The sequence below is a fragment of the Aedes aegypti genome, chromosome 3 (genome assembly GCF_002204515.2).
Source record: "Aedes aegypti strain LVP_AGWG chromosome 3, AaegL5.0 Primary Assembly, whole genome shotgun sequence".
In the NCBI taxonomy this organism is placed as follows: Eukaryota; Metazoa; Arthropoda; class Insecta; order Diptera; family Culicidae; genus Aedes; species Aedes aegypti.
In genome coordinates this window covers 185,917,709-186,034,031 of record NC_035109.1, presented here as the reverse complement: position 1 = coordinate 186,034,031, position 116,323 = coordinate 185,917,709, and the positions used below count along the sequence as shown (strand labels likewise).

General features: G+C 38.1%; 3 protein-coding genes and 2 long non-coding RNA genes across 5 annotated transcripts; 2 read left to right on the top strand and 3 right to left on the bottom strand.

The window, feature by feature from the left end:
* Positions 1–8,952: 8,952 nt before the first annotated feature.
* LOC5577367 (protein prenyltransferase alpha subunit repeat-containing protein 1-B) lies at positions 8,953–40,537 on the bottom strand. The gene is made up of 3 exons (XM_001656397.2): positions 40,227–40,537; positions 21,181–21,617; positions 8,953–10,022 (listed from the first exon to the last, which is right to left on the bottom strand). Exons 1-3 carry the CDS (start codon positions 40,325–40,327, stop codon positions 9,313–9,315), a joined length of 1,248 nt encoding a protein of 415 aa, XP_001656447.1. The 5' UTR covers positions 40,328–40,537; the 3' UTR covers positions 8,953–9,312.
* Positions 40,538–42,331: 1,794 nt separating this feature from the next.
* LOC5577366 (iron-sulfur cluster assembly 1 homolog, mitochondrial) lies at positions 42,332–64,023 on the top strand. The gene is made up of 5 exons (XM_001656396.2): positions 42,332–42,572; positions 42,647–42,700; positions 42,770–42,845; positions 63,495–63,569; positions 63,631–64,023. Exons 1-5 carry the CDS (start codon positions 42,492–42,494, stop codon positions 63,732–63,734), a joined length of 390 nt encoding a protein of 129 aa, XP_001656446.1. The 5' UTR covers positions 42,332–42,491; the 3' UTR covers positions 63,735–64,023.
* On the bottom strand, positions 44,630–45,323 carry LOC110678489. The gene is made up of 2 exons (XR_002501657.1): positions 45,134–45,323; positions 44,630–45,057 (listed from the first exon to the last, which is right to left on the bottom strand). It is a non-coding gene; the product is annotated as an uncharacterized LOC110678489 (long non-coding RNA).
* On the bottom strand, positions 47,520–50,655 carry LOC110678488. The gene is made up of 2 exons (XR_002501656.1): positions 50,137–50,655; positions 47,520–49,317 (listed from the first exon to the last, which is right to left on the bottom strand). It is a non-coding gene; the product is annotated as an uncharacterized LOC110678488 (long non-coding RNA).
* A 3,863-nt stretch (positions 64,024–67,886) lies between the features above and the next one.
* On the top strand, positions 67,887–113,035 carry LOC5577365 (ras GTPase-activating protein 1). Its single transcript, XM_001656395.2, has 8 exons — positions 67,887–68,048; positions 68,250–68,550; positions 68,622–68,735; positions 88,802–89,787; positions 94,863–95,209; positions 95,276–96,188; positions 96,253–96,409; positions 110,623–113,035. The coding sequence occupies exons 2-8, from the start codon at positions 68,385–68,387 to the stop codon at positions 110,772–110,774; spliced, it is 2,835 nt and encodes a 944-aa protein (XP_001656445.1). The 5' UTR covers positions 67,887–68,048; positions 68,250–68,384; the 3' UTR covers positions 110,775–113,035.
* The last annotated feature ends 3,288 nt before the right edge of the window (positions 113,036–116,323 follow it).

Genomic DNA, 116,323 nt, shown 5'->3' with positions numbered 1-116,323 from the left:
AAAACACGTAGAGCTATCAGGGTGTTGAATTCAGAAATAGCTTGAAGAGCACTCATCAAATAAAATTCTGCCGTTGGAATTACTTTGAGAATTATTCCATGACCGATGTTTGGCATTAAAGTCACCAATGACAAAAAATTTGACTTATTGCGAGTCAATTTTCGCAAGTCAGTTTGGAGCAAATTAACTTGCTGTCCAGATAATTGAAAAGGCAAATAGGCAGATATGAAAGTATATTTACCAAGCTGTGTTTCAACAGAAACACCTACAGTTTCAAAAATTTTAGTTTCAAATGACGAAAACAGTTGATGTTTTATACGCCTATGAATGATGATTGCAACTCCCCCACATGCCCCAACAAGTCGATCATCACGATAAACAAAAAAGTTAGGATCTCTTTTGAGTTTAGATCCAGCTTTCAAACAGGTTTCAGTAATAAATGCTATATGCACGTTATTAGCTGTTAGAAAATTAAACAGCTCGTCCTCTTTACCATTCGAAGAACGAGCATTTCAATTTAAAATATTTAAATTATTATTTGGATCCATTAGAAAAACGTAATCCATTAACAATTTTAATAGTAAATTTTACACCAACTTGGACTGCTTCAGTCATAGTGGTGGCTTTGAACATTTCATCAATCATTAGATTCAATTGTTCAGTTAGAAAATTAAAATCAGAGGCAGACATATCACTTGAAGTGGGTACATTTGATGATTTTCCGTTAGAATTTTCAGTAGACGAAGAGGCGTAAATGTTACCTGTGGCGGCAGGGTTTTTTTTTTCATTTGATTTGAAACAAGTAGAATGGGTACAAAGGGGGAGGAGTTCAAATTACCTGCTACGATATCGGCAAAGGATTTCCCTTGGGTAGATACACTCGAAATTAAGACCCAAGTAAAAATGGTGCAAAAGTCAAAAATGAAAAAGCAGTTTTTTTTTTAAATAGACAAACCGAAGAAAATAATAGCACACAGCTCTTTTATTTGCCAAATAAAAAGGCTGTGTGTTTTTATTTTCACCAATTTGTTGTTTTAAGAGGAGAAAACTGCTTTTTTGCTATTCCGTTGCTTATTAGCCTACTTTTCATCAATTAATTGAGCAACATAATGGCCTACTTTTCCTAACAAAAGAAACAGAACTGAAAAGTGCTACTTTTCAGTACTGTTTTGGGTGCTGAAAAGTAACACTTTTCAGCACTCTTTTGAGAATCGCCAACTAAATATCTGAATGGCTTTTACAGCCATCCTTCGAATGGTTTTGTATTTACCAATGACAAGCAACTTGCCCTACATCCATTGGACGATCCGAATCCCACTCGTGTGGCGATTCTGTTTCGGAATCGGGTCGTCTAGCAAGACGAAGATGAGGTAGTAGAGTTAACTAGTTCATAGCTTCCCAAACTTGAATTTCGCGACCCCTTACCGTCTCACCAGTTATAATTGATAAAACGAGCGAGGTGACGAGAGGTCGGGGGGTCACGAAAGCCAAGTTTGAGAAATGATGATCTAGTTAATTCCAAAAAAATCCGATGCGTTCAGACAACTTAGCACATGAATAGTGAGTGTACAATTCGGTATAAAATTGCAGTCAGCATCTTACCTGGGTTGTCCTCGAATATCCTGACCACCTCCACGCTTCTATCTATAAAGCGTGAAAATGTGTGACAGTCATGTAGTACGTATATGTATCACAGCCTACCTGATTGAAAAATATTGAGCCTGTACGACGCATGGATGGCCACGTGGGTTATTCTGAAATATGATTGTGATCCTAGATACAGCTCGATTAAACGGTTTTTTCGTAATAGCAAAAAATGTTGTATGCAACTCGTTGCAAAACTCAATTTTTTCAGCACTCGTCGTATTTATCCAACTCGGCGAGAGCCTCGTAAATGTACGACTCGTGCTGAAAAAATCATCATTTTGCAACTTGTTGCATAAATAACTATTTCAGTTCTGATTTTTATGCCATTTTTTCTTGCGCCTTAAAAGATTCTAACGGCCAACCGACGGATTAAAATTAGTTTGTGAATGAGCATGATTATGATCTTCCTGCAAGGTATGATTCATAATCAAGCGATCATTAACTGAAAAACGAGTATTGTTCGATACTCTACCAGGCAAATTCCGGAAACGACCGTTACCGACGACTCTCCTCCGCGAAGGGCAACCTAAAAATTGTAAAAATTGATTGCCCCCGTAATTCCAGCATATAAACTTGGTGGTATCTTCCTTCACTGGACAGACGTCCTTAGCGTGAGAAGAACCTCCGCAAATCATGCATTTAGCATCCATGCGACAATTTTTTGTACCATGACCCCACTTTTGGCACCGACGGCACTGAGTGGGGTTCTGGTAATTTCCTCCAGGTTTCTGGAAATGTTTCCATGTCACGCGGACATCGAACAAAAGTTTTGCTTTTTCTAAAGCTTTAATATTATTTAGTTCTTTTTTTTTTTTTTTTTAAGGCACTCTGTGCTCGTGGCCACTACTGTGCCGGAATCAGTTGATCTGTAGCTTCTTCTTTACCGATACAGATCTATTTTCAACTTATCTATATTTACATCTTATTTTCACTCTCTCACTCTTTTACTCTCACACTGAGCAGGTAGGAGAGAGCTCTGTTGTTTGTGAGGCTAGCTGCCTGCGAAGAGGGTCAGTTTGTCTCAGTCACCATCTGATACTGACGGAGGATGGATGTGCTCCCCAAAGCACGGTCCTCCGTGAGGCGTCTTCTAATGGCTGGACGGTTTTTTTTGTGGAGGGGCTGGGAATCGAACCCATGAAGTTCTTTTTTGTTAAAGTGAACTAAATAATATTCTTGAGAAAGCCCTGATTGGGTTCTCTTTTTCATAATGATTATTTGGACTGGGGAAAATCCAAGTAAATCATTTATTCCATTTTTGATCTCTTTAGGTGATTTATAGTCACTTGAGAGACCTTTCAAGACAAGTTTGAACAAACGTTCAGTTTTGTCGTCATAAGTAAAAAATTGTGCTTCTTCTTTTCAAGATGTTTGAGAAGTTCGCGATCTTTAAGAGTTTCCGGCAAAACGCGACAGTCGCCTTTCTTTGCTATTTGGAAGGAAACCTTGATTCCCCTAATGGAGTTCAAGATCTCCTGCCTAAATCCCCCAAATTCGGAACAACTGACCACGATAGGCGGCACTCTTTGCTTCCTCACTTGAATCAAAGAGCCTGGGCTAGAGGCTGCTTCGATTTGGTGTTCGGAAGATTTGTCTAGAGCATCGAACTGATTGCTCATTTAGATGAAATTATCAACATTATTCATTTCACCCTTGGTAAAAAGTTCGTATTCCTTTTGTTTGTAGTTGTAACCATGTTTAGTGAATAAACGAAAGAAGACGTGACCTTCGAGAGGCTTTTTTTCCCAAGACGGTGTCCAAGAAGGATTACCACCGCTAGCTTTCGCCAACGGGTCCAACGAAAAATCGAAGGCACGGGTCCAAACAAGGATCGTAAAGGGATCAATAGTAGAAAAAATAGTACTGAAAAGTACTGTTTTAGTAGCACTGAAAAGTTCCGTTTTGAATTTTAGCACTGAAAAGTACTGTTTTTGTAGCACTGAAAACTACTGTTTTATTACTTTAGGTAGTTTAGGGTCCCAGATAGCCGTAGCGGTAAACGCACAGCTATTCAGCAAGACCAAGCTGAGGGTCGTGGGTCCGAATCCCACCGGTCGAGGATCTCATCGGGTTGGAAATTTTCTCGACTTCCCATGGCATAGAGTATCTTCGTACCTGCCACACGATATACACATGCAAAAATGGTCATTGGCATAGTAATTTCTCAGTTAATAACTGTGGAAGTGCTCATAAGAACACTAAGCTCAGAGGCAGGCTCTGTCCCACTGGGGACGTAACGCCAGAAAGAAGAAGTTTTTAAAATACTTCCAAGAGCAGAGAGAATTCGTGTACGCACAGCATGAAGGTACGATGCGCACCGTAGCGTCCGGAATAAAAATCATGAAAAGTCCATACATTTCTATTTATTTAAAATAATTCATGTTGCGGAATAAAAAATTTCACCCACTATTCAAAAGTTGATTGTTTTTCAGACTCAACGACGCAGAGGAATCATGTAGAAGCAGAATGATTTATTCTATATGCTTTCTGATGAGTATGTCCGTAATATGAAACAAAACGGTAAAAATACAAATGAGAACAAATTTTAGTTTATTATATATTCCAACTTAAATTGAAACTCTTATAAGCGGTTTCTTCACCACCGCTTAGGCCTTAAACCTGGTTTAATCGTATGGGTAAACGTGGTTTACGGCTTAAGCGAAGGTGAAGAAATCGGCCCTTAGATATTGAAAAAAGCATGTTTCAAGCGAACAAAGTTGCAACACTTACTTCAAAAGATTATTTTGTGCCGTTAATGCGATTTTCGGAACTTTGTTATTTTGAAACTTTATTTCCAGTATTTTACAGAAAATCTCATACTTAGTATTCTACATGAAAGTAGGCCGCCATCACTACATATCTTTAATTTGTTTACCGGCATATCGGTCTATTTTGCTCGAAGTATGAGGGAGCATGGAGAAGAAAGCAATGAATACTAGATGGATAGGAACCGTAATGGAACGGCGAGAGAAATTGGATTATATGTTGAAGAGGGCATACCATATAAAACAGTTTTACTTGAATCGTCCTTCCTTGTGGCTAACGAGCCCCTATAAGAACGGCTTGGCGTGTTATTCGAACAACAAATTCAGCAACTAAAAAAACTAGGTTAGCAATGGTATTTATCCTATGAAATGAACGATTTTTTAAGACATGTGCACTCGATGCAAAAAATACTTTTTGACCAAGAAGTGATAACTTTTTAACAAGTTTTCAATCGCTTGTTCTTCCTATCTAAAAAAACATTACGGCCAAAAATAAGGGTGTCCATCTTGCTCTATATAGCCATATTTCTTAAAATATTATTAGGAACAAAGCTAATTAAAATTTATGATTCAATGAATCCATTATTAAATCCATCGAGTTCGTATTACAGTTTAGAAAACAAAACACTTGAAATTTATAGTAAAAATCGAGAAGAAAATATTTAAAATAATTTTCACTCATTTTTGTTTCAGTCTTGTTTCACTATCTATTTTGACATTCCTCAAACTCAATCCGGCCCTGAGTGAATCGAAGAGAGAAAATCTGCCAAAAATACAACGATTACAATTCTTACTAAATATGTTTGAATTTCAGGTTTACCACAGAATACTATTTTATTGAAAATAAAATGTATGTTCTGCAACAATCGTTATAATAATTTCAGATTAACTGCTGAAGTATATATAACGCCCGCTGTTACATTTTCCGAGGGCGAGGCTGTTGTAATAATCGATCATTTGTCAAATCTGATAATGTCTGTTTTCACAGTTGATTAAGGTGACACACCTCGGAATCCAAACATGGCAGACACAATGACCGGCTTTTGCCCCTACTCACGATTTCAAAGGCACTAATCTGCTGAAATATAAACGTTCAAAGTCAATCTTCTTATTTTAAGTTTTCTGCTAGTGCACAAAGGTTCTTTCACGAGATTTGTGCCTTCAAAGTTTTGGTACATTATTGAAATTTGATTCCAAGCTGTTTCACCTTAAATGAAGATACGAACTTTCTTATTCTACTGGATTCGATGTCCGTTAGGAGAAAACTGTTTATTTTTAATGGGAGGTATGCACTTCAACAGAAAAGTAATCGCCCATCTCGATGCGTAGGAAATTTCTTGCAAGAAATGCTCAAGGAAACCATTTTTCTTTGATCGCAGTACGCAGTTGAAAAGAAATGTCAATTCAAATGGGGCTCACTGTAGAAAATTTCTTGACCATTTCTTTCCACAGAAGTTTTTACTTTTCTTGAGTTGAACAGCATATTTAGCTTAATATAGGAAAATTTCTTATTCTAAATTGAACCGCTTCAAACTACCTAACATGAACCTTCTTTGTGCAAACTAGTGTAAACCCAAGCTCGTATCACCGACTTTTTCTTACAAATTCGTTTTCTTCCCAGATCCGGTTAATCTGCCGAGCGCCAGTAAAATCTGAGACATATTCTGACAACGAGCTTCATAACAACAAAACGGTCATATCATTCTGGTTTTTATCTAGGTTATTAGGTCAGAACAAACATGCATTAGCAAACTGTTGATCAAACGCATACATTATATTTTAACAGTTTATGCATTTTGAAAATGCCAAAGATCATGACCAAGATCTGAAAGACTTCTTGTCTTTCAAGCACAAGTCCACGTTAAAAAATGCATTGCTAGGGAAACGTTCGAAAATACTCATAAAATTTCGAAGGGTTTGAAGAAGATAGATTCCAATTCTGATCAATTTTGCTTATTTCTTTTTATTAAATTTGCCCATTTCATTACTGGAATTTTGACCAGCTCTAAGGCAATGAGTGAGAAAAAGGTAGAAACGATAATGGTATTAGCCTAATGCATCAAAGACCTTTTTGCCTCAAGTTGAATATTGTGGCATGTTGTCCAATGCCACATTATTTACAGGTAGGAACCAAATTTCCCTGCATGCACTCTCTCGACTAACTGGGGACCCAATTTCAATTTTGTACCGCTCTAATCACACAAGTTCAAATTTGCTCGACTGATTTTATGTGTGGTCCAACTTGCATGCAATTCTGCATAAATGTAGGGAATTAAAAACCATAAATGCATGGCACAAGATTTCAAATTAATCAGAAATCTATAAATGATGTTCTTCTACTCGTTTTGTCTTCTAAATATTACAACTCGTTACTCGTAACGAATAACAAACTGTCTCATTTACAGTTAACTCTCCCTTACTCGATATTCCGTATCTCGATATCGAGTTAGAGAACCATAGTAAAAGTTGGTTTTCATGGCTAACTCGATGGTCCCTTGGATCGCAGTTGCATTGGTTTTGTGTTCTGTAACTCGATGGTCCCTTCAATATCGAGTAAGGGAGAGACGACTGTATAACTTAAAGCATGTAAAAAAACTAAAATACTTGTCTGTAAATCCTACTAAGACTGTGAGTGATAATCTTTTACCGTGTACAATAATGCAAATGACAAGTTTATTAGACTGGCTCCGAAAAGTTAGACAAAGAAAATATTAATTAAAATCATTAGCGTTGTCGGCATTGATCCCACAAAAAATGTTTCTATGGGATTGTTACGCGGAGCGACTGAATAATTAAGATGCGATGATACCTGTGTTTTCCTTATTATTAGAGCTGAGTATAGTAATGATGTTCACAATGCAGTAGCAAAGCAAGCCAGTGAAATTACCACTAGTAGCGCTGCTGCGTTCGAAAAACTCCAAGAACTTGCAGGTCCTCCTCGAGCATAGTCCACGTTTCATGCCCGTAGAGGACTACGGGTCTTATAAGCGTTTTGTACATGGTAAATGCATTTGTACATGCGGGTAGAATCTTTTTTTTACCATAGTTTACTCTGGAGGCTCGTCATTCGTTGCTCTTATTAGTCTTCCTGGCAAAGCTGTTCTCGTCCATGATTCTCCATAGCTCTACGCGGTCGATTTCGTATGCCACCTTGAAATCGATGAAAAGGTGATGCGTTGGGAACTGATATTCACGATATTTTTGAAGGAATTGTCGTACAGTAAATAATGATTCGTTGTCGATCGGCCGTCAACAAAGCCGGCCTGATAACGTCCCACTAACTTGTTAGTACAGGTGATAGATGACGGAAGATGTCTTGGGATAACACTTTGTTGGCCGCATTCAGGATGATGATCGCTCGGAAGTTCTCACAATTTAACTTGTCGCCTTTGTTGTAGATGGGGCACCTATGCCTTCCACTTCTCCGGTAGCTGTTTTGTTTCTCAGATTGTGCTAACAGCCGATGCAGACAAATGGCCAGCCTCTCCGTGTATATCTTCATGAGTTCATCTCCAATACCATTCTTACCAACAACTTTATTGTTCTTAAGCTGGTGAATTGCATTCTTAATCTCCCTCAAAGATGGGGCTGGTTGGTTTCCATCGTCCGCAGTACTGAAAAATACATTTTCTTCGTTGTCTTGACCCTCATTACCTGCGCTCTCTGCGTCATTCAGGTGTTTGTCGAAGTGTTGCTTCCATCTTTCGATCACCTCACGTTTTTCCGTCAAGATGCTCCTATTCTTATCCCTGCACACTTCGGCTCGCGGCACGAAGCCGTTGCTTGCGGAACTGACGCGTTTCTTGAGGCCAGAACAGCTATTCCATCTCTTCCCACTCCGTTTGCTCCAAGCGGCGTTTTTCTCACGAGAAAAGTGAGTCTACTGTTGCCGTTTCCGCCTATAACGTTCCACGTTCTGCCAGGTCCCTTGCTGCAGCATGATCGTCCGCGCTGTATTCTTCTCGTACAGAATCTGCCTACATTCCTCGTCGAACCAATAGTTCCGTCGACTCCGTTCCATGTACCCGACCTTGCTCTCAGCTGCATTGTTGATGGCGCGACTAATAAAATTGTTTTTTTATCCATACGAGTCTAAGAGTGTTTCTATTCAGCCCCAGGTAGTTTAGGAACTATGTCATCAAGTGGGGCTAGTATCCATCTCATTTTTGTAACGCAGATAGCCCATTATCCTGATTGCTTAAAAATATAGCGACTTCATCAATTTAGTGAGGGGCAGCTAGTTTCTCCTACCAAGATTCAGATTTCTTGGCAAGGTAATTTTTTCGACGAAGTAATTCATTACATCAAAAGCCGACAGTCGATTGGCTCTAGATTTAGAATTCTGCAACCTAGAAGAGCTGCTAGGTTGCAGAATTCTAAATTGTAAAAATTGTATAAATTTGTAGCAAAGCTACAACAAAAATATCGACTGAGGAAATCGGGTCTGTTACAATTATAGGCCATTTCTTTCTTGACTGAAATGCACTACTACAATATTTAAAAAACAGTTAATATGAAATTTATTGCTTTCAGCGATGTCTTTCAAAATAATCAAACTTTTAGCAAAAACTAACTATCATTAATATAATGACTGTTCCAGAGGATCCATACTGAACTGGTCACATTTCAGGCTATTTTTTTATCTTGTTCACTACATTTTTCGAGACTGTCTTATCACTTCTATCCTAGTACAGTTAATAGAACATAAATAAAATATTAAAAACAAACATTCGGGCTCGACAGTGCTATGTGAAGTACGAAAGAAGCTTTCTGGAGTAGAAAAGTGAGAAGAATTTGTTCATTGGAGCGCTACTTAAAGAATTAGGAACTTTACTAAAAACATGTGCTACGGTCTGTGTGTGTTACCTATAACAGAACAAATGATCTACTAGAGCATTTCTTATTCAAAATCAAATCCTAAGAACAGTTTGCACCATACTTTATGTTGATGCGTGGATCTCGTCTTTTCTTTACTTGCAATCGCTCGAATGAAAGCACTGTCTTGTTCGTCTAGTTTTGTGATTTTCGTCATTGGTTGATTGCACGTGGCGGAAAATTGTCCGTTAGTGTCGTGTTTTAGGATGTTGGCTGCGCTTCGACAACGGTCAATGATGAACTTTATCATAAATCGACGATGATTTTCAAATGCTAGTGATTCGCCGTAGGTTGATTTTAGCTCGTCACAAAATCGCAAATCGTACGCCGCTAAGTTAAGGCAAAGTAAGAACGATCGAATCTTTAATTCGTTTAAGTTATCTCTATCGACAGTTGGGACAAGCCAACGCAGCAGATCATCCACTGTTTTAACAGGTGAGTCAACCAAAGAACTGGTATACCCCATAAGCTCAACAAAGTCATTTCCGTCATGCTCATCGAAAAACGACGTTTCGGACATTTTCGCTAGAACAAACTGTCGATGGTTGTAGCAACTGTAGTCGTGGATGTGCTTACGGATGAACTTTTCCGTTTTGTAGATCTCAAATTTCAGCAACTGAGGAGCCTTCATGATGACCCACTGTCGATGGCACCAGGCGTGATAGTTGGTTGTGCTCTTGTCGGCACACTTCTCACACAATCCAATTTCGAAAGCCCAGTCGATGGCATCGTAACCTAAAAAAACAGTATTGTTCATTAAAAGCGACCTTGAATTCATATGGGTTACTCTGGGGATTACTGTAGCTTAATGTATTGAATGGAATAACAAATGGAACGGAACTTGTCATCAGCGATCAGATCTGATCTACGAAAACTTCCGTAAAACTACAGAATTTAAGATTTTCGGAAATGATAAATAAAATCTAGATAAAGTCCGTAGATAAATAAAATCTAAAGTGGCGCAGGAAGCGGGTTGGACAGGTGGGACATGTCAAACACTAAAAATGCTTACAGAATTGTTAAACAAATTCCAGCGAAATACTTGAAGGAGCTTCTTTTCTGCACGTTGAATCATTTTAATTAACTTTAGCTTTACAATTAGTTTTACAATAAGCCTGGAAGTATTTAGATTAGGTGATATTCAATTTACAACATTGCTATGAATCGCAATACAAACTGATTAGATATCAGTTTACAACATATCTTCCAACGACCTTTCAGTTGCACTATACTGCACGACTTTTCTGTTAAATTAGGCAAAAACGCGCAAAAACTTCTCAGTACATTTTCTCAATGCCTTTTTCTCACATATGGGAAAAAACATAATCCTTGAGCGTCGAAGAGTTCACGGATTTCCTGTAGCAAATTCTGAAGAAATGTCTTTAAGTATTCCGCTGGAAGATTTCCTGGGAGAATTAGTGAAGACATCTGAAGAGGAATTTCTGGAAGGGTCTCGGAAGTATGCAGGAAAAAATCTCTAAAGAAAACACTAGAAGAAGAAATTTCTGATGAACCTGGGAAACAGACACGTAATAGTCTTTGAAGTTTTCTCTAGAACCTTTTAAATTTGGAAGCAACATTCACTGCAACTTTCACTGACTTTAGAGACTTTAGTTAAAATAGAGACTTTAGACTCTTTCAAAAATTAAGATTTTTTTAGGGACTTGTATTATAAAAGAAACCAAGTTCCCAAGAAGCTGCTACCAGCCCCACTGTAAGCTCTGTTGAGATACCTTGGGAATTTTCAATTCAAAATTGTGCGAAGAATCCACAGAAAAAGAAATAGATTCACAGCATTTTGATGTTTGAATAAGGAAATTATAGAACAACGTCACTGGTTGAGTTTCGCAGTCTGTTCTAGTTTTTGTTAAATCTGTATTAGGGCCGTTTTCTTTACCTTCGCTTAGCCATAAACCAGGTTCATCCATATGGTTAAACTTGGTTTAAGACCTAAGCGGTGGTAAAGAGACCACTTATTAGTGAACCAATCCGAATAATATATATTTGGATTAAATTATAAATCGCTATTGAAGTTGATCTAACCAATGATCTTGGAGCTTTTCCTAGTCTTGTGTTAATGACCGACATGAAAACAGTCACTTTCATTTTGTTGTCAATGTAAAGATTTTGCCATTATTTCTCCTACCCTTGGTTTTGAGTGTGTACACGCATCTGATTCTTACTATGAAGATCAACAGATTTTCTTTTCAGCATAAGGTAAACCAGGGCAAGTTGAAACGGCTGAGGTAAGATGAAATAGCTAAGGGAGCATATTGAAATTTAAAATGATGAAACATTTAGTTTCGACAGAATTTTAGCCTACAATAAAGTGATTAAGATAGAAAGGGAAAATCATGCTCCTATGCTGAACAGTGTATTAAAATTTCAACAAAGAAAAAAACAGTGGCAAAAATGGAAGGAAGTACGTTTCTCCGGAATGCGCGTTTTCATCCACGGGTGAAATGGATAATGTTTAAAATTGCATCAAAATGAGCAATCAGTTCGATGCTCTTGAAAAATTTTCCGAACACCAAATCGAAGCAGTCTCTAGCTCAGGCTGATTCAAGTGAGGATGCAAAGAGTGCCGCCTATCGTGGGCAGTTGTTCCGAATTTGAGGGATTTAGGCAGGTGATTTTGAACTCCATTAGGGGAATCAAGGTTTCCTTCCAAATCGCAAAGAAAGGAGACTGTCGCGTAGAGATGGGCAAAACAGTTCTTTTCAATGAACAGTTCGCGTTCGTTCTGTTCTCGAAAGTGAACTAGTTCTTTTGAACCGTTCTTTCGTTCTTATTTTTTTTTTATTTTCGCCTTTAAAATAATCTATTTATGACTCATGAAAGATTTTTGAGTCAACGCTGGAATTTTCTGCTAAATTATGATTCTATTATCAATTAGAAAATTTTGACTATAGAAAATTCAACAGAATGCATTTATTTTGAAGTATACAAAAGATTTATTGTAAAATAAATTATAAAATGAAAATGAAAAGCTCATTAGTTGCGCCAAGCCTTGTCCGTCCGCGTATTTAGCGTTATACAGCTAATCCAAACAAAAATATTGAATGAATGAAATTGTTAAAGCGAAGCGTCAACGAATCATTATTCATACAAACACATTTTCATTCGTTGCTCATTCGTCGCACCGAGTCATAACCAGCATCTTGTAGACTTAGGAAGGGCAGGGAATGCCAAGAGCGGAGCGTAGCGTTCTTCATTCGCTTCGTATTTTCTATGCCGTTTGTTCGGCGAGAACGACGGTTTTCTTCTCCACGTTCGTTGCGTTCGTTCATTCGCAGTTCGCGTTCAGTAAACCGTTCTTGCTGAACTACCGTTCTCAAAAAAAGAATTATGACTCATTCGTTCACCACAAAGAACTAGTTCTTTTGAACCGTTCGCAAACGGTTCGCCCATCTCTACTGTCGCGTATTGCCGTAAACTCTTAAAGATCGCGAACTTCTTCTCAAACATCTTGAAGAGAAGAAGCACATTGTTTTACATATGACGACAAATTTGAACGTTTGTTCAAATTCGTCTTGAAAAGTCTCTCAAGTGACTATAAGTCACACGAAGAGATCAAAAATAGAATAAATGATTTACTTGGATTTTCCCCAGTCGAAGTAATCATTATGAAAAAAAGAACCCAATCTGGCATTCTTCGTAAAAAGGCTTTCTCAAGAATATTATTTACTTAGTTCACTGTAATAAAAGTGATATAAATATTAAAGCTTTAGAAAAAGCAAGACTTATGTTCGCTGAGCGTGTGACATCGGAACATTTCCAAAAACCTGGAGGTGCCACAAGTGGGGTCACGGAACAAAAAATTGCCGCATAGATGCAAAATGCATGATTTGCAGAGGTTCTTCTCTCGCTAAGTCTGTCCTGTGAAGGAAGAAACCGATATATTCATATGCCCAAATTGCGGGGGCAATCATAAGTCAAACTTTTGGGCTTGCCCTTCGCGTAGGCGAGTCGTCGAGGCTCGTGCCAAGCAGAAGAATAGTAATGTCCGTTACGATAACGGTCGTTTCCGGAATTCCCCAGGTAGAATATCGAATAATGCTCATTTTTCAGTTAACGATCGCTTGATTACGAATCATACCCATCAGTAAGATCACAATCATGCTCATTCACAAACTAAATTTAGTCCGCCGTTCGAATCTTTCAATTTCGAATGTATCTACCCACGGAAAATCCTTTGCCGATATCGCACCAGGTAATTTGAACTCCTCCTCTATTCTTACTATGAGTACCCATTCTACTTGTTTCAAATCAAATGAAAAAAAAACCCTGCCGCCTCTTCGTCTATTGAAAATTCTAACGGAAAATCATCGAGTGATATGTCAGCCTCTGATTTTAATTTTCTAACTGAACAATTGAATCTAATGATTGATGCAATGTTCAAAGTCACTACTATGACTGAATCAGTCCGTTTTTCTAATGGATCCAAATAATAATTTAAATATTTTAAATTGGAATGCTCGTTCTTTGAATGGTAAAGAGGACGAGCTGTTTAATTTTCTTAGAGCTAATAACGTGCATATAGCATTTATTACTGAAACGTATTTGAAACCTGGATCTAAACTCAAAAGAGATCCTAACTTTTTTGTTTATAGTAATGATCGACTGATGGGGCTTGTGGGGGAGTTGCAATCATCATTCATAGGCGTACTGTTTTCATCATTCATAGGCGTAACTGTTTTCGTCATTTGAAACTAAAGTTTTTGAAACTTTAGGTGTTTCTGCTCAAACACAGCTTGGTAAATATACTTTCATAGCTGCCTATTTGCCTTTTCGATGCTCTGGAAGATAAGTTAATTTGCTCCAAACTGACTTGTGAAAATAGCCTCGCAATAAGTCAATTGTTTTGTCATTGGTGACTTTAATGCCAAACATTGGTCACGGAATAATTCACAAAGTAATTCCAACGGCAGAATTTTATTTGATAAGTGCTCTTCAGGATATTTCTCAATTCAATACCCTGATAGCCCTACATGTTTTTCCTCTTCTATAAACTTTTCTACGATTGATTTGGTTTTAACCGACTCTAGCCCCCAGTGTTTGGATTTTGATCAGAATAAGTCGATCGAACCATATTCGGAAAGTGTTACAGTTCGCGAACCATAACAGTTCGTGGCACATCGCATTCGGAGAGCCCTATGAATGCAAACATTCTCTCTCTCGTTTGGTACGTGGCACGAGAGCGTTCACGAGCAGCAACTCTCACAGACTGCAACAGTATCCAGTCGTTCGGGTGATTTCTGTTTTGCATAAAATTGGTACTAACTTTCATATTTACTGATCATGCAGCCTTTAACAACCTAATTATAATCTAATGGACCATTGAACCCCTTTGGTTGCAAACATACCACAGAAAATAAAAAAATATTCGCCTCTGTTTCTTGATCAGAATGATTGTGGGTCAGCGAATGTTACAAGTGTTGTCACACAGTGATCGGCGCCAAACAGTGGGTGGTTTCTGAGAGAGACTCGCGAAGAGGAAAAATATCAACGTCATATGCAGCCCAGATTCCCCTCTCACGAAACGTCAAATGCAGCCCACCGTTTTTATAGCTGAAAAAGTGAAAAGTATTGTGTTCAAAGTCAACTGTTATTAAAAACCTCATTCGGCGGAGCAGTTTTTTCCAAAGTTGCAGATAAATCTAAGCAGAAGATTAATTATTTATAATATCTGCTACGTTTACTGGCATGAAATTTCACTCAAACGGCTATTTATGATTCGATGTGATGCAAACTCAATCATTTTTTGCTGAGAGATTCATGTGAGGATTTGAACAGCATGCGCATAATTGGTATAAACACAAAGTGGAATAAGAAAAAAAAACTCACAGAAAATCACAAAAAAGAAGACCGTCTTCGCGAGTCTCGTCTCAGGGTGGTTTGTGTCTGTTTTGTTTTCATTCATGGTTCGCAATCTTCAACGAACGTTAAATGTCATGCATGTTGTATGAATGCAGGCGGATAAATGAACTGAAATAATGGCTCGTATGTCAATGATCGTTAAATTATCCAAAGCCTGCTAGCTACCTTTGTAGCCAACTGGTTATTCATGCTGATTTTTTTCTGATCATGTCCCTGTTACATTTCAAATATCCCATGAAGCGATATATATATATATATATATATATATATATATATATATATATATATATATATATATATATATATATATATATATATATATATATATATATATATATATATATATATATATATATATATATATATATATATATATATATATATATATATATATATATATATATATATATATATATATATATATATATATATATATATATATATATATATATATATATATATATATATATATATATATATATATATATATATATATATATATATATATATATATATATATATATATATATATATATATATATATATATATATATATATATATATATATATATGAAACATATATCGATAGTAATCTTGATGTTAACATTTCTCTACAAACAAAACTTGATATTGACAATGTTCCGTATCGCATCCGTATCGATGATCTTAAACACATGATCCGTCTATAAAAACGCGAGGAGAAAGAAATTTCAACGCACTTTCGATCCTGCTTTGAAAGTTACATGGCAGGATCTGCAGAAAGAAATTTAAAAACGATTTCCATAATAATGACATACACATTTTGAAAATAAAATTTCTCAATTCGACCCTGGCTCTAAGCCCTTTTGGAAATTATCTATAGATATAATATTATAATATTTTGAAAAAAAAAAACTTCAGGAGCCAATACCGGCATTGATAGGGGAAAACAAATTATTACTAATTGCGGAAAAGCTCAAAAACTTGCTATGCAGTTTGAAAGCGCAAACAATTTTAGTCTAGGACTTACCAGTTCAATAGAAAGTCGAGTAATTCAGGACTTCGAAAATATTCCCAATCAAGAGAACGTATTCGAAAATTGCTGGGAGAATGATTTGGAAGAAGTGGGAACTATTATTAAAAAAAAATAATAAAAAATACGAATGCCCCTGGCGATGATGAAATTTTCTACATCCTAATCAAGAAACTTCCAGAAAGTAGCTTATTATTCGTAGTTGATATATTTAAAAAATGTTTTCAGTTGGCATATTTTCCTGACAAATTGAAAAATGCCAAAATTATACCGATTTTGAAACCAGACAAAAATCTTGCAGAAGCTTCTAGCTATCGTCCAATCAGTTTGCTTTACTCAATCAGTAAACTTTTTTGAAAAGGTCATTTTGAACAGAATGATGGTCCACATCAACGAAAATTCATTTTTTGCCAATGAACAGTTCGGATTCCGCCATGGACCTTCGACCACTCAACTTTTAAGTGTAACAAATTTGATCCGTTCCAACAAATCTGAAGGCTATTCTACTGGGCTTGCTCTTCTAGACATAGAAAAAACATTCGACAGTGTTTGGCATGAAGGCTTGATTGTAAAATTAAAAAAAAAAACTTTAATTTTCCAACATACATTATTAGAATAATTCAAAGTTATCTATCAAATCGTACACTTCAGGATTTTGGGGACGGGCCTGGTGTAGTGGTTATAACACACGCCTCTCACGCCGAGGACCTGGGAATGAATCCCATCCCCGAGATAGTCACTTATAATGTAAAAAAGTTATAGTGACGACTTCCTCCGGAAGGGAAGTAAAGCCGTTGGCCCCGAGATGAACTAGCCCATGGATAAAAACCTTGTTAATAAAGATAGAAAAAAAACACTTTAGGTTAGCTATCAGAACTCCAGGTCTGAAAGACTTCCTGTAAGAGCTGGTGTTCCTCAATGCAGCATTTTGGGACCAATTTTATACAATATTTTCACATCTCACTTACCTGAGTTACCTCAGGGATGTCAAAAATCCTTGTTTGCGGGTGACACAGGCCTCTCTGCCAAAGGACGAAGCCTGCGTGTCATCTGTAGTAGACTGCAAAAAAGTTTGGATATTTTTTCTTCATACTTGCAAAAATGGATGATTTCTCTTAATGCTTCCAAAACTCAACTAATAATATTCCCACATAAACCAAAAGCTCTTTATTTGAAACCTTCAAGTAGACATGTTGTCACGATGAGAAGGGGTTCAATAAATTGGTCAGATGAAGTTAGGTATCTAGGGCTCATGCTAGATAAGAATTGAACTTTCAAAAATCACATTGAGGACATTCAAGCCAAATGTAACAAATATGTAAAATGTCTTTATCCTCCTAGAAAATCGAGACATTGTCTTAAGAACAAGCTTTTGATATTCAAACAAATTTTCAGATCAGCCATGTTGTTTGCTGTACCAATATGGACTAGCTGTTGTAGTAGGGGTACCGGGGGCAGTATAAACACCCGGAACAGAATGGACACCCCCTGTATCTTTGCATAAGGTACCGTGGGGCAAGTGGATAATGGAATTCGCAAAGTTGAGATTCTTCAAATTCTAGAGACTTTAAATTGAAACAAATTAGGTCGTGTATATTTTTTAGCTTGACTCCCACCAAATATAAGCAGCATGCTGAAATTGATTTTTATGAAAAATTTAAAAAAAAATACAGAAAAAGTGTTTGAAAAATGTCTCCTTACTTTTCACTTGCCCCAAAAGTGGGGCAAGTGAAAAGTTTACCGTTTTGAACAATAAATTCAAAAACAAACAGTTATATCCACGATTTATATAAGCTTTAACATATGTTAAGGCTTCCCAATGAACAATAACATAAGTAGTATGTAAACAAAGAAAATGTTATTCTTTTCATTTGAATTTTCTTCTGTTCAGTTATGTTAGTTGAAATGATTCGACAACATTATAACTGCAACATTTTCAATGTTAGTTCTTACATTATAGGACAGCAATTGCATTTCTGCTCTGTATAATTCCCACCGCTCGTTATTTGTTTTTGAGAAAGTCGGATATGACGTCGGATAACTCTTCGGGAGAAATCAAACGGAATCCTTCAATAACGTATTTAGAATCTTTTTTATGTGGATAGACCTATATCCCATTTTTATGTTTGGAACTAGCTTTCCATAAACATTCCACAAGATTTCCGTGTGTTCTCTAATATTGCAACTTTTCAGTCAATGTCTTCCTTTTAATTGGCTGCCCGAAGTAGACATATTAATATTGTAATGTTTGGCAACATCTTTTAGAGAAGTTCCACGATTTCTAATAGCTTTTAACGCTTGAGTATAGTGTTTCTTACGTTCGTTTCGTACGTTATGTTTTTCTATGATAATTGCGAACCATGTTTACTTATGGCTTCTTAAAGAGAAAACACAAATTCAATCTCTAATGATAAACTTTTCACTTGCCCCACCTGATAAGAAAATTGACGGCGTATAAATTTAGCTATTTTAGGTCAACGTCGAATTAATTCTAAAACTTTTTTATTTCAGTTTGAAACTGTCACAGAGGACAACTAAGAAGTGGTACAGGAAATTATTTTCCGCAACTTTTTTCCACTGAAAATATTAAAATAAGATTGTACGCCGCCAACTTGTTACGGAGTAACAGTTGACAGGTTAACAATTTTTCGCTCTATTATGCAATAATGGTTGAAAAATCTCAGAAATATCTTACCTATCGTAATGTTTTCAATGGCCTCAAAGGTTTACGTATGAGTTCAAAACGTTATTTCACATATTCAGTGAAATATATCAATTGTTTTCACTTACCCCATTTACCCACTTGTCCCGCGGTACCTTATGCGAATAATTTAATGCTTTAGATACAAACAATATTTCAATTACCAGTCGAAAGAGTAAGTTGTCCACTAAAATTTCAGAAAAATTGTTTTAAACATTGATTTTATAGCAATAAATTGAGCATGATTTTATTGGGTTCGAAAATCATAACATTCACACCTCACCAAATAAGATTTCAGAGGCAAATTACTTCAAGTTGACCGAAAATGCAGCTCTTGACTGAATCTTCAATTATTTATGCTCGATTCAAAAATATAGTAGATTTTTTTCTGCTAATTTAACACATTGAAAAACTTATGTGAAAATGTCTTATAGTGTTGGGGCAATATGGACACCGGGTGACAAAGTAAAGCTGACACTATAAAAAAAAAGAAATGTAACTTCATACACAAAACTATTTAGCGTTTAATGCAATGATTACGATGCGGAACCATAAATCGGTTGAAAATAGTCAATTCTGTATCAAAACTAATCTGGAGGCAATATTGAAAGCATCTCCATGAAAAATATCGTAAATTAATTATAATCATGTTTCCAGTGGCACAGTGAACTATCACTATAATTTCTTGAATGTGTACTTCATTTTCTGAGGTTCTGGGAATGATCGCGGGACAATTTTCCTATAAACGTTAAGGTGTCCATACTGCCCCATAGGGGTGTCCACTTTGTCCCGCTAGCTTGATGATGACTACCAAATATAAGCTTTTTGTAAACCTTTTTTTGGAAATGAAAATTTTTTTTCAAAATTTTGCAACAATGTTTAACAAATGCTTAAGAACTCTAAAAAGCATACTGCACATGAAAAACAGTATAATATTCATGTATTTACATTCAAAATAGGAAAATTCTTTAGGGTGTCCATTAGAGTGATGCAAATTTTGAAATTTTTGCTCCCCTATGATTAAACGATTTTAATTATGGTAAATAGCATCCTCCCAAAGTTTGAAGTGATTCGGAAGAAATTTGCCTGTGCACACGCCATTTGAAGTTTATATGTAGATTACTATGGAAAACGCCAATCTTTTGTGTTCAGCACTCTATATCTTCGTCATAATATTTTATGGAAAAGTGAACAAATTCTTCTAATGTGAAATCCTCCCAGCTACAACTTTGCCGAAGACCACTTCTTGATTGGACGTCAGGATAAATTGTTATTCATCATCATAAAGTTGGTTTGCATTTTGCATGCTTCACCAACTGTTCGTGGTGCTCCTGGCGGGAAGAATAGATCAAAGTAATCCAGGCTACTATGTTCTACAGCAAAAAAGCAGTGTTGCTTTGAATGTAATTGAATGATCCTCTCAGCATGATTTTGACTTTGTTATCGATAATAACAAATTATCCTTACGTCCCATCGAAATGTGGTCTTGGGCAAAGCTGTAGCTGGGAAGTTTTCATATGAGATGAGTGTGTTCACTTTTCCATAGATTATTATGACGAGCAGTTAGAGGACTGAACACGAATAGTTTGCCTTTCCCATAGTAATTTCCATATAAACTTCAAATAGCGTGTGCACAACCAAATTTCTTCCGAATCGCTTCAAATTTTGGGAGAATGATTTTCATCATATTTGACATCGTTTAAGCTTAGGGGAGCAAAAACTTCAAAATTTGCATCAGTCTAGTGTCTATACTGCCCGGTGTCCCCCTACCAGGAAGAAAGCTCTGCAGAGAATTCAAAATAAAATTTTGAAAATGATTCTGAAGCTTCCTTCCTGGTATAGTACCATCGAGTTACATAGAATATCCAATCCAATGTTGCAACATTGGAACAAATGTCAAATAAAATAATTAATAATTTCAGGCAAAAATCGGTACAATCCTCTATTGCCACGATTAATGCTTTATATATTTAAGTTAAGTGAATTGAAAACGTGTTTTTTCGCTTATAATCAGGTGAAATCAACTCACCTGTAAAAAATCTGAACTGCTACGGCAAATGAAATGTAATGTAATAGGCTTTGCGTCATTCTTTCTTACTATCCCGTAGACTACACTATACGTATAGAATGTGTAACATTACAGGTAAAAATATGATAATTAGCGGAACACCATAGAAAGAAGAATGTTCTGATCTATTGAACTAGCCGGCATCAAAGAGCAAACTCCGTCTTGCAAATTACACTGTTGGCACCAATGTGACACAATTGCCACAGGCTTATGATAATTGATATATACTTACTTTGAAACAAATACAACCACCGCCGATAAGCGAACGCTTCATTTGATTTGGACTTTTTACTAAGCACCAGCGCAGAAAATTGGAATTCCTTTGTGATGTCTAGCCGATTTTTAGCGAAAAGTTGCCTCCGTACGTTCCAGAATGTCGCCACATCCGGATTGATCAAGATGGCACAGTTCAGGTACTTGATGATTGCATTGTTTCCGGTGGTGCTGCTGGACATCAGCATTGTCCCGGAACTGCTGCCGACGAGATTGGTCGAACTCGAACCTCCTCCGGAAAGCTTGAGGCATTCGGCTTTGTGTCGGAGCAGCAGACGATGAGCGTACACGTAGATATACTGGACGCACCATGACTCCAACCCAAGGTTGTGCTCGATGTGGATGACGGGCGATTTGTTCGTGTTGGATGGCATAGGTATTATTTCAAATCCAGTTCTGGAAAGTAAGAAAAAATAGGTCAAATTTCAAACAGAAGTATGTAAAATAAGCTTTTCGTCTGTTAAGGCGGTTTTTCAAATATCACTTATTGGTTCATTTTAGAATTTAACAAAATTTTGCATATAAAGGTGAAAGAAGTACTACAATGAACACCTGAATGATGTAAATGCGGAATCTCAAGATAGCAAGGGCTACATCGGTACGGCATAAAAATAATCACTAAATTTAGGGACGATACAGCATACAACATGGCTGGCCTGAGAATTTGTTTGAAGATCAAAAGCTTGTTCTTTAGACAAAGTTTTGGTTTTCTATAAAGTGGATACATACATTTTTTATATTTGTTAAATTTGGCCTCAATGTGATTTTTGAAAGTAAATTTTGTATCTAGCATGAGCACTGGATACTTAGCTTCATCTGACCAATTTATTGGAACCCCTCTTATCGTGACAAAATGTCTACTTGAAGGTTTCAAATAAGGAGCTTTTGGTTTATGTGACAATATTTATATGTTGAATTTTGGAAGCATTAGGAGAAATCTTCAATTTTTGCAAGTAGGAAGAAAATTATCCATTTTTTTTTGCTATCTACTACAGATGACACGCAGGCTTCGTGGATTACCGGGGTGGCCAGTGTCATCCGCAAACAAGGATTTTCAACATCCCTGAGGTAACTCAGGTAAGTCAGATGCGAAAATATTGTATACAATTGGACCCAAAATGCTGCCTTGAGGAACACCAGCTCTTACAGGAAGTCTTTCAGACTTGGAGTTCTGATAATTAACCTGAATTGTACGATTTGACAGATAACTTTAGATTATTCTAACAATGTATGTTGGAAAATTAAAGTTTTTTAATTTTACAATCAAGCCTTCATGCCAAACACTGTTGAATGCTTTTTCTATATCTAGAAGAGCAATAAAATAGTCTTTAAATTTGTTGGAACGAATCAAATGTGTTACACGAAAAAGTTTGTGAGTGGTCGAATGCCCATGTCGGAGTCCGACTGTTCAACATTGGCAAAAATTGAATTCTGTTCAAGATGACCTTTTCAAAAAGTTTACTTATGGAGGAAAGCAAGTGGATTGGACGATAGCTGGAAGCATGTGTGGGATTTTTGTCCAGTACAACCTTGGCTTTTTCCATTTGTCAGGAAAATATGCCAACTGAATGAATGGTAAGCTACTATCTGAAAGTTTCTTTGAGGATGTAGAAAATTCCATCAGCGTCAGGGGATTTCATATTTTTTGATTATTTTTTAATAATAGTTCTCACTTTTTCCAAATTTCAAAAAACGCTCTCTTGGTTGAGAATGTTTTCGAAGTAATGATTCTCAAGCATGAGAACGTTTTTAAAAATTCCTGAAAAATTACATTAATATTGCTTCTTTAACTGATAGCTTTGATCAAATGCTTGATATGCCTCCGCCTTCCCCTAATCCGAAAGTATTTCTCTAAAGTTGATTATCTCCCTACATTTTTTTGTAAAATGGTTTCAAATTTGCATCTCGATACTTATTACCTTTATCTACAGGGGATAGGCAAAATGATTGAGATAGGCAAAATTTTGCCCAAATTCAAATGCTTATAACTTTTTGAAAAATGAATGAAATTGGATGCATCTGGAAGCAACCGACGGCAAATTTGGTCCAGTTTTAGGAACTTCCTTGGCCATGCATATTGGCCACTGGACACCGGAGATGTTCCGGATTTTCTGAGGTCATGTCCAAATGTCATTTTTTCTGTCGCTTGTATTTTTGTGCGGTGTAAAGTTAGATAGATGTTTGCAATTTTCCTTGAAACTAGAACTAATAGGAAGTTCAATGCCACTGGACGCATTAAGATTGGTTGGAAATCTTCAGAAATATGACCATTTCCGTAAAACTGGTTCCGGAAAGCATGGTCAGTCATGTTTGTATTTCCAATCATGTAAATATTATCCGGAGCTATATCCAAGTGGACATCAACCTTAAAAATGATGTTTCCTGCAGCGTATTCAGAACCATTAGATGCACATACCACTCTATAGAAGGTTCCAGGTGCCCTGGGGGAAGTGGTCAATTAGGAACATATCTGGAACCATATCAATATGGGCATCAAACTTCATGATTTTCAAAGGTTATGCTTTCCGAAGCATTTCCAGCACCACCGGCTGCCATGACCACTTTATAGTAGATTCCAGGTGCCCCGGGGATGTGGCCAATTCAAAACATGCCCGAAAACACATCAATATGGGTGAAAACATCAAGATTTTTGAAGGTGATGCTAATAGAAGTATTTACAGCGCAACTTATTTATATGACCACTGTATAGTAGGTTCCATGGGCCCTGGGGAATGAGGTCATGTTTCGAGTTGGCCACATCTCTAGGAGCCCCTGGAATATACTATAGAGTGATTATTATATCTTGTGGTTCTGAAAATGCTCGCCATTTTCCAAGTCACATGGATCTTACTGTTTATGGTAGAATGTGATTCTAAACAGATGAACGGACATGTTCCGAATTGGCCACATCCCCCGGGGCACCTGGAACCTACTATAAAGTGGTTATGGCAGCCGGTGATGCTGGAAATGCTTCGGAAAGCATAACCTTTAAAAATAATGAAGTGTAATGCCCATATTGATATGGTTCCGGATATGTTCCTAATTGACCACTTCCCCCAGGGCACCTGGAACGTTCTATAGAGTGGTCTGTGCATCTAATTATTATTATTAATATTTATTTAGGACACTTTACCATACGTGTGGCATTCGTGTCGAAATAGTCGTATGTGCATCTAATGGTTCTGAATACGCTGCAGGAAACATCATTTTTAAGGTTGGTGTCCGCTTGGATATAGCTCCGGATAATATTTACATGATTTACATGACAGTTTTACGGAAATGATCATATTTCTGAAGATTTCCAACCAATCTTAATGCGTCCGGTGGCATTCAACTTCCTATTAGTTCTAGTTTCTAGGAAAATTGCAAACATCTATCTAACTTTACACCACACAAAAATACAAGCGACAGAAAAAATGACATTTGGACATGACCTCATAAAATCCGGAACATCTCCGGTGTCCAGTGGCCAAAATGCATGGCCAAGGAAGTTCCTAAAACTGGACCAAATTTGCCGTCGACTGCTTCCAGATGCATCCAATTTCATCGATTTTTCATAAAGTTATAAGCATTTGAATTTGGGCAAAATTTTGCCTATCTCAATCATTTTGCCTATCCCCTGTATAATAGAGACAATCGATGGAGAAAACAAATCAATTCTGTCACTTAAGCTTCAGTACACGCTCTGTAAAATGTGCAAATATTTGGCTAATCATAAATCGACCGACAAAGATGGATTTCAACTTTATCATTGCAATACAAAAAAATTGTTCTGCTCTGTATCAATCCAAGCTAAATATTTACCATACTTGGGAGCCGCATCCTATCATTGGCACTTTTGATTCTCTTCGGCAGTGGTTTTATTTAAAGCTACTTAGCTCATATTCGGCCACAAAGTGAAGTGCCATGCCAACGTGAATCATGGAAGTGCCCAAGTAGCTCTGTACCCTATACTAATAGATTTACACTTTTAAAAATGCGGTCATGATGTATGAAAGATTTACCCAGCGATTTGCAACTATCCCGCATAGATACACCCCCCAACAAAGTTACCGGTCAAACTGGAATCAGAATCAAAAAGAAACGACGTGACGTGCAGCAGCATATTTTAACGAGCTGAATTGTATCATCCAATTATTATAAATTAATGCCAATTTACAAAAACGACGCAGCACGACGCAGCAAATTTGGCAAACCATTTCGAGACACATCACAATATTCTTTCTGTGCATAGTTATAGACTTGGTGGAAAAGACAGCGTAGACTAGACGCAAGGAATTGTCTTGACGAATGCGATGAAATGTTCAACTGACAGAATGCTTTTTTCGTGCAAGAATGTATTAAGACACATTTTAATGGTTTTTTTTTTAACTCTAATTAGGGAAAAGATCGGCTGTCGCGGATCGCATGCGCCGATCATTATTTGCTTATTTGGCTTTATTAAAGAATAACAATTTTCATAATATTATTACAATTTTATTTGTAATAAAAAAAGATAAACAATCAACAATTTCAAAATTTAGTTAGGTATGATTTTGTAACTCAACTCAATAATTTCCAAATATTCAATAAATCATTATTGTTGTAAATTTTGCAATTTCTCATCGTAATAGGCTGTTTTTCCTCACGCCAATCTGTCATGAAACGGCCTACTTTCCTGCACTGAAGTATGCAGTGCGGGATTAATCATTACGCAACTGAAATCAGTGCTGTAATGATTCATTACGCAACGCTTTCTCATTACGTAGCTCGTTTCAGTTGCGTAATGAATCATTACACAACAATTTTCCAGAAATTGTAGAATGATGATGAATGCATTCCGATATAATTTCTGAAACCCTCAAGTATTCTACGAAATTGCAAAACATGTTGTACGTAACTCGTTGCAGAACTCGATTTTTACAGCACTCGTCGTAATTATCTTACTCGGCAAGCCTCGTAGGATAAATTTACTGTTTGCTTTATAATCTAATTCTGCCGAATTAACCATTTTTAGATTCGTAGAACAGGTAAAAAGTAAAGTAAAAGGTTACGAGTCGCCTCTGATGTAAACCTATAATCTTAACCACAATAATGATGGTCAGGGTAGGATCCAAACATTTCATCTTGTTCATGATGGATTTTTGAAATACCATTGGAAGTCCATGAGCAGTATCTTTGCATCTTGCGATTGAAAGCCCGCATCCCCGGGTACAAAAAAATGACAACAAATGACAAGTTTTTTATTTAAATAAAATAACAGGGAAAATTTTGAATGCCATAAAACAAAAATAACTAACAGGAAGAAATAACTAACTAGAAGATGAAATGTTTCTTCCGCAGTGAATCACACAGACATTTCTCTAAGAATATATTTAAATTATTTTTTGGGAACTCCTCGTGGCATTGAGGCAATCATTACTGCTCGTATGTCTTAATGTTTTTTTTTTAATTATTATCTTCGGGAATCGATCCAGGTATTTGCTCGAAGTTTCTTTTGGTTACTCCAAAGATATCTTCAGGAGTTTATCTAGTGATTTTTACGGACTTCCAAAAGAACCTCTCCATGAGTTTTCTGATGCCTACAGGCATTTTTTTAAGGGTAACCACTAAAGTCACATCACAGATTCCAGCAGGAAATACTTTGAAGATTCTTCCAGATTGTTTCAAGAGAATCTTAATTCATCAGAACTTTATCAAATAATTCTTTTTTTTTCGCTTAAAATATCTTCTTGAAAAACTAACAATAGTTATATTCTATAGTAAGGGACCATCCATAAATTAACTCATTACACATGGTAAAGATGTCCAAATAATGAGTGAATTATGAAAAAACAGCGTTCCTACAATACTGTCGTTCAGGATTTCTGAACGACGTTTAGAGGATGCTCCGATGAGATTTATTAAAAAGCCCTATTTTCATGAGTAATATCAATAAAATATTTTTAGTTCAGCAAAGTTTCGTAAAACCCATTTTTATTATTGTACTAGTGGTTCCGACAAACTTCGTCTTGCCATCAAGTAGGCTGTTGAAAACCGCTATGAATCGTCCCATACAAAATGACAGTTCCGTTCACTCTCGTTTTTCCGACTTTCCCGGTGAATATCCTGGAACTTTTATACACACAAACACGTCGGAACTCTAGACGAACAAAACGAAGAAAGAATCATTCAAATCTGTTGACCCATTTGTAAGCCATTTCGTGACATACAGACACCATTCCATTTTTATTTATATAGATAGAAGATAGATAGATTTTTGCAGATCTCTGGAGTCCAAACTATCTGAGAAAATCATTCAATATTTGTTTTGCACGATTTTTTTTGCGCAGATTTTTTTAATACTTGAAAACTATGCTTTTTTTAGAACAATTTGGTATTATATCATTAAAAGTGGATATCAAAATCAACGCTAGTACAATTTTAAACCTTTGAAATAGGAAGTTTACAAGAATTCAAGAACTCTGAAATTAAAATGAAATCGGAATTTTCCTGGAACAATTCCTGTAGGAATCTTTGGAAGATCTCCTATAATAACAACTGGGGAAATCGTTGAAAAAAATTTCGGAGGCAGTCTCGGACAAATTACTGAAGGTGAAAGCGTTGGAATGATTTCATGGAGCACATTCTGAAGAAATTCCTCTAAGTACCCCTTGGAACATCGCTGGAAGAATTTGTGAGAATTGTTGGAGGAATTACTTGAGGATTTTTTTGTAAACAACTTTGAAGGAGTGCCAAAAGTGAGACCATTTTAGTTAAAATAGAGACTTTAGAAACCTTCCGTAGCCTTTTTAGAGATTTACATTAAAATATATTCCAGACCTCTTAAAAGTGATTTTCTGTTAGCACTGAAAAGGGCAAACATATCAACTGAAATTGTTTAACAAAAGAACAAAATAATAGCTAAATTTCACATTATAAGAGCAAACTAATGACAAAAGATCAATTCAATAAAAATACAAAATAAGTCATTATTGAGTTATTGAGAATAGAAAATAATAAAATCATTTCTCGCGTTCAGTACCATAAGGGCGTAGCTGCAGAAATCGATTTCTCTTCGTCGATTTTCTCTTTTGCAAATTACTTGGTCGGGCGACTGTTTTTGACTGCTATTTTTATTTTAATAGAATGCAAGTAATGCAAGAATATTTTAATGCAAGTCTTTATTTTTGTTAAACGTCTCTAATGTATCTATTTAAATAGAATATATATATATATTTTTTTTTTATTTGCTTGCAGTGAATCCTGGTGCTCAAAAAACCCACAGGAACTATTATATTTTAGTCCAAAAAATCCTACAGCACTCCAACGCTTCCACAAAAGTTTATCCCAGAGTTTTTAGAAAAAATCGTTTCGTCATTTTCCCACGAAACCCTACAATCATTCCTAAGCCGATTCTTTCATTTGTTCCGGGCATTTTTTCTACGATTTTTTTTTAATATTCATCCTTTCAGGAATTGCTCCAAACATCCTTCAGGCATCACTCAATGATATCTGTTGTCAACTTTTCTAAGAATTCCTCGATAAATTTGACCTAGGATTCCTCATTAAGTTCCTTTAGAAATTTATCTTGGAATTTTTTCAGCATTCCATCAACATATTGTTGTTACGGTTCGAACATTTCTCTAACAAATTTGCAAATACAACTGCCAGATCTCCACGGATTCTTCAAATCTTTATTAAAAATTCAAAGTTTCGGTTCGAATTTCAAGTAATTTCTTCAAAACGTCTTGTACGACTTTATTCAGAGATTCTAATGTTTTTTTTTTCAGTTCTTCTTCTTTTCTGGCGTTACGCCCCCACTGGGACAGAGCCTGCTTCTCAGCTTAGTGTTCTTATGAGCACTTCCACAGTTATTAACTGAGAGCTTATTTGCATGCGTATATCGTGTGGCAGGTACGAAGATACTCTATGCCCTGGGAAGTCGAGAAAATTTCCAACCCGAAAAGATCCTCGACCGGTGGGATTCGAACCCACGACCCTTAGCTTGGTCTTGCTGAATAGCTGCGCGTTTACCGCTACGGCTATTTGGGCCCCTTTTTTCAGTTATCTTAGCAATTTATCAAGAATATTATAGGAAATCTAATAAAAAATTAAGAAGATCTTTCAGAGATCCTCGTCAGAATTCATCAATGCGTACTTAAAACTAACACAAGTTTCGTTTGATGTTACTCTAGGGTTTTATTTCCAAATTCCAGATTTAAATAAAAAATCTTCGAAACAATTTAAAAGATTTCCTTGAAATTTCCTTAAATGGATGCAAAAAATATTGGCAGACTCCATTGAGAAATTTAGCAAAAAAAATTGAGGGATTCCTGAAGGAATTTCGAATTCTTGAAGATGCTGTAGGGAGGAAAGCTGTAGGAAGTCCTGGGAAATCCATGAAATAATATTTGGATAGATGATTCCTGATGTGATTATCCATAGAAATTGCTATTTTCCCCTTAAGATCGAATAGATTATTTTTTCATATCTGACTTTGATGATTGGAGGCGCTTTCAGATCATTGAATCAAATCATATTTTGAATGTTGATTTTTGATAAACATTCTTGATTTTCGTGGCAATTAAATATAAATCACCAATTTCTTTTTATATTTTTCCTATTTATACACGTTAAGAACAAAACAGATAATTGTTTTTAATTGAAGTAAAAAACACTTTGAAATTTATTGTAAGATACATTTATTTTCAAGGATACCTATCATTAAAAAAAGTGTTTGGTGTTCTAAAATTAACCATTCGTATATTTTGAGATTTTTTATCATGGTCATTCTGGAATTATTTGTTAAAACCTGGAAAACCTGGAAATATCAGGGAATTTTATTTCTGTAAATGAGTAGACACCCTGTTTATGTCAAATGACGTTACGTCAAATGATCTTATGCCAAATGACTCAGTCCCAACAAAGTCTAAGAGAGCAAGGAGGGGATTAACTGTTATTTCGTTGATTATAAACATTCCAAATATAACAAAATTTGACATTCAGTTGTTATACTAAGAGTTTTGAGTGCATTCAAAACAACACATTTTGATATTGTATTGATATTGTCTGTTTCATTCACAACAAAACGCGCCGCCTACTTTCGTGGGCTTCGTGGCCGTGCGGTTAGTGTTACCAAGCATTTAGCCGCATCGAGTCAAGGGGTGTGGGTTCGATTCCCGCTTCAGTCCGGAAAACTTTTCGTCAGGAAGTCTGGTCGTTGCATGCTAGTCCGTTGTCTAGTGTAGTGCTTCCTTCAAAGGGCAAATCGTCCACCGGAAGCATCAACGTGTCGGTGTCTTTTTAAGACTGAAAAAATCGTCGTCAGCAAACCAATCAAAGGAGGTGAGTTGCCTCTATGTTGGTAAGACTGGTGAAACGTCAAATTCACAGCAGTTGCTTGGCTGGCGTCGATTTTGGCGACAATTTCACTGACGACGATAACAAATCGTCGCGATCGATAGGGTGCCAAATTTACAATGTGTTCAGCTTTTCGTGAAAGTCGTAACAATATCTACATTTTTTGTGAATGTTTTTATTTAGTTGTTGATTTGCCATTCACCTCTACCCTGGTAATCAATTAGGTTAATGACCACTGAATAAAATGTATCATGCAGGGACAGAACCTATAGGTATTGTATACAAAACTCTATTTCACTTGGTGTTAGGTTTGGGATCTTAGGGACCGTCCATAAATGACATAGCATTTTAAAGGGGAGGAGGGGGTTTTGTGACAAACCATGTATTAGGTATGAGAATTTAGTTATGTCTCACAAAGATAAGTTGAGACATTATAAGGATTTCATTTCATTTCATTTTCATTTTGCAGCGTTTGGTGGGGCAATGAGAGCGCAAGTCAGTCCAAAGCCGGGGGCAGGGATTGGTAATGGCCGTAATAGTCTATGCGGACCACTTGAACACCATCGGAAATGATAGGAAGGGTTGGGGTAGGGTATAGGAAATTGGAGAAGACTTGACACAGTAATGCGATTAATGCTGCAAAATGTAAATGTGCTGAGAGCAATTTAATTTGAGTTTTGAAGCTTGGTTTGATTTATTAAAATTTCAAACAATTGTACAAGTAAGAAAGAATGAGCTGATCGCTTTATAGAAATTTAATAAACAACAAAGTAATAACAATATGAGAGTGATGCTAAGAACTGCTGATGGCCCGATGCGACGCTTTAGGAGCTTTTGATAATGATTGAACATTACTATAAAGAACGAAATTCAATCGATGGTGACAACTTTACAAACTTTATCTGTTTTTATTATGTACAGATATAAAATTATAATTCAGTTCACTGATTGGCGGTGCTGATTTATATAAAAAAAAATTGATATTATTAAAATGAAATGTGTTACTTACTCATGTGGTTCATACTTCCCTGACCAGAATTATTCTGTTTTGAGCATCTTTTTCGAAGCTATTCTATCCAGTTATCCATTGACTGCTTACAATTCTGAAATTATTCTTATTGTGCATGCTCATGCATTATATTAGTAATGATCATAATCATGCAACAGATAAGAAGGTGAGAAAGAGAGAATTAGGAACAGTGATTAGTAATGAATAATTATGTAGTTTTGTTAGAATAATAAACAATTAAACAGCACTAATGAATAGCTTAAAAAATGACATTACAGCATAGCTGAGCCTTTCGGATCATAAGACCGATGTATAGAAATAATTTGTTTCGAAATTGTCCGCGTGGTCTTCTAGTGCCCCTATTAGATCAGAATCAGTCATAGACATACATACCGAATGCTCGCCATGACCCTATGACCAACATTTGTATATGTATAGCCTTAGCTGATGTGGCTTTTCTAATAGGTAGTTCTTTCACTCATTGATTGTCTTCAAAACCTTGTCAAGTATAGAAAATTGATTTTATTTCATTTATGACTACATTGAAGCTACATTTTACTTATCGAGTATTAGGTATTATTTTATGTTTTTATCCCTATTGATATTATCAAGGCCAGAATTCCCAGTGAGTGAAGAATTTTATAGTACTAGAACACCATAGAAGATCGCTAAACATTACCTAATCATGGAACGGCTTTTTGCTCTATTATTTTAAGTAGATGCTATTGATCTCCCTTTGCTCCTATCCGCAACCCGGTGCACGCGCCCTGTTGGTTTTCGAAAACCTCGTAGAAGATTACAAACCGTCAATGGCATTCCCAATTACTACCCCACATTGCACATTCAAGGGTCTGACTGTGCTCCTAACCCACCCTCAGTTTGTAATCTTCTCGCCAGTTTGAAATTATATTTTCCCGAAGTGAAAGTAATTTTGATGAGTGATAGCCGTACTATGCAGTAGTTTAACCAGAATCTTTAGGTCAGAAGACAAAATCTAAATTTTGTAATAAAAAGGTTGCCATTGTTTTGAAATTCACCCAATATCTAATCAAAGCTACTAACAACAGCGATCAATCATCAAAACTCATCGCTCCCTGGAAAATATAATCCCAAGCCCAGGGTGTTGAGACATTATAAGGATTTGAATATAAATCAAGTAAGTTGTAAAGGCTTGAATTATGAATTTGCCTCCGACCAGTAATTACTTTTAAATTGATCAAGGCCGCCGGATGCTTTGAGAACCGCTGCACTAAGGCTATCTTTTTCGCGCGCACAAGTAAGACTTATAGACCAAACGCGCGATCGACAAAACGGTGGTGCCTTAATTTGTGTTCTCCTTTTGCTCAATCAGCTCCTCAATTGACCTCCGGACCGGATCAATGACACCCTTCTCTTGTCGCTATACTCTACATTGAAGACGACGGGAAGATACTCTCGTCTCTGCAGGGCTGGTAACGAATAAAGGTACTGAAAATAGTGACTTACGATGCTCAAAAAAGATATAAATTATTTCAAAATAAGTTGAACACTTTCACAAATAAATCATTTTTTGAAAGATTTTCAATATTGAACATTTTTAGAAGAAGGATGCTTTTTAAAAATTTAGCATGCAGTTCTGTAAACAAAAGGTCAAACTTAGACCCAAGTCACCATTTCTACAGAAATTCCAATAAATAAGGTAGAACCATTAGATATAGGTGCAACTTTGAATTTTGATTGTTATTAAACATTTTGGACGTCTATTACTAAAAAGTCATTATTTTTTATCATTGGGCAAATCTTTTCCATTACTTCGAATAAATAAAAGGTTTAGTTGTATTATAGAATAATAATAAACGTTTTAGTGAAATTCAACCAATCCTCATAATACAGGTATACCTAGATTTAGTGAAAGCTCGATTTTACGTACATTTCAACTTCAAATTTATTTTTATGATGTTTGACCAATTCTGAACATGCGTTTTGTAAACAAAAAATGTGCAATATGTTTTCCATTAAGTACACTAAGTTTGTGGAGGAGTGAGGTGTCTGGTTTTGTTACAAAAGTGTAATAAATGTATAACAAACATCTTTTCAAAAGGGAAGCGGGCGATCGACCACATAAGTTCATACATTAATTTCACACACCTTCTGATCCAGTTTTGCATGATCTTTCTTTTTTTTTTTGTTTTTGTATGATATGTTACACTAGAAAGGCATTTACAGTGGACACTCAAAAACGCGGCTTGGCTCTATTTCAAGGCTGAATACCGGGTCCATTCAACGGATTGAACAATTTTTGGATTAAAAAATGTTAGAAGATTCGAATATTTTCGATCCCAATAACCGGCGATTCCGTCTTGGTCATGTAGAGACTCGCGAACATCCTGATACCCTTGTTGTAGACGACTGTTGGCTTATATAAGGATTTCATATATGTAGTTCATCCTGGAACTCTCCAACATAAATTTTACCAAATTTCCACCTGGAATTACTCCAATATTTATACAGGTTTCCATCAATGAGGGTTTCGAAGTATTTATTCTTTGACCTTTCGGTCGTCGCGCGAATTTTTGTAACGCAAGTAGTCGCGCGTTGTACTTTGTAAAACACCCTTGGTTTTGCGAATATCCTAGGTGTCTGACCACTTAAAAAGATGACGTCTTCGGCAAAATTGTTCAGTAGCCAGGCATTGCAGAATGCGCTCTCATTTGAGTATGAAGCACGATCGAAGCAAGCAAAGAAAAACATCCCATCTGGTGTGGTCCACGATCGTCATTGTATCGCAAGGTGTAACAAGTCTGATAAATGGAAGCAGCGAGCGAGAGCCCCAAAGAGAGAGCGATGATAAAATCCATATTTCTCGCTTGTTTACCGTTGGGGATAGGTGTTTTTCTTTACTGGCACGATAAACAATCCACAAACTTCCAATAGCAATAGTGTCCCCCAGGCTTGGAGCATGTTTATAAGGGGTTTATCATGCACTACTATCCCCCCAATCTGATCAAAGTTGTAGCAGTATACGATAAACAGTCTCTCATAATGTGCAGCATGTTATGATAGTTACAGAGAGCGATACGTGAGAGATTTTCTCAATTTTCTCAGGGTTCAATCCCTGTCAGTAGCTCAAGGGCTATCATTATTTTAGCCAATAAATTCGGGATTCTGCCACTAGGCAGCACTAGTGCGCATGAAACTTTTGTTTGCAGATCTCAGGATCCTGACCACTTAGAAAGATGGCGTCTTCGGCAAAGTTGTTTGGTAGCTCAAGGACTATGATTGTTCAATCTAGTTGATTCAAAATATTGCCACCAGGCGGCGCTAGCAGCATAAAACATTTGTTTTGCAAATATTTCAGGAGCCTGATTACTTAGAAAGATGGCGTCTTCGGCAGAGTTGTTCAGTAGCTCAAATTCTTTCTTGGTTCAATCTTTGAAGTTCAGCATTTGGTAAAATAATAATAGTCCCTCAGCTGTCCAAAAAGTCAGGATCCTGCAGTATCCGCAAAACAAAAATTTCATGCTCAGTAACGCCGCCTGATGGCAAAATATCCTATTTATTGGCTCATATAATGGTAGTCCTTGAGCTACTGAACTAATTTGCCGAAGACGGTATCTTTCTAATTGGTTTGGCTCCTGAGATATCTACAAAACAAAAGTTCCATGCTCACAAGCGCCGCCTAGTGGCAAAATTTTGAATTAAATAGCTCGATCAATGATATTCCTTAACATACTAAACAAATTTGCCGAAGACGCCATTCTTCTAAATGGTCAGGATCCTGACATATCTGCAAAACAAAAGTAAAAGTTCCATGCCACCTAGCGGTCAAATTCCGAATTAAATGTGGTACAAACGGATAGCGCTTTACATCCAGAACAACTTTACTGAAAATCCCAAGTTTCTAAATTATCTGGAGTTTGTGGTATACCGATTTCATTATTATTCGAATCGTATAAAGTACCTTCCATGTACACTTCTTGATTTTACCGCATTATAAATGGCAATACTGTAAATAAAAACTGTCGAGTATTGTTTTTAAGAAGATTCTTGAGGAATACATTTTGGTTTGGTGTCGATAGATATCTTTATTACAAAATGATAGCATATAAATCGAGCGCGACAGTCCGAAGTTTAAAGGAAACCAACAGATATATCTTCTAAAATTTATTTTAAGATATCGGTAGAGATTCTTTCAGTTTTATTTTTATTTCTCCAAGTACTTGGCATTCTTTTAGATTTTTTTTGGCAAAAACTTTCTTCAAAATGTTGAATGTGAACTTTTTGGAGTTGTTAAAAAACCTCATTATCAAACAGAATTCACAGGAATTTGACTACCGTCGTTGGGGGTGAGAATGTGTAAAAAAGGATATGTGCAAACTATTTATTGAATAACTCTCGCAATTTAACTTCAATAAATTTCAAACTTGGGGTTTATGTTCATTGATGGTACATTAACATCTAAATAAAAGAAATATATTTATTCACCACGGCTCTACAAGTGAATAAAAATGACCTAATCTCATCCCATACGAGATTCACTAACAACAAATAGAGAAATTAAGCGTGTGCTAGAATAAGAGGGTAAGTCGCATGGTCGATTTCTCATCAATCTTTTTTTCTGCGAATAAAGGTGACAAGGTGCAAATTTTTTAGCAGCTTTTCACCTTCAGAATACTAGGCGACGATGCAATCTTGCATCCTGAGAAGAAGAAATGCCAACAAACTTGCATTTCACCACCTTTACTCACACTCACACGACTTACGCCCTTATCCTAGCACACGCTTGAAATATCTACATAGATTGCTTCAAAATATTGCATTTTGAGTTCTGCCAGGAATTATACTCAGAAATCATCCAAAGTTGTGATAATAATAATGTGAATTATATAAGGAAGGTGTACCGATATTCGCCATATTCCAGGTACTCGCCACCCCGGATTATATACCGTTTTACGACATATATGATTGCTAATTGTTTAGTGTTCGCTAAATTGCTTTAAGATGATATGGAAACATTCTTGGAAACCGCAAAATTTTCTCAGAAGAAAATAGAAAAAAATCATTTTCCTTAATTTTTTTTTTCTATCTTTATTAACGAGATTTTTAGCCCTGGGCTAGTTCATCTCAGGACCAACGGCTTTACTTCCCTTCCGAAGGAAGTCGTCACTGAATTTTTTAGTGACTATCTCGGGGATGGGATTCGATCCCAGGTCCTCGGCGTGAGAGGCGTGTGTTCTAACCACTACACCAGGTCCGCCCCTTCCTTAAAATTGCTGCTCCTTTGCACCTATTTTTCGCCATGGTGTTCCTGATTCGCGACCTTCCATAAGAAATCAACGTAGGTGGCGAATTCAGGAACCGAAATTAAAATCGTGGCGAATACTGGTGCAAGTGGTCCAGTATTCACCACCCCCAATAATATTTTTCCTTAGGGTGGCCAAAACTGGTACACTTCCCCTAGCAGGAATCAATTCAAGTTTATTTCAATTTCATTCAACTTGCAAATCCCCTAAAGATATGTTTGGCATTATTAATAATCATTCCATTATTCTGTAGTTTCTATTCCGAATTCATTCGGAACCAACACCTACTTCGAAGGTATAAGAATTTTTCCCACATCACTGACTTTTTTCAGAGACACACCTATATCTTATCTAGAAACACCTCCGAAATAGTCATAGTGATTTCTTTAGAGCTTTCTAGGAATTTCTATAAACGAAAATTTCCAGAATATTCTTAAGGAAACCAGAAACTCTTTCAAGATCACCTTAACGCATTAAATTTTTTTTTTTTTTTTTGAATACTTGTCGGACTCGATTATCCGGAGACTCGATTATCCGGGGACTCGATTATCCGGGATTCGATTATCCGGGATTCGATTATCCGGAATTTTAGACTCGATTATCCGGAATTTGTTTTTTGATGTTCTTGTTTTTCCATTTTTATGCATAAATCTGAGTTAATTTGGTATATCAATATTCAATATGAATGGTTTTGCAGTTTTAAACGTGTTTAAGAAAAGGGGGGTTTGAAAAAGTGTTTTTTGTGTATGCTGGTCATTTTTTTTTTTTTTTTCTAGAAATAATTTCTGGCTACGCCACCACATCATATAAATAAAACAACAAAAAAAAAAGATAATATTTAAGCTCTTTTGTCGAAGATTTCAATTTTTTTCTTAGTGATTCGATTATCCGGAGGATTTGATTAACCGGAGTGAAAAAAATCGATACTCCGGATAATCGAGTCCGACCTGTATATCCTTTGCTGAGAATACCTTTAAAAATTACTATAGTGATTCCACCGATGATGAATTGAGAAAGTCCAGCAGATTTTTTTTTAAGAAATTTATTTATTTTAATTTTATTTTATTGATGTACAAGGGGGTCAGGGGCCAAGTCTCCAGCATAAGTTTGAAAACTCACACCGTCCATAATACACCGAGGTGGTTTTGGAGTTTGGGAAGTAGGCAACGCAACATCTTTGACCAGAAGGTTCTTTAAGTTTTGCTTCAACTCTTGACTTCCAATACACGTATGAATGATGCAAGGCCAAAAGAACATGAATCAGTCATACATATAGCGGTAGTGAAGTGTTTTGCCTAAGGATATGGAAAAGGAGGGATTATGTGTGGTGTTTTGTAAATAGCTCTGTGGAACAAGTTTGTTATTAGTTAAAAATTTAATTGATCTTATTCACCTTGCAATCAGTAATAAGAATATTTACAGAAACATAATACTTATCTTTTCTCGGCCAATATGCTGCCATGTCTTTCCTTTCGGATGATTTTTTCCTCGTTGTAATGGCGGGTTAGATATGAAAACAAGGATAAAGAGAAAATAAATGTTGCTTTTTGCTTTTTTGCTGTATTGACCTACAATGAAATCATACAAAGTTTGCTTTTTGTATTCCCATGATAACAATCCCCATGCAGCTTCCGAGAAACTCCATGGCAATTATCACTGTACGCCATGTGCGACATTCAGGACATCTCAACACTACTGATGACGAACAACAAAAAATGAATCCAAAAGAGCAAAAACCTTAATGTTTCAATGTAGGACAATCCAGCTTTATTGCATGTGAGAAGTTTTTAGTGATATTCTCACAACGGCCATTCAGAATGGTTCGACGGATGTAGATAAAAGATCATTTTGATGAAATTAACGCGACGACATGTTAGTAAGCTCAAAACGATTATTGTAGTTGCAACTTTTAATTTAAATAGTTGAGCTAAGGGTCAGTTATTGTATATAACTTTATAGATAAGCAGAAGTATAGCACGAACGCGAAGTAATGACCTTCCATCCCATCTTCAAGTGCTCCCCACAAGCACAACACTTCATCATGGCACTTTAGAACGTCCATGTTGTAACTTGTTCACACAAGAAATCTGCCTCGACCGAGTTGGCAGAACGCGCCCGTACCCCTTTCTGAACCAAAGGACAGGGGATTTTTTTAAAGAAATTGATCAAGGAAAATATCAAAGAATTTTATCAGGAATTTTTCTAAGATATCGTGAAAAATATGTTAAGAAATTATTGGAGAACTTCCTGTAAAAAAACGGAAATTATCTCAAACACAAATCCTATATTATGCTCTGATGAAACTTATGTAGAATGTTATGACATTCGTAATAAACTCTTGAGAGGATCTTTTCTAACTTCTGAGAAAGTCTAAAAGGTTTTTCTAGATGGACTGCTAAGAAGAATATTAAAAATAAAAATAACCGACTGAATCCCTGTATAAAAATCCTGCAGGATTTTCTGGAGGCATTCCTTGAAAAATATAACAGATGCTCTAATGAAACTTGTGTACAAATGGCCGGAATAATTGCTGTAGTATTTGCTGGCGCAAAACCGCACATACATTTTGGAAGAATCTCTGGAAATTTTACTCGAAATACTATTCGAGAATTGTTCAGAAGAACAGCAGAATTACTACCGGATGAAATGTTGGAGAAATTTCTAGATGAATTTCAGGATGGAGTTAATGATGATCATAGGTCGATTATTGAGGAATTCCTGGTGGAGTTCTGAATAGATTTCTAGGAATATTCTCTAGAAAGATGGTGAGGCCTTTCCTGAGATAAACCATACATGAATTCACGAAATCTAACATTGAGAGCTTCTCTTTGTTTACTTTCTCTTTCATCAATATCTAAGTCGCATTTACGACTTCCGGCGCCCTTTATTTACCAATCGCTAGCCAAGGATATTGTCTTTCAATCTATAATAGTTTAATAGTTTATTAGGGAATTCGTAAACCTTTTACATTTATGTTTAGGTGCGGTCAAGGAGAAACAAATGTTTAACTTTAGGAAATCTTGAACAATAGCATTACAATTGGTGTCTTAAAACAATGTCTATAGTGAAAACCTTTTCAAAAACTTCAGTACACTGTCATAATCCAAAGAGAACGAGAGAGAAGAGGTCATGGTTTCTTAGGCCGTTTAGAAAAGTTGAGCGAGAAATATTTCGCACTACAAAGTCAAAATGAGACTTTTTTAGTGACTAAGTCCCTAAAATGTGGCTCGCTACCAGCCCTGGTATCTACTTTCAAACAACAGCAATCTTCAGCACTCATTATTCGTAATTACGATTGGCACGCATTCCGCTCAACATCCCCTTCACTTCCGGAGTGCACCTATAGGACAAAAAAAAGGGGGCACATCTCTCATCCCGCCTATTAGTACTTACAGCTCCGGATCCTTCAGGAACACGGCGTAGATCTCGTTGATGATCTTCTCGCAGAACGCATTATTATCATCCAAGTAGTCCACAGCTTCCGTCGAGGTCATCGCGTTTCTTCTGTCTTCTTGCTTATCACGGCACAGCACTCAATGATGCACACCCAACTTTGCGGACGCTGCAGAACCCACCGAAAATTCAACCTTCACCGAGCGGAATTCTACCAAACAGTGATCGACATTGTCAGGAATTTTGCAAATATAAAGCACGGACTCTTTTTCAGCTCGCGATTCGCGCACGTTTATTTTGATAAAACAAAATACGCAAATATAGCACTGGGCGATCTGCGAAGACGGCGTCGATTGTTATAATGGCTCCGAATAAGATTTTGTGCTGTTTATATTATCAAAGTCAAAAATGTGTAATCCAACTATGATTACGGGAAACAATATTTCAGTTTTACGTTTTATAGTTTATGAATGAACAAAATGGAATTAATTTTATCAAACTGATTTTTATTACTGCTAAAGTTTTGTTTCCTTTTTATCTTAGCGCAGTAGTGCCCAATACTATGCATAAGGGAGAGAAAAGAGAATGTTGATGACATTTCGATAATGACAATCATATAGGGGTTTTCAAACTGAGCGTCGCGGAATCATATTGCGGCGCTCAATTTTCAGTTAATGTCAAACCTAAGACGTTGAAATGTTATATATAACTATAGGTACTGCTTCGCGTTAGAAAATTAGTTAACCAATGTGCGAAGTTTGATTTTTGACCAACTTCGCCGCGTCGCAACTCGATATGATTGGCTGGTCCGCTGGATAAGATACACCACGCGGCTGTTGTAGAGTTCCAACAATGCGCATTTGCCCGGAATGTTGGGTGAAACATCTCAATGTTATTTCTCATAAGAATAAAGTAATAAGGGAGTTCTATTTCTCTGGGGAACGCAACGCCGCGTGTCCTTATAAGCAAATGCGTCAGTGTTAGAAAAATGTGCTCATACGGAAACCTGTAACTTTTTCATCCCTAAGCAACTCAATACGTGTTTCAATAAATGGAAAATAAAACAATACTCAGACACACGGGTAGTCACAGAACTACTAATAGTTTTTAGTAATTTATTACTATCTTCTACCTGCTTCTCTTTCATTCTGCAGGGAATTTTTATTTTTCCTGTTTGTTAATTCGCCTAGTTTGAAGCTGAGACGAGACTCGCGAAGACGGTCTTCTTTTTCTGTGATTGCTGAGTTTTTTTCTTATTCCACTTTGTGTTTATACCAATTATGCGCATGCTGTTCAAACCCTCACATGAACCTCTCAGCAAAAAATGATTGAGTTTGCATCACATCGAATCATGAATAGCCGTTTGAGTGAAATTTCATGCCAGCAAACATAGCAGACATTAGAAATAATTGATCTTCTGCTTAGATTTATCAGCAACTTTGGAAAAAACTGCTCCGTCGACTGAGGTTTTTGATTACAGTTTACTTTGAACACAATACTTTTCACTTTTTCAGCCATGAAAACGGTGGGCTGCATTTGACGTTTCGTGAGAGGGGAATCTTGGCTGCATATGACGTTGATATGTTTCCTCTTCGCGAGTCTCTCTCAGGTTTGAAGCATCGCTAAGCTTCAACCTAGTTGAAATGACAGTTATAAGCGGTTTGTTCACCATCGCTTAGCCCTTAAACTTGGTTTAAATGTATGGGTAAACGTGGTTTACGGCTTAAGCGAAGGTGAAGAAATCGGCCCTTAGTGTAAAAATTCACAGCATAATGAAAGAGAGGCAGTCAATATATGAACCTATGCATGCCCTTTTGAATGTTTGACTTTTACTGTGCGCCCTGTTTTCAAGTTGCCCGTGTGAGAGAGCAAGACAGCACCAGCACACGGCGCAAAGTAAAATTCAAAAGAACAAAAGAATTTATGGCACGTACAGAGGCTCATAGTCACCAATGCATAAACTTTAGTATTTCTGTGACTTTTTATTTCAGAGTGAAGGCGAAAGCGCCGAACTTGAGAGCCCCTGTTTCTGCGGATCGATCGCAGACGAAAATCGCTCAAAACGGACGAACGAAAAGAGCAAAGGAACAGTTTGAAAATGAACCGATTTGACAACCCTCGCAAATCAGCTGAGCGATACATCGCTGATCTGCGCGAAACTCTTGCGTGAAATTGCAAAATCGTCAAACAGAAAGTTTTTAGGATTGAGTGCGTGCAAAATTATATCCCTTAGTTCTCGGAAATCTCCAGCTAAATATTAGTGAAATGGCATCCAAAGTTGTTGCCACCGCTACGGTGCGGGCAGTCAAAAGGAAACTCCTTCCTACGCGAGCAGCTCTTTCCTTGGTAAGTTTTGATTGGATCCTGCAATATTTATCCTGTATAGGAGAGATTCATGGCCAATTTCATTTGATTTTCAGACACCATCAGCAGTAGCAAGAGTGAAACAGCTTCTAGATGGAAAATCTGAATATGTAAGTATCTTGTTACCTTCTTTATGCGCAGAAATACGAATAACAAAGTGTGATTTTTTTTTACCGTAGATTGGTCTCAAAGTCGGAGTACGGCAAAGGGGCTGCAATGGATTGAGTTATACTCTGGATTATGCTACTACAAAAGGTATTTATCATTTAAGTATAATTTTGAGGCAGAATATTACATAAGATTTTATATAAAAGATTTCCACGCGCTGAAAAAAACGATGAGCATTGTTTTTGTTTACGTTCTCGTTTGGGTCACAGATGCAAAGAACAGATGAAAATCTTGCCCGATTAATCATCGGATCCTGAATATATTTTTTGTTTTGTGAATGTTAAGGAAAATAATATAATAATGTTGAATGGTGAAAACTCTTATCATCTATAAATTAATGTTAACGATTAAAAGGGTAACCAATATATTCTCTATCTCTGTATATTTTGGACAAGGCCTTCTTTAGCCGGTACCATTTTTCATATTTCAGGTTTTGTCCAGAGTCTATGAATGGAGAGTTGCGCGAAGAGTGAAACCAAATCTACCTATCGAACTGTCAAACCTTCTACCTATCGAGCAGCCCAGCAAAACAGATAGGGGCTGTTTTCGAAGACGAAGAAGAACAAGCATTCAAAGAAGTCTTTCCGCGCAACTCTGTGTATATAAACTCTGGTTTTGTCCTGCTTGCTGAACATTATCAAGCGGTTAAGATCAGGGACGAAAATACTCAATCTACCCTTGCCTACATTGATACTTGCTGGGTAGAATCTTCGTTGATTTTTACAAAGATTGGCAAAGCGCTTGCGCGAGATTGTCAGTTTCCTTTTAACCTGCTGCTACTCAACCGCTTTTTGATAATCAGAAACAAAAAATGATATTCATTCTAACCAGTTTGACTTTTTTACATTCCGCTTCGGGAAGTTGTAATTTTTGCACGAGACACACTAAAGACGCGTCAATATAATCTTCGTTGATTTTTATTTGTTTTTATCCTCACCTTGACAACACAACAAAGATTGGCAAAGCGCTTGCGCAAGATTGTCAGTTTCGCTTTTTGATAATCAGAAACAAAAAATGATATTCATTCTAACCAGCTTGACTTTTTTACATTCCGCTTCCGCATAGGATGCTTCATTACCCGTATAGCAGCATATTTTATAAATAATTTGAACCTCATTGATAATCAATTTTCTAAAACTGACACTCTTCTGCTTCTGATAATCAAAAACACCAACGACATACGGACATCGTTGTTTGTTTTGCCCATCTACTTTTGTGCCATCTTCATTGATACAATCATATTGGTGGTGGTGCGGTTACTTTGATGTTGGCATAAATTCAGTGAATTGAGTATAGTGAGCATGATTTTTTTCGTCCCTGGTTAAGATAATTGGAATTTGTTGAAACTGTCGCTATCAAAATGAAATAGATCTCTGAAAATCTAATCATTTAAACAAATGGTAAAGCGCAAAAAGTTTTTATTTCGTTGTGCAATATTCTGATACATCACAAGGAGTCATTCGTTCCTCGAATATGTACTCAAAATTTGCAATATCAATGGAGATGATATAAATAGAAACCATAGTTTTGTTTTTTAATCATGACGAATCGTGAAAACCTTTATTATCTACATTATAATCTACGTTATAACGTGCCCGATTAATAGGGTAACCAATGTAATTTTGACCCCTATATTTTTCAGACAGGGCCTTTCTGATAGAGAGTAAAAGCGTCTGAACAGGTATGGGGCTCTGCACTGTTTTGATTTCGCATGGGAGTTTGACGTTTACTGGCCTTGTTGTTTACAAATTTTGTGAAGGGGTGAAAGAGAGAGAGAAAGTTTTTGGTGCAGAGCCCCATACAGTCCAGCAACGAATGATTTATTGGCTCAATTATGTAGTGATTTTCCATTCCGAATGAAACTGAACACGTTTTTTTTTTTTACTTCCACAAATCAAACACGTCTATTCACAGTTAAACAAACCAACAAACTGAATTTTCATTTGTAAAATCTATGGGTCCTACGATCACGATTTCTCTTGCGCCTCTGCTTCCTCTCCTCTCTTTTCCTAATTACTCCTAGTTACCATCTTAACACCGTCTTAACCCTTACGTTCCCTACATTCCCTTACGTTCCCTACATTCTGCTCCTCCTCTACTCTTTATGAGAAAATATTATATAAAATCATATCATCGAATCTTTTTGGCCTACAAAGGACTCGCTTCGGTTTGCTGTTTAGTGTACGGTGCATGGAATCGGTACTTTGCTCTGATGCTTCTTCGTTTCCTGGAATGTTGTCTTTTATCATCGCTTCACCGTCTGTCTGTCCAGTTTCATTAGCGTTATCCAATGACTTTCCTGCAAATGAATTAGATTAGTACGTGTTCTATTGATATCTACTTTACTAAGGGACTTGTCTGTTGAGTTTGTATACCGTGCATATCCACGAAGTCGTCTTCTACGCCGTTTTCCTGGTTTTGTGGGATTGTTAGGTCACGCTTGATGTCTTGAACATTTCTTGCCATTTGTACTCCGAAGTCATTTCGTATGACAACTTTAGCTCCCTGTCTAGCTATCACGGTGTATCTTTCCTTAGAGAATGTAGGATCGATTTTATTTCGTTGGTAATTTGCAACAACAACCTTGTCTCCCACTACAATATCGGTATCCTTCGCTCCTCTGTGACAGTCGGCATACTTTTTGCTGTTGAGTTTTGCAACTGCATCGTACTCTCTTACTTCTTCTCTATCTACTTCCTTTGCTGGATCTGGTTTCCACAAGCATGGAAAAGTTCCCCTATATTTCCATCCCACCATCAACTCAAATGGGGTGACCCCTAGACGTGAATGGTGTTTCAGTGTGTTATGCAAATGAGTGTATGCCTCTAAAGCGTCCCTCCAATTCTTGCCATCTTCTATAGCTCCTGACACAGCTTTTATTATTCCTTGGTTCTGACGTTCAACGGAACCATTTGATTGAGGACTCAACGGGATGGATTTCCGCACTCGTACTCCTTTTGCTTCCCAATACTCTACAAACTCATTGCCTTGAAATGGAGGCCCGTTATCACTTTGCATAATAAGAGGCATTCCCCACGTCGAAAAAATCTTACAGAGAGCTGCATTTGTTGTTCTTGCGTCGGTGTGCTTCATTTCAATAGTGTGAAGGTATCTCGAATAGGTATCCACAACGACGAGGAAATGTCCTGAACCGCAACCCGGAATGGTTAGAAAATCTATTTGCAATATTTCCCAAGGCCCATTAGGTAACTGACGGCTACTTAGTGGAATAGGTGGGTTTCTTCTTGAAACTAGTAAACAAGTCTCACATTTCTTGACAAACTCGACCGCCTCTTTGCTCATGTTCGGCCACCAAAAATATTCCCGCATAATTTTCTTCGTAGCTCCGCAACCAATGTGTCCTTGGTGTGCTATTTCCAGTGCTTTATTCCGAAGAACCTTTGGAAGAACTATCTTATCTCCCTTGAAGATCATGGGGTGCAATACTCTCAACTCGCTTGCTTCTGATTCGTAACGTCGTAAATGCCAAGGCCAATTATTCGAACCAATAGCCGATCTAACTTCTTCCAATTCGTTGTCATTTTCGGAAGCCAGCTCAATATCTGTCCAGGTGATATCCATAGTTTCCGCATCCAATGCATAAATGACATTTCTATCATTATCTTCGTCGAACGCTTCGTCTACTTGAGTCTTGCTAATCAGACGAGATAGAACATCCGCAATATTCGATTGGCCTGTAACTCTCTTAACGCTGAATCGGTAAGGCAGTAACCTTAAGGCCCATGATTCTGCCCGAGTCATTGAACGCTTGCTGGTACGATTGATGCTTCCAAATATGAATTGGTTAGCTTCGGAGTCGGTTCGAATTGTGAAATTCTTGCTCATTAGGTAATATGAAAACCGCTCTACGCCCCAGACCATAGCAAGTGCCTCCTTTTGTGTGTGAGGGTACTTCTGCTCCGTTGCTGTCAAGGCTTTGGAAGCGCATGCAATAATTCTTGGAAGACCATCATTACTGTACTGCACAAGTACTGCCCCGAGGCCGATAGGCGATGCATCGACATACAACTCAGTCTCATCTTCATGATTGAAGTAACCAAGTTTCTTGATTGATTGCAAGGCTTCATTCTTCAAGAAAACAAATTCATCCTCTTCACTCTGGGTCCAGTAAAAAAAATTAGACTTCGCAAGCATTCTTAGATGTTTTGTCTTATCAGCTCTTTTGAAAATGAAGCGCTCCGAAAAATTGATTAATCCTAGGAAACATTTTATTATTTTGCTCACCCTCTCAGGGGACTTTTAGCTTACCCTCTCAGGGGACTCTGTTTTTAACTACCCTCTCAGGGGACTTTTTATTTTTATTATTTTTTTTTACCCTCACAGGGGACTTTTTTTTTGCTTACCCTCTCGAGGGACTTTTTTTTTTGCTTACCCTCTCAGGGGACTTTTTATTACTATTACTATTATTATTATTTTTTTTTTATTTTTAAAGGAAACATTTTAATATTTTGCTCACCCTCTCAGGGGACTTTTAGCTTACCCTCTCAGGGGACTCTCTGTTTTTAATTACCCTCTCAGGGGACTTTTTATTTTTATTAATTTTTTTTTTTGTTTACCCTCACAGGGGACTTTTTTTTTTTTTGCTTACCCTCTCAGGGGACTTTTTTCTTTTGCTAACCATCTCAGGGGACTTTTTTTTTCTAACCCTCTCAGGGGATTTTTTAAAAATTATGTCAGGAGATTTTTTTTTAATTTTTAGTTTGCTGACCCTCACAGGAGACTTTGTTTTTTTTTTTTTTTTTTTACTTACCCTCTCAGGGGACTCTTTTACTTACCCTCTAAGGGGCTTTTTAATTATTATTATTTTTGATTACCCACAGGGTCCTTTAAACTTTTTTTTTTTTTTTTGATAATACCATCAGGGGACTTTTCATTTTATCTTTTTTTTTCTTTGCTTGCCCTCACAGGGGACTTTTTTATTTTACTTATCCTTTCAGGGGCTCTTTTATTCGCTTACCATCGCAGGGGACTCCTTTATTCTCTCAGAGAACTATTTAATTTATTTTTTCGGGGAACAGTTTTTTTACTCTAACTTAGCCTCTCATTGGACTTTTTTATTTGCTTACTTTCTCAGAAGACCTATTTTTTTTTTTGCTTACCCTCTCAGGGGACTTTTTTTTATTGAATCCTTACTTTTTACGAGCGGCTCACTTTGTATTAGCTACCCTTTTCTTTACTATTCATTCTAGCTTACTCTCTCAAGGGAATCTACCAAGAAATCTCAAATTTTTTATTTCAAAATTATATTTTTTTTTTATGCTACCTCACAAATAACTCAAAGATTTTATTTAGTATACCCTCTCAGGGGCAAATTTTAAAATCATACTTGCAGGAACTTTTTTTTTTTTATTACACTCTCAGGGAAATAGCTTTGCTTTTTATATTATCCTCACAGGGAACTCTAGCTTATTTTTGATTTAATACGTTTTATTGCACACCATTGCAGGGGACTCATAGATATATCCAAATTACTCTCTTAGGGGGTTTACAATTTCTTTCGTTGCTACTTTTTAAAGTACTGCTTACCCTCTAATGAGACTCAGAGATCATTTCAGATTACCCTCCCAGGCGACTTAATTATATTTGTTTTTTTTTTTTGCTTAACCTCTCAGGTGACTTTATTTTTTATTTCATTTATTTTTTTGTTATGATTCCTCACATATCAAATTTTCAAAACTTCGATTTTTACGATTGACGTTTTGGTTGCTTTTCAAATGTTGAGCAAGAAATTAAAAAAATGTCCCATTCATTGTCAATATAATCGCGATTATCATATAATTCATTCGACTGCTAAAATCCAATAAGAAACTATCATGCCATGCGTGGCCGGCAAGGGTCGGATACCGATGTCAACAAGGGTCGGATACCGATTTTTTCAAGAAAAAAAAAACAATTTGTAAAAACTCATACATTTATACCGGCATTATCATTTCACACATTTACACATTGACGTAATTTTTATTTTGCGTGACAGTTTAACTTCCAGTTTTTCTTTTATATATTGACATTGTAGGACAGACATAATTTCAATAAAAGTTGTATGAAAACGTGTTATGTTGTAAAAAACGTAATGGGTAATTAACTTATAAATTTTACAAACTTCGAAAATTAGTTTTATGATCGTCGTTTGGGTTGCTTTCAAGTGTTAAGCGAGAAATTAGAAAATCTGTCCCTTTCATGGGTTCTTCATAACGGTTTCACATTCTTAATTTCACTGCACGGGACTTCGTCATCGATGAAAACTAGAACACAAGCATGCATGGCCAACAGGGCCGCATACCGATATCAACGTAAATAATGATGATGATGATGATGATACAATTGTGTACTAGATCATCTGACGTTCAATCACCCTTCTCTTTTCCGCTACCACGTTGTCATACGGGAACCGTTTTCCATTTGTGCTTGAGATGAAAAAAGAAGGCTGAGAGAGCCTTCCTGAAACATGTGTGTGTAGGCAACTTCGCTCACTAGTTTTTTTTTTTATTTGTGTGCTTTCTCCCGGTGTTGCCAAGAGTGTGGATTGGTTTGACAAAATCTTGAAAAGAGGGGGAAGAAATAAAGCACACCAGGTTTTGTTGAAAATTATTTTTTTTTGACAACACTGATTCGCCAACCATCAGTCCTCTGTTTGCTTGTTTATATAATTGATGCCATTCAATGCGATCATGAAACAACTAATCGAATCGTAATTGGTATTTAGTGGTAAAAACCTGTGTGCAAAATACTTGGATGATTATAAGGGACTTCGAAAAAGTATATTATAGACTCCATTCTACAAAACATGGTTGGATTCCGCTTGAAGTAAGTAAAACATGGCTTCGATGCTCAAGCAAATGGCTGTCGTTTAGTGTGTTTGTGTATTTACTTTTGATGATCAGTACAGTATCATTGTTGAGTGAGAGAAAGAGAGAGAAATTCTCTTTCTGCCAATTTGAAGCCGGAGTAACTGTATTCACGTAGAGCTGTAGAACTAACGGTTGCTTGGCAACCGCTACTCGGATTGTGATGGCGACGACGGTCAAGTGAAAATTTTTTCTAACCTGTTTTCGGGAATGTCCATTCGAATCGATGAGAATTTATTACAGACACCGCACATTAATTATACCTACTATTTTCCAAGATAATTGTTCTTTTCCAAGCAAATTTTAAAATTTTGTGTTCAAGGCGGCGCTGCTAAGCACAAGTACACAAATCAGTAATTATTCCGGCTCAATTTTCATTCGGAGTTTCAATGGAGCTTGAATTGAAGCTTCAAGGAAAAAAAATCACGTTCGCGACATCAATTTTTTTTTTTTTTTAGGGTGGAAGCGAGAAAGACGAAATGAGCACTTTATTAAATAATAATTTCACTTACTTTTTTCTTTGCCCCCTGGGAGCCTTTGCGCCATTGTAGTGATTTTCCATTCCGAATGAAACTGAACACGTTTTTTTTTTTACTTCCACAAATCAAACACGTCTATTCACAGTTAAACAAACCAACAAACTGAATTTTCATTTGTAAAATCTATGGGTCCTACGATCACGATTTCTCTTGCGCCTCTGCTTCCTCTCCTCTCTTTTCCTAATTACTCCTAGTTACCATCTTAACACCGTCTTAACCCTTACGTTCCCTACAAATTATAATGCAACGCTTACTACGCTAACATCCCCCTTAAGCGGGTATTTGTACAACACGCAATAACTTCCGGTCTTCTTGTAGCATTCGTTCAGATAACGCCTTTGTGAGGATGTCTGCCGCTTGAAGATTGGAAGCCACATGTTCCAGCTTGATCGCTTTCGCCTCTACTTGCTCACGTACGAAATGATGCCTCACATCGATGTGTTTCGTCCTTGCTGAATAGCCCATTTCCTTTTCAGCCAGACAGATTGAACTTTTGTTGTCGCATTTGATGACCAGAGACTCGTTGATGTCGTATAGCTCACGGATGAATCCTCTCCACCAGACAGCCTCTTGAGTGACCATCGAAAGTGCCATGTATTCTGCTTCTGTGGTCGATAGAGCGACAGTAGCTTGACTTCTGGAACTCCACGAAACCGCTCCACCACACTGTAGAAATACAAACCCACTGACTGATCGTCTGGTCTCTTCGATCGTTCGCCCAATCAGCGTCACTGTATCCAGAAAATGCCGGATCCGCATTCCTCCTGTACGTCAGCTTGCACTGCTTGGTCCCTTTGAGGTAACGCAAAATTCGTTTAGCCGCTGTCCAGTGTGGAATCCCAGGATCACTGCAAAACGAGCTGACCACGCTTACTGCATGGCTGATGTCTGGTCTCGTGCACTGTGCGATGAATTGAAGTCCTCCAATCAGCTTACGAAATGGAATAGCCTTCATCTTTTCCCTTTCCTCCTTATTTCGTGGGCTCATCGTTTTTAATAGTCGCTGATTTTCGTCCAGCGGTGTTGATACAGGATTACTGTCGCTCAGATTGTATTTTTCTAACAACTCTACCGTTCCTGATCGATGGAGATGGCACCGTCGGTCCTTGTGACTTGCAGTCCCAGAATTTGCTTGGCTAGACCTAGATCCTTCATGTGAAACTCTTCGCTCAACTGTCGCTTCACATCGTCGATCAACCCTTGGTCGTTGGATAACAGAAGAAAATCGTCGACATAAATCGCCACGATAATGAGCTTACCATCGGTCACCTTGTAGTACACGCACGTGTCGTACTTTGAACGCTTCAGTGCCATTTGCTTGAGTTTGTGGTCCAGCTTGATGTTCCAACCCCTGCTTGCCTGCTTGAGTCCGTACAGAGCTTTTTTTAGTCTGCAGACCTCGTTGCATTTTAATCGTAGACGTGTTTTTTATTCGCTGAAACCCGCGCGCGACTCGATTTTGTTTTAATTATTCTATTTTTTGCGTACGTCATGAACTGTGAAATTTGTGCTTTGGACGCTTCTGCCGACTCGGTATTGTGGACATTTAAATTCCACGCCGCGTGTATCGGTGTTACTGTACAGCGGAGTTCATTGAGGAGGAAAGATAGAAAATTGATTGACTTCACCTCATATGTTTTGCCTTGCTGTGAGTCTTGCCAAGAACTCGTACAAGCAAAATTGGACATAAAAAAGCTGAATGAAGAGCGTAAACTTCTAACAGAGCAGCTCCATGCTAATACAGAAGTGTTGCATCGCTTCAATTTAAATAATGAAAAACCAAGCATCATCAACGAAGCTTTTGAAGGACTTGAGATTCTGATGTCTTCAATAAAAAATGAGCTGGCTATTATTAACAAGTCAAGTAGCTTGGCTGGAAGCGTTGCAACTATAAAAATCACATAACGACGGTTCTTGACATAGTTGCCCAGAAAAACAATGATTATTTGACAAATACGTTAAAATCATTTAAGTCCGATGTATCCACTGAGCTGCGGAACATAAATGACGATCTAACAATAAATCAGCTGCAATTGGACATGGCCGCCACAACGTCTGCAAGTATGAACCCAAATTTATTTGTGGATATTGTCGACGAGCTGAAAGCATGGTCAGCAAACATATTGTCTACAAAAAGCATTGAACCGTTGACACATGAGGCGTATCCTAGTTTAGAAGTTGAAATGGAAAAGTCCGAAGATACTTCACGATGGCGTTTATTAGGTGACAAAAAAATACGGAAGGCCGATTGGACTTCATATGATGCGCGAAAAATGCATCGCGTGCGGCAACAAAAACTGGCTGAAAAGGCCAAGCAAAAACGTAAAAGGCGAAACAGATTGCCACAAAACACACAACAACCCGCAAGGAGTAAATATATGAATAAAAGTCACCCGCGTCCAACCACCGTTAATGAAAGAAATTACAATGAGCCGAGCTACAACAGATGTTCCATCATCCATTAGAGAAATACCAGTAGGAACTGTTACAACCGTAGCAATACTAATGCCGCAGGAGATATTGACTTCAGAACAGATACTCCTCTTCTAGACAGAGAATTACTAGCAGTAGCGAAGGAAAGATTTTCGAGACCACCTCCCACTTCGTATCGTCCAACCATAGCATTCCAGAGAGGAGAAGTGCTGAACCCGTACCCTAGCGACAGACAACCGAATACGCCACACCGAACGAATGCCGCACCAGCACGTTTGAATGGAAGGTGCTCCTGCCAGTGTTTTTGCCAGAATTGACGCACTTCACAGAGGAAGGTAATATTAGTATCTTAACACGCAATGAATGTATTGCTAATAATTTAGGCTATGACGAAGGCTCAAATGACTGCGGCAACCATTCGAGTTGTGATAGGAATTGTATAAATTTAAATGATGAACACTTAAATGAATCTGATAATGCAAGGCATGATGTAGGTAGACCTTCCAAAAGCTTCCGAGGCTCTTGTTTATTGTCAGAATTTCAATCGTATGAGAGGATCTTCAAAAATCAAGCAAATCCATAAAAACATATTAGCGTCATCTTTTTCGATCATATTAGGCACAGAAACAAGTTGGGACGAATCTATAAAAAGCGAAGAAGTTTTCGGATGTGATTATAACGTTTTTAGAGATGATCGTGATTTTCTTATGTCACAAAGAAAATCAGGAGGAGGGGTCCTCATTGCAGTCTCTTCAAAATTTATTTCTGAAATTATTTGTTCTTCGAAATTTAAAGAGTTTGAACATGTTTGGGTGAAAGTAAATATAGAAAACGAAAAACATGTATTTGCATCAGTGTACTTTCCACCTAATCATGCCAACAAACATGCTTACGACTCCTTTTTCAAAAGTGACTTCAACCAACGCAATGCTGACTTCATCCCTGATTTTGAAAATGAGGGCATCATGCTTCCAGTGGTCGGGGAAAATGAAACGTTACAATTAATTTTCGACAAAATTGCAATTTTGGGCTTGAACCAAATTAATCATGTAAAAAATCGACAAAATTGTTACCTTGACTTTCTATTGACAAACATCCAAGAAGATTTCTACGTTAATGAAAGCATTGCACCCTTGTGGAAAAATGAAGCATTTCATACAGCACTGGAATACTCATTATTTATTCACAATAAATGCAGACCCACAGTGTGCGAATATGAGGATATCTATGAATACGATAATGCAAATTATGAAAACATAAAAAATAGAATAAACTTAATTGACTGGCAATCACTGATCAGAGAAGAAAATAATGTCGAAAAAGCTGTTGATATATTTTACAGTTTACTAATGGAAATTATTCGTGAAGAGGTACCTCTCAAAAGGAAAAAACTTTTTGGTAATTCAAAAAATCCCATCTGGTTCAATAGAAATATCAGGAATTTAAAAAATCGAAAGCAAAAGGCTCACAAAATTTATAAAAAACATGGAAGTGATGATAATATGCAGAAATACCTGGTCTTATGTGAACAGTTGAACATTGCTATAAATTCTGCACTTGAAGAGTATAATAGAAAAATTGAGAGCGATATAAAGTCATGCCCAAGAAGTTTCTTTAATTATACTAAAACAAAATTAAAATCAAACAATCTACCATCAAAAATGCAACTTGACGATAAAGACGCTAACAACCCGGAAGAAATTTGCCACCTCTTTTCAACGTTTTTCCAAGAAATCTATACGAAATTTTCAGAAGAGGATCGGGACCTAAATTATTTTTCATTCTTCCCTGCCCCCTCAAATGACATTAGTGTGCATCAGATAAGTGTACAAGACATCTTATCAGGCTTGAATGGATTGGATGCCACAAAAAGTGCAGGACCTGATGGAATCCCTCCAGTATTTATGAAGAAGCTTGCTGTTGAATTAACATCTCCTTTGTTTTGGCTGTTCAATATGTCACTTAAATCCGGCAAATTTCCTAAAATCTGGAAGAAATCATTCTTAGTACCTATTTACAAATCAGGGAAGAAAACTGATATTCGTAATTATCGTGGAATTGCTATAATTTCCTGTATTCCAAAGCACTTTGAATCCATTGTTAATAAAAAATTGTTTGGGCAATTAAGGAACAGAATTACAAATGCACAACATGGATTTTTTAAAGGCCGTTCCACTTCTACAAATTTACTAGAATTCGCCAATTATACTTTGAATGCTATGGACAATGGTAACTATGTAGAGGCTCTGTATACTGATTTCAGCAAAGCATTTGACCGCATTGACATCTCTATGTTACTCTTCAAGTTAGAAAAAATAGGATTTGATAAACCATCTTTGAACTGGATACAATCATATTTAACAAATCGGCAACAAATAGTGAGATATAATGGTAAAAAATCGAATCCTATCCATGTTACATCAGGAGTTCCTCAAGGCTCACATCTAGGACCTCTTCTTTTCATATTATATATAAATGATATTTCCTACATTCTTAAGCATATAAATATTCTTATCTATGCCGATGATATGAAGTTATTCATGGAAATCAAGTATGCTAACGACATAGACATCTATCTGAGTGAAATATCTATTTTTGATGAATGGTGTAGTAAAAGCCTACTTCAGTTAAATGTTAAAAAATGTAATTTAATTACTTTTAGCAGAAAGCGAAACACAGAAGAAACAACTGTAGTTTTAGGAAATCAAATCGTTGAAAAATGCGATAGGGTCAGAGATTTAGGCGTAATTTTAGACTCAAAACTCACTATTTTTTTTTTTTTTTTTATTTCTTTATTAGTATCATTCCAAACATTACATTCATTTCTTATATCTAGGTGTTCTGTGTTATTTGACAACACTATCATCCTAATTTGGTAAAACAAATTTAAGATTTAATTAACATTTTGTTAACAACATATTACATTTCATTTGCCGTAGCAGTTCAGTTTTTTTTACAGGTGAGTTGATTTCACCTGCTTATAAGACAAAAAAAAACGTTTTTAATATACTTAACCTAACTTAACCTAAACATATAACGCATTAATCGTGGCAATAGAAGATTGTAACGATTTTTGCCTGAAATTATTAATGATTGTATTTGACATTTGTTCCAATGTTTCAACATTGGATATTCTATGTAACTCATTGGTACTATACCAGGGAGGAAGCCTCAGAATCATTTCCAAATTTTTATTTTGAATTCTCTGCAGAGCTTTCTTCCTGGTATTACAACAGCTAGTCCATATTGGTACAGCATACAACATGGCTGGCCTGAAAATTTGTTTGAATATCAACAGCTTGTTCTTAAGACAAAGTTTTGATTTTCTATTAATAAGGGGATAGAGACATTTTACATATTTATTACATTTGGCTTGAATGCCCTCAATGTGATTTTTGAAAGTTAAATTCTTATCTAGCATGAGCCCTAGATACTTAACTTCATCTGACCAATTTATTGGAACCCCTCTCATCGTGACAACATGTCTACTTGAAGGTTTCAAATAAAGAGCTTTTGGTTTATGTGGGAATATTATTAGTTGAGTTTTGGAAGCATTAGGAGAAATCTTCCATTTTTGCAAGTATGAAGAAAAAATATCCAAACTTTTTTGCAATCGACTACAGATGACACGCAGGCTTCGTCCTTTGGCGGAGAGGCCTGTGTCATCCGCAAATAAAGATTTTTGACATCCCTGAGGTAACTCCGGTAAGTCAGATGTGAAAATATTGTATAATATTGGTCCCAAAATGCTGCCTTGGGGAACACCAGCTCTTACAGGAAGTCTTTCAGATCTGGAGTTCTGATAATTAACCTGAAGTGTACGATTTGACAGATAACTTTGAATTATTCTAACAATGTATGTTGGAAAATTAAAGTTTTTTAATTTTACAATCAAACCTTCATGCCAAACACTGTCGAATGCTTTTTCTATGTCTAGAAGAGCAAGACCAGTAGAATAGCCTTCAGATTTGTTGGAACGGATCAAATTTGTTACACGTAAAAGTTGATGAGTGGTCGAATGTCCATGGCGGAATCCGAACTGTTCATTGGCAAAAATTGAATTTTCGTTGATGTGGGCCATCATTCTGTTCAAAATAACCTTTTCAAAAAGTTTACTGATGGAGGAAAGCAAACTGATTGGACGATAGCTAGAAGCTTCTGCAGGATTTTTGTCTGGTTTTAAAATTGGAACAACCTTAGCATTTTTCCATTTGTCAGGAAAATATGCTAATTGAAAACATGTGTTAAATATATCAACTAAAAATGATAAGCTACTTTCTGGAAGTTTCTTGATGAGGATGTAGAAAATTCCATCATCGCCAGGAGCTTTCATGTTTTTGAATTTTTTAATAATAGTTCTCACTTCTTCCAAATCAGTCTCCCAGGCATTTTCGAAAACGTTCTCTTGATTGAGAATATTTTCGAACTCCTGAGTAACTTCATTTTCAATTGGACTAGTAAGTCCTAAATTAAAATTGTGCGCACTTTCAAACTGCATAGCAAGTTTTTGAGCTTTTTCGCAATTAGTTAGTAATAATTTGTTTTCCTCTTTCAATGCCGGTATTGGCTTCTGAGGTTTTTTCAAGATTTTCGATAATTTCCAAAAGGGCTTAGAGCCAGGGTCCAATTGAGAAATTTTATTTTCAAAATTTTTGTTTCTTAATTGAGCAAAACGTTTCTTGATTTCTTTCTGCAAATCCTGCCATATAATTTTCATAACAGGATCGCGAGTGCGTTGAAATTGCCTTCTCCTCACGTTTTTAAGACGGATCAAAAGTTTAAGATCATCGTCTATAATCACGGATTCAAATTTTACTTCACATTTTGGAATTGCAATGCTCCGGGCTTCAACAATGGAATTTGTTAAAGTTTCAAGAGCATTGTCAATATCAAGTTTAGTTTCTAAAGAAATGTTAACATCAAGATTGGAGTCAACATACGTTTATATATATTCCAGTCGGCTCGTAAATAATTGAAAGTGGAGCTGATAGGATTGAGAATCGCTTCTTGGGATATTTGAAATGTAACAGGGACATGATCAGAATCAAAATCAGCATGAGTAACTCATTGGCTACAAAGATGACTAGAGTCGGTTAAGACCAAATCAATCGTAGATGGATTTCTAGAAGAGGAAAAACATGTGGGGCTATCAGGGTATTGAATTGAGAAATATCCTGAAGAGCACTCATCAAATAAAATTCTGCCGTTGGAATTACTTTGAGAATTATTCCATGACCGATGTTTGGCATTAAAGTCACCAATGACAAAAAATTTTGACTTATTGCGAGTCAATTTACGCAAGTCAGTTTGGAGCAAATTAACTTGCTGCCCAGAGCATTGAAAAGGCAAATAGGCAGCTATGAAAGTATATTTACCAAGTTGTGTTTCAACAGAAACACCTAAAGTTTCAAAAACTTTAGTTTCAAAAGTTGAAAACAGTTGATGTTTTATACGCCTATGAATGATGATTGCAACTCCCCCACATGCCCCATCAAGTCGATCATTACGATAAACAAAAAAGTTAGGATCTCTTTTGAGTTTAGATCCAGGTTTTAAATACGTTTCGGTAATAACTGCTATATGCACGTTATTAACCGTAAGAAAATTAAACAGCTCGTCCTCTTTACCATTCAGAGAACGAGCATTCCAATTTAAAATATTTAAATTATTATTTGGATCCATTAGAAAAACGTAATCCAATAAAAATTTGATTTGTAAGTTTTACACCTACTTGGACTGCTTCAGTCATAGTGGTGGCTTTGAACATTGCATCAATCATTAGATTCAATTGTTCAGTTTGAAAATTAAAATCAGAGGCAGACATGTCATGTGATTTCCCATTGGAATTTCCGGTAGACGAAGAAGCGGAGGTTCCTGTGGCGGTAGGGTTTTTTCCATTTGATTTGAAACAAGTAGAATGGGTACCCATGGATCGAACAGGGGAGGAGTTCGAATTTCCTGCTACGATATCGGCAAAGGATTTACCGTGGGTAGATACATTCGAAATTGAAAGATTCGAACGGCTACCCGACGGAATAAAATTAGTTTGTGAATGAGCATGATTATGATCTTCCTGATGGGTATGATTCATGATCAAGCGATCGTTAACTGAAAAATGAGCATTGTTCGATACTCTACCAGGCAAATTCCGGAAACGACCGTTATCGTAACGGATATTATCTTTCATCTGCCTGGCACGAGCCTCAATGACCCTTTTGCGTGAAGGACAATTCCAAAAATTGGACTTATGGTTAGCCCCGCAATTACAACATATGAATTTGGTGGTGTCTTCCTTCACTGGACAGACGTCTTTGGCGTGAGAAGAACCTCCGCAAATCATGCATTTAGCATCCATGCGACAATTTTTTGTACCATGACCCCACTTTTGGCACCGACGGCACTGAGTGGGGTTCTGGTAATTTCCTCCAGGTTTCTGGAAATGTTCCCATGTCACACGGACATCAAACAAAAGTTTTGCTTTTTCTAAAGCTTTAATATTATTTAGTTCTTTTTTGTTAAAGTGAACTAAATAAAATTCTTGAGAAAGCCCTTTCCGAACAATGCCAGATTGGGTTCTCTTTTTCATAATGATTACTTGGACTGGGGAAAATCCAAGTAAATCATTTATTCCATTTTTGATCTCTTCAGGTGATTTATAGTCACTTGAGAGACCTTTCAAGACAACTTTGAACAAACGTTCAGTTTTGTCGTCATAAGTAAAAAATTTGTGCTTCTTCTCTTCAAGATGTTTGAGAAGAAGCTCACGATCTTTAAGAGTTTCCGGCAAAACGCGACAGTCTCCTTTCTTTGCGATTTGGAAGGAAACCTTGATTCCCCTAATGGAGTTCAAGATCTCCTGCCTAAATCCCCCAAATTCGGAACAACTGACCACGATAGGCGGCACTCTTTGCTTCCTCACTTGAATCAAAGAGCCTGGGCTAGAGGCTGCTTCGATTTGGTGTTCGGAAAATTTGTCTAGAGCATCGAACTGATTGCTCATTTCGATACAATTATTCATTTCACCCTTGGAAGAAAGTTCGCATTCCGGGGAAACGTCCTTTCTTCCATTCTTGCCACGTGTAGTGACAGTTTTAAAACCCACTTTTTTTGAAGGAAGTAGTGAATTCAGAGATTCACCCTTCCTTTTGTTAGTTGTTGATACCATGTTTAATTAATAAACGAAAGAAGACGTGACCTTCGAAAGGTTTTTTCCCAAGACGGTGTCCAAGAAGGATTACCACCGCTAGCTTTCGCCAACGGGTCCAACGAAAAATCGAAGTCACGGGTCCAAACAAGGATCGTAAAGGGATCAATAGTAGAAAAAATAGTACTGAAAAGTACTGTTTTAGTAGCACTGAAAAGTACCGTTTTTAATTTTAGCACTGAAAAGTACTGTTTTTGTAGCACTGAAAAGTACTGTTTTATTGCTTTAGGTAGTTTTTAAGAAAACTTCCAAGAGCAGAGAGAATTTGTGTACGCACAGCACGAAGGTACGATGCGCACTGAAAACTCACTTTTATCGATCATTACAACACCATTATACATAAAGCAACAAATATGCTCGGTTTTATCAAACGCTTTGGTTCTAACTTTAATGATCCATACACTATTAAAACTTTGTACGTCGCTTACGTGAGGTCTATATTAGAGTATTGTAGTATTGTATGGTCTCCTTTTATGAAGACGCATGAAGAACGTCTCGAATCAGTTCAAAAGCAATTTCTGTTATATGCTCTTCGTAAATTGGGCTAGACATCCTTCCCTCTTTCAGCTTATGAATCAAGATGCATGCTCATTGATATTCAGACATTGAAAAAGCGCCGCGAATTCGCTATGGTTTCATTCGTGAACGATATTGTTTCGCATCGTATTGATTCTCCTAACCTATTAAACAGTTTAAATTTTTATACTCCTTCCCGGCAATTGAGGAATCGTAACTTGTTTTTTATTAATCAACGTCGTACTAATAATGCAAAATTTTCTCCTCTTAACCGAATGATGAGTTTATATAATCAACATTGCGAAACAATAGACTTAACAATGTCGCGTAGTAACCTAAGAATATACTTTAACTCTGTAAGATATAGCAGTATATAGATTTAAGTGTTAACATGTAGTCTACTTTGATTGACGATAATAAATAATAAATAAACCTTCCTTGGAGCAGCTTCAACTGGGAATCCCTCAGGCTGTTCCATATATATCACATCGTCGTCCAAATCGCCTTGGAGAAATGCTGTCACGGCGTCCATTTGGTAGACGAGAAGATCCAGTTGCGCGGCCAGCGCAAGGAGATGTCGAACTGTAGCGTAGCGGACAACAGGAGAATATGTTTCACTGTAATCCACTCCTTTCACTTGCGAGAATCCTTTGATTACAAGTCTTGCTTTGTAACGCTCGATAGAACCATCCGTAGTGTGTTTGATCTTGAAGACCCACTTGTTCTTCAACGCTTTCCGTCCCTTTGGAAGATCCACAAGACACCATGTCCAGTTAGATCGCAATGCTTCGTACTCTGACTGCATTGCCGCAATCCATTGATCATGGTTCTCGCGATTCAGTGCTTCCTGCACCGTACCAGGATCCTGGATTACCTGTGAAATACATTCCGGCGAAATATGGTTGTCGCTATCGATGATGCTAGACAACTTGCCTTGGACTGGGCGCTCCCAGTCACTATGCCCAGTTTCGTGTTGCAATTCAACAGCTACTTCCTTCGAGTGTGACGGGAGCGCAGTGCTGGTCAATCTCCCGAACTGCGGATCACGTCCTACTTAGCTGTGTTGATTCTGTGGATTTGCAATTTTCACGACCCATGGCGATGATTTCTCCCGTTGACTCTTGCTTGACCACGCATGATTCCTTGGTAAAACTGACGCAATAACCTTTCTTGCAAATGTGACTCACAGAAAGGAGATTTACTGCGAGATCTGGAACACATAAGACGTTAGAGACATCTAGGATATAGCATTCACCATCGACATCAGCGCCAATGTCGACGTTTCCAGTGGCGACAACCGGCATCTCGGATGCATCTGCAACAAAGATGGTTTACAACACTAGCATGCTTTCATCCTTGCACATATGGTCTCCAGCTCCAGAATCCAGTACCCACTCTTCCAGTGATCCGTTCTGCTTATTACACGCCAGTAGTGCCTTCTTACGAGAACTCTCTCGTTCTTGTTCGTCGTTTTCTGTGGACATTCCGAAGCGTAGTGTCCAAGTTTCTCGCACTTGAAACACCTCATGGCCGATTTATCCTTCTTGCTTGCTTGTCTCGGACGTGTTGCTAGCGCACCGCTTGAACTGCCAGCCCTGGTGCTGGACTCGATCGTCACGTCCTGAAGAATTTTTGATTTCACCCAATCTGCCGTCCACTTGATACCTGAGGCGTCTATTCTCATGACCATCGGGTCGTATCTTTTCGGCAGCCCCATCATGAGGATCAACGACATCCACTCGTCATTAAGCGGGAATCCTATCTCCTGCAGCTTCTGGCTTGTGGTCAAAATTTTGTCTACGTATTCTTCTGGGAGCTGGGTAAGACGCATAATGACGAAATTGATTTTAGTGTGCTGTTGCTCAAAAGTTACACGATTCCTAGATATATGCAAGTAAATGAGTAAACAATTGTGTAAGCCACTAAATAAAGGGAGAAACTATCTTCAACGTGTTTTTGTTGTAAGCTACGGGGAAATCGTCTTTTGTTGGCCCCCTGGTTGGAACGGATCAAATTTGTTACACGTAAAAGTTGATGAGTGGTCGAATGTCCATGGCGGAATCCGAACTGTTCATTGGCAAAAAATGAATTTTCGTTGATATGGGCCATCATTCTGTTCAAAATGACCTTTTCAAAAAGTTTACTGATGGAGGAAAGCAAACTGATTGGACGATAGCTAGAAGCTTCTGCAGAATTTTTGTCTGGTTTTAAAATTGGTACAAGTTTAGCTCGACTAAGTCAACTAAGAATGATAAGCTACTTTCTGGAAGTTTCTTGATGAGGATGTAGAAAATTCCATTATCGGCAAGAGCTTTCATATTTTTGATTTTTTTTTAATAATAGTTCTTACTTCATCCAAATCAGTCTCCCAGGAATTTTCGAAAACGTTCTCTTGATTGAGATTTTTTTCGAAGTCCTGAGTAACTTGATTTTCTATTGGACTAGTAAGTTATACATTACAATTGTGCGCGCTTTCAAATTGCATAGCAAGTATTTCAGCTTTTTCGCAATTAATTAGTAATAATTTATTTTCCTCTTTCAAAGCCGAAATTGGCTTCTGAGGTTTTTGCAAAACATTAGATAATTTCCAAAAGGGCTTGAAGCCAGGGTCCAATTGAGAAATTTTATTTTCAAAATGTTCGTTTCCTTATTGAGAAAATCTTTTTTTTTCTGCAGATCCTGCCATATCATTTTCATAGCAGGATCGCAAGTGCGTTGAAATTGCCTTCTCCTCAAGTTTTTAAGACGGATCTAGAGTTTAAGATCATCATCTATAATCACGGATTCGAATTTAATTTCACCTTTTTAGTATTGCAATGCCTCCTGCTTCAACAATAGAATTAGTTGAAGCTTCCCAAAAAATACCCAAAGTTTCAAAAACTTTGGTTTCAAATGACGAAAAAAGTTGATGTTGATACGCCTATGAATGATATTCCGTTTAGTTCATTACCCCTAGTGCTATCTTTGCTTCAGGATTTTGTTTTTACTACCACTGAAAAAGAGCCATCTATTGCCTTTTCAGTTTTGAATATCGCCTTATACAGAACAAACTATTTTTTATTCATTCAAAGCAGCAATGGAGCGTACAAACTTCAATGATTAATTCTTTAGCATTATAGCTCTGATTTTCACGCCGAAAATGTAATTACCATTATCATAAAACAATGTTTATTTCCAGATAAACTAGACGAAGAGGTGGTACAAGATGGTGTCAAGGTATTGATAGACAAAAAAGCACAGCTTTCGCTATTAGGTAGTTATACTGCACTATCGCAACTGAAGTAACAAACATCACAGTTCCCAATCTATTTCAGGCACAGAGATGGACTACGTAGAAACCAAATTATCCGCGGAGTTCGTTTTCAACAACCCCAACATCAAAGGCACATGTGGCTGTGGAGAATCTTTCAGCATCTAGAGCGCTAGTCAACAAAATTGTATAGTGATAGTAATAAATGAGCATGTCAGACATACTTAATCGTTTAAGTAGAATATTTACAGTGGCTATGTTTGACGGTTTGTAATTTACGCTGCAGGGGCCTGAAAAAGATTTTAATGTTATGTTCAGCTTTCACCTATTGGTATATTGATTTGATCATCGGCTGAGCATCTAATCACAGGCATCTATGATCTAAGCATTATGTTGCAAGAAAAAATAAAAGTTGAATACATAATTCAAATAAAGAACTAGTTTATTCTATACGAAAGTTATGTTCCTTATTTTTAAATGTTTATTACTACATATACGATCATTATGCGAAATGTTCCTTAGTCATGTGTAAGTCATGCCAAAAGACCAGAGGCGTCGCGTCCGCATGTGCAACATGTGCACTGCACACTCGTTTATCCAAACTACCAATAAGATTTAATGCTTCTGAAGTGCAATTCAATAATTTTCATACAAAAAATGAGCCCATTTCAATTATTTCTATTATTGATAGCTTGCAACAAAATTTTCATCCAATGTTGCTGAACAGCGATCACGAGGCACGATGAATTTTCATAGGCATCAAAACAGAATCTGCGAATGAATCCGAACAACCGTTTGCAGGGCTGCTAGCAAGTCTCTTTTTAGTGACTTGGTCACTTTTTTCGACCTGGTCACTAAAAAGTCACTATTTCCAACAAAAAGTCACTAAAGTCACTTTTTTCAGGAAAATGGTCACTAAAGTCACTTTTTTCGTGATCTGATGATAATGAAATTTGAGGCTGGGTTAACTTTTCAAACTAAAACAACAGCAAATAGGTATTTGTTATTATAAAGACAAGAATAGTGTGATTTTGAAATCGAAGTGTCAAGACTCAAGAAAAGTAGAGACTTCTGGCTAACTATATTATCACAGACAAACAGACGTAACACATAGAACAAATCTCGATAAAAATCATAGTCACGAGGACATGTACGCCCAATGCTAAAATTAGTGTGTTTGGCCGACGGGCTAACAGATGGCGGTAGTGTGTAAACGTCATACGCGAACAAAAACGATGCAAGCGCTGCGGGTGGCGGATTGGCCATCTACCATATTTTTGAATCGACCGTTAAAAAGGTGGTCGATGAACAATGATGAGAGTGTGACGTCTGTTTGTCTGTGATATTATTATTGAATCCTTATTATGGGGAAGTTCAGCCCGAGACTGGTTCATCGCCGCCCTTCCAGCTAACTTTTTGGAAGAATTCAAGTGAATATTCCGTAGACATTTCCGATAGAAAATTTAAAAATTTACTGGGAAAAACTTTGGAGAACGTTCTGGCAAAACTTAAAAAGCAACATTAGGATAAATTTGTTGTCCGAAATATTTTATTAAATGTTGGCGAAAACCAGAACCAATATCTGATATAAGTAATCTACGGCTATACAAGAAATCCAAAACCAGGTTTCTGAAAATAAACATCATCAAAACTCCTCCGGAAGATAAGCCAGATACGGCTAGGAATAACAACCAAAATAAATTATAAAGTTTGTCAGAAACTCGTCCAGGACTTCAACAGCAAGTACTATTTTTGCTGGAAATCATTTCAGATATCACATCAGAAATTCCAACGTGGTCGTGCGGTTAGTGTAACCATTTAACCGCATCGAGTCAAGGAGTGTGGGTTCGATTCCCGCTTCAGTCTGGAAAACTTTTCATCAGGAACGTATTACGATTGTGCCACTCTGCGTTGCATGCTAGTCCGTTGTCTAGTGTGGTGCTTCCTTCAAAGGGCAAATCGTCCACTGGAAGCATTAATGTGTCGGTGTCTTTTTTTTAAACATGTTTCCAAACTATTTCCAAAAAAAAACATGTTTCTATAATGAAAGATAGAACATTATTGGACGATAATAATTAATCAATAGTGTTATCAGTGGGTATTCTCTAACCCTAAATCCACCTGTTCATGAATTTCAGCAACAAATATGTGCTTTCCTACCGTTTACTGTTTACTTTATAATTTAAATTTGCAAAATTAGTCATTTCAGGGTCGTAGATCAGATGAAACGCGAGGTTACGAGTCGCCACTGATTAATGTGATTATTTTCAATAATTCATTTATTGAAATGTTAATGAAATTCTAATTTTTTATGCACGACATTCAACTAATTTATTCTCGAATACGTTAATAATCTATTGTGTTCTGGAGTTATTGTTTATTTGGATTCTTTATTTTACATAAATTCTGCCACAAATTTAGCATGCGTTTCTATTTTTCGTTTGTTTTTGAACTTTGAATTCTGTCAAGTATTTTTTTTTTTTCAAAATGTTCTGAAATTTATTCTCAATTTTCGCCACAACCAAACCTTTTTTCTCGATTTATTCCACAGCTTTGTTAAGATTTTCTTTTGTGTGTATTAACGACACTTTACACCAGGGTGCATTCGTGTCAAACTGAAGTGGTTAAGAAATGCTTCAAGTAAATCATTTTGCATCTCTACTTCAAAATCTTGCCAGTAAGTTCATCATGTACAGAAGTTTTGTTAAGAATTCTATCACGAGTTTGTTTACCAAAGTTCATGTATTAAATTTTCTATTTTTGACTGAAATCAGAAATATTACCTAGTAACCTTATTTTAAGCTAATGTTCGTCTCGTAAATAATGATAAATGAAATCTCGAAAAAGGTTATCTCTTGACTATTTATGACAATCAAGTCTTATCTCGGACAGATAACTCACAGACAAACAGACGTCACACTCTCATCATTGTCCATCGACCACCTTTTTGACGGTCGATTCAAAAATATGGTAGGTGGCCAATCCACCACCCGCAGCGCTCATATCGTTTTTGTTCGCGTTTGACGTTTACACACTAACGCCATCTGTTGGTCCGTCGGCCAAACACACTAATTTTAGCATTGGGCGTACATGTCCTCGTGACTATGATTTTGATCGAGATTTGTTCTAAGTGTTACGTCTGTTTGTCTGTGTTCTAAACTCGCCTAATATGTAGAATGGTTAATATTCACATTGACCATATTGTCATTTCTAGTCATTACAATGACTTGTAGTTTTCAAGTCACTTTTAGGCCACTTTTTGGTCACTATTTGTGTCACTTTTTTGATCATTTTGGTCACTAAAGTAACTATTATTTTGCTGTCTGACTGCTACCAGCCAAGCGTTTGGGTACATCATACGTTCGTGTTTCATTTTCGGATCGCTGTTTCTTCAGACGCTATCATCGGGTGATTTTCCATCGCTTGGTAATGGATCATTAAAATAACCAAAACGGCCGCTATGGGAAGCAGAGATAGCGCCACCGCTGTCATGTGTGTTTGACAGAACAGCAATGCTGTCACAATGTTAAATCCCATATAAAGTGGCGCCTTTGTTTAGATGCGGTGAGCACTGACAAAAATTACCTTCAATGATCCATTTTGAGCGGTACGATCCACGCTGCTTGCTCTTCGCGAAGAGCAGGAAAATTATTCACTTTGATCATCTTCATGCGGGCTGGCAACAAGCCGGAGCACCATGAAAGACGCACACATACAGACGAATTTATTTGCATTTACCTATTGTAGTTTATCGCAGATAACCTGTACTCTTCCAGACCTCTCATGTTTTTTAACAACATTAAGGTAAATTAAATTTAAAAGAGAAAGTGATCGAAATGCTAAAAATTCTCGAGAAGCATAATAGCAAGTGGTTTTGATTATCCACATGCTAGTTATGATTTTTCAAACCTTGAAATAAGCCCAGAAACACATTTTTAACTTGAAGCATACTGAAATCTCACTTGACTCAAGTAGCGTTTTGTTTTGATTCGTGCTTAAGTCACTTTGTCTCTCCATACAGCGGAGCGACGGAAGTAGTAGTTAGGTTGCAAAAGTTGAAAATCTTACACTCGTCGTTTTGTAAAACCGGAAATTAAACGTTCTAATAGTGTAAAATCGATTTGGTTCAGAGTGAAACGTGTAGAATTTCGTGTGCGAAACACGTAGAATCGATAATTTAAGTTTGTATTCATACTTTTTTGACTTGAGTCTGTTTGAATAAGTTTTCGAGAAATGTTAAATATTTTCAGTGTACTCGCAAGTCGATAAAGCAGGTCACGCACGTACGTCTGTTCTGCCTTTATTGACATCAGCGACGTTTTTCTTCCTTTTCTTGTTAGTTTATCAATTTTTTCCGATTAATCATCAATGGTTTTCCAGTGAAGTAAAAATAGGTGAAAAATGGCAATTAATTGCTACAAAATGTGAACAATTCAAACCGGACATAATGTAGAAGTGTAAATGTAACGCGGTAGACTAAAGGTAAGTGTTTAAACGGGCGGATGAGTTGAGATTTTCGCATTTTTCTTTCGGCTCGCACAGTATTGACGTTTTTGTTGTTTTCGGTGGATGGGTTTGAAAAACATCAATATTTCGCCTTTGCCTGTTTTTCTTGAAGAAAGGTGAATTTCTTGAATTAATCGGATTGATTTACTCTTATGGTTTGCTTCTATTTCCTCCTAGGGATCGGAAAACATTGTTGTAAACTTACCCCCAGCAGAGGGCAAATCGTCTGAAAAGTGGGGTAAGTGTCAGGAGGAGATAGGATAGAAGGGAGAAGTAGGGCAGGACACTTACTGAAAAACAAAGAAAGAAACCATGGCAGATATGATGCGGATGAGCGGAAGTGGTGCCCTTGGGGGCTTCCAGCGGGACAAGCTTGGATCGCCTTCAACTGGCTCGGAGGACGGAGGAGGAATCGATCTCGGGGACATTGCCCAAGAGTTGGATCAGGACGAATTCGATGGCCCTGTGGCGTGCAATGGTAGGGTTCTAGTTGCGATTTCATATTTTAAGACTAGACTGTATGGGAACTACTTTTCGCTCTTCCTTCAGGTGATAGGCCAGCAATTACTGCTCCCCCGGAAAGCGAGTGGTACCATGGCCGTATGGACAGATTCTGTGCTGAGCAGCGTTTGAAATCGGCTTCCAGACTGGGAAGTTATTTGGGTGAGTTGAGAATTCTTTCGTTTGTTATTGCGATCCAGCAGGACTGCTAGCAGGTCTCTTTTTAGGGACTTGTGCGAAATTTGTAAAAGAAAGTCTGAAGAGAATTTTTTTCGAAAAATCGTTTAAAATTTAGGAAGCGATTTCTGGTTGTATTTTCTGCACTAGTTATTTAAATAAATTTTGACGAATACAGGTACAATTGAAAGCCTGTTGATTGAATAGTTGACTATTCGGTAATTTTCGGCTGTAAGTCAGAAACAATCTTAAACCTACCTTTTGAAAGAATCTGAACTAAGCTCCTTCGGAAGATAAGCCAGATACTTTTAAGAAGAATTCCATCCAAATATTCGAAATAATTGAATTTGTTTAGGATTTCAATAGGAAATTAAATCAGTAATTTTGCTAAAAATAATTTGAAAAAAAAAAAAACGAATGACCCAGACATTATCCTATGATAAAGCTTAAAAACTGTTCTCTAAAAATTTGAACGATTTGTTCTACACTAAAAACAACTTTTGTATAACGAATGCTTAAGCAAATATTCTCTAGCAAGTTATGTATACAGTCAACTTTTCATAAATCTATATTGAAGAGACCATCGAATTAGGAAAGTATCAATTTATAGAGCACAAAATCAGTGCACCATTGCCACAAAAAACAACTTTTAACATGGTTCCATAACCCGATATCGAGATACAAAATATCGAATTAAAAAGAGTGGACTGTATTTTAAATAATTATGATATGAAGACATTCAATTTCATAATATTCATCTAATTCGATTTGTCTCGATCAGTTTGCCTTTTGCTAACTTTTTTTTTTTGATCCGTAGCCACTCTTACTATTAGCTAGCTAGACACATCGTTATCATGTACGACGTAGGGAATATTACTCTGAGGAAAATGACTAGTAGATTCTCTGAGTAGAAATAAGTGGCGACAATCTTATTTTATTATGGTTTTTACATTGTTATAATAAGAAATACCTCTTTTGTAACAACGGTATAAATAATCTAATTCCAGCTTCATTTTCGCAAAAATTACAAGTAGAAAGTACGCGTTGTGAAGCATTCCATTTGCCACCGAAAAGTGAATCTTGTAGGAGACTGTAGGCTTCTAAGGAGTGTATCGAAAAGTAGTCGCAAACATTTAAAACGGTATATCTCAGAGCATAGTTCATCTTTTTGAAAGCTTTTTTCACGCAAATCTTCATCATGTCATCAAAAATTGAAGCAGCTAAAAAAAAAATGAATAATATGCAGTCCTAATATAAATACAACAAGGTTTATAAAGCATGGAAAATAAAATCTTGCACAAAATTACATTTTTGAAGTGTCTTCTGAAGATTCGATGATTTGAATTGAACAAAATGTATATCAAACAAAATAGGATGAAAAACTTATTCTATCGGAAAATATGTTTACTTCACACAGCACGTAAAAAGAAATTCAAAAAAATAAATTATTGCTCTAAAAAAGCTCAATAATTGGAACAAGGTCGGTTTTAGAAAGTCGCTTTTGTGTAATCAACTCTTGAAGCTCTGTCGTATACAGCGGTAATTATATAGAGTAACATTTTTTGCTTACGTTACCTCATAAATATGCAAAGAAACTTTTCCAATCAAAAAACAATTTTTTATTCATTACAATCGTTCGATATTAGCATTGACGTGTAGAAAGAAAAAATAAAAAAAAAACGAGTTCCTTAAAAATCGACTTTTTTTGATTTTTGTATTTGCTCATTATTGCTTATTAATGAATTTTTCAAAATATTGTTTACACTATGTCATGAGAGTTGTGGCACAGAATATATTAGCATAAACAAAAATAATTTTTGCTTAAAATTTAACACATATATTAACATATCAATTTTTCCAGAAGTGTGCAAGATTTTCATCGACATCTGTTAGTAATTTGCAAAATTATCATGCAAAATGCCACCTTCTTGAAATAATATCACCGCATCATTATTTTTAAATACATTGTAAAGTATTTTTGATCAAAACATTGTTTGTAGGTTCAACCCATTAATTTTGAGAGTGTTTTGAAAGTTTGCGTTTACTTTTCGATACACTCCTTAAGGTATTTTTTTTTATCTTTATTCACGAGATTTTTAGCCCTGGGCTAGTTCATCTCGGGACCAACGGGCTGTACTTCCCTTCCGAAGGAAGTCGTCACTACTGAGATTTTAGTGACTATCTCGGGGATGGGATTCGATCCCAGGTCCTCTGCATGAGAGGCGTCTGTTCTAACCCCTATACCAGGTCCATCCCAGCCTAAGGTAACTTTACCCTTAAATATTCACTATAACAATGACTATGGAAAGTAAGACGCTGAGATCGATCATTAGGGTACACTTGCGTAATGACCAATAAATACTTTTAACAACAAAAAATGAAATTAACTTGAACTACTACTAAATAGCCTAATTTTGTTAAGACATTTAAGGCCCTAATCTTACGTAAAAGACAGGAGTAATCAGAATAGCACTTGACAAATTATTTAAAACCATTTGGACTTGACAGTATAGGTAATGACACTACTATTTCAAACAAATTCTGATGGATCTGCCGATTTTCACAATGCTTCCTTTTCTCAGAAGGAAGGGAATATGGGTATTTTTCAAAAACTACCACGTCACAATACGAATAAAAAACAGTGTTCATGTGGGCACCATAGCCTAGAGTATTGGTCCTGGTAGATGGCAAAAGCCAGACCGAGGGTTCAGCCTTGACAAGTTAAGCTGTCAGGCAGCTCCAACTGAATACCATACAAAAAATCAATCTGTCTCGAATTCGACAAAAATCAATGGCGTACTGGAATTTTGCCAAAACTTTCTCTTGAGGTGCATTTTGTTATTATTTAAATTTGGATTTTCATGGGAATTTTATCAAAACTTCTGAATTTATCCACGAACCAAATTACTACTTTTATTTTTATCGTTTTTTCGTTTGTAGACATTTTGTATGGTTCATTTCTTATAAATCTGAGGTCACTGATGTCACTACAGTTAACTCTCCCTTACTCAATAATTCGTATCTCGATATCGAGTTAGAGAACCATAGTAAAAGTTGGTTTTCAGGGCTACCTCGATGGTCCCTTGGATAGCAATTGCACTGGTTTTGTGTTCTGTAACTCGATACCTCCCTAACTCGATGGTCCCTTCAATAACGAGTTATGGAGATAATAAATCTTCGAGCTGTTTAGTAAAATACCTGCAAGTAGATGAAAAACCGAATTTAGTACTATACCATTTAATTCCACTATATTTTGTATCTTTTGCAGGTACGCGTATTTCGACCTCAACTGTACGGCCTTACAGTTGAGGTCGAAATACGCGTATCTGTCAAAAGATACAAAATATAGTGGAATTAAATGGTATAGTACTAAATTCGGTTTTTCATCTACTTATGAGTTATGGAGAGTTGACTGTATTATTTTGCTGTCTGGCCACCATTAGCCCTGTAATAATTTTAATTCGATTAATGTTACATTCAGTTGGAATACATTTTTTTTTTCAATAAGCAGAGTATTAGGGGGAACGAATAATGATATTAACAAAAATTCTGTGGTAATAATTACTATTGTAGCTGACTACGCCCATTCTTGAAACTACCATGGAATTTTAGACCAATTTACTATGTTTACGGTGAATCCCACCATATAACTGGTACATTTGACAGAAATAGTAGTTCTTACCGCACTAAAATAGTAGTTCTTACCGCACAATTTTGTTGCGTGTAGGATCATACCAAAACACATTTTTGCAGTGTATACAAACTTTGACGTTTTCATGTCCAAACGTAAACAAGCAGTAGCTAGAAGTTTCACTCTGATACGATCTTCCGAAAAAATGTGGAACGTTGAAATTTCGTACAAGTGTAGACACAAATGTTTCTTAAATGTAGAGTTTCAAAGAAAAGCAACTTTTTTTGTAAACCATTGCAAGTCTATGGCCGGACAGTGAAAAAGTTAACCTAATAACTGGGATCTAATTTATAATTCGCTTTTTCATAAATGTAGGGTACAAAAAAAAACAAACAGCAACAAGAATAAAGCATAAACAACAAAACTTTCGGTCCTTGGAGGTTCTTATAAAGTGCTTTAAACATGATGCTTTCAAGGCAAATGAGCGCATGAGAAGCAGCCACAAGATCTCCATAATTCGTTAATGAAGGGACCATCGAGTTAGGGAGATATCGTATTACAGAATACTAAACCAGTGCAAATATGCTATTCAAGGGACCATCGAGGTAGCCATGAACACCAAATTTTACTATGGTTCTCTAACTAGATATTGAGATACGGAGGTCGAGTAAGGGAGAGTTCACTGTACCTAAGAGCACACTTCAAGACCGCATACAAAACCTTCGAGCTGACAGAGAAATTGTGAAAAACTATAAACGCGTTGAATTCCCGAAGACATTTTCATCTGAATACGAGCAACCGCTAATGCAACAAAGACGGCGACATATGGCGAATCAATCTATGGCGCTGATTAAGAAAAAAATTCTGGAACTAACCTATGATCTCACTAATATGCTTCATACGCTGTACATCATGTAAAGATTGAACCCACAAGTAGACCTGTGCGCCGAAATATTTTCGGTCGGCGGCGGCGTCAGAGCATTTTTGTACCGGCGGCGGCGGCGTCATCGGCGTCACGCCGTTGACTATTTTCGGCGGCGGCGGCGGCGGCGTACATCGGCGTGGACAAAAATTGAACATTAAAAAAATCGAACATATAACTTATGAAACCGTATGCGTACAAATGCAATCGAAACTTGAAATTCCATTTCCCATATCTGTCTAACAATCTTATGATTGAAACAGAGTGCAGGAATACTTTCAGTCATTTTGGTAAGAATTCAAAGTTTGGAAGTTTATATAAAAAATCCTAGTAACACTAGTAAAACTATCATATAATATATTATATTCCCGTTGTTGCTACCAAGATATATCATCTGTCCTGATTATTCGAACTTTATATTTAAGAAAATTTAAGATAATAAATATATTTTGTGCAAAATTTTGTTTGTATTTTTTTGTAGAAGTTTACAGGACTTTTCGCGTTACTTTTTAATTAACTTATCTGATATCCATATCTATAGAATCTTTCATAATATTCCACAATAAATAATCACAGCTCTGGATATTGTCGGTATTTTATTTTCTCGGAACAGAAAAAATGTACAAATTTCTATCATAGTTTCTTGTGTGCTGTTTAGATTACTCAAACAAAGTTCAACATCATGAAGAGAGCATGTTGAAAACATATCTTGTTTCCAGCAGTAAGATGATATCTTTGTTTGGTACCAATTTATTATTATCCTAAGCTCGATATCATATTTTGTTCTTCTACCATTTTTTTATTATTGTAACAATTTTACATAACTACAACTCAAAAGTGCTACATACTAATAAAAAATAAAGTCTTTATTTTGATGACTTCATTTCAATGCCAGTCAAAAATATGTGTAACCTCAATGAGTTCTCAATGCCCTTAATGCGGAAAAAGTTTTCAAATTTTCAAACTGCTTTCACTGAGAGCTGTTAAATGTCGAAATTTCGGAAAAATTGAAGTGTTTATAGCGTTTTTCTAAACCAATATATGGCCAACTGCAAGTAGTTCAGATATGATCACCAGAGGAAAACATTTTCCAATGACTTTATCCACGGGGATGGAAGATATTCGCATTATTCAATTGTCAGAGTCACGTGATGTTCATGACATTTAACATCAATGTCACTTATGGCAAAAATCGTTTTTAATTTGATTTCTTAGGAACAGGTTTCTGCTTTCAGTTTTGATATTTTAACTGTTAAAATGATCAAAATGATAAGAAGCTGAGTAATCAAAATCTGCGGCATCACAGTATCAACATTAGTTTCCAATATAACTAATGTTTATTCTGGTATCATTTCACGTAGTTAAAATGTTGTTTACATTAGATGCCCAGATTTTTTCAGCCTCTTTTTCAAAACATTGTGAAGCTCTCCTTCAAAATGTAAACAATTGATCAAGATTCTATATTTGCCTTGTTATCAATATTAATAGTAGCTTTAACATGACTAAAAAATACTTGGTTGAAATTCATTAATCAAACAGTGAGAACAACAAGATTTCTGAAAAAGGGACTAACAAAATCGGGTTAGTACTGTATTCCAAAATTATATGATGAATAATTCTGTACTTTATCCAAAGCGGCGGGAGGACCGTATTCAAGCGTCTGAAATTGTTATCCCGTATTTGTTCCTGTCATACTAACGGAAGATACCAAAGACACTTATTCGAAGAAAAATCCATGTCCATTAGGCCGTCCCTTATTTTTCGCAAATGTGAAATGTTATAAGTTCGTCATTGTAAAGTGCTCGTTTTGGTAAGAAAAAAATCAGGTAAAAATTTGAAGTCCGTACGTGGACGCCAAATGGTCCCCTAACGGCCCTGAATTCATTAGGTGTAGATGACCCCTTGAGCGTAATCGTGCTCGCTGTTCTAGTGCACGCAGCATGAGTACAAAATTCCACCAGTAACAAATTGTTCTGCGCGCGTTGATAATCAGCATAGAAGTTTGTTTTCTATGGGATGATTTAAATATTACGTAACGCAAAATTTGTAAATTTTAGACCCCCTCCCTCTACCACATAACAACTTTTGAATGAAAAAAAAATTGTAAGGACCGTAACACTACGGAAGACCGCCCCTGTTGCGTTACGTAATATTTACACAATCCCTTTATTTTATGTCAGCGTGCAGTGTTATGAAGATATCCACAATATAAAATATTATTTTACTTAAAAGTCCATGCTGATTATCAATTTGTTACTAGTGGCTTTTCGTACTCATGTTGCGTACACCAGAGCAACGAGCTTGATTTGTCGCACAGGGTTCATCTCTACCTAATACCTTTAGGGTCGTTGGGGGACCACTTAGCGTCCACGTACGGGCTTCAAATTTTTACCTGATTTTTGTCTTACCAAAACGAGCACTTTACAATGACGAACTTTTAACATTTTGCATTTTCGAAAAATAAGGGACGGCCTAATGTCCATCCATTTTTTCAAGGTTTCCAATGAGAATGACAGAATAAATTACCGTCAAGCTACAATTCACCGTGCATTAAAAAAATATATGCATTTCAATAAATTATATTTTTTTACAAATCATTATAAGCGAACTAGAATACCACTACAAAGCGTGCAATTATACCATAATTCAGGGAAAAATAAAAAAATCAGTGATGCCTAACAAAAAAAAAATACTCACAAATTATGTTTACAAATATCATGTTAAGGTCGCCTCGCACCATTCTATATCACCATTCACCGTGCGTATAGTTTTCGACATGATTTAATTTTGTACCTTGAACAAACGTTGTTGATGGAGAAAATATGTTGCTAGTAGTATGCGCACTCACTTTTAAGGGTATTCAAATCTCATTTAAAAAAAAAATCATAGAAAGTTGAAAAAATAACTTAATCACTATTTTTTCATCAAAATCGTTATAGGAGGTTTGACTGTTTTGTTCAAACCATTTCATATTTGTTCAAAAACTAAATATAAAGTAGTTTAATCGCGATATAACAATAAATTCAATATTACCCAATAATTTCAAGCCTTTTATACTAAGGCACGGTAAAAGGAACCATAAATATTGAAAAGGGTCCATTGACCGTGCATTTGTGTTTCGACTGAATCACAAGAAAAAAAAAATCTGATTTAAATAAAACCTCACGGCTCACCACATACGATGAAATACATCTTACTAGAAGTATCTGCAGCGAAAACTTGTTGAAATAATGAAAAATGTGATACTCTAACGTTGAAATGAAAAATGTTAATTTTTGGCGTTTCTACTAAGAGTATTGAAAAATCGTATTATCAAACGGAATTCACATGATTTTGACTGCATACACTAGGTTTTTCAAAATATTTTGTGACAAGAACTACCTCATTTCATCAGTTTCATCTTATTTTGCTGTCAAAAGAATAATTTGCGAATATTGTATAAATATTTTGTAGGAATTTGCATATGTGCACGGTGAATGGAGGCCGCACGGTGACTGGTGACTTAACGTTACTATAGCAAACCCTGAAAAATATTTTTGAGAATTAATAGTAACATATTTTTAGAGGAGTTTTCATGAATATTGATGGCATGACACCTTTTTAAAGAGAGAGAAGAGCAACTCACTGACTTATGGAAATATTTTTCAAAGATCAAAGAAACACTGAATTTCTTACGAGATCCCCTGGTGGAATATCTACAAATTTTATTAGAGGAATTCTTGCAAACTTTCTTTATAAACCTCTGAACATTCGTGAAGCATTTAGTGAAAAAAATTGTAAGGATATATTAAAAGAATTTTCAGAATGAAATTTTGGAAAATAAGTGCATGAAGCTCTGCAGGAATTCGTGTAAGAATATTCAACAAAATTCTGACTGAACCACTGAAGTTATTCAAGCATAATCTAGAAAAATGCTTGCACGAAACATATGAAGAAAACATCTCAAGATTACCGTGTAAGAACTTCTGTAGAATAGGATCCTAAAGCCCTGTCCCAATTCTAGTGCCAAACGCTTAAGTTTAGGCTAAAAACAAATGTTTGCTCAATTTTTAAATGTTTTTCGTTTGTTTAAGTCCAAAAAACATTTGTTATGTTTTTTTTTAGATTTTGTCACACCTCTTGGCTCAAACTCAAATTTTGGGTGTATTTTGTTTTCCGTGTCCATTCCGAAATGTCAGATAGGAACAACCCCAGTGTTAAAACTACAGCCCTTGTGGTGTTTTTATCGACTAAGCGAACGTCAAACATGATCAAAAATGTCAAGGTTCATTTATGGACCTAATTTTAATATTAAAATTTAAATATGATACAGCCGTTATTTGAGCTCAAAAAATCGCTACTGCAATTATGGTATTCTGTGTTATTGAATAAAAACAAGATTTCATTAAATATTTAAGGACCCTATTCATCGGAGAAATCCCAGAAGAAACTCCAGGGATAATAAAGCAACATATTGAATAATTCATGAGAAAATGAAATGCGGAATTACTGTTGGAATTTTTGAAGTGACTATTGTACGATTTATTAGAAAAACTCCAAAAATAATCAATGGTAGGATTCCTTAAAAAACAACTTGGAGGAATAGTTGAACAACTTTTAAAGAAATTTCTAGAGGAAATCTCACAGGACGTTTTGACAGAATAAATGTGCCGTAAGTAATTTATTCTCCTAGTTCATTGTAGTTTTTTTAAGGCGATATTTTTCTCATACACTGGTAAGGTGATAGAGATTTTTGAATAAATTTATGCCGCATAGTTAGAACAGTTTTGAAGAAGTGCTAGAAACAACTCCTACAATAATTAATTTTGCAATTCTTAGAAACACTCCAGAAGAAATTTCTTTAAAAAAATCTTAAAGAAATTACTATGAGAATTTCAAGAACTAGGTGTCTCAGCGACTCTTTTCGAAAAAAAAAAATAGAGAAATCCATTCAAAAATTCTGGACAATCCTTGAACGATTTTACATGAATAAGGGTGAGTTCATGATAAAGATTGAGGTGGAAATCTATCGATGTATACATGAGGTCTTGGAAAGTAAGGAGTTTTTGGAGAACATTTTTTTGAAGGAAACGCCGAAGAAAATCTTGATAAAACCACTAGAATAATTTAAATAAAATTTCACGAAAAACTTGAACTTAAAAAATAAAATCCTGGTGGAATCACAAGAATTATTCACTTCCAGAAGGTATTCTTAAAAGAAACTTTGAAAAGATTCTCCATGGGATCCGTAGAAAAAATTCTGAAGGATCCACTGGGCGATTTTCGGGACAACTTTTTGAAAAAAAAATCCCTCGAAACATTGATGTACGATTTGTTTTATCCTTAGACGATACCTAAATAACCTGGGTTATTTTTTTATTATTATAAATTATTTGAGTTAATGTATTTATCGGCGTGAAAACGCAAAATCGGCGGCGAGACGTTGATCGGCGTATGGCGCGCCGCCGATGCATCAATCGGCGTCAGCGTGACGTGAAATGGGTCGGCGGTGGCGGCGTGGCGCGGCGGCGCACAGGTCTACCCACAAGGCATATGCTGACATACGAAGCACCCCTTGGCCTTTCAGTGGGCTTGGTGTAAACTTTGATGGTGAAAATCATAGTGTCCGAGCATAGAGGACATAGTGTCCGGCCATAGATGACACATTTCAGTGCGCACGTAAACGTTTTTTTTTGTTCTCATGTGAGTTTTTACTTAAAATAATGTGAATTTTTTATACTGTACAAAAATTAATGTATATTTTGAAATATTATCTAAAAACATGTCCGGGCATAGAGGACTTCCCCTATTCTTCATTTGGTGATGCATAACAATCATCTGATTCAGTTTGCCTTGATTTTATTGAGGATCAAAGGAACCATCATCATCTGTAGTCGATTGCAAAAAAGTTTGGATATTTTTTCTTCATACTTGCAAAAATGGCAGATTTCTCCTAATGCTTCCAAAACTCAACTAATAATATTCCCACATAACCAAAAGCTCTTTATTTGAAACCTTCAAGTAGACATGTTGTCACGCTGAGAGGGGTTCCAATAAATTGGTCAGATGAAGTTAAGTATCTAGGGCTCATGCTAGATAAGAATTTAACTTTCAAAAATCACATTGAGGGCATTCAAGCCAAATCTAACAAATATGTAAAATGTCTCTATCCACTTATTAATAGGAAATCAAAACTTTGTCTTAACAACAAGCTTTTGATATTCAAACAAATTTTCAGGCCAGCCATGTTGTATGCTGTACCAATATGGACTAGCTGTTGTAATACCAGGAAGAAAGCTCTGCAGAGAATTCAAAATAAAAATTTGGAAATGATTCTGAGGCTTCCTCCCTGGTATAGTACCAATGAGTTACATAGAATATCCAATGTTGATACATTGAAACAAATGTCAAATAAAATAATCAATAATTTCAGGCAAAAATCGTTACAATCTTCTATTGCCACGATTAATGCGTTATATGTTTAGGTTAAGTTAGGTTAAGTATATTGAAAACTTTTTTTTTCTCTTATAAGCAGGTGAAATCAAGTCACCTGTAAAAAATCTGAACTGGTACGGCAAATGAAATGTAATATGTTGTTAACAAAATGTTAATAAAATCTTAGATTTGTTTTACCAAATTAGGATGATAGTGTTGCCTAATAACACAGAACTCCTAGATATAAGAAATAATGAATGTAATGTTTGGAATGATACTAATAAAGAAATTAAAAAAAAAGAAACCATCATGGAGAATAAAATGACGAATTTTACAGGAATTCTGCTTTAACTCGTTCAAAAGATTTGTTTTTCAAATTCTGCCGGAATCTTTAGAAATGTATCCACGAATTTTCAATTTACTACCAAAACCGGAAATTTCCTCTCGAATTCTCTCAAACTCCTACTAAAACTTACACAAAAAACGGGCTTTTCGGGACCCACACCTTGTGTGTAATGTTAACACATCCAGAAAAATCAATTTTTTGCTGATTTCCATTTTATTTTTGCAAAATTCTACCGCACACATATATACTTAGTACTTATTGCAAAGTTTCTTTATATACTGTAAAATGGAGTATCAAGGACACGTTGGGTTTTAAGGGATTGAACTTCTTCATCAAGTTTGACAAGTCACAAAAACGTCGAAAGTCGATATTTCAGTCATCTGAAATGCTTGATTTGTCCGGAGGATCGTGAGCTGCATTATGTGATAGGGGATATCCATTAAAATAAAGTATTGTGGATTCTTGATATTGAAAATATTTCAAAACATTTTCGTTCGAATTTTATAGGCTAAATACATTTAACTACAGAACTATGAACCCATATTAAGACCCTCCCCTTGGTTATGCGACCTTGCCGCGATGGGAGGGCATAATCCATTAGCCCATATGATGGAAACCAAAGGCGTAACCTGTAGTGGTGGTATCACATTTTGGCACTTTTTGCTTAAAGCCGCGTCATAATTCATATGGCATAGACGCAATAATATCTCGGATGTGATCCAACGGACATTCTGCGTCATTGATAGAACTGATGCCCATTTCAAATAATTAATCTATTCGAAGTGGACATTAATACTATTGGTGACGTTCAGTTTGCCTTTTGCTAACCAGAATGATCCGTAGCCACTCTTACTGTTAGCTAGCTAGACACATCGTTATCATATACGACGTAGGGAATACATAGGAACTCTTAGGAAAATGACTAGTAAATTCACTGAGTAGAAATAAGTGGCGACAATCTTATTTTAATATGGTTTTTACATTGCCATAATAAGAAATACCTCTTTTGTAACAGCGGTATAAATAATCTAATTCCAGCTTCATTTTCGCAAAATTTACAAGTCTACTTTCTACTTGTAGGCGTTGTGAAGCATTGCATTTGCCACCGAAAAGTGAATCTTGTAGGAGACTGTAATAGAAGCCTAAGGTAACTTTACTCTTCAATATTCACTATAAAATGACTATGGAAAGTAAGACGCTGAGATCGATCATTAGGGTACACTTGCTAGTTTCGAAAAATTGTTGAACAGACAAGGAAAGCGACTTTTTTCGTTAAGACATTTAAGACTCTAATCTTACGTAAAAGACAGGAGTAATCAGAATAGCACTTGAATGACAAATTATTCAAAACCATTTCGACTAGACAGTATTAGTAATGACACTACTACACAACTATTTCAAACAAATTCTGATGGAGCTGCTGATTTTCACAATGCTTCCTTTTCTCAGAAGCAAAGGAATATGGGCACTTTTCAAAAACTACCACGTCACAATACTAATAAAAAAACAGTGTTCATGTGGGCGCCATTGCCTAGTCCGTCTGAGTATTGGTCCTGGTAGAGGGGAAACTTGGCAAAAGCCAGACCGAGGCTTAAGCCTTGACAAGTTAAGCTGTCAGGCAGCTCCAACTGAATACCATACAAAAAAAAAAGAACTATGAACCCATGGACCAATGCACGAGTTCATTATTTGACATTTTAGCGGTGCCGTGTTATTTATGTGACCATGGAAACAAGTGAATACGGCACCGCTCAAACGTCAAATTAGTGAACTCGTGCATTGATCCATATTAAGAGAAATATGTGAAGATAAGTATTAAGTATCAATTAACGGGTTCATTCTTTGACGTTTAAGCGGTGCCGTGTTATTTATGTGGCTCTGGAAACCAGTGAATTCGGCACCGCTCAAACGTCAAATTAGTGAATGCGTGCATCGCACAGAGGTTCCCCATGAACCAATGCACGAGTTTAATAATTTGACGTATGGGTGGTGCCGAATTCACTGGTTTCCATGGACACATAAATAACACGGCACCGCTAAAACGTCAAATAGTGAACTCGTGCATTGGTTCACAGGTTATAAATCCAAAAATTCAACTTCAACGCAATGGTGATATTTTTTCAGGGGCATCGTGTTAAATATTTATAGAACAAGGTTCAATAATTGTTTTTGCTGAATTCTTGTTTTTTCTTTTCGATATGGGTCATTTAAGTGAGATGAGTTGAGTGGAGATATAAATCATAAAAAATCTATCCTCCGAATCCCTCCATGCATTCTTCTATGAAACTTACCTATAAAGTTATTTTACATTTTGCACATAAATGCAGCTGCGACCGTTTGCGACCAGATTGGTGGTAACTGTTTAAGTGTCGTCCAGTTTAACAAAACACAACTTGATTAACAAAAAATGGTAGCTGTCAAGTATCTTATTTTTGAGTTTTATATGTAAAATCATAGTAGGCGGATCAATAATAAACGTAGAAGTCCTTAATTGTACACCTTCTGCAACTTTGTTCACTCTTCTGGCACATGGAGTGCCGCATTTGGGCTTCGGGACCCCCTCTTATACAAAATTCAGCACGTTCTGGGATTCCACAAACCAAAGTATTGAATTTGAGTTTTCAGCGAGATGGTCGGCCCAAAGATATGAGGGGCCCAAATGCAAAGTGGTGTAAGTGACATTTTCGATTGTGAGCTATATACACTGAAAAATCAACTTTTGTTTAAGCTTTCCAATAGTGTTAAGTGATTTTCCGAGCAATGGGAAAAATATAAAAATTCTCATAAGATTGGCTCGTTTTTCAGCGTCTATATAATTTGTATGAGGGGCCCAGATAGCCGTAGCGGTAAACGCGCAGCTATTCAGCAAGACCAAGCTGAGGGTCGTGGGTTCAAATCCCACCGGTCGAGGATCTTTTCGGGTTGGAAATTTTCTCGACTTCCCAGGGCATAGAGTATCTTCGTACCTGCCACACGATATACGCATGCAAAAATGGTCATTGGCACAGTAAGCTCTCAGTTAATAACTGTGGAAGTGCTCATAAGAACACTAAGCTGAGAAGCAGGCTCTGTCCCAGTGGGGACGTAATACCAGAAAGAAGAAGATAATTTGTATGGAGTGAGAAAATGCTGAAAATCTTCAATGCCCCTTTTGATTCTATTTACTACAAGTTTCCAGTTTGTCTCTGATTGGAACAAAAATATTGTCAATACTGGCAGAAATAAAGTACACAAAGGCTGATTTTCATACAAAATGGTCAAGTTTTGATACCTGCATCTCTGCTACTAGCAAACCGATTGACCTAATATTTAAACTGCATGTTGGTAATAATTGCAAATAAGATCTGTGAATAAATCACCAAATTCTATGCAAAAGCGTCTAAGTTCTTAAGATTCGCCAATTTTGACAAAAATGTCCAAATTTTGATACTAAGATATTCTGAAAACAAACAATTTACGATAAGTGTAATCTTCTACAAAGTTTTGCATATCATTTAAGTGAACAAATTTGCAGAAGCATGCCTGCGTCTAAATATTCCCGTTTCAAAACTATACCAAGTTGGAATAATGGTTTTTATTCTTTCCCAAAATAGTTTTGATTTTTAATATCTACCAAACTCTCGAATCGAATTTGATTAATTTCCCATAAATCAAATTTCAAGTTATTGATGAGCTGTAATTTGAACTTCAGGATAATCAATTCGTTAGAAGCTGTTAGTTTCCTAAATTTGAGCATTTCGTATGAATCTCTACCTGTATGTACTTTTTTCTTGTCTGTACTGCATATTCTATGGATTGTATTCAAAGCTAAGCCTTTACTGAAGCAAAGCTAAGCCTATACTGAATTCAGAGAAAACTCCATTTGCCCCCTTGCAGTGTTTGGATTTTGATCTGAATAAGATGATAGAACCATATTCGGAGAATGTTACCGTTCGCGAACCATTACAGCTCGTGGCACATCGTATTCGGAGAGTCCTATGAATGTAAACATTCACTCTCGTTTGATACGTGGCACGTGAGCGTTCAATAGCAGCATCTCTCATAGACTGCAACAGTATAGAGCCATTCGGGTGATTTGTGTTTTGCATAATATTGGTAATAACTTTCATATTTTCTGGTACTACAGCCTTTAACAACCTAATTATAATCTATTGGACCATTCAACACCCCTTTGGTTGCAAACATAGCGCAGGAAATAAAAAATATTCGCCTCTGTTTCTTGATCAGAATGAGAGTGGGTCAGCGAATGTTACAAGTTTTGACACACATTGATCGGCGCCAAACAGTGGGTGGTGTGTGTCTCTCTTGTTTTCATTCATTGCGCGTTATATTCAATAAACGATAAATGTCATGCGTGTTGTATGAATGCAGGCGGATAAATGGGATGAAATTATGGCTCGTGTGTCAATGATCGTTAAATTTTCCAAAGCCTGCTTTCTTGGCACCCCCCCCCCCCCAAATCCGCGCCTGATGTGAGTGAACAAAGTTGAAATCATGTTAATATCACTTAAGTCAATACGTGAAGGGGGAAAGGGCACACATGTGAGTGAATAAAGTTGAAATCAGTTGAAGCACCTCCCCCTCTTAACAAAAGAAATGCTTTGCATGTAGAACACGAATACATAACAAATTGCAAGAATTTAATACTAATTCGCCGACTTTCGTATTTATGACCGCCCCTCTATGTAGCTGGAACCTGGGAGGGAGGCACAGATACTACACACGAAATATAGAACAACGTTTGTTTGAACTGCAAGATAACTCCAGCATGCCAACAACAATCAAGGCAGGCTTGGGGAAAATCGCTAGTTTTCTTTTGCTGTGTACTTTCGATCTTTCCGGACAAACATGGGAATAGGGCCACAGTTTTCTATGCACTAAATATTCATTTTCATTGGAAAAAGTAAAACGATGCGTTTTTCAATGCTTCATATTCAATCAGATTGAAAGGTGCTCACGTGACATTACTTGCATTATGTGCATGAATTGATTTTCATTCGATTTTTATCACTTTTGATGAAATGCGAAAATGTGTTTTAATCAGTTACGCGCTTTTTCTATGTTAGTCCAATGTTTGAGATCTGGGCTCACAGTGACAGTTCGTGACAGCGGAATCCCGGCTCACTATGACGTACAGAAATTTTGTATTGGGTTTCTCCCTCCCAGGCTGGAACCACTGTGCATCGGTCCATTGACAGCGAACAAAATTCGTTTAATCGCAGTAGGTTATCATTGCGAATTCAAGTATGTAGGGGAAGTGGTGGTAAAATGAACAGGCGTGTTAAAATGAACACCGTTTCTTTTACCGAGAAAAAACAAATTCCGATGAATTTTTATCACGCACGAACGATTTAGAGCATAAATCTGAGTGTTCGAGTTGATACGGAGGTCAATTGAAGTGAAAATATCAACGAAAATTAAGATTTTAGAAAACCACGTTTGAAAATTAGAGCTGACGTAACTTTAAGCTCGGAAAACTTGAGGTTTTTGAGTTAGGTGAATATCGTTATGATATGATGTCAAATCTGAAGCTTTTAGAATTCTTTTTGAATGGGTTACAATCATTAATGGATGTATTTTCGGTGGAGCAATCAAAATTTTCAGAAATATTTGTTTTGCTCACGTTTATGCGGTGGTGTTCATTTTACCACCAACAACTGTTCATTTTACCCACATAGTGCAGGTAAAATGAACATTTGCATCGCTTTTTGATAGCGATGAAAATATGTGAAAATTTAGCTATTTTAGTCTGAATCCATGTCGCTGCTATAGATTATATCCCTATTTTTGATGTTGTGCGATAGAACTTTACAAATTCCTCTTTTTTCTATCGGAAACAAGATTATTTCCTTAAGGTGTTCATTTTACCACCCCTTCCCCTATTGAGCATTTTGCACCTTATTAGACTACTGTACAGAAAATTTTTGCACAGTGAACATTTGCACACCTCACACATCCACTTACTTTCGAGTTTGGCAGCATGCTTTGATATTAATTTTTTCGTCTTTGTTTTGGTTTGGGGGAAGGATTAGTATTACTTATTAACCGATGAACTAAATTTACTCGGTCCAGGAATGCAATCAAAACAAAGCCATAAATGCCACCGAAAGAAAGATGCAATGACTAGTGCAGAATTCATACCCGGTATAGCTCTAGATAACGAGTTGAGTTCGATCCTCAACGTGGAATACTTGAGTGAGACGTTGGACAGCGACGAGGATCAAGTTACTAAAAGTTCTTCCGCTAGGAGGAATGCTGAATTGCTAATCGATTATATCTTGTATATGCGGAAACGGCACTGATTTCGAAGACGATTTAGATGATGTTATCATTGTGGATCCATCAGACACTATCTTCACAAAGAAAAAAAAATCTGCCCATCCCCATTACACCTGCTGGATATTGACTGCCGTTCGCGATTTCAAGAACCCAGGAAAATGAACAAGGGAAAAGAAGTCTGTTAGTGGGGTGTAGCTGGCAATACGGTAGAGACTTTTATTCATACCAATGCTGGTTACTTTCAAATAAACATAACTATAAAGAAGTTTTCATGCAATCTATTTGACTGCTTGGAATTATTTTGAAACGTCATCAATAGCTTTCGAGGCATACGCCTGCTGATGTTGGTGAGTGTGCAAATTGTATCTAGCACGTAAACAATTTCATTAGAATCTAAAAATTCGTGCAATGGTCAATATCATCAGTGCAACAGATTCCGCTCATTTAAGGGAAGTTGAGTTCAAATGTTCATTATAAAATAACTATTGTGTCGATCAATACTATTTTTATGCCACTATGTGGCTCCAAGTATAGGTAATCAGCGGCAAAATAAAAATAATTTGAAAAACTTTTATAAAAAAATATTTAATTGCATTTGTTACTACATCTAAGTGTTCCTATTTCCGCTCACGGTGAACTGATTTCGTGACGAACTTACTAAAAATGCATTATTTCGATTTTCTTTATTTATCCTGATATTTTTTATGGTCGAACCATAGCTACTACTGCAATAAAGAAGGCTATATACTAAAATCGACATTTATTTAAAATTTTGTTTATCTTTTGGCATGAGCGGTTATTGGAACACTCAAAAATACATAGTGTTCCAATAACCGCTCACGAGGTAGTTAGTTTTCAATATAAAGAAATATTTTATCAAATGACAATAATGTCAGACGACTTCATTTGAATGTAGTTAATATTGCTAGGATATATCCGTGCGAAAAATATTGTTTTTTGACACGAAAAATCAATTTTTACACTAGTGAGCGGATATAGGGGCAAGAGCGGTACTATGATTTGCTTGGAATCTGTTTTTATTAAAACACAGCGAAACAAAAATGACATTTTTACGTGTCTCAAAGATCAAATTATGTGTCTCTAGTAGATTTGGGAATTTTAAAGTATGATGATTTGACAAACTTTGTCAAAGTGATCTAAACCACCAAGCATGTAAAATAGGACATCAACTTTCATTTTAAATATAATTTGGTTGAAATTGCACGAATAAATTTAGATTAAATCTAATTTTTCAACATGCTTGCCGTCTCCGTACAAAATTCTTTGTTTCTCTTATATGGAAAAATACTATACTTTTCAAAAGCTTCAAAAAATAACTTTCATGCATCGAATGCATTATGAACTTTGTTGATAATAATGGTTATACACATGAAGTTTGGATTCTGTGGCAAATTAATCGAATAAATTGCCATACAAGCTGACAAACTTGCATGCAAGTTTGCTGAAATAGACTAGACGTGCTATGATATTTTAAAAAACGGCAGTGGATTCAGCAACCCTTAATTTAGTAAATAGCGGTATTTTGGTGCTTGAGACAAAAACGTGTTCCGCGGTGTAATTGAAGTTATCCCAAATAAATTTGAACACACAAAAGATTATTTTTCAGAAATTATAATTGAGAAAATAAAAAAAAAGTAGTGCCACAAACCAACCCAAACATCTGGTTGAATCAACCATCAAATTTGTTTACTTTGAACCGTTTCCTGGTTAAATCAATCTGCTTTTCTTAGCTTGAAACAACCTATGATTTTAGTTGTTCTCAGAACTGTCAAATTCAGCAGCAAATTTCGAGGTTATTTCAAACTAAAGATTTGTTAAATTTATCTGAAAAACCGAAAAACAAACAACCCGGAATTTTAGTTTGTTTTAAACGGTGCACGTTCTTGATTTAAACCAGAATTTTGTTTGTGCATATTTCAACTTATAAATTTGTTTGAAGGGGCCTTCCTTAGCCGAGTGGTTAGAGTCCGCGGCTACAAAGCAAAGCCATGCTGAAGGTGTCTGGGTTTGATTCCCGGTCGGTCCAGGATCTTTTCGTAATGGAAATTACGAATAATTCTATGGAGAAATTCACGATGGAACTTCTGGAGCCTAAAAAATCAGGTTTCAAACGTGAAGGTATCTTAATCTTTTAGTTTCTAACGAAAATTCTCCATCTCTTTTTTTTTTTCAAAAATGCAAACAATAATAAAAACAGTAGAAATAATTGTCGTAATATAGCGAGTCTAGAGAAATGTTTGGCCGGATTCTCTCGAAAATTCTCATGAAATCTCTTATTTCCTGGGTCCTGTTGCAATAATTGTTGCTGTTATAGCTCCATATGGTCTATTTTTCAAGCATGAGTTCTCTAAAGTTCCTGTTTTAAGGCAGTCGTAAAAATACCAACCCTACAATCCAACAATTAATTGATTTAATTGAATTCCAAATTCTAATTTCAGTTCGTGAAAGTGATCGGAAGCCCGGTTCTTACGTGCTGAGCTACTATGGAAGAACCGGAATCAACCATTTCCGTATCACCGCGGTTTGTGGCGATTTCTACATCGGAGGAAGACAATTCCTCTCGCTGAGCGACTTGGTTGGCTACTACACGTCCTGTAGTGATCTTTTGAAAAGGGAACGTCTGGTGTGTCCTGTTGCCCCACCAGAACCAGTCAACGACAAGAAACGTGTGGTAGCCATTCTTCCGTACACCAAAATGCCGGACACGGATGAGCTCACCTTCCAGAAGGGTGATATTTTCTTCGTGCACAACGATATGGGTGATAACTGGCTGTGGGTCACAGCTCATCGCACAGGAGAGCAGGGAATGATTTTCCGAGAATTGGTAGAAGACCTCGATCCGAGCATCGATCCAAATACCGTATTTTCCTGGTTCCACCCAACCTGTTCAAAGAACGAGGCCGTCGATATGCTCGTCAAAGCTGGGCCGGGAAGTTTCCTGGTGCGACCGAGTGATAATTCACCCGGAGATTATTCCCTTTTCTTCCACATTAACAATCAAATTCAGCGGTTCCGCATTGAGAAGAAAGGCGTTCGCTATTTGATGGGTGGTCGAACTTTCGAATGTTTGGATGCGGTCATTAATCGCTATCGCAAGGAACAGATCGTAGAAGGACACACGTTGATGCATCCCGTTATCAACGGAAGCCAACCGGAGTATCATCCGCCGTCGAATGTGGCCAGTGCAGCGGAGAAAATTTATGCAACACTTCGGGAGTGTCGCGATCAGAACATTTTGAAAAAGACCAAGGGCATCAAGCATCACGGCTACCTGCTGAAGAAATCGGACAAAACGGCCAAGTGGAAGCAGCTGTACTTCGCCTTGTTGGTCGAGGGCTCGGAAACGCATCTCTGCTTCTACGATAACCCGAAGAAAACCAAACCGAAGGGATTGATTGATCTCTCCTGTGCTTATCTTTATCAGGTAAGTGGGATAATCGTTTGTTGATAAAATCATATATGGAGGTCATTTTCGTGCTACCGCTTCCACCAAATCGCATGACGCATGCCAACAAACTGCTTCCAGTTTAGCTCTAATAAAATAGTATGAATATCTTGTTTTTACGAGGGTGTTTAAGATTGCTTAGAATGTTAACCTGTCCGAAGATATTCCGGTGCGATAAATTGAAAAAATCTATAAATCTCGATTCCTTTTTCAAATCGACGTAAGTAGTTTTCATGCGGTTTTGAGAGAATTAATTAAGAAGAGTCACAACCTGTCTTCTAAAACTGTTTTAAAATGAATCATCTTTTAAACATTTTTTGACGTGTACATCCCTTAAATTTTGCATACAATCAGCTTGCGTTCAAAAACTAGGTAGTTTCTATTGTTTCCCACAAAAAAAAATATGACAACGATAAGCCGTTGTGCTTTTATCTTAAATGTATGATTATCATAAAACGTATTGTGGGCTCCGTGTTCATGTTTAACGTGACATACCTTTCCTTTTACCTATTTCTTGTAATTACAGAAACACATTTCAATGGTTCGACACTAAAAGTGCCGGCTTACAACAGGTTCACGTTGTCTTCAGTGTCTTATGTAATTCCTTCCTGTGACAACCATGGAGATGCAGAGGTGATCTCGGTCTCTAGTAACAATGGATGTCACACTCATTATCCTTCCTTTCCCCGATGACCGTGAGGCCGTTATTGACATTACTAAATTTGGAGTTCTCGAAATTGTATATTGTAGATGGTATGCTACTCATAAGCTACTTCTGTTGGTTCCTTGTGCAATTTTGATTATTTCAGTCAATCACGGAGTAGCAACTACGAATTGTAGGTCATCAATGCTCATGCTTATTTGGCCACTATTTTAATGAAAGTTTGAAAAAGAGTCTAATTTCTATTAAATGTTTTTTTTATTTATTAATTTATTTTTTCGCCAATTAACCCGATTTAGTGGGTTACCGAATTCCGTGAGAATTTGCAATTTTGTTCCTTATCCAGAGTTGCTCGTTGTCACTATCAATGCTTAAAATTTGCTGATTTGTACAGGCCGACTGCGATATAAATCGGATCATTCCATATCACATCAACATCATGCTGTCTAGTCCATCACCAGTGCATTGATGGCGATAGACTATGGATATCACTGATGGGTTAAGTTTAGCTTTAAAATAAGCAGATAAAATGGCAATTTATCATTACGATATTTTCCGCAGTGTTGCAGATAGATTGAAACTATGTGTTGGTCACTGAAAAACATTAATAGCATGGATAATGACCACGTGATCACTCATTCTGCAGTGATTTTGATCTAGATCTAGATCTAGAGTGCGATGTCGCATCACTGCTGTTGGTTGTCAAATCAAAGTGATATTGATAGCTTGCAAGTGATATTGATAGTTTTAGACCATCAGCCATCAGCTGATATGATTGATATTAAGCAACTCTGTCCTTATCCGAAATGAGGATGCACGTGTTTTTGGGATTTTATAATTAGGGTGACCATTTTCAAAATAAAGTGACAAAAAAATCGCGATTTTGCATTTTTATTTTATTTTTCAAAAAATTATAACTTTTGAACCGCTTGATCGATTTCCAATTTTCTTGAACGAAATGAAAGCTAAAGATTTTGACTTTTTAGGAAAAATATAGGATTTCACATTTTTTTTTTTACATGAAAAACAAATCAAAATTTTCCGTGAATATGGTTTTCTGGCAACCTATTCCCGTAATAAAAAGTGATTGCCGAGGAAAGCAAAGTGCATTAATTTTATTTTTTTTTTTGTTAGGGGGGTCCGTAGCCTTGAGGTTACGCTTTCGCTTCATAAGCGGAAGGTCATGGATTCAATTCCCAGCCCCTCCAAAAAAAAAACCCGTCCAGCCACCAGAAGACGCCGCACGGAGGACCGTGCTTAGGGGACCACATCCATCCTCCGTCAGTATCAGATGGTGACTGAGACAAACTGACCCACTTCGCATGCAGCACAAAAAGTGTTGTATGGGGGACTGTCGTGAAATTTCCTGAAGTTAAAAAAAAAGAATATTGAAAAAATAAAAACACATTTTCTACACTGAAAAAAAAAAATGATTCAAAACTTTAAAGTCGATTTAAAAAAAAACGGCCATTTCAGATTTTGATCATCCTTAAGCTAAAAGTTTCGTAATTAAATTTACTAAAAGTCGTCCATACATTGCAAATTGGGCATATTTTAGGGAAAAAAGTTTTTCTAACTTCGAATTTTTTAAGTCCATAACTGAAATTTTTTGTTTTAAACCGTCAAATATGATCGTGTTTTCAAGTGATAAATGAGTTTGAATCAGAAAATAGATTGTATTTTTTTTTATTGAGAATAGTTAAAAAACGGAATTATACAGTGATTATGTTTTTTAAATGAAGGTAATCAATGGACTTCGCCTCTGCCTATGAGAAAATCAACTCCGTCTAACAATCCGACGGATTTTTATGGTTTGAAAGGTATTACAACAGTATTGCAAACATTGAAAAGTAACAACCTTATCCATACCCTATTATATTCCCTTCCAGAAAAAGTCTTGTGAAAAAAAAAATTACTAAACGTACCTGCGTTAAACGCCAGATGAATAAGAAATAATGAATATATTTGTATTGTTATCTACCTAAAAAAAGATGATAAGCTCATGATTATTATTATTATCTTTATTAACGAGATTTGCAGCCCGAGGCTGGCTCATCTCGGTATAAGCTCATGATTTTATTTGCAAATAACAGTCTTCTTTTCTACGAAACAAAAAAGACTCCTTAAAACAAGGTTAAATACTGGTAATTAGCGACTTTTCTGAAAATTATAACGTTGCTCAAGGATATCACTGGAATAATTCCCAAGCAACGATACACTAATTCTAGATTTACCATAAAAAAGATAATAAATTGGAAAATGTTAGTTTTATTATAATATCAGACCCATGACACAGTAGCAGTTCAGCTATTTATTGCAATATTAGAGATAACTTTCCGTTCTACGGCGGAACAGAAAGCTACCGCAGCTGTCACATCACTGATTTTCACAAAGCATCATCGAACGGTTGCGATGGTTCCTTGGAAACCACGCTAATGACTGTTGTTTTCTGCTGTTGTCCAAAACTTTGGACTCTACTAGCGTACTTTGATTAGATGGTCTCGTTCAATGATACAATGATTTTCAAGCCTACGGTAGAACTTTGACAGCTGCGGTAGAACTTGGCGGCTACCGCAGAACGGAAAATTTTCAAAATAACCGCAATATTTCAAAATTGATAAATTTTGTTAAACAAATCAAAAGTTATTTTTAAATCAGATAGAGCTGCAGCTCATTATAAAAAAAAATTGTCAGCTTATGTAATTTCAAAAAAATACATGGATTGGAAGCAGAGTGGCACTTTTTTGCCACATCCCACGGCAAAGGCCCCTGTGACGCTATTGGTGGCACTCTCAAGCGAATGGCAAAAAGAGCAAGTCTTGCAAAATACTAGGGAAACACAATCGCAACTCCGCGAGAACTATTCGACTGGGCAGTGAAACAACTTGATACATGTATCACCAAATTAAATTTCTGTTATATATCTAATGAACAATATGTTAAAATGTCAGAGGAATTGGTGCAATTGTTTGATAAGGTTAAAAACTGACCCTGGTACCCAAAAATATCATAGTTTTATGCCTATTAGTGATACCCTAATTGCAGCCAAACGGTATACCAATTCAGAGGATGAACCAAAAATATTCAATTTATTCAGTAAAGCCCAAAAAAAATATTCATGTGCAGATACTACGTTTTAGGATATATAGCAATAATAAAAATAAAAACAAACCACGACTTTTTTCATAAGCATAATATTGACCCTTTCCAGACACCTGTTAAGATTGGCTTTGACCAAATAAGAAATTAAATATTATTGTGATATCTTCCCAACCATAAAAAACCATCGGATTGTTAGACGGAGTTGATTTTCTCATAAGCGGTATGGTGCGAGATCAATTGAATTTAATTAAAAAAAAAACTATATAATTCCGTTTTATTTCTTTTAACTACTCCCAATAAAACAAATATAATCTATTTTGTGATTAAAACTAATTTATCACTTGAAAATATAATCATACTAGACTATTTAAACCGAAATAAAAATAAAATGAAAAATTCATTTTGGACTTAAAAAATTCGATGTTAGAAAAACTTTTTTCTCTAAAATATGCCCAATTTGCAATGTATGGACGACTTTTAGTAAATTAAATTGCGAAACTTTTTGCTTAAGGATGATCAAATTCTGAAGTGGCCGTTTTTTTAATCGACTTTAAAATTTTGAATCATTTTTTTTTTTCAGTGTAGAAAATGCTTTTTTCAATTTTTCAATTTTTTTTCTAAAACGTCAGGAAATTTCACGACAGTCCCCCATACAACACTTTTTTGTAGGTCTAACCGTTTTTGAGTTATACGGGTTTATAAAAAAAAGTAAAAAAACTTTGACCCTTTCCAAATGTTAGTCTAGATCGATTTTGAAAAAAACAAAATATGCAAAGTATCTTAGTATCACATACTTTTGACATCCAGAAAGTTTCATTGAATTCTGAAGGGGTGCTGCCAATCGCGTGTCGAGTTGGCGTGAAATCCGTCAGTTCTAAATTCTAAAAGTACAGTGACCCCACGCAGTTGAATCACCCACAATTTATGAATCAGCTGATTTCAAAATACAAAATTATTATCAAACTTGACACAAAACATCACAGAATTATTTGTACAGATAGGTTCTTATCAGTAAAAATAATTCTGTGATGTTTTGTGACAAGTTTGATAATGATTTTGTCTTTTGATGCCAGCTGATTCATAAATTGTGGGTGATTCAACTGCGTGGGGTGACTGTAGGAGAAATAGCTTGAAGTACTATGTATACTGATCCCTTTTTGGAGTCATACCGTATGTTGGTTCCGGGGAATAAAAGGTCTAAGACCAAGTATAATGCCCACAATTCGTCAGTTTGCAAAATTGGATTGTTGAAAAGTTGATCATGTTATTCTTTTCTCGTTCTCTTTTTCAGTGCCATGAATCGTTTTGGGAGAGGCAGCATTGCTTCCAGATCGTTGAGCGTGCCCTTCCGTGTCTGGCAACGATCACCTATCTTTGTGCCAACAGCCAGGAGAGTTACGTCGAGTGGGTCAATGCGCTGAAGTCCCATTGCGTGTCGCAGCTCAGCAAGGCCCAGTCCAAGGTTCCACGTTTACGCGAACTGCGCTGTCTGAATTTGCAGATATTGGAGGCCCATCGTTTGCCGTTCAAACTTGTTCCGCATCCGTACTGCGTTGTATCGTTGAATCAGGTCAAAGTGGGCAAAACCCGAGTAAAGACGGCCCCGGATCCAGTTTGGGAGGAGGAATTTGTACTGGAGTGAGTATTGATAAAAATGTATGGTAATGATAGATTAATGGTACTATTTTTATTTTTATTTCCTAGTGATGTTCCGCCGGACGTAGTGACGGTAACAATAACGGTTCTCAGCAAGGGTAAACGCGGGAAGGATTCAGAAGTTGCGGAATTGACTGTCGACCTGTGCGGTTTAAAAAATGGACAGGAAACAGAGGAGTGGTACCCCCTGGTTGGAATGACCCCAATGGGTGAGTGGGGATCCATTCGTCTGCGTATACGATATCTGGACGATTTGGTTATGCCCTGCGATGAGTACAGTCCTCTTCAACAACTCTTGGTGGAGCCGGAACTGAATGCGGTGCGGGCTCTGGCTGAAATCTGCCACAACGATCGTATTCCCTTGGCTACGTCTCTCTTGAAAGTATTCCGCCACGAGAAACGTGAAACGGAACTGTTGAGAATACTGTGCCAAGCCGAAGTGGCTCGGGAGAATGAAACGACAACTCTGTTTCGAGGTGCGTCCCTGGCCACAACACTGATGGATCTCTACATGCGAGCGGAATGTACCGTTTTCCTACAATCCGCCGTATCCGACACAATCCAAAGAATACTCGACAGCAAGCAGTCAGGGGAACTGAATCCCACCAAGATGGATGTGAATGATGACGCCTGCTCAAACGCTGAGTTTCTGCTGATGATTTTGGATCAGGTTACGCAATCCATATTCACATCGCCAGATGCTTGTCCACGGACTGTGCGCTACATTTGCAACTGTCTGCAGAAGGCTGTGGTGGCCAAATGGCCGTCGCCGAATGAGCGTTTGGTTCGCACTCGCGTAGTGTCCGGATTCATCTTTCTGCGTCTGCTGTGTCCCGCTTTGCTCAATCCCCGTCAATTTGGTCTAGTCAGCGAAACTCCTCATCAGATGGCAACTCGCACGCTTATAATGGTGGCAAAATGTTTGCAGAACTTGGCGAACCTTGTAGAATTTGGCGGAAAGGTAAGGTTGCTATTCTAGTGTCAGGAGCACATTTGTAATCAATTTTACCATTTTGCACCAACAGGAACCGTACATGGAGGTAGTCAATCCATTTATACTGAAAAACAAGGAGAGGATGATAGTCTTTCTGGATCAGCTATCTTCTGTTACCGATCCAAATCCCCCTCCCGGATGCATGATAGAGCAGAACAATTCCTCTACGCTCTCTAGTTCAGATGCAGGTAAGATCATAAAAATCATGAAAGTATGTACCTTTTAAGGAAGAATTTTCAACGTGGCAGTAACACCACTTGAAATCGACCATCATGGATTTAGCCCAAGTTTGGATGAATTGTTCATTTAGGTACATATATGAGGAACCCTAAATGTAGGACCGAACTGTAGGTCACATTTGTCTGGGTTCAAATTCCGCCGATCAAGGACCTTCGAGGATCAAGAATTGTACTTCGCAGAACAGACGATCCACAATATCCATTTCACACGCGAAGCAAACAAATTGACTGGTATATATTGAAAATTGGTCATCATTTGTTTGGTAACAATTCCATGGCTCTCCGCATAACACCTTCAAGTGTTATTTTTATTCTACTTCTTCTTTCTGACATGACGTTCCAACTGGGACAGAGCCTGATTCTCGGGTGTAATGTGAATGTGTGAAATAGTCGATTTTTCAGCACAAAATATCATACACACTTAGATTTTTTTCAAGAGCTCGGCTGTGCGAATCTCGGTTTTTCAATTTTAACCGAGATTCAGCTAACAAATTGGCAGGTTTCTTAGCAACGAAGCACGATTAACTGATACTCGGCTTGTAATTCCTGAGATTCCAGGAAATGTGTTTGTCGACTACTCCGCAGCGCAAATCTCGGTTAAAATTTGCCGAGATTCGGCATTCTAAATTAAGTGTGTACAACTCCGAAAATATAAGAGATACATCTTTAGAGTCTTCGAGAACAATGCGTATTTGATGGATTCAAACAACTTTGTAGAATATAAAAAAGTATAAAAAATACCCAGAAAAATATATAACTAGTTTCAAGGGGTAGTTTACAAAAAAAATGACCTAAACTCTTAAAATACGATAGATAGAGCTAAAGTGTTGTTTGCTCTCGCATCGCAGTCGGCGTCATCGTTGGCTGCTTCAATCACTCCAAAGCCGTCATCCCATGAACCGAACCGATGTGCAACTTTGGTTTGAACATTGCAACTTGTGTTGAACCACAAACGCGCTTCGTCTCTGTACCAGTGTATCAAACCGAACCCGGTACATGTGTACTTCGGTTCAAACTTTGGTTCAAATAATGGCACAAAGCAGACAGACAGAGAACGATTGAAATCCACACGGATAAATTTCTACGATCATATATGGAACTTCTTGGATCAAATCGCAAGACCCTTGAGGCTTGAACAAATGTTTCATTTAAGCAGATCAATTGAGATCAATACTTTGAGTAACATTCAGTGATAACTTTATGGAAAAACCAAGGATTTTACTATATCAAACAACAAGACACGATAAGTAGAAATTGATAAGCGTGGATATCAACAATTTTCTGTCTCTCCGTTTGTGTCATCATTCTGAAGCTCGAATGCAACCGAAGATTTGCACCAAAATTTGAACCGCGGTTGCAATCGAGGTACAAATGGACCGGTTTTCGAACCGGCGTTTGAACCGATGTTCACTTTACACATGTTTGGGTTTAGGTTCAGTTTCGAGCGTTTCGGTTTGCACACGAAAACAGAGAACAAGGAGAGTACCGAAACCGCCCGAACCAACGTGTTCGGTGTTCGTTTGGGAAGACTGCTCCAAAGCAGCGCAGTAGTCCATTCACTATTGTTCGCCTTTGATCGCATAGCAGCAAACAGCCGAGAGCAACGGTAGGTATGGTAAAGTTATCTGCTGCGCACTGCTTCTCTTGTTAGCTACCTCTATCGGCATAGTCATTACCGTACTGCTTGCACCTATATAAGGTGCAAGCGAATGAATGTATTTTTAGTGTGCTTATCATATCCCTCACCGAGCAGGAGCACTGCCTCTCGGTGGGGAGCAATAAATCGTTTAACTGTAGTAATCAGTTTGTTCTTCCTTGTCGCCCGGAGTCCCGTCGGTTAATTGAACAATCACAACGTAGGGCCGTCGCATTCTGGACGAAACAAGTGTGTTCAGCAAATTTTCATCTACGATTTTAGCGAGGACACCTTTGGTGTATCGTGACTTTCGTAAAACAGTGAAAATCTATCTCACTGCTACGTGGATTAATAACAAAAATAATACTACAGAGAAACAGATGTAACATTCAGAGCAAATCGCGATCAAAATCATTGTCGCGAAAACATGTACGCCCAATGCTAAAATCACTGTAGTTAGTCGATGAACCAACAGGTGGCGGTAGTGTGTAAACGTCAAACACGAACAAAAACGACGCGAGCGCTACGGGTGGTGGATTGACCACCTACCATATATTCGAATCGATCGTTAAAAAGTTGGTTGATGGACAGCTATGAGAGTGTGACGTCTGGCTGTCTGTGATAATACTTTCTTAAGAAGGGCCTCTACATCCCAAACAACTTCTCTGAAGACATAAAACCTCTAAAACCAACTTTTCGGGCGCAAAACAATTTGATCACGAATATAGAATTCTGGAAAACTGTACATTGCCTGGTGTATTGTAGAGCTCCATCTTCGTTGGTCTTGTGCGACACTTCTACAGTTAAAGGTTTAGGGTCGCCAGATCCTCATCTACTGCGTACAGCGTATCCGTGGTCTTCCACGAAATCGTCTACCTCTACCTGGTTCCCTGCAGAATGATATTTTCGCAATTCTTTCTTTCGACATTTGTTTCTAAGTGACCCACCCACTGATGTCTGACGTATTTTACAAGCTTAAAAATAATTGCATCTTTATAAACTTGATATAACTCGTCTGAGCAATACACCCTTTTCTAGTTTCCCAACGAGTATTGTCCGCAGTACTTTACACTCGAAAACACCGGAGGTTTTCCGGTCTGCATCTTTAGACGTTCACTCTTCGTGCCCGTAAAGAGCAACTGGAAGAGTCAATATTTTATACAGGTTTAATTTCGTTTCCGTTTGCGAGTTGCGGGACCTAAGCTGGTTACATAGTCCGTAGAAGGCATAAAACACCACCTCAGCACCTACACCACCAAGTTTACCTCTATATCTCCCTGCAACCATGTACTTCGTTTTAATAGAATTAATGGTCAAGTCCATTCTAGCTATCTCCGGTACATTCAGAGACAGAAATATTTCCTCCGATCGATTTCAATAAGATCGATATCGTTCGCAAAACCAAGGAGCATACACGACCGTTTAATGATAGTGCCGTTTCTCTGTACGCCAGTAAATTCGAAAGCGCGTCTCCTTGATTCAATCCGTCTAACATCGCAAACGAGGTTGACACGAGGTTGAAATCAATAAACAGATGGAGAATCTGCAAGTTATACACAAGGTTGTTATCTGGCCCGTTGTCGACCGCCCCACACGCAAACCAACTTGACATTTGCCACCGAAGGACTCCTTGAGCGGTCTTAGTCTGTTGAACAGGATGCGCGACAGTATTTTGTACACCGAAAGGGTATCTTAAGATAAGGGTAGATAAGATACGGTGCGCCAGCCTGGGCGCGGCGCTACAGACCAAGCGGAATCGGGATAAGTTAAAGAGCACGTTCCGACTCATCGCCATGCGAGTGGTGAGCGCGTACAGGACTATATCGTCGGAGGCGGCATGCGTACTCGCTGGGATGATCCCGATCTGCATCATCCTGTCCGAAGACATCGACTGCTATCAGCGAAAAGAAACTAGACAGGCGAGGAAGTTGGCAAGAAGTCGTTCGCTGGCTAAGTGGCAACAAGAATGGGATGCCTCCGAGAAAGGCAGGTGGACCCACAGGCTCATCCCGAATCTATCGGCCTGGGTGAACAGGGAACACGGAGAAGTGAACTTCCATCTGACACAGTTCTTGTCAGGTCACGGTTGCTTCAAGCAGTATCTGCATCGATTCGGCCATGTTTTTTTTTTTTTTTTCTTCTAAGCAATGGGGGGATAATCTGCTCAACAGACGCCGTGTGGGGTTAGGGACCATTTACTACATGCAAGCAGTAAACAGGACTACACCCCCGACCCACTAAACCATTTCCATTGCCGCCAAACCCTTCGTCTCTCCGGGACCACCAAGAAGGCATTGCTTCGAAGAGGGGCTATTGCACATCGCATCCTCCAGGTTAGCTGCGTAGCCATGCAGCAACGAACATCGATGACTCGCTTAGGGGGGTCCACCAAGGTAGCATGCTGGCGCTTTGCCAGCTTCCCAAGTGGTCCTCACCTACCGTTGTCCGCTGAAAGCGGGCAGGGTCGACCACTACACCCGCGCCCAGCTGCACCGCAGGTATCAAGAACTGATACTGCGGGCTTCGCAATTTGACCTACTGAAGGCTCAGGCCCTATCAGCTAGCACCAGCTGGGATTGCTGACGAAGGGGCCTCCACCTGCCCCGAACAACCAGAGGCTCGTATCCACCCAGTAGGCCGGCGCCACGACAGCAGCGCTACCAGGATGTTCTCCCCGCGGCCACTTAATCGCTGTAAGGGTCGATTTCGACCGTAGGGCACCGGTATGACCTACGTGGCCGACTGCGAACCCTTGGACCACCTGTTGTTTAGCGTCTGCACTAGCCACTCCTCGAGTCCACTCGCCACCTCCTTTGCAGTTCCGAGACGATGTGGGTGATAGCCGATGAAACGGCATTCCAGCCAAACTCGTCTTCACACATCCTCTGGACCAAATTGTCCGGAGTCGTGTCCCGACCGCATGTGGCTAACATGCGGTCACGCATTGTGCGGAAACGCGGGCACACGAACAAAACGTGTTCCGCCGTTTCCTCTAAACCAGCACAAACTGGACATTCGGGAGAACCCGCATGACCGAAACGGTGTAGATACTGTCTAAAGCAACCATGGCCCGAAAGGACCTGTGTCAGGTGGAATGTTAGTTCCCCATGGCGCCTATTGACCCAGATATCTAACCTCGGAATCAACCTGTGAGTCCACACTCCCTTGGTGGAACTGTCCCACGCACGCTGCCATTTGACCACGGAGGCCAGTCTGGCAGTCCTGCGTATGCCTCTTGTGCCGCGCATTTCGAAGCACTCTATGTCTTCCATGATAAGGATACCAATAGGCACCATACCGGTGATGACGCAGAGTGCATCGTGTGACACGGTACGGTACGCGCTCGCAACCCTCAGGCACATTAGCCTATAAGTACTCTCTAGCTTGCTACGGTAGCTCTTGGTACTTAAGGCCGTGCCCCAAGCCGGGCCACCATACCTCAGTATGGACGAGGCGACACTGGCCAGAAGCTTTCGCTTGCTGGCGTACACCGCAGAGCTATTGGACATCATCCGGGACAGTGCCACAATAGCTGTGGAGGCTCTCTTGCAGGCATAATCGACGTGGCTACCGAAGGTAAGCTTATCGTCGATCATCACCCCCAAGTGTTTGACGGAGCGCTTCGAAGTGATCGTGCAGTCGCCTACACTGATCACCGCTTGCTGCACCGACTTTCGGTTGTTGACAACAACCGCCTCAGTTTTGTGGTGAGCCAATTCCAGTTTCCTGAAGCTCATCCACTCCTCCACAATTGCGATCGAGTGGGCTGCAGTCAATTCCACTTCTTCGATCGATTCACCGTAGACCTCCAGCGTAATATCGTCGGCTAAGCCAACGATGACCACACCCGCCGGGAATTTTAATCTCAACACCTCGTCGTACATGACATTCCATAACACCGGACCCAGGATGGAACCTTGCGGGACTCCTGAGGTTATGTGAAAGCACTTCCGACCCACCTCCGTGTCATAGACTAATACCCGATTCTGGAAGTAACTTCCGAGAATCTTGTACAGGTACTCGGGTATCCCCAGACGCAGGAGCGCATCGGCAATAGCCGCCCAACTGGCACTATTAAATGCGTTCCTTACATCCAGAGTCACTACTGCGCAGTAGCGAATCCCCCTCCTCTTACGCTGGAGTGCTATCTCAGCGGTTTTCTTAACCGTCAGAATAGCGTCTACGGTGGACTTCCCTTTCCGGAAGCCGAACTGGTTGCTTGAGAGACCATTTACACTCTCAGTGTACCTCAACAGTCTGTTGAGGATGATCTTCTCGAGCACCTTCCCCGCCGTGTCAATCAAGCATATTGGTCTATACGCCGACGGATCACCAGGTGGTTTCCCCGCCTTTGGCAATAGTACCAGGCTCTGCCTCTTCCACGCATCTCGTCCAGGCATATCTGCATAGCAGATCTGAACATGCTTTTGCAAACCTGGAGCGTCTGTACTCCACGTTAGGAGCGGCTCACAACAGCGTCTGAACCCCATGTCAGGGGCGGCTGATCATCGTCCGAGTGCCAGAGAAGGACTCTAAGCTAAACTGCGCACTATGGCCCTCCGAACATTTAGGGGGAATGGTCCTCCGGAAATCTAGGGGGTTGGTGTCAGGCCCTGCGAGCCAGCCGTAAAAACACATCAGCACAGGAACGTCAACGAGAGAATACGGACCGGAACAATCGGCAAAGACCACAGCGACGAAAATGGACTAGCGATTGGAAACTCGGTACGTGGAACTGCAAATCTCTCAACTTCATTGGAAGTACTCGCATACTCTCCGATGTACTGAAGACCCGCGGTTTCGACATCGTAGCGCTGCAGGAGGTGTGCTGGACAGGAGCATTGGTGCGAACGTTTAGAGGTAATCATACCATCTACCAGAGCTGCGGCAGCACACGCGAGCTGGGAACAGCTTTTATAGTGATGGGTGATATGCAAAGGCGCGTGATCGGGTGGTGGCCGATCAATGAACGAATGTGCAAGTTAAGAATCAAAGGCCGATTCTTTAACTTTAGCATAATCAACGTGCATAGCCCACACTCCGGGAGCACTGATGATGACAAGGACGCATTTTACGCGCAGCTCGAACGCGAGTACGACCGCTGCCCAAGCCACGACGTCAAGATCATCATAGGAGATTTGAACGCTCAGGTTGGCCAGGAGGAGGAGTTCAGACCGACGATTGGAAAGTTCAGCGCCCACCGGCTGACGAACGAGAACGGCCTACGACTGATAGATTTTGCCGCCTCCAAGAACATGGCCATTCGTAGCACCTATTTCCAGCACAGCCTCCCGTATCGGTACACCTGGAGATCACCTCAGCAGACAGAATCGCAAATCGACCACGTTTTGATCGATGGACGGCACTTCTCCGACATAACCGACGTCAGAACCTATCGTGGCGCCAACATTGACTCCGACCACTACCTGGTGATAGTGAAACTGCGCCCAAAACTATCCGTCATCAACAATGTACGGTACCGACGCCCGCCCCGGTACAATCTCGAGCGGCTGAAACAACCGGATGTCGCCAATGCGTACGCGCAGCATCTTGAGGCAGCGTTGCCGGATGAGGGCGAGCTCGATAGGGCCCCTCTTGAGGACTGCTGGAGGACAGTCAAAGCAGCCATTAACGACGCTGCCGAAAGCGTTGTCGGATATGTGGAACGGAGCTCAAGAAACGATTGGTTCGACGAGGAGTGCCAAGAGGTTTTAGAGGAGAAGAATGCAGCGCGGGCTGCAATGCTGCAGCATGGTACGCGGCAAAACGTGGAACGATACAGACTGAAGCGGAAACAGCAAACCCGCCTATTCCGGGACAAAAAGCGCCGCCTGGAAGAGGTGGAATGCCAAGAGATGGAGTTGCTGTACCGTTCTCAAGAAACGCGGAAGTTCTATCAGAAGCTCAACACATCCCGCAAAGGCTTCGTGCCGCGAGCTGAGATGTGCCGGGATAAGGATGGGAGCATCTTGACGGACGGACGCGAGGTGATCGAAAGGTGGAAGCAGCACTACGATGAACACCTGAATGGCGCAGAGAACACAGGCACAGAAGGTCAGGACAGCGAAGGCGATGGCTACGTCAGCACAGCGGACAGCGGAAATCAACCAGCTCCCACGATGGGGGAAGTTAAGGATGCCATTCAACAGCTCAAGAACAACAAAGCCGCTGGCAAGGATGGTATCGGAGCCGAACTCATCAAGATGGGCCCGGACAGGTTGGCCGCTTGTCTGCATCGGCTGATAGTCAGAATCTGGGAAACGGAACAGCTACCGGAGGAGTGGAAGCAAGGCGTTATATGCCCTATCTACAAAAAGGGCGACAAACTGGAGTGTGAAAATTATCGTGCAATCACCATCCTAAACGCCGCCTATAAAGTGCTATCCCAGATTCTCTTCCGTCGTCTATCACCTATAGCAAACGAGGTCGTGGGAAGTTATCAAGCAGGTTTCATCGACGGCCGCTCGACAACGGACCAGATCTTTTCCGTGCGGCAAATCCTCCAGAAATGCCGTGAGTACCAGGTCCCTACACACCATTTGTTCATCGATTTCAAGGCGGCATACGATAGTATCGACCGCATAGAGCTATGGAAAATCATGGACGAGAACAGCTTTCCCGGGAAGCTCACAAGATTGATCAGAGCAACGATGGACGGTGTGCAAAACTGCGTGAAGATCTCGGGCGAACACTCCAGTTCGTTCGAGTCTCGGCGGGGACTACGACAGGGCGACGGACTTTCGTGCCTGTTGTTCAATATTGCGCTTGAAGGTGTCATGCGGAGAGCCGGACTTAACAGTCGAGGCACGATTTTCACGAGATCCGGACAATTTGTTTGCTTCGCGGACGACATGGATATTATTGGGAGAAAATTTGAAACGGTGGCAGATTTGTTCACCCGCCTGAAACGCGAAGCAACAAGAGTCGGGCTAATGGTGAATGCGTCGAAAACAAAGTACATGCTGGTTGGCGGAACTGAGCGCGACAGGACCCGCCTAGGAAGCAGTGTTACGATAGACGGGGATACCTTCGAGGTGGTGGACGAGTTCGTCTACCTCGGATCCTTGTTGACGGCTGACAACAATGTTAGTCGGGAAATACGGAGGCGCATCATCAGCGGAAGTCGTGCCTACTATGGGCTCCAGAAGAAACTGCGGTCAAGAAAGATTCACCCCCGCACCAAATGCACGATGTACAAAACGCTCATAAGACCGGTAGTCCTCTATGGACATGAGGCGTGGACTATGCTCGAGGAGGACTTGCAAGCTCTTGGGGTTTTCGAACGCCGAGTGCTAAGGACGATCTTCGGCGGCGTGCAGGAGAACGGCGTGTGGCGGCGAAGGATGAACCACGAGCTCGCTCAACTCTACGGCGAACCCAGTATCGTGAAGGTAGCTAAAGCTGGAAGGATACGCTGGGCAGGGCATGTTGCAAGAATGCCGGACAACAACCCTGTAAAGATGGTGTTCGCCACGAATCCGGTCGGAACAAGAAGGCGTGGGGCGCAGCGAGCTAGGTGGATTGACCAGGTACACCAGGACCTGGAGAGCGTGGGTCACAGTCGAGGATGGAGAGAAGCGGCCATGAACCGAGGGAATTGGCGAAATATTGTTGGCGAGGCTTTATCAAGATAATTGATGTAAAGCCAAATAAGTAAGTAAGTAATCTGAACATACCGGGAGCCTCCAAGATTGCGACTTTGAGGGCCAGGTTTGGAACTCCGTCCGGACCTGGTGCCTTCCCCATGCTTAGGGATTTTGCAATCCCTACAAGTTCCTCATCGGTTACTCTATCCTCATCGCCAGCCCCAATCCCCGGCTGTCCTACAAAAGGAGGCCATGGGCTAGGGTTGTGGCGCGGAAAGAGCCCCTCGATGATCCCCTCCAGCATCTGTGGAGATTGCTCCGTAGGAGCAATTGCACCTCTTGTCTTCGCCATAACGATCCTGTAGGCATCACCCCACGGGTTCACGTTGGCACTCTGACAGAGTCTCTCAAAGCAGGCCTTTTTGCTTGCCCTTATCTCGGACTTCAGCGCGACTTTGGCAGCGGTGAACACCGCCCGTCGTTATTCACGCTCCTGCTCGGTACGTGCTCGCTGCATCCGCCTCCTGGCCCGTAGGCAGGCACGGCGCAGGTTCGCAATTGCTTGAGTCCACCAGTACGTCGGTGGTCTCCCATTCGGCCATGTGTCTTCACCATTCTGTCCTGAGTGTACGGAGATTGAAGAAACGCCAGAACATGTTGTATTCGACTGCACGAGGTGCGATTGCTTTTGGTGAGTACTTCAGCGTAGAAGGTGTGGTCCACGGAATGATAAGCGATCCCGACCGTTGAATTATGATGACCAACATAGTGGTGCAAATAATGTCTGGCCTACAGTGCAACTGGCGGAAGAGCAACAAAACAAGACGCAGAGAGCAGCGCTTGACATCGGGACGTCGGAGCGCTGATAAACCGGTAGCCCAGCTCCCACCGGAATTGTCGGACTAACCTCGACACACGATAAGTCAGTCGGTTGATGAGAGGAAACCATCTGGCGCGATCGGAGTAGGCTAGATCCTCCGTCGAGGACTAGCTGAGTAGATCGCGAAACAGCACCGGCAAATGATCGTCGGGGCGTCTGTGAACCGGAAGTTTCCTTCCACCGAAATCGAAATCGACTTCGGCATATGCCCGGATAGCATCGGTTCGGAAGATCTTCCGCCGCCGGGGAAATCTTCGTCGGAGTAGGATAGATCCACCGTCGGGGACTATTCTGAGAAGTGCGAGTGTATCACCGGCTAGAGTCGTCGGAGCGCCAGTGAACCAGAAGCCATCCTCCAACCGGAATCTCTGGGCCGACTTCGGCACTCTACCGGTTAACAACGGAGTATAAACAACGCGTAACGTTACCGGTTTCGGAAGATATTCCTCCGTCGAGGTACTCGTCATCGGAGTAGACTAGCTTCACCGTCGGGAACTAAGGCGAGTAGTATCGATCACGACGCCCCGCCGTGTTTGGGTTGTCGGGGCGCTTGCGAACCAGAAGTCACCCCTCAACCGGAATCGCAAGACCGACCTCGGCATCCACCCGGTCCGCCCGTAGAGCATGACGAGCAGAAAAATGGAGTCAAGCGCACCAACAAAACACAGCAGCCTGGGCCATGTGAGATGGATGGATATCTCACATGGCCCAGGCGTGTGGTCGGCCCCAAAATGTGAGCGACGTTGAAGAGACAAATTGCAGCCAGATCGAATAGAACAAGAGACGAAAAGGCGTAGAGGCATCGACAAGACCTCTGCTTCCTGAAGTAATACCATGAGGTAGTTCCACGAGGACATCGGACTTGTAGCCCAAGCCAAAGAAAAGTGGCGTGGTACAGAGTTGTTTTCCCTTTTTCTCTCTGTTGCATGTAAATGTGGAAATCAAGGGTGGAGGGCGGCTGTCAAATGGGAGTAAAATTGAAAAGCCGCCAACCTAAGTCCAGAACCAGTTTTGAGGCTTAATGCGGAATTGTAAAAATATTATTCGCAAGATTACAGGTAATAAATGCGCTTGAAGGATATTGTTTGCAAGCAGTTATTTGCTACGTGCTGCTACAGTGCGCTGTTGGCAATTTAATCCAAAAATTCTGCTGAATTCTCAAAATGGATGTTTTCGAAAAAATTGATTACGTCTTCACCATTGTTTGGTCGTAATTTTGTATGGTTGTTTACATTTTAGAACCAGCTACACGTTGCGGTAGCAATAAAGAGCCGCCAGTAACACCCTTGATGGAAATTTCGAATAGTTCTTCGGGTGAGAGCCATCCACCATCGACGGTCCACCGATGAAGGATGTGCCACGGTGTTGCCGTCTGACAGTGACGGTTGTATTCTTGTAACTTTAACTTGTAAAATCATAGTCATTTTACTATCAGTGTATTACACAGTAAAGGAAATTCAAATACTTTGCCGCGTATACCACACAGATATGGATGTAAACAAAACATTCTATACCTACTTTTTCACGCCATGCACCTGACATCCAAACAACCAAAACAAACTCGCAAGCTATCCCCTGGCATTACAAAATGGTGGACTAGGAAATCTGACACATTGGAATACCTCCCTTCTAGATACATTGGTTTACCCTACGGCCTTCTGTCGGGGCCATGGACCAATGCACGTGTTCACTCGTTGACGTTTTAGCGGTGCCGTGTTATTTACGTGACCATGGAAACAAGTGAATTCGACACCGCTCAAACGTAAAATTAGTGAACTGTAGTCGGTTGAAAATCGTTGGTGCAGTTCTTAATTTTACCATGGATTCAGTAGTTTCTACAATAAAATTCATTTCAGTGTAGACTGATTGTTGCAATTTCAGCAGACTTGTTTCACAGTTTTTACTGACATTGCTTTTGCTGTTAAAAAAAAACATGATTATGGCATCGATTCTCTCAGCAGTCACCAGCAGTGCAGGAGATACTCCCTGTTAGACGCCGTCACAAATTACGTAACGCCCTAGGAGGAGGGGGGAAGTAGACGTAAGCATTAAGGTGAAGCGGCGTGTAACTCAAAGAATCATTAGAATCATCATTGATGTAACAGTAGTAGTGTCACCTTTCCATGTATATTTTCAAAACAAACAAACAAAAAATATAACATTTGTGTTAAGCATATTTTTATGTAAACACATGGGAAATTTAGTAGATTGACGAGTATTGGAAATCAAAATCAACTGTTCAATCGTACATATCAAAAGAAAACATTACAATTTAATATGTATAAAACGTTATTTTCAACATACAATCAACCCTCCAGATGTCGATATTGAAGGGAACCATCGACTTGTCGAGACCATCGAGATATGGAATAGAAATGCTTTGGAAAATTGTTTGAGGGGACCATCGTAGTAAGGGAAGATTAAAAAATGGCGTCCATCATATTTTAAGGATTTCTACACTCCGTCCCCTCAATCCCCTGTCGCGATTTTACAGTACCTAATGAATGCATTGTCACATTTTCGTATACTCCTCCTCCCCTGAACGATGGACGTAATTTTTGAATGCTCCCTAACCATGTAAAAAAATAATGTTGATTTTTTGTATCGTTTCATGAGTCAATATCGAGTAATGGAACATCGAGGTTTAATCGTTGATTTAGATTTTAGAAAACTAAGTTAAATAGATGTTTTGGAAAACATATGATGATTTTGATTGTTTTGAGAGTTGCACTTAATGGCATTCAATTGAATTATAGATAAAATTCACTTCACTTAGTAAACTTGTGTTAGAGACATTCCACGCTCCACTGGGGACGTAAAGCCGTATGAAGCAAGAAAATGAAGAGAAATTCGAAGTTTAAATGCTAGTAATGCTATTAGTAAAACACTTCAACTGTTCTAAAGAATTTATCGAGTGCGCAGAGTTAGGAACCTAAATGCGCAGAATAAGGAGCATTGCAAAAATGAATGCGCAGAGTTAGGAACACGAACACCCTTGACAAAAATTAAAAATTTGCTATACAAATCATTACTTAATGAAGCTTTTATATTTTTTCCTTATACATAAGATCAATAAGTATTTGTTTCCAAAATTTCAGAATATTGTGTTTTGTTTTCAATTAATTACAGCTGTTTGAAAATTGAAAAGCCTTAAATGCGCAGAGTATGGGGCCTTCACGGTAATGCTGTATCTGAAAGTATTGATTAAATATTGAAATACCACCTGAAGCATTTTTCTTCGCATAAATTATCCATTAAATCAGGTGATAAGCAGTTATATCTCATCGATGTTGCAAATACTAATACTATCATAACAATATGTTAATGATTTTGGAAGAAGCCGCTCAACAAAATTGATTTTTTTTATACAAAAAGCGTTAGGAAGTAAAAGTTTGCCGCTGTCAGGCTGAGGTAGGGACTTGTGAGAATCAGAGCTATGTTGGACGCTCTTTCTAGTTTGATGACTCATCGTTTTCCACTTCCGACTACAGCGCCTCATATAGTCGAAATAATAATTTGAGCAGTCTTTCCTATGCATTATTTTCCATAGAATCCAAGTCCGTTGAGTCCCTTTTCAGACTTGATGGATTTTACACAAACTTTAATAGTAGGCTACTATTAGTATTAGTAGCTAATACCTATCGAGGTCTGTGTTCAGAGTTTTTATAGAGGTCAATGGGCGACCTCTGGCGATTTTTCTTTGCAAAAGTAAGTTTTCCCATAGTAAATCCCATACAAACCTTGAACGGCTGGCGCGTAAATATAGTTTCACCGATCGAGCTGAAATTTTGCACAGTTGTTATGGGACCTAAATGCAATCCAAAAAGTGAACTGGAGCAAGAATCTAAATTTTGTCCCACACTATTGGCCACCCGTGATTGCTACTCCAGAATCGTCAGATCAGCTGCACTTACACAAGGACTCAACCAGACCCCCTCAGTGTATATTATCATCTGGGTGTGATGAATTAATTTGTGGGGTGTAACTTGGTATGTTTTTTATATTTTTCATATTAGACTGTGCAACTAATATTTTTTCCTATTCTTTTTTATCCAAACAGGACGCGAGCTCGCCACGTTGCATCACATCTGCGTTTCCTACCTCCTGGAATTGCAATCGATGAGTAAGACTAACAATTCGCTCAAAAAGCTGGTCACCGTTACGGAGATGCTTTCGAAGCACAAACTCAAATATCGTGAAATGATCAGTTAATTTGCTGGCGCGAAGGAGAACATTTCACCCGGATGAATTTGCATGACATATTTGAAGGATAAAAAATAATCTATAAACTCAAAAGTTATAAAAAAGTGAAACCAACACAGGATTAACATTTAACGAGCGTATATTACAAGCGTAATAGTGAAGCCCTTGCAGATAATCATGAGAAAACGAAAAAAAAATATTTTAAGTTTCAAAATTCTGATACAACGGTACAATAGGTATGATATTGACAGCATCTGCTTGTACTTGTGCAACGCGCTCTCGAGCAGATGGATGTTAGCAATTTCTCATCACAACATTTTTTAGCATTTTGCTGTACTCAGGAGAGGTAATTTTAGGCTACAAAACAATATTTAAACAAAAAAAGGATATAGGAAGTAGGAGAAGAAACCGTTATATATTCCACGATGAACTAGGCATCGTACAAAAATTTGTCAGTTCGTTTAGCAGTTTAGGTGTCCGTTTTCCAGTCTCAAACAAAAGTCATTAAATTGTACTAGCCGAAATCGAAACCAATATCCACGGGACGAGGTCTGTAGCAGTCTCCATTTCTGAGTAGAATACTCAGCTCTTCTCCTGTATAGTCTCTCTTTTACAAGGCAAAGCTAGTGCAAATCGACAGCAGAATTAAACAAATTATTATCTTCTTACCCAAGCCACACACATTAAAAGTCTACAGTATCTAAATGGATGTAATTGAACCAGTAATACCAGAAGTGAATTTGTTATAGCCAACTGTCATGGAAACTATAGCATCAATTGCAATTGTTCGTAATTTCTCTAATCAGTATGGGAAAAAATGGAGCGCAAGTTCATGAAATTAGAGTAAAAAATGGTCCATCAGAAAATATTCTCCAGAATTGTCTGCTTAGATTACTCTAGTAAAAGCTTTATTCTAGTAATTTCTCCGGATATGACTTCTGAAATGCTTTCAAGAACTTCTAGTTCTAAATCTCCTTCAGAGATCCGTTCATCGATTTTCCAGAAGAATTTTTCAAGGAATGCTCAGAACAATTTCTCCAGTATTTACATTGCAGAAAATCTTTGAGCACTCCAATGCTACAATTTCCATTAATTTCCGCCGATATTATACTAAAAGTTATCCCAAAAACTATCACAGTATTTTTTTCAGATATTTGTCCACCGCATTTTCAAGTTTGTACTCTAGGAGATCCAGGAGTTATTCCAATGACATCTTCATAGTCGTTGGAGAAATTCGTTCAGGGATTAAAAAAAAACACTACAGGTATTCCTACGTCCAATCTTCAAGTTGCTTTTCCAGTCATTGTCATAAGGGAATGGAATTTTGTGAGGATTTTTTTTTCATTCAATTTTAAAGAGAACTCGCGACCAATTGCTTATGATGCTAATGATTTCATGGACACTCTCGAGATTAGAAATGGTACCGTATACGCACCAGGACCATACCTTGCGCACTTTTGAAAGACAAAAGTAATATCAGTGAATAATTATAATTGTACCTTTGTTTCAAAAAAAGAATCGTTATCAAATGTACGTAATTTGAACCAAATGCGCAATACTTGTCGCAGTGCAATGTTAGGGATAGGTAAGGGTGATTCAGTGGTGAAAATTCTCGAATATCCTAAATTTGTAAGTTCTGAAACACTCACGTGAATCTGCACAAACCGAAGTCCATTAGCGTCCGGACATTTCAAAATTTTCAGCTTGAAAAAGGAATCGCATTCCCACTTGGTTAGGTGCGTAACGACGCGGTAATAACATTTATAGGAAGTAGCCAAACATATAAAACGACAAACAAGAGAATCAACCAACCAACAACGGTATAAGAAAAAAAAAACGAAGTAATTTTAATCAAGGTATTGTAGTAGCTAGAGGCGAAGAGGAAAGAGGAGCAGCGCATGTTTATACCAAAAAAAGACGAGAATTTAGTTAACGTTAGGAATTAATGGACCGACTTGTTTTGATTCGTCCTCTCCATGCTATACACAAACGTTAAATACCTATATATTACCAGCTATTGTACGGATCCAAGCCAATCAGTAAAACAAAATAATTGCGATGGGTCCCGTGACTAGGGGAAACGTTTAGGAAGCAGACGCCATTTTAGTTTGTACGTTGTAATTTTTACATGCTTTTTTATATATATTTTCACATTCTATGTCATCCAGATCAATTAGGCCAAGCTTTAGCCCAGGACAATTTTCAATGCATTTTTATAATCGTATATATATTTAACAGTGAATATAATAAACTATTACCATTCAAACTGATCCGATATTACGATTGTTTCTACTGAAAGAACACCTGTAATCCAATCTTACAGAATTCGATTCTTTGATTAATACCGTAGTTCACGTTTCATGCCCGTAGAGGATTACCGGTGTAATGAGCGTTTTGTACATCGTGCATTTGATGCGGCGGTGAATCTTTCTTGACCGCACTTTCTTCTGGAGCACATAGTCGGACGACTTCCACAGATGATGCGCCTTCGTATTTCACGACTTAGGGGTACCGGGGGCAGTATGGACACCCGGGGCAGAATGGACACCCCCTGTATCTTTGCATGAGCGAATACTTTTACACTTTCAATGCAAACAATATTTCAATTGCCTATCGGAAGAGTAAACTATCCACTAAAATTTCAGAAAAAATGTTCAAAACATTGATTTTAAATCGAAAAATTGAGCATGATTTTATTTGGTTCGAAAATTATAACATTCACACCTCATTAAATAAGGTTTCAGAGGCAAATGACTGCAAGTTGACCGATAATGTAGCTCTTGATTGAATCTTCAATTATTTATGCCATATTCAAAAATATAGTAGATTTTTTTCTGGTACTTTTAGACATTGAAAAACATATATGAAAATTTCTCATACTGTTGGGGCAATATGGACACCGAGTGACAATGTAGAGCTGACACTTCAAAGAGGAAGAAATATAACTTCAACCACAAAATTATCCAAAAAATATTTAGTATTTAATGCAATAATTATGAAGAGGAACCACAAATCGGTTGAAAATCGTCAATTCTTGATTAAAACTAACCTGGAGGCAATATTAAAATCATCTCTACGAAAAATGTCGTAAATTGGTTTTAATAATGTTTTCAGTGGCACAGTGACCTGTCACTATGGTTTCCTGAATATGAACTTCATTTTTCGAGGTTTTGGGAACGATCGCGGGACAATTTTCCTATAAACATTAAGGTGTCCATACTGCCCCATGGGGGTGTCCACTTTGTCCCGCTAGCTTGATGGCGACTACCAAATATAAGCTTTTTTTAAACCTTTTTTTGAAAACAAAATATTTTTTTCCTGATTATGTAACCATGTTTAACAAATGCTTAAGAACTCTAAAAAGAATATTGCACATAAAAAATAGTATAATATTCATGTCTTTACAGTCAAAATAGGCAAATTCCTTAGGGTGTCCATACTGCCCCGTGTCCCCCTACTTTGTTGTCGGTCGGCAGCAAGGATCCGATGTATTATTTTTTATTTATTTGGTTTTACATCAATTAGCTTGATAAAACCTCGCCAACAATATTTCGCCAATTCACTCGGTTCATGGCCGCTTCTCTCCATCCTCGACTGCGACCCACGTTCTCCAGGTCCTGGTGCACCAAGTCAATCCACCTAACTCGCTGCGCCCCACGCCTTCTTATTCCGACCGGATTCGTAGCGAACACCATCTTTACAGGGTTGTTGTCCGGCATTCTTCCGACATGCCCTGCCCAGCGTATCCTTCCAGCTTTAGGATACTGGGTTCGCCGTAGAGTTGAGCGAGCTCGTGGTTCATCCTTCGCCGCCACACGCCGTCTTCCGGCACGCCGTGCTTAGCACTCGGCGTTCGAAAGCCCCAAGAGCTTGCAAGTCCTCCTCGAGCATAGTCCACGTCCCGTGCCTGTAGAGGACGACCGGTGTTATGAGCGTTTTGTACGTCGTGCATGTGGTGCGAGGGTGAATCTTTCCACTGATGATGCGCCTTCGTATTTCCCGACTAACTGTTGTCAGCCGTCAGCAAGGATACGAGGTAGACGAACTCGTCCACCACCTCGAAGGTATCCTCGTCTATCGTAACACTGCTACCTAGACGGCGCTCAGTTCCGCCAACCAGCATGTACTTTGTTTTCGACGCATTCACCATTAGCACAACTCTTGTTGCTTCGCGTTTTAGGCGGGTGAACAAATCTGCCACCGTTTCAAATGTTTTCCCAATAATATCCATATCGTCCGCGATGCAGCCTCGACTGTTAAGTCCGGCTCTCCGCATGACACCTTCGCGCAATATTGAGCAACAGGCACGAAAGTCCATCGCCCTGTCGTAGTCCCCGCCGAGACTCGAACAAACCGGAGTGTTCGCCCGAGATCTTCACGCAGTTTTGCACACCGTTCATCGTTTCTCTAATCAATCTTGTGAGCTTCCCGGGAGAGCTGTTCTCGTCCATGATCTTCCATAGCTCTACACGGTCAATATTGTCGTATGCCGCCTTGAAATCGATGCACAAATGGTGCTTAGGGATCTGGTACTCACGGCGTTTCTGGAGGATTTGCCGCACGGAAAATATCTGGTCCGTTGTCGAGCGGCCGTCGATGAAACCTGCTTGATAATCGGCGTTCAAAGTTATCAACCAAAAACAAATTGCTGGTGTTCAAATGTGTACTTCGACCTATAACGACATACGGTTCCCCAATTTGGGGAAAATGTGCCAAATCGCATCGAAAACGTCTACATGTGAAGCAGAATAAGTTGCTGAAAATGATCCTTAATTTGGACCCCTTCTTCTCGACACAAGAACTTCATCGTCTATCTAAAACGGAATCCATCGACGAATTCATCGAACGAGCAACAAGGACCTTCATTATATCATGCCAGATGTCAGCGAACCCTCTTATAAAAGATCTTGCAACTCAACAACTGTGATATAGATTAAGCTCAATTTATTTTAAGGTTTTTTTTTTTGTTATTTTTCCCTATACTGTCTAATTACGTCAAAAATGTATTGAGATATTCAAAAAAGAAATTGTTTAAAGTCGCAGTTGAAAGGTGGACCAAATCTCTGCAAGTGTCACTAAAAGCTATTGAACAGGATTTGTAAAGATAAAATTTATAAATAAAAAAAAAGGCACTGACACGTAATGCTTCCAGTGGGCATTATGCCCTTTGAAGGAAGCACCACACTAGACAACGGACTAGCATGCAACGCCCAGTGGCACTGTCCGAAAACATTCCTCACGAAAAGTTTTCCGGACTGCAGCGGGAATCGAACCCACACTCCTTAGCACGATGCGGCTAAATACCTGGTGACACTAACCGCACGGCTACGAAGCCCACTAAATGAAATGAAAATTACAATTTTACGTTTTCCATGTCGTTTTATTGAATATTATAGGTTGGACTCCACACTATTCGATCCATAACTGTGGGCTCAGTTCCTGCACAATTCCCTGTAACAAATTCTGAAGAAATTTCTTTAAATGTATCCAGTGGAAGAATCTCTGGGGGAATTGGTGGAGAGATATTTAAAGAAATTTCCTGAGACATTTCAGAAAGA

What these genes read in the sequence shown, in the direction of transcription:
- LOC5577365 (XM_001656395.2), top strand. Translation starts at nt 68,385, where the DNA reads ATGGCAGATATGATGCGGATGAGCGGAAGTGGTGCCCTTGGGGGCTTC. An exon ending in TGGCCCTGTGGCGTGCAATG is followed by an intron (nt 68,551 to 68,621) that starts GTAGGGTTCTAG and finishes CTCTTCCTTCAG; the next exon opens with GTGATAGGCCAGCAATTACT. An exon ending in CAGACTGGGAAGTTATTTGG is followed by an intron (nt 68,736 to 88,801) that starts GTGAGTTGAGAA and finishes TTCTAATTTCAG; the next exon opens with TTCGTGAAAGTGATCGGAAG.
- LOC5577367 (XM_001656397.2), bottom strand. Translation starts at nt 40,327, where the DNA reads ATGACCTCGACGGAAGCTGTGGACTACTTGGATGATAATAATGCGTTC. An exon ending in TTCCTGAAGGATCCGGAGCT is followed by an intron (nt 21,618 to 40,226) that starts GTAAGTACTAAT and finishes CTTACTTTCCAG; the next exon opens with AACTGGATTTGAAATAATAC. An exon ending in GTGGTTGTATTTGTTTCAAA is followed by an intron (nt 10,023 to 21,180) that starts GTAAGTATATAT and finishes CTGTTTTTTTAG; the next exon opens with GTTACGATGCCATCGACTGG.
- LOC5577366 (XM_001656396.2), top strand. Translation starts at nt 42,492, where the DNA reads ATGGCATCCAAAGTTGTTGCCACCGCTACGGTGCGGGCAGTCAAAAGG. An exon ending in TAGATGGAAAATCTGAATAT is followed by an intron (nt 42,701 to 42,769) that starts GTAAGTATCTTG and finishes TTTTTACCGTAG; the next exon opens with ATTGGTCTCAAAGTCGGAGT. An exon ending in GGATTATGCTACTACAAAAG is followed by an intron (nt 42,846 to 63,494) that starts GTATTTATCATT and finishes GTTTATTTCCAG; the next exon opens with ATAAACTAGACGAAGAGGTG.